General features: G+C 30.2%; 8 protein-coding genes and 1 long non-coding RNA gene across 12 annotated transcripts; 6 read left to right on the top strand and 3 right to left on the bottom strand.

Annotated features, from left to right (window-relative positions):
* Positions 1-39,723: 39,723 nt before the first annotated feature.
* Positions 39,724-42,079, top strand: LOC114162446 (WAT1-related protein At5g07050-like). The gene is made up of 7 exons (XM_028046347.1): positions 39,724-40,043; positions 40,140-40,202; positions 40,302-40,418; positions 40,533-40,785; positions 40,889-41,047; positions 41,171-41,322; positions 41,612-42,079. The coding sequence occupies exons 1-7, from the start codon at positions 39,841-39,843 to the stop codon at positions 41,844-41,846; spliced, it is 1,182 nt and encodes a 393-aa protein (XP_027902148.1). The 5' UTR covers positions 39,724-39,840; the 3' UTR covers positions 41,847-42,079.
* Positions 42,080-47,503: 5,424 nt separating this feature from the next.
* Positions 47,504-51,655, top strand: LOC114181976 (peptidyl-prolyl cis-trans isomerase FKBP65-like). Its single transcript, XM_028068701.1, has 12 exons — positions 47,504-47,725; positions 47,815-47,901; positions 48,022-48,282; positions 48,465-48,542; positions 48,844-48,924; positions 49,014-49,211; positions 49,548-49,634; positions 49,765-49,931; positions 50,303-50,425; positions 50,547-50,693; positions 51,150-51,277; positions 51,374-51,655. Exons 1-12 carry the CDS (start codon positions 47,578-47,580, stop codon positions 51,471-51,473), a joined length of 1,605 nt encoding a protein of 534 aa, XP_027924502.1. The 5' UTR covers positions 47,504-47,577; the 3' UTR covers positions 51,474-51,655.
* Positions 51,656-60,644: 8,989 nt separating this feature from the next.
* LOC114162672 lies at positions 60,645-65,709 on the top strand. The gene is made up of 5 exons (XR_003599277.1): positions 60,645-60,849; positions 61,092-61,179; positions 64,772-64,873; positions 64,969-65,174; positions 65,365-65,709. It is a non-coding gene; the product is annotated as an uncharacterized LOC114162672 (long non-coding RNA).
* A 6,457-nt stretch (positions 65,710-72,166) lies between these two features.
* Positions 72,167-75,700, top strand: LOC114186352 (cytochrome P450 98A2). The gene is made up of 3 exons (XM_028074423.1): positions 72,167-72,757; positions 74,356-74,753; positions 74,847-75,700. Exons 1-3 carry the CDS (start codon positions 72,271-72,273, stop codon positions 75,489-75,491), a joined length of 1,530 nt encoding a protein of 509 aa, XP_027930224.1. The 5' UTR covers positions 72,167-72,270; the 3' UTR covers positions 75,492-75,700.
* A 46-nt stretch (positions 75,701-75,746) lies between these two features.
* On the bottom strand, positions 75,747-78,471 carry LOC114186363 (phosphatidylinositol 4-kinase gamma 1). 2 transcript variants are annotated; one of them, XM_028074435.1, is made up of 4 exons: positions 77,907-78,471; positions 77,602-77,723; positions 76,914-77,519; positions 75,747-76,802 (listed from the first exon to the last, which is right to left on the bottom strand). In XM_028074435.1, exons 3-4 carry the CDS (start codon positions 77,428-77,430, stop codon positions 76,033-76,035), a joined length of 1,287 nt encoding a protein of 428 aa, XP_027930236.1. In that variant the 5' UTR covers positions 77,431-77,519; positions 77,602-77,723; positions 77,907-78,471; the 3' UTR covers positions 75,747-76,032. The 2 variants fall into 2 exon arrangements, with proteins under 2 accessions (XP_027930236.1, XP_027930232.1); XM_028074431.1 differs by having other exon boundaries at positions 75,749-77,519; positions 77,907-78,470.
* A 1,375-nt stretch (positions 78,472-79,846) lies between these two features.
* LOC114183001 (4-alpha-glucanotransferase DPE2) lies at positions 79,847-90,331 on the bottom strand. Of its 3 annotated transcripts, none has more exons than XM_028069830.1 (23): positions 90,078-90,331; positions 89,306-89,661; positions 88,657-88,771; positions 88,476-88,534; positions 88,187-88,314; positions 87,942-88,068; positions 87,655-87,851; positions 85,316-85,394; positions 85,185-85,223; positions 84,876-84,995; positions 84,430-84,531; positions 84,265-84,348; positions 83,929-84,171; positions 83,704-83,829; positions 83,493-83,567; positions 83,277-83,348; positions 82,017-82,136; positions 81,520-81,617; positions 81,207-81,366; positions 80,950-81,048; positions 80,609-80,806; positions 80,399-80,492; positions 79,847-80,292 (listed from the first exon to the last, which is right to left on the bottom strand). In XM_028069830.1, the coding sequence occupies exons 2-23, from the start codon at positions 89,657-89,659 to the stop codon at positions 80,057-80,059; spliced, it is 2,925 nt and encodes a 974-aa protein (XP_027925631.1). In that variant the 5' UTR covers positions 89,660-89,661; positions 90,078-90,331; the 3' UTR covers positions 79,847-80,056. The 3 variants fall into 3 exon arrangements, with proteins under 3 accessions (XP_027925631.1, XP_027925623.1, XP_027925639.1); XM_028069822.1 differs by having other exon boundaries at positions 90,017-90,312; XM_028069838.1 differs by lacking the exon at positions 90,078-90,331 and adding an exon at positions 89,811-89,908.
* Positions 90,332-97,561: 7,230 nt separating this feature from the next.
* Positions 97,562-102,530, bottom strand: LOC114187175 (wiskott-Aldrich syndrome protein homolog 1-like). The gene is made up of 5 exons (XM_028075341.1): positions 101,924-102,530; positions 100,312-100,424; positions 99,842-100,216; positions 98,596-99,448; positions 97,562-98,058 (listed from the first exon to the last, which is right to left on the bottom strand). Exons 1-5 carry the CDS (start codon positions 102,147-102,149, stop codon positions 97,988-97,990), a joined length of 1,638 nt encoding a protein of 545 aa, XP_027931142.1. The 5' UTR covers positions 102,150-102,530; the 3' UTR covers positions 97,562-97,987.
* Positions 102,531-125,578: 23,048 nt separating this feature from the next.
* On the top strand, positions 125,579-135,095 carry LOC114183042 (transcription elongation factor SPT6 homolog). The gene is made up of 17 exons (XM_028069878.1): positions 125,579-125,767; positions 125,864-125,962; positions 126,910-127,036; positions 127,454-127,526; positions 127,643-127,796; positions 128,209-128,344; positions 128,422-128,668; positions 128,771-128,980; positions 129,070-129,183; positions 129,281-129,667; positions 129,742-129,846; positions 129,921-130,700; positions 131,223-131,364; positions 131,473-132,647; positions 133,232-133,441; positions 133,517-134,015; positions 134,262-135,095. The coding sequence occupies exons 1-17, from the start codon at positions 125,737-125,739 to the stop codon at positions 134,714-134,716; spliced, it is 4,944 nt and encodes a 1,647-aa protein (XP_027925679.1). The 5' UTR covers positions 125,579-125,736; the 3' UTR covers positions 134,717-135,095.
* Positions 135,096-135,965: 870 nt separating this feature from the next.
* Positions 135,966-138,598, top strand: LOC114183051 (nascent polypeptide-associated complex subunit alpha-like protein 1). Its single transcript, XM_028069892.1, has 4 exons — positions 135,966-136,190; positions 137,225-137,303; positions 137,826-137,956; positions 138,039-138,598. Exons 1-4 carry the CDS (start codon positions 136,131-136,133, stop codon positions 138,369-138,371), a joined length of 603 nt encoding a protein of 200 aa, XP_027925693.1. The 5' UTR covers positions 135,966-136,130; the 3' UTR covers positions 138,372-138,598.
* Positions 138,599-144,179: the final 5,581 nt, after the last annotated feature.

The following is a 144,179-nucleotide window of genomic DNA, read 5'->3' as shown; positions in this document are numbered from 1 at the left end:
CGAAAAGTCAATTTGTGTTGTCGATCCTATATATTAGTTTTTCAATGACTTTTATGAGAAGTTAGTTCATAAATGTATGTTGTGAAAATATAATTTAAATATCTCAATCTAAAACTAATATGATAATACGTTTTTTAAGTTAAATAATAATTTGTTTAAGTTGTCATAAATTATGAGAAATATAATCAAAATCAATGTTTAATCATTATTATAAAAATTGTTAATTATGTTTTTTCCCTTAACTTTTAGTGAAAATTGAAAATAGTTATTCTTTGAAACTTTGACTAATTTTAATCTTCTAATTCTACAAATACGTGAAATTAGTTCTTTTAACCAAGTTCGGTTAAATTTACTTGATGTTTCAAACGCGGTTAATGATAACATTTAAGTTCTTTAAACTGTTTGACACATTTGACACATTTTCGCTTTAATGTTAATATATTGAAACGTAACAAATTTGATTTAAAAGACTAATCCACACATTTTTAAAGATAGGGATTAAATTGGTCCAAAATTTTGAAAAGAGACTAATTACAATTTTCACTAAAAGTTAAAGAACTAAAACATAATTAACTCTTATAAAAATTCAATCTTATATTTACAATTATACAAAATTGTCTTTTTTTGTAAATATATATAAATAAAATTTAACCCCTTTTATTTATTTTTACGTTAAAAGCTTTGGAATTTAATGAAACAATAAATTAAAAAAATAGAGTAATTAAATAAAGTGATAAAAGAAATTAAAATGGCTTAATTGAACAACAATAATAATAAATCATGCATGTGATTTAAAGTAATGTTACAAGTATATTTGAAGACATTTCATAAATATAAATTGTAGAAAAGTAGATGACAAAATGTACTAACGTGTGTTAAAAAATAAGTGAGTTTAAAAGATTGGAAAATGAAAATAAAAGGTAAATAAGATGAGTGAAAAAGAGATTCATGATAATATACACATTGACTATTTTTTTTTGTAAATATGTTTTTTGTCCATCAAGTTACAGTGAAATTTGAAATTATCCTCTCTTCAAAATTTTTAACCAATTTAGTCATTCATCTTTAAAAATGCGTGAATTTAGTTATTTTAACCAAATTTTGTTAATTTTATTTGACATTTCAAGCGCGTATTTCATGATAGTATTTGAATTGTTTACACCATTTGACACATTTTCGCTTCAATGTTAACTCAAATATTATCATAAAATACGTTTAAAATGTCAAATAAACTTAACAAAATTTGATAAGAAGGACTAAATTCACACATTTCTAAAGATGAAATACTAAATTTGTATAAAATTTCGAAGATGGACTAATTCCAAAATTCACTTGAGGGACAAAAAACATATTTAAACCTTTTTTTTTTTTGAGACACAACATATTGGTTGCAAAAGTTTAGAATACTTTGTGTAATATGTTTTTGACACCGAATATAACTCTAAATGCTTGTTTTTAATAGGTTCTTGTCGACAATTACTAATCATAGTAGATAAATGACATGTTTGATGTCTATTTTACTTGAATAGTTACGATCTACATTGTATAAAAGTTGTGTCTAAATTCTTAGATCTTTTGAAACTTGTCCAATACTTTGTTCTTATCTCACTTTTTCAATTGTTTTATTCATGATGTGGCTTTTTTATTGATTGTCTTTCAATGATCTTTAAGTCAAATTCACTGTTAAAAAGTCCATCCTTCATCTTGAAAATCAATTAAACTTCATTACTTTCAAATTTTGGCAGTTTTTCATTCTTATCATAATACAATGTTCCTCAAAAAGATGTTTATTTTCTCTTATAAATATTTTTTAATTCTCAATAGAAAAATAAAATTGATGATGTTTCTTCTTATAGAATTCTTGCCATTTTTATTTTCTCATTGTTTTAATTTTAGACAAGCCATCTCTAGATTTAAAAAAAAAAAACATATATCATTCATATAAGTAGAGATGGCAAATAAACCCGTGCCCGTGGGTATCACCCGAACCCGTCCCCGTTTTAACGGGGAATCCCCGCTTTGACTGGGTATGGGTATGGGTATGGGTAATACCCGAAATTTTCAACTGGGGATGGGAATATATATATACCCATCCAAATACCCGTCCCCGCTTAAATTATTAAACTATTTATAATTTATTAAATAATCTAAAAAATATATATAAATAAATAATATATTTACACATAAAATATAATATAATATAATATAATATAATATAATATAATATAGTATATATACATATAAATAAAATATACTTATATATATATATATATTTACACATATACATGTAATATAATATAATATAATATAATATAATATAATATAATATACATATAATATATATACATAATAATATAATATAATATATATAATATATACGTATAAAACAAATTAATCATTTAACTAGTGAGATCTTTTATAAACAAATTTATAACATTACAAATTTATAAAAATTTAAAAGAAATATATATATATATATATATATATATATATATATATATATATATATATATATATATATATATATATATATATATATATATATATAAAAACATAAAATATCTACGCATATACATATAATATATATACATAATAATATAATATATATTATTATATTTATATTATTATATAATATAATATAATATATACTTAAAATAAATATATATCTATAAATATATATATATATATATATATATATATATATATATATATATAAACATAAGATATCCACACATATAATATATATACATAGTAATAATAATATAATATATAATATAATATAATATATATAAATAATTATATATATATAAACATAAGATATCCACACATATAATATATATATACATAGTAATATAATATATAATATAATATAATATAATATAATATATATATATATATATATATATATATATATATATATATATATATATATATATATATATAACATATTTCTCATTCTCTTTGCTTTTTGTTATACACTTTGTTTACTCTCTCAATTGTCTAGTTTGTTTTTCAAGATTTAATTTTGAAGGTAATTTTTCTTCTTCTTATTACATAATTTTTACTCTCTGTACATGGTTATGTTCAAATAGGTGTTCCTCAATTTCATTCTATGAAATAATTTTTAGGTTACACATTTGATTATCTTTATTTATTTATTTATTTTCATGAAAATGTTTGACTCTTATTTTGTAGCTCTTCTTTTTGTTACTTTGGTTATACACTTTTTTACTCTCTTTTAATTGTTTGGCTTGTTCTTTAAGGTTTAAGCAGATCTTCAAGGTACTTTTCCTTTTATCATAATCTTAATTATACATTTTTTTTTCCGTTATGTTATGTTCAAATGGATATTCTCAAATTTGGGTCACACATTTAATTATCTTTACTCCTTTATGATAATTTTATTTATTATTTATTTTTTGTTTCATGATAATACTATAGAGGCTTTGATGTGTACAAGAAGTTGGATATGGAACTCAAACCATCTAGGTAAGTTACTCAAATTTATTAATATTTTTTGTTAGTATTTTTTGTGAATTCTCATCTAATATTCTACATTTGGTGTTTGTAGGTGTTAAAAAATTAAAAGGAAAAGATGTTCTCATGAGTGAAAATAAATATGATGAAGAAGGTACATTATATTCTAGTAATTAAAATTTTCAATTTCAATTATTATATCATATCTAATTTTTCATTTTTTTTCTATATGTAGGTGGATCGAATGCAAATGAAACCACTGATCATTTGTAAAATTAATAAATATTTTGGTTATTATAAAATTTTAGTAATGTGTAATTTTTTAGCTTTTATATAATTATTTGAATTTTATTTAGTTGTTATTTGATACTTTAATTTGAGATTTATACTATGATAATATTTTTCTTAATATTTGACATCATGAAAATCAAAAAGAGTATGTTATTTTAATATTGAATATTTTGATAGTATCATGATTCCGTTGGTGTGATTTTTAAATTTTTTTTATAAAAAATATTTAATTGATATATGGAACAATAAAAAAATGGGTATGGGTATGGGTATAAGAAAATACCCGTTACCCGGTGGGGATGGGGATGAGTCAAAAGTTGTATACCCGTTGAGTTTGGGGATGTGGATGGGGATGAATTTTTATTATGGAATGGGGATGGGATCATGATACCCGTACCCGTCCCGCCCCGTTGCCATCCCTACATATAAGAAGCATCTTTAATAAATATTTTAAGAATGTTAAACTTTTTTGTATAAATATATAAAAAAATTTCAGGATACTAAATATATAAAATATGTCAAATTTTTAATATATATATATATATATATATATATATATATATATATATATATATATATATATATATTTGGGAGAACAAACACTCTTTATGCCACTACAAAAAAAAAAATTAAATAAAGACCAACAAATAATGAAATTCTTTATTTTTCCTTAGAGGAAGCAACATTATGTATTTATTTCCTAAAAATAAGAGATCATGAAAAGTACCATAAAATTCTTATACGTTATGATGATTTCTTTTTGAAGATTTGATACCCTATTGTAGAATAAGATTTTTAGAACAAGATTAAAAATAAGGTTCTTTGCATAAATCATGAGCCTTCAATAAGAGCATACCAAAGATGTCAAAATGGTTTCAATCTGTGAGGTTCGAGCCGGGTTGGGTTGAGAAAAATTCAACTTTTTTAAAAGTGGGTTGAACTCAACCCGGCTCACTTAACCCACGAGTTAAACGGGTTCGAACCGGATTGAAGGTGGGTTGGCCCACTTAACCCACCAACAATTTTTTTACAATTTTTTTAATTCTTTTAATAATTATTTACTACTCCTATTATATTTGTTCACAATTTCATATTTTTAAATACTAGAATGTTGCTTAATTATATTTGAATAGTTTGAATGTTTAATTAATTTGATTGTCAAGTTATATATGTTGATACTTTAATCTTTAACTATAATCTTTATAGTAAATTACTCAAGTAACCGTCTTATAAACAATTTTTTCTAAATTTGCATGAAAAAAATGTATAGTTTTTTTATTTATATTTTGTTGAATAGCATGACAAAAAATTTGTAATATTAGTCATGCTTTCTTATACTATATGGATACTCTCTTGCAAATAATTATTCATATATTGGTGGTGAACATGATTAAAACATTGGTTCTTGATTTTAATATGATTGTCATCTCATGGGTTACTTCAAAAATTATATAAATATTTGAATACTAAAAAATAAATAAATAAATAATTTTTTTAGGTGGGTTGATGAGCCAACCCACTTAACCCATCAACCCGTGGTGGGTTGAGCCGAGTTACAAAACTTCTGGCTTACCATAAAGTGAGCTGGGTTGGATTCACTCATTTTCAACCCGGCTCGTGGTGAGCCAACCCGTGTGAGCCGGATTGGCTCACTTTGACATGTACCAATATATGAACACGATTCTTAACTTTAGACGTCTCATTACTTGGTTTTCAATTGGGAAGATATAACTTTTTGTCCATACTAACTTATTTTTTAAGGCAATTTGACTTGTGCAAAACGACCCATTTTCCTGGATTAAATAAACAATCACTTTTCAATCATTAATAAGAAGACTATACATTTAGAAATGAAATTTAGTCGATCGTACTTACAAACATAACAATTCAAAAAGGAGGAGCCAAGTGCTTTAGATGACAATAAATGTTATAGTATGAACGTAATTAATTTACCTCGTTTACTCTCCTATTTATATTATGATTATATGACCCTCACTTAGATGGTCAATGTGATTAATTCCCTTAATAAATATTTGAGTACTCTGCTAATTATATTTAAGATATTTACCTTTAATTAATTACCTTTTACTATTAATGATCTAGCCATTAAGAAGTCGGTTTAGCTGATATGACGTCGTCCAAGCCTGTATATATGTAGGTCTAGTACAACTTAATCCAAAATGATGGAAATGTAACTAAACATATGTAGTACATCAGTTTTCCAAACTTGACATGCTATATGTTAAAGTCTTTATGTTGTTATGATGCCAACCTATATGTATAATTATATTTTAGAAAATTACCTTAATCTCCTTTATCCTCGATACCATTTCCATGGTGGCCAAATGCAATATGGAATAAATTCTTGAAGCTTTCATAACTAAATGGAGGCACTATATATGAAACAGCTAGCTAGCACGTATGCTTTAGTTGATAATAAATATATATGAGAAAGATGGAATATGCCAAAACTAATGGGATCGTAAATGTAAAACAACGACAACTCATGCATTGGATAATAATTTTTTCACCGACGATAGAACGATCTCGACAGTGGGACGTGGAAAAACGTTGGTGTTGAATGTTAATGATGTGGTCATTATTGGTTAGTGGGTTAGGTGGTGCTACTTTTTTCTACCAAGTTCAAATTCCAGAAAATAATTGTCCTTTTGGTCCACCTAAAGAAAACCCACTTATTCTAACCCTTTACGTTAGGTAATTTAAAGGGTTATCTACTTCTTTGAAAAATGGTTTCGACAAGCATATGTATCAATGTCGTTATGCTAAAACATGTCGAACGTGGCCATTTCCACAAATCTAAAACCATCTCAATAATACTGTTCCGTCACAACATAAGATTATTCTTACTTGCTGCATCACTAATACAATCGATCACTTGGATATTAAATGGAATTGTGGATTCCACTATATACCATATATACCACTAGGGATGTCAACTGGGCGGGTAGGGTACGGGTAATAACTCCCTTGTACCATACCTGCTCGATAAATATTTGTCCCGTACCCGTACCCATATTCGTCAGGTATCCGTTATACGGGTACCCGCCTATTTTTTTTATATCCGAAGATATCCACGAATATTTGCAAAATTATTTAAAAAACAAATATTTAATCATAAATTCAAATAAAATAAAATAAAATACATTATTGTCATAAATTTTAAATAAAGTTCAAATAATCTCAAGTTGATACAAGTCTAAATAATTGTAAAAGTAAATATAAAATGACGTTCAAAACAATAAAAATTCTTTAATTAGTGTTTTGATCAACAAACTCACTTTCTCCGATTGATTCCTGAAAAATAAACAAAATAAACAAATAATAAATCTCAATTGTCACGTGCCAAATATTCTTATTTTGATTTCATCATTTGACAACAAGCATACCATAAATGTCATTGTCTATATAAGGTTTGATGTATATGTCCAATTTCAAAGAAAGGAGAGAGAAGAATGTCAAGGAGGGTAAGTTTAGCGGGTACGGTTATTCACAAGTACAGATACTATGATACCCGTACCCGTCCTGTTAACATACGAGTATTAAAAATATCCGTCCCCACGAATATAAAAAATACTCGTACCAACAGGTAGCGGGTATCCATTTTTAATATCCATTTTCTACCCGTTGCGGGTTTTATTCACGAATATTCGCGGGTACAAATTTTTTTTGATATTCTTGTATACCACTATGTTTATGATTGGGTTAATTGATTTTATTTCTAACAGTTTTTTTGGCTTATTCTTGCCAAATTAATGATATGTATGCCATAATAAATGAATACTATTTTCTTTTTGTCATTGCACTTGGTTTTCAAATTTGAGAAGTAAATATTTGGATGATGTGAAGTGATCTCCACTAAAACTAAGAAAATTTTCATAGCAATAGATTATTTGTATTGATTGTTCTTTATTGAGTTTTACAGAAAGTTACAAATTTTGTTGAATAATACGTGGGATGAAAGAGAAAATTTTAACATTGAAGAGTTGTTCAAACTATAATAAAATTTTATCGGTCAATAAAGTTAATATTAAATCTTTAAAAAGTAAAAGTTTTTAAAAGTTAGAGTTTTAAAATGTGAGAGGATTGATTAATAGTAAGATATTTAATATGTTGAGAAATTTTTCTGTTTTTTTTTTTATGTATAGAGTTAAAGTATGGAATGATTTTTGTAAAGAAAATTATGATTTTTTTTTCATAATAAATATAAGGGTGATATACTTTTATCATGAATAAAATTTTCATGTAATAACACTAACTCTAACGTTAGTTCTGTATGATGAAAATTATTACAAGCTTCTCTTGTGATTTTTTATGCATCATCTTTGATTATATTTCTATATTTAATTTGTTACCTTTAGTGTCACTTAAATGTATTTGTTTATTAAAAAAAGAAAAATTATACTATGATTTCCTTCTTTTGATTCTCATACTTACTCTCTCACATAATTTAATGTGGAATATTACTCTTAAAAAATGGATAAATAATACATAAAATCTATGATTATATTAAGTGTACTTTTTCTAACGTAAGAATGAGAATAATAAATATTAATAGTTAATTTTGTACTTATAAGAGATAAGATTAAAGTCGTAGAAATACATTTTTTTTGAGTTAAGAGTTATTTGAAAAATGCAGAAGTTTACATTGCTTCTTGTTTCGCAATTTGTACAGACATTCGTACCAAACAACACCACTACAATTAACAAAGCGTTAGGAGTAAGAGAATTTTGGTAAGATTTGAATTTTCGAAATATCTATATTTAATATTCAAAAGTGCTTATAATTTCCTTTGAATAAAAAAAGAGAGAGCTGAAGATAAAATCCACTACTTTTCATATTAGCCACACGCACCAACTGTTCGGAGCAACAACATCAGCCATATATATAAGGAGAAAAATTCAGTTAACTCGAATCTTTTATTTATACAGCAGATAAAGAGGATTGCGACCAATTGATACGACAAAACTCACATTTCACATCAAGATCTAATAACAATAACAACAATATATGATTTTTTAATAAATACGATGGAAATAAATACACATGGCTAAGTTTAACTCATGTTTTGTTCATGGGGAACTCAATTATTTTCTTTTCTTTTCCATTTCTTATTTTAATTCCCTCATTATTTTATATTCTCTATTTACGTGACATTCTTTATAATCTTGTTCATAATGATGGAGTGATTTATTTATTAGATATTTTTAACATAACATTCTTTAATGTACTCGGGTCTTTTTAGTTTTCTTGTTTCTATTTTGAATTTACTGTATAAATGCAATAAAATTAATATTTCAGTAGGATAAATTTGTCCATGTAAAAAGGAAAATAAAAAATGAAATAAGTTTTCCTATAAAATAAAATAATCCTATATATGTATAATTTAAAATCAGTCTTTTTAAAAGAATAAATGAGTTATTTTACAAATTAATCTAACTTATACATAAAACTTCTTTTACTTTTTATTTTCTTATCGTATGATTAATATCCTAAGAAAACCTATATCTCAACAAAAAGAAGCACATTTACTAATGGAGTCGGTGTACACGTTTTTAATAGGTATTTATAAAAATTGCTATCATGCTATACAAAAAGAAAGATAATGATTTAAGATTATGATATACATATAAACGTGTATTAGTGATGGCGGTATAAATTCAAGTAATGTCACTCCCATAAAATCGTATATCTTTTATTATTAACTTTAGTTGGTTTGGTTTGAGTTAATTTTTAATTCTGAAAGCTTTTGTTTATATTTTATTACCGACTTAACTTTATTTATTTTTTATATTTTTATTGACTTAATTCTTTTAATTATGAAAAATTATTTTTAATTTTTTTGGTATTTTAAAATATTTAAAATGGGATCACGTGACGTTAGCAATTCGACTGATAATATAGATAAAAATTCTTAATTTTTGTAATTCTTTTTATATATTCTTGTGAGATTTTTTTTAATAAGTCTCGTGCAACGCGAATAGTTAAATAGACATTATTTTTTTTAAACTGTTTATTATATATATATATTTTTATATTTTTTGGTATTAAAATGTCATTATTTTCAATTAACATTTCTATTTTTTTAGGTGGATATGTGAAGAGATGAAATTAAATTAAAAGAAAGGCAAAGATAGAATAAAAACAATAACGGGTGCAAAGTTAATAAAACGCATGGTGTAATGAGTAATTAATGTATGGTGGGTGTAACATCGACCAGAAAGATTGGTGACGAAAGGAGAATGATGAAGATTGGAGCATATTATTATGCCTCTATACATGATGAGAAGTGTTAAAATAACATGTAAACTTAAAATGAAATACGAGAAGTAACAAATAGACCAATAATTCAACACATTATGGTAAGGAACTTACCTGTAGTGGAACTTGCTCACGAACCCACGTCAATAACAACCTTTCCCTCCCAATCGCATTAAAGTGAATAAAAATGACGGAATAGTATTATGAATTATGATCGAAAAAAAGAGAGAAGTATCCAAAATGTTCTTTTTTTTTTACCTATTTATACACCTCATTACAATCTAAATATAATCTTACCCTTAATTACAAAAAATAAAAAGGAAAGAATTTGTCATGATGACAATATATTATGGAAATCAAATCATAACAAAATCATAACACAAAATTAGATGTGATCAGGAAATTTTATTTTAATTATTGGAATCATATCACTACCTCCTCTATCTGAAATAGAAGTGGCAGAGCAAAAAGCATAGTGAGAATATAAACCATTGGACTACTATTAGTTGCAAGAAATGGTAGTGTGGATGGATAAAATATATTGGATTGCAAAGATAAAAAAATGGAATACTGGAAATGTCAAAAAAAGATTAAGCCTAATCAACATAAACTTTTCTTTATCTATTATTATTATTTTTATTTTTTTATTATTTATTTTTATCTTATTTTATTTCATAAGATATTTTTATTCAACCGAATGAAATTGGATGTTGACACTACCATTACATGAAGATTAAATTAAGAGATAGAAAGTAAATAAAAAAAAAAACAGAGAGAACATATACACAAAATAATATGTATTATGAAAAAAAAAAACTAAAACTAAAATAAAATAAATGGATAGAAACCATCTTATCTTGTTTGTGGCCAAAAGTAACAACAAAAAATATTCATGCTTTGAGTTTGAACAGGAAACTTGGGAGAGATAAGCAAGACTAGTTACTCATTTGTAACCAAAGTTTTTTATTAGTAGAACCTTTAAGTGTTAAGTACTAGAGAATTGGATGTTGTCTAATAGTTATGGATATGCTTTGTTGATATCCTTCCGAAGTCTTAATAATAAACACTTTTAGAAACCAATATTAGTTTATAAAGTGGTTTTTAACTTAGTTAATATAATGACTATTTTTTAAAAAAAAAATTTGGTTGTTATTTAATGATTTTTTAATAGTGTATATTATGACATCAATTTAACTCAAACCAACAAATGGGTGAAGTTAGATTACGAGAAAAATTATGAAGTTGTTGTGGTACTCTCAGTAGTTTAAAATAATTTAGGTGTTAAAATCAGAAGTAATTTAAATATACCACCCTCTTTTAATGATCTGAAACTCTTGAAAATAAATCATGATAAAATTCTGAAATTTAGAACAAATAATATTTCGAACGTGATGATTAAATCTAATTATGTTATTTCTATGATATCTTTTTTGAAGAACTTATTTCAATTGATCTGAAACTCTTTTGAAAATAAGTCATAATAAAATTCTTAACTTTAAAACAAATAATATCTCGAACGTGATGATTCAATCTAATTATCTTATTTCTATCATATTGAAGAAATTTGGATATCCAATAATTCTATATCACTAGTAATCGATCTTAACAAAGTTATTTTAATAAATATAAGGTGGAAACAAAAGTTCTTTTGTATTGTTGTTGAACATTGTTACAAAAATAATCGACAGAAAATATATGGACATTTAATTATAAAATGCTCCTTTAACTAAGTAACTTTTATAAGATTTTTTCCCACTCAACATCAACCACAAAAACAACACTATCTGCGTTTTTCATCTGAAATGGTTCTCTGGGTTTCCCCTTTGAACACGAAACCCCTTAATAAGACACATGTTGGGTGAATGAACGTTACTTTTTTTATCTAAATTATTGCATATGTATCCTTATTCATGATGTTATCCCTAATAAATCCTTATTCTTTGCACGAACACGACCTGTTCCATCATATTAATAGCCTCGTCAATTTTCCCCATCTCATCTCACTTTTCTTCTACATTTACTCGTTACCTTCTCATTTCAAAACACCACTTATGTTACATCATTATCCATTTTATTCGAGTATATAATAATAATATAACAAGTGTTGTGTATTCATATTCTTATCCTATTAAACAAACTAAAGAACCGTCTTTTATAAATGTGAACACAAATTTGTATCATCAAAAGTAATTGCTTAACCACACCTTCCTGTAATAAAATTGATATTACTTGTAGGGTTAAATATGTTTTTAATCCCTTAATTTTTAGTAAATTTTATAATTAGTCTATTTTAAAATTTTGGACCAATTTAGTCTTTTATCTTTTGAAATACGTGGATTTAGTCATTTTAATCAAATTTTGTTAGGTTTATTTGATGTTTCGTATGCATTTCATGATTGTATTTGAGTTGTTTATACTGTTTGACACATTTTTACTTTAATGTTAAGTCAAATACTATTATGAAACACACTTTAAATGATAAATAAACTTAACAAAATTTGATTAAAATGACTAAATTCACGTATTTTGAAAGATGAAGGACTAAAATGGTCAAAAGTTTTAAAATAGATTAATTCCAAAATTCACCAAAAGTTAATGGATAAAAACATATATTTAACTCTTATTTGTGTTCTAATTCTAATTTCCATATGTGTCATAGTAAACATAGTCAAACCTCGTCTATTTTTCTGTGACATTTAGAATATATTGAAAGTTATTACCCGTACTAATCAATTTCATTATTTCATATATACCAATAATATAGAACATTTTATTTGATCTGATTGCTATTAATAACAAAAATATATGATTTTTTTAATTTAATTATGGACTTAATAAACTTTTCAGAAATGAATAAAAAAACTCTTTTGAATGAGAAACTAAAATAATTTTAGGTTTTCATGATGCTTTATTAAAATTTCTTCAAATTTTAAAAAGTTAGAAATGTGACAAAAAAAGTTAGAGAGAAAGAGACACACACAACAATTGCGTTGGTTCACTTTAAACAAAAAGACTATGTTTACTTAATCAATTTCATTAAACCAATAAACTATTTTCAAGTTTTACAATTATTCCTTAAAACAAGAAAAATATATAACATTAAATCTTGTACCTTAAGCACCTATCACCACTTGTGAAATTTTATGACAAGATTTTCTATAATCTTTTGACAAGCGTAATAAAGAATACAACTTAGAAAATGAAAATAATATCGAATAGTATGAAAAGTTTTAGCTCAAAGTAAGAAGAAAATAAAGAATGACGATATTCGATATGAAAATTTTCTCTTTGTAAAACACATTTTAGTAATCTAAAATTAAGTGAAATGAAGTTTCAGAAATTTATAGTGGATTAATTTGACATTTTAATTGCCTAAAGCCAATAGGAATTTATAGTTATTTTACTTTATTAAAATTGTGTTTTAATTGTAAAAGAAAATAATCTTCATTTATTTAAAAAGCATAAATTATTTTATTTGACTAAACTAATTTTTTAACATACAACATTATAAAAAAATATGTTATTACTAATAGCCAAAATTCGTTAAAAATTACTGATGGATAGAAAAGTCAGTCAATAATTACTGACGATAAAAAATTTGTCGACAATTACCGACGATCTAAATTCGTCAATAATTATCCATTGGTAATAATTGATGAATTATTTTCTGTCAGTAAATATCGCAATTTGGTATTCTTCTTTTTCTACCGCTACCACCTCCTCCTCATCTTCCCCTTTCTCTTATTCTTCTTTTTCTTATCTTTTTCTATTTAATATATAACAAATATTTTGTCAGATTTTGTGAAAAAATTGATATAAATTTTATTGATAGATTTATCGAAAGAATTATCAACGAATTTTAAAAGATATAATTGTTGATAAATTTTCAAAAAATAGTTACTGATAGATTTAACAATGGATTTTCTTTAAAAAAAATTAATTACCAAAAAAATTTAAAAATAATCAATTACCGAAGAATTTGCTAACAAATTTTACAATAACATGGTCAAAGTGAAAGCATCAACTTTGATGCCTATTTTATCTACGAAATTTATGGATAAAAATATTTGTCAGTAATAAAATTCAGAATTATTGGCAAATTTTTTTGACGGATCCATTATCGATGGATATTTTTGTCGCTAAACTTTGTCAATAATTTTTGTTTAGTGACGTATTTTTTCGTTGGTAAAATTTTGTAGATAGTATGATATTTTTTTGAAGTGTAAAATACTTTACCTAGCAAACTCAACAGGATTAGAAATATTTTACTGACTAAAATACTTTTAATCAACTAAAATGAAATTTTAAAATAAAGATCTACGCACTTATTAAGAATAGTCTTATCAAAACTAATCAAGATCAAAACATGTAAACTAATTACTTACTGTGCATTTAAACATAGGATTAAACCTCAAATACTAATCAATACAAGATCACCATAATTTCATCAAGATTAAGTGCTTGTAGGCATCAACATTCTTCAAATATGCTTGTTTGAATTTTCAATCTCAAGAAAATTCTCCTTTTTGGTGATAATAACCATTCTTCATCTTGAACACATATAGTTGATATTTTAAAAAGCAATAATACTTGAAAGCAAAAACACAATGTCAAGAGTGGTTTGTGTATTGGATTGTAATCATTGTTAATTAGTGGAATCTGCAGGAGAATTGGATGTATCAAGTAAGTTTTTATGAACTAGTATACAATTTCTTTGTTATTTTTTCTTTGTTTATTTGCTTGACGATTTAGTCTATTAATCCCGAGAAAGAATTTAGGGCTTTATTTAACTTCCCTTTTAGAGTTAATTGTTCTTATAATTGATATCAGTGTTGACCTATATGGTTAGTTCTTAATAAGACAATAGGCATGATCTTGCAAGAAGACTCATGGGCAACAATAGACAATTTGCTAATCGTCCACCTTTGTTCAAAGGTGAAAACTATGACTACTTGAAGTCAAGGATGTTGTCTTTCTTTGTATAAAGTCATGTTCATATGCTAGAGGTGAGTAAAGGAAAATCCATTGCTCTTAATGTCGAAATGCCAAAGGAGGTACACCAATAAAGGTGCTTGAAGTAGTAAACGATCCATAAGACAATTCGAACTTAAAAATGAAGAACATTATTTTCTATCAAACAACTTCAAGAGGATGCTTTAAAAACATGGAAGGTATGTAAAGGATAAGAAGTATAAACCTAAGGAGCATAAGGACTAATACAATTCAACCTTGTACATTAGGAATTAGATTTGTTAAATATAAATATGATAGTTGTAACTCATGATGTTCTTGTTTAGAATCAATTTTCAGTGGGTACAAACTCAAATTAAAAAATGTTTATATGATTTTAATTCAATTAGCAATTGAATTTCGTGAAGAAAAAATTCATAAACAATAACAAAACAAACCAATGCATGAAAATGAATGAAGGAAGAATTATAAAAGAAGCTATTAGAATCTCTCCATTTAACACAAAATTAATGAAATGATTATTCAAGTGTGAAGTTTAGATTCTAAAACCAAAATAAAAAGGAAAAAACAAAATATAGAAGAGATAAAATGAGAAAAAGACACCACCCTCACAAGAAATACTATGTTTTAAACTTACTTGTCAACCATCAAATGCAAATGGGGTTATCTGTTGAACTTAGCATGAATATCAATGTTCTTATTTGTGGTAGAATATTAGTCAAAATCTTAAGGTTATGCCATTTCACCTTTTGTATGTTGCATGTTTTCATGTAGGTTTATATACATACAATGAGGAAAAGAATTATTAGTTTTCAACATCTCTCTTATGTTACTTCTTTAGAAAAGAAAAAAGGAAGGAGAGTGGTTGTGATTGAGCCATAAATTTATGGATTCCAACTCCACCCTAGGTGTTTTTAATGTTAATAATGATTCCAATTTTAAGGTACACAACACTGATAATATTTTACTTCAATCAAAACACCATAACATATTAGTTTCTCTTTGTTTTTTCACAAATATACCTTATTTATTTCCTTTCTATAATTAATTGCACATTTTCCTATTTTTCTTTATTGTTATTTATATTTCTACACATCCCAACTTTTCTTTCATTCTTTTGTCTTGGTTTGTTATTGTTTTTCGTTTCCTATTTCAATCAACTTTCAATTATTTTCTTATTTAAATTCAATTTATAGTTCAACCAAAGGCCTTTGGTATTACTTTTGTATTATACAATTGTCTTTACCACATTCTCAATTTTTAAAGCAAATCAATAACTTTTTAACACTACAAATCTATTTTACACCTTATAAGAAAAAAAGGAGAACAAAATTTATAAAAATTATAAGTGATTATTATTTTTCTCCCAATTTTATAAACCTTTCTTTTCAGGTTACCTAGTTTTGCTTTGTCACTCTCTAATGGAGATACCAAAACACTTCTTTTAGTTCTAAATGAGTATAATGAATATCGATTCAATTTTAATATAATTATTATGTGTCATGAAAAAATGAACTACTTCTATTTTATTTATTATGCTTTGTAGAGGAAAGTCACAATAAAAGGGATGCTGTGATCTTATTGAATTACCATTTGTGAGTATTGTACTGACAATGCATAAATCAAACTTTAGTTGATTGTAAGAAAATTTGTCTTTCACAATAACTCTATGCCTAATTGATTAGCTGAAACAAAAAAAAAACATTCACAACAAAAGGCTAGATCCAAAAGTTTCCATCACATCAGCAAAAACAAACAATGGCAGTAATAAGTGCAGTAATGCCAACAACAATGGCACATGTACGAATAGTTGCATGGAAATATTCGCAAATCTTGTAGGCTATTGTCTGCTCTTCATTTTCTGGTTTATGAGGGCTTAGGAAAGCATTTCCTAGCAGTATACAAGACAACATATAGTATTGAATCCAAATTTCACATGTGTCGAGCTCACACAATCCCCACAATCTTAAAAACTTATCCCTCATTTCCCTTAAAAAATTTCACTTATCACAAACAACATGAGACTCCGAAACATGTCACTTGAACCTTTATAAGATCTCTTAACTCCACCTTGAAACTTTCTTCCTTCAACCAGATCGATATCATGGTGAATAAAGAGTTCAAAGTTCCATTGGAAGCTTTCTCACATGTCAGCAACCTGTAATGACAACCCCAACCCCTAATAGCAAAACATCATTGCACTCAAACTTCACCATCTCCTTCATGTCTTTGGAATTGAATTTCATGCTGTGTTCACTTGGGAGTTAATGTCTCCTCCAACTTTAGAGAAAAAGAACCCTTCCTTCACGAGCTTGGAATTGAGCCAAATAAAATCTTGAGAAGTGTAAAACCAAATACAATAGAGTTAAAATCATAGAGACTGAAGTGAAAAAATCACGTTTCATGATTGATCACAGAAGACAATCTTGCCACCTTTGTAACACAAACCATGTTCCCCAATATCATCAACGACCTTGCCATAGCTATACCTCAAAGGCATTCTCCCCAAGACCTTATGAAACTCCCCAATGCACCACCCTCTTCTCTTCCTATGCTCCCCTTTCCTACTACTCAACCCCACCCTTACCTTTTCCTCCACCTCATTCCTCGTGTCCCCGTAATCCCTCACTCTTTTCGCCCCACCAACAATGGACCAACCTGTGTCTCCTCCGCCACCACTAAGTTCATCAACACATCCTCATAGCTCCACACTGTGACCACGATCCCTCGCGTGCACCATGCCAGCCCCACCCACGCACGTGTACAGAAACAGGTTCACAGAACTGCTCAAATGGAAATAGGTTCGGTGAAATTAAATTTCAGAAATGTGGATTATCAAATGGAGTAGGAATTTTCTAATTGGCATCCCACACATCAAACACAAACTCATACCCCTTTTACCTTTTGCAAAAGCAAAAACACAGATTATTTTGAAAAATAATGAAGATAAATTAGGGATTAGTGCGAACTGGATATTGTGAGAAGCTAAATAGGTTTCTAAATTGAAAATTATACCTATTTTGATATACGAGATCACATCCGGTTGTAGTGTTTGCGGTCACTGCTGCTACTTGAAACACTAAGTTAGAATAGGGAAAATAAATAGTGAGTTAGGGTAGTGAGATGAAATCAGAAAGATGAAATGAAACTTGAAAACAAAAGAGCAAGGGATGCAAAATCGAACTTGAAATCAAGGATACAACGTAGTGATACGGAAGATGAAAACATGAGATACAATCACAATGAGAAATGATTATGAAATTGAAACAAAAATAGTGATGAAATAGAAAGAGGAAGCATGGAGAACGAAAAGGTTGTCACCTAGGACTTGAAATTTGATGAGAACGGAAGAGTGATGAAGGAGAATGAAGAGAATAACTCCAACAATGGTTCCAAGTGTGAATTGCTGTAGAGCTGGCGACAAACCAAGATGGTTGACGCGGACTATGGTGGCGATCCATGGAGGAGTAATTGTGCTTGTGCGTGAAGGAATAAGAGGAAGGTGTGCGTCGCGTGGAAGAAGATCGTGCGATGACGCCGACAAAACTTCGAATGGTGGCCAGTGCTGTTGCCACCAGCCTTGGTGATCAGCGACGTTGGTGCCTGCGCCGGTATTGTTGTGCACTATAAGGGTTGAAGAGGGAAAATGAAAATTTGAGAAGTGAGGGTGGAGGGCCTGAAAGGATTGAAGTTTCAATTTTTTTTTTATAACTTTTATGTAAAAGTGATACTTAAAATTGTCGAATTTTACATGTTAAAAATGACCATTTGAACAAATGACAGTTAAAATCGTCAAATGTTGCAAGTAAAATATGACAGTTCAAAAATTATCGTATTATTATGTAATGAACGGCAATTTTAAATAACTGTCATATTAAAATCGTCACAATTTACACGATTTTGTGTAGTGAACATTGAGAATTTAAATTTTACTGAGGTTCTTAAGAAAACCCCTGGTATTTTAACAAGGGTTTTCAAAACCTCTCTAATGTCCATTTCTTTCTAGAGGTTATTATAACCTTTGTTAATAAACCCCTACTAAGATTTTATATTTTTGTGGTGAAAGTCACATGGGGCCTTGAGGATGACGACAAAATTAAGAATCACTTTCACTTTAGATTCTCATAGACTTTTAAAGATGTTTATGAAAGTTATAACATAAGATAATAAGTCTAAATGAATTAAAATTAATGTGTCTTTGAATCAATCAAAATGTAATACAATTATGCAAAATCTTATATCTAATAATGGTGGAAGTTCACACATCAAGGGATCCACTAATATGTATGGACACATTGTTTATTCATTTGATATGAATTTTGTAATTTTTATATTCATTTATGACATAATAATTATGTATAGATTATTTATTTTATGATATTTTTTTTTGTTTTCACACATAGGAGCTTGGTCAATCAATCCATATAGGCGAAGTGTTTTAACAAACACATACGAAATAGTACTAGGGAATTCTTCAATGATAGGTGGATGCACGTGATTGTTTTTATTACATCCACTACAAAAAAAAAAACTAAAAATACTGACGGAATTTTACCGACAAATATGTTTTAGTCGGTAAATTTCAATTATCGATGAATTTTACCGACGAATTTTTAAATTTTAATTATTGATGAAAAATCCATCGGTAACAGATTTCATTTATCGATAAAAAAATTTGTCGGTAAAATTCATCGATAATTCAACTTTTATTTACCGACAAATTTAGCGACGAATTTATCTGTCGATAAAAGGAGTGGGAAATTTTCCGCTCAAATTTGTATTGTCAACGGATTATTATGTCGGTAAAATCCGTTGATAAATTAAAAAATTTTTACCGACAAATTTACCGTTGGATAAATCCATCTGTAAAAGAAGCTAGAAATTTTCCACCCAAATTTTTATTGTCGACGAATTTTTCCATCGATAAAATTTGTCGGTACGTAAAATTTGTCGATAAAATTTGTTGATAATTTAAATTTTTTTATCGACAAATTTACCGTCGGTAAAAGGAAGAAGAATTTTTTCGCCCAAAGCTCACCTTATAAGAAGACGAGAAGAAGAAGAGAAGGTGAAGAAGGAGAAGAAGAAGAAAAGATGAGGAAGGGAAAGAAAAAGTAGAAGGAGAAGAGGAAGAAGAAGAATAAGAAGAAGAAGGAGAAGAAGAAGAAGAAGGAGAAGAAGAAGAAGAATGAGAAGAAGGAAAAGGAGAAGGAGAAGGAGAAGAAGAAGGATAAGGAGGAGAAGAAGAAGAGGAAGAAAGCGAAGATGAAGGAGAATAAGGAGAAGAAGAGGGAGAAGAAGAAAAAGAAAGAGGAAGAAGAAGAAGACGACGAAGAAGAAGAAAACAAAAAAAAAAATGAAAGAGGGAGGAGGAAGAAGATGAACAATGCATGTTATTTACCGAAATTTTTTTTAGTAATTACCGACGGATTTTTTCGTCAATAATTACTGACGGAACATGATTTCTGTTGATAAAATTTTTTACTAACAAATTTTTGACCGTTGATAATTTGTCGATAATGTTGATTTAGCAACGGATTTTGATCATTACCGACGAATTTTGACCATCGGTAATATCAGTTTTTTTTTGTAGTGATCCTACTACAATAACTTATTATTTTTATAACAAAATGCAATGTCTAAATAAGAAGATAGTCGCCCATAAAGGAAAGAGAATTCTTTTATATTTTACAAATGTGAGCTTAGTCACTCAATCCAAACTCCTTTGCATATAAAGGAGTTGGGTCATACAAAATGAAATAAGGTATGGAAATGAATTTCGATTGCTGCAATTTGGAATGTGCAAGGAACAAAATTGATTTTAGGAATGGAATAGTTAATGTTATTTGAGTTATGTATGGCTTAGTTGAAAACTTGGTTGTGATTGAGATACATATTTTCAAATAGTTTTGTATTTAGACAAGTGTGTAAACTCTTTAGAATTCATAAGATCAATGAATTTATATTAAGGTGAAAAAAATGTAAGAAAAGGGCTAAGTAAATAGTAGAACTAAGTTTGATCATATGGACTTGGATGGGTCTCAAGTAGGACAAAAGTATATTGGAAGAAGTTATTTTGGTAAGGTGTCCTATAATTGTGGGAAGAGAAGAACATACTAATTTCACATTTAACCTGTATGTAGAAATTATGTGTGTAATCTTTAATGGCTCATGGTAAGGATGATGGTTGTACACACAATGTAAGTGCATCAATTGTACGCAAGTTAAAATGGAATTGATAGTCACACTTAAGGTCTTTTTGGTATAAAAATGCACTAAACAACAAGAAGATACCAATCTCAAATAGGCAAGCATCTATCCCATCTTCAGTTAAAACATAATTAGCTCACACATAGGTAAAATTGTGAGGTTTGAGAATATGGGACAAATAATATTCGATTACATGAACTTGATATTAAGTCCTTGGGTGAAGGCCACTGGTAGAGACATAGTGAAAGTATTAGTTGGCTACTCCATACTGTAACACCTCGTCTAGGATGTCACTAATATCATATCTAATAACTTAATCATAAACACAATTTCACTCTGATTTCATTGTATAAAATAAAACAAGGATTAAAATTTTCTTTATTCCCAAAACAAATAATTCCTCAAAGTTTCCATATATATAAACCATCAACATAAATCCATCGTTTATAAAACATCAAAATCTTTATTACATTATTCAATAATATTCCTCAATAAAACCCTTTATGTTAAACTCCAACATATCTCCTCACAATTGTCCATCTTCATCAATATCTATACTAGCATATGCTCCCATATAAAAATACAATCATCGCAGTCACACACAACAACACAAAGGTGAACTAATAAAAACCATCAAACATTATAAACAAGAATAAGCCTCACTAATAATATCACAATTCACCCAACCTTACATAACCACGATGACTCACAACACAAATCAATTCCATCGATTGTTTCCTACAACCACTCACAAACCTGTTGTTACACACAATAGTTTAAAAAACATATTATCAATTCAAACAATACAACCACCAATGATGTCAGTGTTTGGAATTAGGTTTCACTATAACTCTTGTACACAACTTACCAACAATTGTTCAGCCCTTGAGAAACCATCCTTCCTACTTCTCTTAAGCCTTAGAGATAGGTTCCATTTCACCTCCTTCCCAAAAGCCTTAGGAGCAAATACCCTTCCTGCTTCTCACAAGCCTTACAGATAGGATCCACTTCCTCTGCTCTCCCAAGAGCCTTACAGGCGAAGTACACAAGCGCCACATCCCATCAGTCTCCTCGAGAGCTTCCTCGACGAAGTTTACCTTTGGTATAACTATGTAGAGTTATTCTTCCCATTGTTCTCCTAAAGAGACTTGCGGGCAAAAATCACTCTCCAGTATTCTCCAAGAGTCTTAAGAGCAAATTCAACACTAAAGCTCACCACTATATACTAACAAAGTGCACCACCTTTCACTGAGCCACAACATACACTCACAAATCCAAACAATAACATATATATTAAAAAAGAGAACCCCAATATTGTCTAACAAGGAAAAATCTCTAAATAGGAGAAGTAAAAAAACCCCACAACATAATTAAGTGCCTACAACCAGCTAGTGCACCAAAGCAATAATACCCTCAAATTTGAATAACAAAGAAGGAGAAACCTAAAATAGACAAATTGTGTGAAACTGATTTCTCTAAGCAACTTCCAATTGATAATTTCAACAATCAAAAAGAAAAAACATATGTCATGAACCAACTATCAAAATTTCAGCCTGATCCAATAGTGAATAATGTAAGAATTGCAATTTTACTAAGATAGCTTAAAAACATAAATAAGGTAACGTCCCAATGCCCTACACTTGGCGTCCAACACCCTAAAACCCAAGAGTTTAATGCCTAATGATCCAAACCCAACGCCCAATAATGATTCTAACGCAATGAAATTACTATTTCAGTAGCGTCCAATGATAACTACTCAACGCTCATCGAACTCGAGCTAAGAATAAAATTGTGAAAAAAAGGAAGAAGAATGGTTGTAATGGGTTAATGGAGATTTTGCTTTTAAAAAATCTATAAAATAAAAATTTAGAAATCAAGACTAACTAATGGGGCTTTGGTTATATTAGTCGATGTGAATTCGTAATTATTTGATTTATTAATTTAAGATTGACCAATTAGTTAGTGTGTGTGAAAACACAATTATTTTATTTCCTACTTCATCATTGCCCAAGCTTTTTTTTTTTTTTTTATGAAAATACACTCATCCACTAATGTATGAGAATGCATGAGCTATACCACGAAATATATAAAACTTCGTAATTGTAGGAATGAATGAGGCATGAAAGCTGGGCAAAATTCGACGACAAGTTTTGTACACGTGGAATCAAAACATAGGTCGGGTCCTAGTTATCAATTTTGTCCAGAGAAAAAAAAAGGTAGAATATTTGACGAAACTTTTGAATATCCTGTTATTAATATAAGAAAGCCTTACACTTGAAATCAATTCATCAAACCTTTCTGTAAAGTAAACGCATTCGTGTAGTGAACACACATAAAAAGAAAGGCGAAAGTGATATTCTTATCTTCAACGATTAATTTTCACGCACTTTAATTATATTTTGAAATTACCATTAAAATTCATTCTTATATATATAATTAAAAATCATGAAATTATGTTAGTTTTATTTTCTCATTATATATGTTTTATTAAGATACATGCATATTCATTTTATTTTAATATCTTTTTTTTTTGAAAAAATTTCAATATTTGTTATTTAGATGTGATTAAAATATAAAATATAAATTAATCATCATCAAGTTCAATTTGAATAACTTGTAAGATGAAACAAATTAAATCAAATGAAAGTTGTTATAGTATTGGATTGGATTGATCGTGAATCTCCTTAAAGTGAGGTTATCTATAAGGTATTTGCACAAAGTCTGTTCCCAACAATTTAGGGTCAATTGCAGCAAGTGCCCTAGGTGAATTGCTTTAAGATCCCTCACATATATAACATCAGCAATTGAATAAACATATATTAATATTGAACACTCACCTTGTGTATGACGACAATTCCGTCTGATGGGGGCTACATGCATGAGATCGCACGTACTTTGGTTAGTGTTCTGAATGCACATAAAACATTGCTTTCGAAGCAATTAATAAAGAGAAAGCATTATAGAGGTTCTGTAAATTATGCGAAGACGGTGCATGATTCGTATTAAATTAGAGAAAGAAAGATGATAAAGATGCATGTTTGATTGGGTGAATGATTGATTGTAAGGACTCGAGCTGTGACAAATCATTTTGTGTGAGAATGATTTTTGACCAGCAACTTTTGAAGAACACGACCTAAGTGGGTTTCAATAATAGACCCTCTTTATTGCTGAAACGGATATGTTTTAGCAACTTGAAAGATAGATAAATGCTGAAAGTAAAAAGGAGAACAACTCTTACTTACTACAAAGGAATCACAATTCAAAGGGTTTTTGTTTCATTCATCTTATACCACATCAATGAAGCTATGGTGTGTTGTTGTTCAGTACAAAACAATGTGGAAGAGAAAAGTGGTGAGAGGGCTTTTTGTTTTGGTTGGTTTTCAAAGATACAAACTTGCGTGCATCATTTATTAGTATTATATACTTTTTAGTGGAAACCCTTTATGTTTTTTTCATCAAAAGATAATGAAAAAGAACGGTGTCTTCTCCTTCTCATTGCGCTTTGAATGAAATCGACGATCAAAATTAGTCAAAATTTCAGCTTGACCGACCAAAGTTTTTTTTTTTTTTTTTTTTTCATATTCTTCTTCTTTTTCTACAATCAGATTTTAGTGCACAAATAGGTCACTGTGCTCAGACACATTTAGCAACAATTGTGTCCTCACCTCACATCTTTTATCCGAAGCCGTATTAATCGATATATATACTTTTGAACTTTGCCAAAACGTGTGTAACTATTGCTCTATGGCCGGTGCTTAGTACGTGAATTCATACCCAAAAATTAAGAAGCATGTGCATGCATGAGATAAAAGCTTTTCAAAAAAAAAAATATATACACAATGAAAAGTTGATAAAAATAATTAATGAATATTGTACCATGATAAGCATCTTTGTCTTACTCGACTTAAAGTTGAGACTCTATATCATAACGATGAAACTAGTCCATCAATGATCAACTATAAACTGAACAAATCCATTTCGTCATTATTTCAGTTTTAGGTCTGACCCATGTAATTCGGAATTTTACCCTACAATTGAATAAAAGAACCTCAATAGCAAACTCAATGATAATAATGAGAAGAGCCTTCCGTTTATATTTGGAAAGACATCATTAACTTTTGTTTTTGACAGAATGTATAGACAGTAACTGATCTATCGAAATCGCAAGAGAAAAAAAAATGTTCCTTTAAAATTTTTAACAACTTGTTTTAGTGCATTGTCTTGAAACAGTGCATTTGGGAAATGGTGAGTGAAATGATTAAAAAGTAAAACCAGTGGCCATATTGTCTTGTACTGCTGCAGTGTAACAGTGGCAGCAACATACTGACCAAAATCCAGTTACATTATTTTAGGTCCTAAAGTTTCTCTTTGATTTCTTTAACAATTTAAGTGAGAAGGCCAAAACAAAAAATAGGATGAAAATGTAATAAAATAACAAATTTAGATGATTATAAAAATATAAAACAAACATTTTTTTGTGATTAGGTTTTGTCTTGACTTCCACACTGTAACAAATAAAAGATGAGAATGGTGTGTCCTCTTGTGTGGTAGTGCTCTCCTTGCTAGCAATTCATCATCAGCCATGCGTGAAAAATTTCCAACCTAATCCAATTCACCTGAGAAACCGACAAAATTGAGGAAGCAAATTGCGACAACAAAAGTATGAACCCTATTGACGAAAAATATTGAGGTGGCTTTTGAGAAGCTCGACCCCATCACAAGCCCCATTATGAAAACCATTTGAGAGGGCTATGCTTTGGTAGTGGAATCTTGCACACCCTACTGTTGAAAAGTCTATGACTCCAGAGAGAAAAAGAGCAATCAAAAGGGAAAGGGAAAACAGAAAAACACCAAACAACTTGTGTGAAGAGTATCTTCATTGGCTCTTCACTGCTTCACTCGCTTCCAACATTTGCTACTTGAGAGGACCCGTTACAGCTCCATGCTTTCCACTCCCCACTTGTCCCTTCTTCTACCTTTTCTTTTTCTTCCTAGTACATCTTTTAACCTTTTAATCAATTTCATAAACATAAAGAAAGGATTAAAAAGAGAATTAACACTATAATTAACATGATCTCATGGAGTTAAACTCTAATTACTTAACTATATAATGTCAGTAATTCAAACTTGTTACATGAATGTTAGAAATGAGAGATCTGAATGAAGGTGAGATAAAGAAACAAAATATTTTACTCTCGACACATGATGAAAAGAGTAAAGAAAAAAAATTTCAACGTTGTCCTTACGAAAGATACTGATCGAAACCAGAATGTTACATTACATGTTGGTGATTGAATTATGTGGTTGGACCTTGCTATATATGTTACATGCATGTGACGTTTAGGAGACAGAAACGTGGTGATGATTGGTATGTGATTACTGATTAGATCCCCATTTCGCTCCACTTTTGCTCAAACAGCTATTCCCAGTCACTTGGGGACTGCTCTAATTGCTGCGCTGACACGATGAAGGGAATTTAAGTCATTTCACAAGTTGCATATTTTCGAACTGCGCCATTTTTGCACTGTGGATGGTGGCTTTGATGAAGTAAAGTGTGCTATGATTGCTGGCTATGGGGTACATATATAGGAGAAATCCCTACTATGAGGATGTTTTGTTAATCTAGTGGTCTAAAACATTGCACGTCCTCTTTCTGGATATTGTGGTCTTTTGTTGATGATGTTAATGATGGGCCACGACAAAGCATGAAACGTGACATAGGCAAACAAATACATTGGAGAATACGTGGTATCAATGATTTGGGAGCAAAGGACAAAGAAAATCTGGTGAATATGTAACAACTATGTATTGTTTTCAAATTGGAATACATGTATGATATTTGTCCCTGTGAAGCTCACTCATCAAGTATGTGTTAAAATCTAATCTTGTGGCCGAAAAGGAAAGTCAAATACTTGTTCTGCATTCTGTTGTTCAATTCATTTCGTCACATCTTGAATTAATCATATACTTCATTAGCAGAAGGAAAAAGTTATACAGCACTGAACTATTTGTATACAGTTGAATGAACGATACGTGTCATTCTTTGGAGATATTGATTTCGTTGATTTTCTCTCATTTAATTTTCACTTTATTTTGACCAATAACTAATTAACTCAAAACCTTTCACAATCACGGATTGTTCTTATTAAATTACTAATATAAATTGCAAGTTGCAGAAAGAATACTTATTTACTAAAAGAAGTGTAGTACGCACATAGAAACCAAATCGGCTGGTACCGATTTTACAGAATGCAAATTAACTTTACTGAATGATTTACACTGTGCTAGGCTAGATTAATTAACTTTATATGACTCATTCCCTTTCCAATTCCTTCGTTTTTTTTCATTCTGTTTAAGTTTTGAATAGGTAGAAGTTTACTATAGTACATAGATATTGAAAAGGATTGATTAACCATATATAGATTTTACTGTATATAGTACAGCCATTTGGAAAAAATGAAATGTACTACGTGAACCGACATGTACTTGGTTGCCACGAAGTTTGCAAGTGACAAAATCCACACTTGAATCAGCAAAATAAAGTGCAAAGTATATATACATAACGTGTTTGATGATAATGCTATATAACTTTTTTGCCATGAATATATATATCATATACAATTAGGCTACCCTATAATTAGGCTCCACTTTAAACTAATTGTTAACCCTTATTACAAACTTTCGTCTTTTGACTTCTTATACTTTATTTTATCATCATTAGTGATGGTAATTAGTTTGTTGATATTTGTAGAGATAAAAGTTTAAATGATGATTATTTTATAAAGTATATGTAGTTTGTGCAAAAGGGTATATTAGATGAATAAGCCAAAGAGGTTTGGCATAAAATTGGTGCACTTTCCAGCAAAGGAACGACACCCATGGCTGGCCAGTCCTATCAAGAGTTTACTTTTGAATGCGTATGAGTTAGGAAGTGCGTGTTGTGTTCTTCTTTGTTTTAGATACTGCACTCTACTCAGACAACTAGTAGTGACCACTCAAATCAGTGCCACTTTCAAACCATTCTGTGGAAATTCTGCTCTCAATATAGCCTAATTACATCTCTTCTGTGGTCCAACCACCTTTGCAACTAATTAATCACACTTCATTTATTTAATCACACTAATTCATACTCTTCATTTTCCCTTAGCTTTGTTTAGCTAGTTTGATAAACATTAATTTAGGTGAAGAAGATTTTCAGACAACCCTGTCTAAAATGCATGAATCATGCATGTCGTCAAGCTATATGGAAACCTATGTATAAGAAAAAAAAAAGGTTAAGATTTGTTTAATAGCTGTGCATGAGTTGTGTGGAGTTGCCAATGTTGGGGCTGGATTATACCCAAGGTTTAAGAAATAAAGGGTAACACATGCTTCATATTAATTATTAGTATATTATATTTATTAAGTACAATGGCTTTTGCTTTAATCAATAGCTAATTTATATTAGATATCGATGTATTAGCTAGCGTGCCAAAACCATATGAAATTTTAAGTGCTTGCGGAAAATTATGATCAAAATCTAAGCTTCCTTTACAGAAAAAAGAAGATAAAGTAGATCGAGAAAATAATATTCATTTCCGTCTTCTTTTATGTGGTGAAAAAAGTAAGAAGATTCCCTTGGAAACACTCTGCAGCATGACTTATTATGATTTTTATATTATTTTTCTTATTTTGATCTTACAATAATCCCAACATAAAAGTTAGGGTTTTTCTTATTTTGAACAGACAGTTTAACTAAGATGATTCCTTTGATTAGTAAAATTTATTAATAATTATAAAAGTATTTATCTTTTTCTCATAAACTGTGCATAAAACGGTAATAAATAAAATATAGTTTCCATGATTACTTGTAAATATTTTATCATTATTAATGATCAATCAAAACAGAAAAAAAAAAAATCACCATAATTTGCTTGATTGATCACCAGAGACATGCACAAATATATATCGTAACAACTCATATCAATTGCATCATCTTGTGTTCAAAAAGGGAAAAAGAGAAATACAAAAGGGTAAGTAAAGCAAAAGAAACACGATGAAGTTTCTGAATTGTGATATTCACAGAGCAATAACATGTCAAATGAAGATAGGGTTAAACTTTTTGATTTCGACGAAAATGCATATCCAATATAAGAAATTATTTACCGAATATTCTGTGGATTTATAGGTGAAATTCCTTCTGATCAAAATAGCTTAAGAATAACAAAAATGGCTGATTTTTATGCATGGCTATTTGGTGTCTTGTCAAGAACCATTACATATGAAGTGAGGAATTCTAAATCTACAACAAGATCATGGAAGGTCCTAGCAATTAATATATCTTTTACGACATGCTAAGTTTGGTGTACTTGATGTCATCAGAAAATAACAAAAGAGTAAAAGAAAATAGATTACATTGGATGTAGCTAGTAGTTGATAAGACCGAAAGATCTTGGTGTAGATCATGTTAAGCATTCAAAGCACACCCAAATTGTGCAACGAGTTTAACTATTCTCCTCCAAGTTATCTCTTATCTTTGATGAAAAAGAGCAATATAAGCATATTTACTTGTTGGTGCAAAATAATAGAATAAATAAAAATTGAACAAATATTAGGTATAATAACATATTTTCCATCATTAATTTTAAGTTTTTTTCTAAAAAATTGTAATGTGTGTTTTCTCTCATATTTTTTACTTTTGACCATCATATAATTAACCGATTTATATTATTAAAGTGGAGATTATTGCATGTTGGCAACTCAAAAATTTATTCATAAATGTTTCGCCATACAAATAACACAGAAAACAAAGTTTAGAATCCTTATAGTCGATTGATTAAAAGTAAAGAGAGAAGAAGAATCAATCACACATAAAAATAATGTGGTTTGAATGAAATATTACCAAATTTTAATCTACGTCCACGAAAGAATTCATTGTAGATCAAATATTACAACTCAGAAGTTTCTTTCTTAGTAAAATCTCATTCAACAATACAACTCAAACGTTAACTCTCTATTGCATTTACGGTTAGAAATATTTTATTATAATTTAAAAAATAAAATAATTAAAATAAAAATTCTACTGTTACTCATGTTTTTATAGACTTTTAATTTATGAGTTAATGTTTTTAATGGCTAACGACTATATTCTTATTACTATTTACTCCTTTGTCTCCTTTTGCTACCTATAAATACCACCTAGGTGTATGAAAAATAATACAACAACAACAACGAAGACAACAAACATTAGAGTTTTCTCTGAAATGTTCTTCTTTTCTTCTCTATATTATCTTTAAGACAGTGGTCTTCATAAGGTTCGGAGATCCTTCGCTGTACTCGATCGATCTGATGGGTTGTTGTATCTTGGGAGAGAAACGCATATAATTTGAAACACATATGAGTGTGTATTTGTTTAGTCCTGTGCAGTAGGGGCGTTTTCTCTCTAAGGATAGCGTGTCTCAACCCAGGATATTTATACTTCTTACCTTTTATCTATTATTTATTATTGTTAAAATAATTGTTGATCTCTTATTAATATTCATTGTTTTATATCTTGTCTTAGTATTATTATTGATTTAATAATTATTATTATATCATTTTATATTTTTTATTATTATTAGTATTATTTGAGTAATCTTTTTCTAACATTCTTAGAGAGAAAAATTTCTTGTTATTTTTATTTTTGGTCACTCGTTTGTATTCATTTCTAAAATTAAAAAATAATATAGAGCTGAAGACTGAAAACACATTTTATTTTATGAACTAATGTGTTTGTTATGGTTATAATTAAATGAGTTTCAACTAAGCCTAAAAATTGATGTGTATAATTGTTTCTATTTCTATTGGTAACAATAAATGAAATTACGGATAAATGAAATTCATGTTCATTGAATAATTTTTTGTGTGATGTCTATAGCTGATGTTTATGTTGTTATATTAATTTATGCTTTAATATTGTCTATTCTTACCATTGATAAAGATGTTCTATATAATGTATATATTTTAAGTGTTTTGTATGAAAATAATTGTGAAATGTTTGTCATACTAAAAATATTATTGAGTTGTGAAACTTTGCATTTGCAAGGAAATAAAATTAGCTTGATATTTATATGAAAAAAAATGATTGATAATTAATTATCATATTATTGATTTTAAAATTATTGTTTATGACATGAAATTAAACTGAAATAATTGACATCATGCTTATGATCATGTGTGTGATGATAAAAAAAAATCTTCACATGATAAATTGAAAGGATGGTCAAGTAAAAATTAAACGTGTCTTCTAGATTTTTCTTTTTAAATGTTTTTCATGTTTCTGAATTTAGAAACTTGCTCAACAAAGTTATCATGTGATTCTTGAGTGCAATATGATTATTATTTCTAGACATTATTTTTTGGTTGATAAATGATATATTTGTGATAACTTGTTTGAGTTAAGTGTTTTTATCTTGTAATAAAATATTTAGTAACTTTTTCTTTGGTTATTACATATGTTGAAAGTATTGATATATGACATGCTATTATTATAATTGTTGAGAAGTTTGGTTAGAGACCATTCATATTATAAAATTTTGAGATGCAAAATTAATTAATTAAATAGAGAAGTGATGATACATGTCTTTACAAATGAGTGTTTTTATGTAAAATTCATGGTATAATTCATTAAGCAACATTTTCATATGGTGTTAATGTAATGATGCAGCGAAAGAAAAAAATGTTTTTGTTTGATATGGTAAATCTTATGCTTCAAGTTCTAGTTTGCCTAATATTATATTAGTGAAATTCTATATCTTGCTTACCATATTTTGAACACAAAAGGTTGTGATAAACTTTTTATGAGTTATGAAAGAAAAAAGAACCACATTTAAAATATTTCAAAGTGTGGGGGTGTCTTGCAATGCATACATGTTAATAAAAAAATCTTGGTTATATATTAATGTGAATTGAATATTGATTTTGGTGACACAAAATCACTTGTTGGTTATGGTTATGTTTTAACCTTGGATGAAGGTGTCATATCATGGAATTATGTTAAAAAATTGTTGTCATGATTTACCATGCAAGCATAAATTATTCTTTTTTTCAATGCATCCTGACAATCAAATTATTATATTTAAAGTTTTTAGTAAAAATGTCAATGAAATTGAAAAATTGACATATGAGAATGAGAGACAAATATATTAGAAACTTAAATTACTCATGGTATTGTCTCTCTTGACTTTGTCAGGTCAGAAAAAAATATTGTTGATTTGTTTATCAAAGGGTTGATGCATCAACAACAAGTATTTGAGTCGTCGAGGGGAATGAGATTGTAGCCCATAAATTAGTTGCAACAATGGACACCCATCTCCACATGAATGACGATCCCATGGAATTGAGTTCAATGGGTAACAACGAAGTTGTTGTTGACTAAAGTACACCAAATAATTTGATTAAATTTTATATCTCATTCCTATGGCGAGATGTACTATAAATTGTGGCAATAATAAGGTTGAGGTATGTGCATTATTATGCTTATTTTATAAAATACCTCTTAATAAACTCAATTGTTGAGGTATGTGCGTTATTATGATGGTTTTATAAAATACCTCTTAATAAACCCAATGACAATTATTGTAGGGGTGTGAGTCACGAACCACCCTTTGAGGGTTTACCTAGTGAGTGTGATGCTGGGGTCGCCATTGTGAGACATGGGCAAGTCTCTAAATGACACTCATGAAACAAGATACATGCACAAGGCCGTAACGTGCACCCACTGATTAGAACCTATAATGAACACCGATATTGTATGTGTTATTTACTAAAACCTGGTCACAGAGGATGTAGTTCAAGACAATCAAGTCTCTGCATTTTCTCGCGTGGAAGTTTATAAGTACTAGGTGTAAGGGTCAGACCCGAAAGGTTCCTTACATTGAACTACAATATTTTGTTTTAAAAGATAATATATATATTTTTTTTAAATTATGTAGGGGATTGTTAGAAATATTTTATTATAATTTAAAAAATAAAATAATTAAAATAAAAATTCTACTGTTACTCATGTTTTTATAGACCTTTAATTTATGGGTTAATGTTTTTAACGGCTAACGACTATATTCTTATTACTATTTACTCTTTTATCTCCTTTTGATACCTATAAATACCACCTAGGGGCATGAAAAAGAATACAACAACAAAGACAACAAGATAGACTTAGTTCATTGACAATTGTTTGTGCTACTAGTGTTACAATAAACTATGACAATTTGATCTTACACCCTCAATTCCTTGGCTAGATCCTTCAACCATATGGCTTCCTTCATAACTTTTGTCATGACAATGTACTCTTCTTTAGTACTCCACAAAGCCACTACCTTTCGTAGATTGACCTTCCAGTTGGTAGCAGTACCATAAGAAATGAGTACATAGTTTGTGGGAGACTTTCTAGTGTCTAAAGACCCAACATAGTTTGAGTCAAAAAATGCTTCTATAGGAGCATCTTCAATACATCACTTGGCTCTACTATAAATCATTTTACAAGTGATATCTTTAAATGATGAAGAATCCACTTAAGAGCTTACTAATGAGCTCGTCCAACATTTGACATAAAACTGCTAACGTTGTTCATCGCATAGGCTATATTTAGGTGCATGCAGACCATCAAATACATAATAGAGCCAACAATATTAGCATATGGAACACTATTCATGAAGCATTGTTCCATAACTGTCTCAAGATATTGTTCATCACTTAAATTTTAGTGAGATGTAAGTGGTGTGGACACATGTTTCAAGTTTGTCATACCAAAATTGTCAAGGACTTTTCTGAGATTGGTCTCCTAAGACACATATAGATGTTTATGTTCACGATCTTATGATCTCAATCCCTGAAATCTTTCTAGAATCTCCAAGGTCTTTTATTTCAAACTCCTATTTAGCTTAGCTTTAAACTTTTATACCTCAAGTTTACTATTACTAGCTATCATAATGTTGTCTACATAAAAAAATTATGCAATGAATAGAACGCCTACTAGAAACTTGAAGTAGATGCAAGTGTCATACTTGTTACATTCAAAACCAATTTTGTGTACATAAAACAATAATACAATGAATAGAACATCTACTAGAAACTTGAAGTAGATGCAAGTGTCATACTTATTACATTCAAAACCAATTCTTGTTATAAACTCATCAAATCATTTTTTCCGTTTCCCTGGGATTGTTTTAGACTATAAAAGAATATGTTTATTTTGCAAACATAATCCTCATTGCTTCCTATCTGAAATCCATTCGATTCTTTTGAAGTAAATGATCTCATCTAAGTGTCCATATAAAAAGGTAGTTTTAATGTCCATCTCTTCCAACTCAAGGTTAAGCTCAACCATGGCTAACAACATCATTGTAGTCAATTCTATCTCTCTGAGTAAAGCTCTTAGCCACCAATCTCGCCTTGAATTTTCATCAACCAATTTATGGATTTCCATATTTGATTTGAAGATCCTTTTACAATTGATCAACCTAGAATCCACATGTCTACGAATAAGGGTCCAAGTATTGTTTAGAAAAAGTGACTTCATCTCTTCAATCATAGCATCAAGCATTTAGTCTTGTTCTTACTTGTTAGTGCAGAGGAGACATTAGATGATTCATTGTTTAATATCTCACTAGCAATACTAAAAAGTATGTAATTAGCTCTACATATCCATACCTTTACAGAGCTCTTATTGTTCTTATTATTCTATATTTGACAAACATGCAATCATAATTGTGTCTATCTTCACTGAGAGCTTATAGTTTCCCCTGTTCTAAATTATTACACTAGTTATATGACAATAGATATATGTCTAACCAATTTAATTGGGCTTTAATTCACCCTCATGCCCTCGTTTTTCCTTTACATGCACCTTTCTTCCCCATTCTCCATGTATTTTTCCATCTTCATTTCTATTTGAGCTCCAAAGCCACCAACTAGTCCCCCATTGTTCCCAATGAAGGAGCCACTGTTTGCAACCTTGCACTAGAGAAGATTATAGTTGCTCGTGCTTAAGGAGACCACTTCTCTTCCATTTTTGGTCGCGTTGAAACATACCAACATTCATATGTGTCACTTCTGCTGCTCAGGGTCATGATAAGTGCTCATTTTACATATTTTACACATGCATTTTAAAACTTATCTAGTTTGATTTCATTCAATATCTTAAGGATTTTACTCCCTTTCATCTAAATTTAACTTAAAGCATTTATATATGATCATGTGTGGCAATTTAATGTATTTTTGATTAATTTCTGCAATATTTGAAGAAATAGAGAAAAATGACTTGGGTTGTAGAATCACGACTTGAGAAACTTTAAGACAGTTTTTAGAATATTCAAATTTTGCCTCCACAGCTCAAGCAGAAGATATGGTGCTTAAGCCACACGAAGAAAAACTTCATTATGAAGTAACCTCAAGCACCAAGTTTTGGAGCTCAAATCATGGAGGAAACCCACCATTGAAGGAAGTTATATGATCAAACTACAAGAACTGCACTCAAGCTTTAAGAAAACCCTTCATGGAAGGAAAACTCACAAGCTTGACCACCATGATTAGAGCTACAACCAATCCAAATTTTTCTATTAATTAAGTGGCAGACCTCCTGTATTTCATCTAGAATTCATTCGTCAGGGGTGAGACATCACATTGAGTTTGATTTTTTTAGGTTTGTGACCTAGATATTAATGTGCTTCTAGGAACAATGAATGAATGTTGATAATTTAATGAAACAATAACCATGCATAAGAATAGAATAGTGAAATCTAATTCCTAACACACCTTATTTTATGTGTCACATTTTCTTTATTGATTTTGAGTTATGGGTCACTATCATTCTAAAAACCAAATATATATCTTGGTTTAATTAGTTGGATGGTACTCACTTTCATTTAGATGTGTCAGTTTGGTACTCGATTTTAAAAAGATGTCAATTGAGTCACAACTTTTGAAAATATACCTCAATTAAGTCCTTCTCAGCAAAAAAATATTTAAGGTATTGATATTTAAAATGACTTACAAAATTAAGTATTGATATTTATGGATATGACATTTGGTATTAGAGTCGAACCATTACACTTGCCAGTGTGATTGATCCTGAACCAGGACATCACCAGGTCATTACTTCGACTACCATTCGCAAGTGTCGCTATCGTTGCCTCTACTCGTGCTCGAGGAGACCACCTCTCTTCCACCATTAGTTGCATTGAAGGGGGCCAACATTCGTGCGTTGTTGTTTTCGTTGCCCTAGGTTTAAGGTTTTGCTGCCAATATCCTACGTCGCTACCCTGTGTTGCTTCCGCTGCCTTGGGTTTAGGATTTCGTTGTTGTTGTTCTGCATCACCATGCCTCGTTGTGCCTCACACTTGTTGTTACCTTGCACCCTTACTCAACCTTGCCTTTTTTTTAGCACTTTTAAGTTACTTATGTTTATTGAATGTTGATGCTAAATCCTACAAATGTGCATTTTTTTTATTGAATGCTATGAATAAATCCTGCAAATTTTTAAGATTGACTTCAATTGGGAAGAAACATTATCTCAACAATGGTGCTTAACTTCTTCTTTTGTCATCTACTCATTATCTCTAATTTCTTTGGCAAGATTTAAATAATAGTGTAGGTTTTTCTTGCGCTTAGATCGACAAAATCATATTTCTGAGAGCTAGTGAATATTGGAAGTGATAAAATGGTCAATAATGTTGATTTTTCTTGTGCTTAGATCACTAAAATCATATTTCTGAGAGCTAGTGAATATTGGAAGTGATGAAATGGTCAATATGGGTGGATGAAATGGTAAAGCAACATATTATAGTGATTACAAGTGCAACTAATGTAAACATGTCATATTTCCTACATCTGTAAAATCTACATTATTGATATAACCAATGTAAAATGTAACAAATAACCGATGTAATATGTAATCATTGTAGTAGTGTAGATAATAGTAGAAACAATTTTAGCCTAAAACACCTTTGAAACTTTAGCACTTATCAACATACATCTCAATCATAAAAAATATAGCAACACAATTGAGTGAGAAGAAAAATATAGGAATCAAATTACTAATTATCCTTTTATCATACTGACATATAATCACTTCCTACTGACATTAACATCAATTTAGTAAAAGGGACCATATTGATTCTATTTAACAAAGATTAAAACGACATTGAATAAAAAAAATAATATATAGGAACCAAAACAAATAAAAAACCTAAATACAAATAGCTAATTACTAATTAAGTCTTAATAGTATGTCAAATCAAAGTCTATGTCATCTAGAAATCTTGTATTAAGTAACAACATTCAGACTAATATACTTAACAACATTCAGACTAACATACTTAACTCGAGCACTATCACCATCTTTAATAAACTTAATCAAATTAGTAAAAGATGAGAAATATATAACAGAAAAAGTCTGTTGTAGTCAAGACTAGAAATGCAAAACAATATAATACATTCAAAGAAAACTCGAAAAGTACACTCAAACTATTTAACGAATCTAGATTATATTTATAAGCACTCTAGATTTCATTTATGAGCATGAGTCATGTTTTTTAAAATTAAAAGAATCTGTATATGCAAATATGTGACATCATGTGTATTGTGTAATTCATTATACGAACCCCCTTAATTAGATAACATCAACTCATGCATAAAGGAGGAAGATTCTTCAATGCCTATAACAACTAATGGCAATCGCTTTGTTAAGCTTTCTCGGTCCAAATTGTGTGGTGTGGGCATGCTACAACCTTCATGTACGTTTTAACGAACAAAGTACTCCACTTTCTCATCCTTCAAATAAAGCCATATTCATGAACAAACTTTAAATTTTATTTCTCATAATTTCACACCTTTTAGTATGAAATTAATACCTTTTGGTACAAATCACGTTCTTTCCACAAGTTTATATATGCAAGAGTACTCAAAAATCTTTTATTTATTTACTTTAAAAAAAGAAAAAAGAAAAAGAAACACTTTCCCTCTCACATTCTCACATGTATGATGAAAGACATTTTTATATTTATTAATAAATTACTTCTCTGAAAATATTTGTAAAAATAAAAAGCACATACGGGATCAGTATAAATTGGTCTTTTAACACTTATATATGATGAATTAAAGATTTATCAGATTTAACACTTATGTCTTATAATATTTGACTTCTTTTTTGCCTTAGCACAAATTCCTTAATGCTTGCCGCAACAAAGGCATGTTGCCACAACCGACATGAAGCCCTTGAACATTTTTATTTGAACTCATTGTTCATTTATCTATAGGCTTTTTGCGAACCATAGACTTGAAAAGAATTCATTTGTTTCATGAACTAAACTCGTCTCAATAATTTAAAACTTCACATGTGCTACGTGTGTAAGAGCAGTTGATGGAGTGATTAAAAAATCTAAGGTGATCCAACCAAAAAAAGAAAATATGATTTTATAATGTCAATACAAGGTTAAACTTGCTTTCTCAATAATTGAGTTCTGCATTGGGATTCCAGAATAATAATTTTAACCATGCATGCACGAGTGTGAAAATGAAAGATAAAACAAATTAAATACAAGAAATCGATGTCTATGTTTAGTTCCTATCGTTCCGATGGATAAGGTGTGGAAGAAACTCGCCGCGTCGTCAAGCTCAGGCAGAGAGAAGCTTCGAGAGGGACCTGTCCATTCGCCCCTATAATTTCACCACCTTAATGCCATCATCAAACACAAGCACTTGTTTATTAAAATAAGTGGAATCCACTGTTATTGCTATTTCAATAGCCTTTTTCTTATATCATTATTCCATTCTTCTAAATTGCTAATTATGTTAGTATCTTTTCCGAGAAAATATATAAAAATGTTAAGCTTAATTGTCTTTTCTTCACTTAGTACTATAATTATGTTTTTACTTTTTTTGGGTTTTTATTTGTGTTGATGATGTTGCTCAATAAGGTTTCAATTCTGTCAAATGGAATCTTCATATATCACACTTGTACAATTTTAATAATCTCATCATTGGAATGTTGAGGACCCAATTGATATAATTGGGATCTCTGTGGGTAAAATCGTACAATTATAATAATACTTAAAACACTAAAAGTGTATTTAAGTTAAAATGTTAAAAAGATAATAAGAAGAGAATGTCGTAAAAAAATAATTCTAATTATTTCTTGTAATTTAAACAACATTTTCTTCCATTAAAAGAATAATTGCCATTTTCCTTACCTAAATTGTATCAGTAAATAAAACAACCCAATCATCGCTACGTGGAATCCATAATGTTCCTTGTATACACACACAACAAATAAGAATATCCTGTGGCTTACGTATTATACCTAGTGCTAAAGGGGGTCACGTGTGAGCTCCATGGTGAGATTCTTACACGCTTCAAATTAAAAAAAGACATCAAAATTATCTTTGTTACAAACTTTCAACCATAGTTAGTTCTCAGTACCGTTATGCCACAAAACTTCTAAGTGGGTTTAGAAGCTATAAATACCATAGTGGGTGCAACGTTTTTCACTTAGGAGACACAAACAACATCAAGTGTTCTTCCTCTGTACACAAAACTCTGTTCCTAGTTCAGAGTACCGTCCTTTACCTCGTACACATATCAGAGAGAAAAAAAAAATGGAAGGAGATGGTTATTGTGGGGGTTTCTTTCAGAGGTGCAAGCCTTACATAGCCATGATTTCTCTGCAATTCGGGTTTGCGGGTATGAACATAATCACTAAGGTCTCCCTCAACCGTGGGATGAGCCACTATGTGCTTGTGGTTTATAGACACGCCTTTGCTACTGCGGCTATTGCTCCTTTTGCTCTTGTTCTTGAGAGGTACCTATGGCAGAAGAAAATACAAAAGTTTTCGCTTCCTTGTTTTGAATCTTTTCCTGATCAACCTTCTCATCTTCTTTTGTTTGTCATTGGCAGGAAAGTGAGGCCCAAGATTACATTTCTTATGTTCATGCAAATATTCGTGTTGGGTCTACTTGGGTAACTAATTTTGCTGCTCTGGACACCCGTGTTCATTATGATCGATGCATCCAGAAAAACATGTTCTAAAATTTTCCCTTTTTTGTTCTGTTTTTATAGGCCTGTGATTGATCAGAACTTGTACTACGCGGGGTTGAAATTCACTTCCCCGACCTACTCATGTGCAATAAGCAACATGCTCCCTGCAATGACATTTGTGATGGCTGCTATTTTCAGGTATATTTCAACACAATATCAGTGAATATTAACTCTTTTCATCTGTTATAAACTTATTACAATTTTTCTATTGTTGACCTGACATGTTTTTTTTCTCTGCTTGGGATGAATTAGGATGGAAAAGGTGGACATTAGAAAACTTAGATGCCAAGCAAAAGTGATAGGAACTATAGTAACAGTTGCTGGGGCCATGTTGATGACATTGTACAAAGGTCAAGTCATCAGTTTCTTGGGTTCTCAGTACATGCATCACCCCAGAAATTATGTTCCGGAAAACACCACTGGTTCTGGGGAAAAGGATTGGTTTAAAGGCTCTATTCTTCTCATAATTGCCACTCTTGCTTGGGCTTCTTTCTTCATCCTTCAGGCAAGTAATCAAACTCAAACTGTGGGGGGAAAGTACCTTACCTACTTCTTTGATTCTTATTCATGTGACTGACTCGTGTTACATTATGCTACGGTTAATGCAGGCAGTAACACTAAGAAAATACCCTGCTCAGCTCTCTCTCACAGCACTTGTGTGTGCCTTGGGTACACTGCAATCAATTGCAGTTACCTTTGTCATGGAGCACAGGCCATCTGTTTGGACCATTGGCTGGGATATGAACCTTCTTGCAGCAGCCTATGCTGTAAGTCTCAATTCATGAGCTTAGCACAGTAGTTTCAGATCATACAATCATTTTTTTTTTCTATTTTGGTGGGTATTTGTGAACCATAGGAGAGTCTAAATGGACGTATACTTTGGTGAACAGGGAATAATATCATCAGGAATCACCTACTATGTTCAAGGGATTGTCATGCAAAAGAAAGGGCCTGTTTTTGTAACTGCTTTCAGCCCTTTGATGATGATTATCGTAGCCATCATGGGTGCTTTCATCCTTGCAGAAAAAATATATCTTGGAGGGTAAGTACTCATACTCGTACTCGTAATCCTTCGCTCACTGTTCCCATTCCCAATGAACGGTTCATGCTTTTAGCCACAAAGAAACTTCGCTTTCATGCGGTTTCGTCTCACAGCTTATAAGTTGGTTTTAACGGAGCCACTTGGCTTTATCATAAACTAAAAGCTATGTATTTATTACATGAAAGTCGAAACATCGCAATCTTAAAAGGCTCACACTTTGAAACAGTGGTGGACATGTTTTCGGTGCTAATCCAATAACTGATGTGGATTCATCTACTTGTGATTTCAGGGTCACAGGAGCTGTTCTCATAGTAATGGGACTCTACGCAGTTCTGTGGGGCAAATACAAGGAGAACAAGGAGAAAGAAGCGGAGATAACCATTGAGGTGATGAAGTGTTGTTCAGAAAATGGGAGGCTGGAGACTGTGGTGGAAGATGCTGAAACAAACAACGATATTGAGATGCAAAAGGGTGAAGAAGCGTCCAGAGAGTTAAGGGTAGCCATTGTTGTTCCAAAAGTTTGAAGTGGTAGTGATGATTAGAAAGGGGAGAATGAATAATAGAGGCTGCAATGAAAAAGGGTCGTTAACTGAGGAGAGCAGAAAAATTACGAGGGGTTTTTGTTTTGTGTACTCACCATCTTTTTCGGAAAATTAACTAGAGTTTTCTTTTTTTTGGACCTTGTGTGGACCTTACTGTCCATAATGTAACTTAATTTTTGCACACTTTGGTGGAAAGGAAAATTGACATTGCAGAATTCTCTGTCTTTCTCTTTCTCTATACCAAGTGAATAATTCGCAGAATGTTAATTGCTGACATCTAATTGCAGGCATAAAGGGTCTAATCTACATGAAAGATTTCTATAATTTAAGCATTAGATGCTGCTTCTTTACCTTCTTAATTAATTTATTCATTAATTGAAGCTGAAACTTATCTAATCATACAAGACACAAGTTCCCTGATACTCGTTTGGCAGAATATTACAAGAACAAAGTAAAGTAACCTCAAGATTACATGCGAATGCTTGAAAGAAAGCATGGTACACTTGTACGCTAATTTATGCTTCCTGAACAAACAGAATTTCTCTGACATAGCCTTAAAAACCTAGTCAATTATCCCAAGGCTAGCTAAACTTACAGGGTAGAGGTAGATCTGTTTAATAAGATTTTAAATAAAAAAACTCTCACAGTAACTCTGCACGATAAAATTTATGATTAAGACTAATTTATAAAGTTCTAGTATTACACTTATCGTGCATAGGAATACGAATAAAGACTATGTTCTCTGCATAAGGCAATGCTCATTTCCCATAAATTTACAAGATTTTCTTGCTAAGATTTCACAATGTAACAAATACTAATCAACCTTTTGGGATTAGTCAACCTTTTATTCCAGATAATCAATGTTTAGTTCACAAAAAATAATCAACTTAGTTAGAACTAAGAAGAACTGGGACAGGAAATCAGGAATGTTCTAATTTCAATGGCCCAGCCACAAGATTTTATTCTAAATTAGTAATTAAGTTAAAGGATTATATCCTGAATTTCGGAGTAAAAATATTTCACTCTTGTTTTCAAGAACAGATTCTCTCCTATCTGTTTATGAATGAGCATCCAATTATGTGAATGTGATAGAACATATCCTTCACTCACTGAATATCTACTTGGGAGGAACAGTTGCATCACTGATTCAAAGTGATGCAACCGTGAGATTAAGAATGAGACCATCATTATGAGATGCAGATTTACAATTCCATAAAGTTCTGCACAAAACATTCTGATTCTTAAAACTCCTTTAAAAATGCAAAACCATGGTTCTGTCACCATCGTGTGTCAATTAAATGGCCAATTTGGAGGAAATGTGAAATGTTAGATACACTTCCACCAAACAGTGCCTCGTTTTGCTCTAACTTTGATTCTCGTGGAAGATTAGCATTGTGTTTTTCTTTGGTACTGTAGATGAACTGGTTTAAACATGGTTGACAAAGTCATTCTGAATTTCTTTGTTGTTTAGAGTTAGAACTCTATGTAATTCAACCTTGAAAGGCACACTGGGTAAATGAGAATTTGCAAAATGAAAATTTGAGGTTACCAAACAAATTTTGATGAAGTTTGTTTGCTCTTGGATTAATTAACAGTTTTGGAACTTTAACGAAGAAAATGGACATTAGTGGATGATTAGGCAGCATTATTTAATTGGTGGTAGATTCAGAATATGTTTGCTCTCATCTACAACAGAAAGAGTATGACAAAGGGTCCTTCTTCAAAAGTAATTAATTAATTTTGGAGTATGACTTTGTATCATGGACCTATATGCTAGCACCCACTAAAAATAAACAAAAAATTAGAGATATCTAATTAAAATCTTACTTCAAGAGAAAAAAAAAACGAATCTGAGTAAACACTTACAGCAGATAAGGAGAAAAACAAAGTTTTCTTTTTAAAAACAAACCTAAGTTAAAGCTTCAAATCAGCACTTTAACCTTGTTTCTTAAGATGAATCGATGCTAAATTTTCATACCTAATATTTTGTTAGTGTTTTGACAAAGTCATTGAAAAAGAGAAACGTACCATCGCTATAAAAGAATCCAGAGATCAAATCTCAAAAAAATACTTTCAAATTATATGTATTAACGTGCATTGAAATCCTTCAAGACTGTATCAACCATAGTGTGTAATCCAAAGGAATCATACTATTTTGGTATATTAAGTGGTATCAAGTCAAGAATAAATAAGATGTTTAAATGAATTTATTTTCTTAAAAATAACAAATTTAATTGATTATAAAGGATTGGTTTTATTATTGGTGGACTTGTGACCGAATAGTTAAATGGATTTCATGGTGTATATGTACATAGGTGAAGATTATGTCCATTAAAAATAAGACATTTATGAGCAAGTAATGCAAATTTCAGTTAATTATGTAAGATTGGATAGTCTTAAAATTCTCTTCTTAAAATAATATCAAATCATCCAAAATTTATCCTAATAAAAATTTGATATATTCTAATACTCACTATTTAACCATTATTAGATAACTGTTTAGTCTTATGATTATATATATATATATATATATATATATATATATATATATATATATATATATATATATATATTATTGCATCATTCTTCTAACAACTTGAGGGTGAATACATTATACATCAATATCAATATAAAAACATAGATGAAAACAAAAACTTGAATTATTTGAGAGATGTGTCATGGCCAATTAGCATTAGACATCTGATGCAACGTCCACTACGTATTGCAACATGATTGTGTATCCACTTTTGTACATGAAGAAGAGTAAAAAGGTTTTTTTTTTTCTGTGGGGTGTTTCAAGATTTTCACAAATCCAACAACTTTCTAGTATTGAAAAAAAAAAACTGCTATATTTCATTTATTATTTTTGTAGACCTGATATGAAAGACTTATTGTAGTCAATGATTCAGAAAACCTAGCTTAAGGTGATCTCACCAACAATGATGAGTTTGTTTGGCGAAGTGGGGGGACATGTTAAAGCACTGTTCACATTTCCTAGTGCACCACACACTACTTCAATGGATATTCTAATCATTCATCAAAAATCATCCATCACAACCACTAGTACACTATATAACAAGATTGGAAATTAATTGCTACTGTATATATCTTTTTACCACCAAAATAAAAATAGATATGTTATTAATGGAACGAAGTATTTGTGCAACATCTATTTTCCACATATTCTTGGTTTAATATTTATTGAATCTTTTTTAAAAGCTGTGTGTGTAGAGACAAGAGAAACCCTATCCGGGAGACACTAACGAGCCTCACAACAGTGTAAACATTTACACCCACCACCACTTCTCCTTTTATTTACTATTTTTTCCTCTATTAATTATTAATCTATTGTAGTCGTTGTCATCAATTCTCACACAATGAACTTCACTTTTATTATCATGCTGGGTATGTCATCCTAGATTTCAATTTTGGCAATAAATTACCAAAGATATGCGAGAAATCAATAAAATATGAATCATATTTGGAGCTTGCACAACGGCAATGGGTACACCTTTATGATACAAAATTATTTTGTGCAATATTGGAAGTCGGGATCTAAGATGCTAAATTGGTACGGTAAATCAAGTATTGTATTTGTGTTAAGAATTCAAGCGTGAGTCTAAGTCCCACGTTAGTTAGAAATGAAAAAATAGAATACTATATAACGATAAAGACTCATAAATCCATTATTTTAAAATTTTTGGTTAAGAGTAGGATCAATTCCTTATATGGTTGGATTTAGGTTTCATTGCTCGATCATGTATTATAAAATAATAATGTAGTTTAGTACTTACATAAAAAAAAAAGACAACAAAAATTGTAAATTTGACCTTCCGTTAATAATTTGGTAAACTAAAATTGATTTTAAAAATTTAGAATAGAAAGAGTAAAAGATTATGAATTCAACTTTTTTTATTAACAAAAATTAACAATTAACATCGTTACAATTTTCAAATAGATATCAATACAGTAATATTTGTTATATCTTTAAATATATTTTTTATCATCCAATAAGTTATTTATTCTTTTTCATCTTTACGAAACTATTTATGGAAAAGTAAATTTATTAGAAGGAATTATACTTCTATATTTTCTATGAAAATAAAACTGTAATAATTAAATCATGCGACATGACCTTGTACACGTCACTGGCATCACCTGAAGAAACGGTCATCCGTCGATAAATGTATTTGTTTGCTTTTTTGTATTATATTATTTTTATTTTTACATCATAAACCAATATTGATTCATTCTTGTGGCTAAGAAACTCAGAGTGGCAGATATTTCGTGAAAGTTCTTTACAAACATTACTTATTTTAAATTTACTTTGATATAACTCAAACTATTCTAATTAAAATTTTATAAAAACAAATTAATACAAAAAACAAATAATAAATATACAAAAAGAAATATGTATGTTAATCACTGTATACAAAGGAAATTTTTTTTTGTTAAGAGAAATTCTTGTACTTTATAAAAACTTGTATTTTTTATATTTTACCGACATACATAATGAAAATATATTTCCATAATTTAAGACATTTTTATTTATATATCTGAAATTTAATTAAAGAATAAGAAAAAATTGTTTGCACAATTAAGATGTAAGAAATAAGAAACTTATAATATAAATTAGAGTTCAATGCAAACAAATAACAACTTAAAACAAAATTGTCTCTAACTTTTTTTCCTTGTAAGTGACTTCAGAAAATGGAGTTTTAACATTGTAGAAACTAATTAATGTTAAATTTGTTAAAACTTTCAAAAAAAATATTTATAAAGAACTTCCAAAATGTATTTGGTGAACTGGTATGTGAAGGGATAAAATACAAAATATAGGTATATCACTAACTATGGGAGGTGTAAATAACGTTTCAGAGGGTTGAATAGCAATATCTACAGCAAAGGCCACACAAGTGATGCATTTAAGATATTTTTCTGACCCCAATTTTAGACCTTACCCAGCCTGTTTCAACCTACATTTAATGGAATTTTTTTCTGCACCCCCATGTTTTCTTATTGCATCTCCATAAGATAAAAAGTTCAATTTGCCCTCCTCTAGCTTGTGAGGTTTTTTTTTAATATAATTTGTTATTTTTATTTTAATAAATAAATAAATATATATATATATATATTAAATATATACTAAATGCATATTTAATTGAGTAAGTACTTTTTTAAATTTAAACAGAATAATAATTATTTTTAATCATATAAATAAATAAAATTATTTTGTGATTAATATATATTAAAAAAATGAGAAAAGTCAATTTATCCTACCAACTAGACACACCACCTTCTTTACATTACATATTTATTTCAATGTTGATTTTATAAATGACTTCCGTAATTATTAAAAAAAATATCTTCAATAACTCTAAATTATTCTATTTTATTTATTGTATATTTGACTTTTTTTTAGTGTACATATAATTTTAATTCCAATACATTTTTTTAATTAATAATACTTAAAATAACTTTGTATTAGAATTGAAATCATTTATTTATAAATTCAAAAACACATTAATAATTTATTATGAATTTAATTATATAAAAAAAATAACATGAAATTTGGAATCCACAAACTAGAAATGGTAGGAAATTAAAAATGATGATAAGGAAAGGCATCTCAACCGAAAGCTCCAAAGGAGGGAAACCAATAACGGCTTATCCTGTTTTGGAAACTTGAAGCTCTTTTTTTTCTGTCTCTGTGATGCCAATGGCAGTTTCTCATCAAAATCAACTGAAAACTGAAGACCCACAATTCTCTTTCAAGGAAATTGGAAATGAAGGTCTCACAAAGCGGATTCTCAGAAAAGGAGTCACTTGGCAAACTCCATTCTCTGGAGATGAAGTTGAAGGTTAGAAAGCATAGTAACACCTTTGAACTCTGTCACATACTAATGTTATCTCTGAATTCTAACACAACCCTTTTGTTTTAACCTTTCAGTTCATTTCAAAGGACATGTTGAGAATGGAGCATCTCTTGAATCCAGTTATGATAAAGGGTCAGCGTTTCGTTTCAAATTAGGCCAGTGTAAGCACTCCATTTGTGTTAATTTCTGAATGGGAAAAAAGGGTCATTACTGTTGAATCCATGAGTAGAGAGAGTAAAAGTGTCATTAATTATATCAAGTTTATTTTCATTTCCTTCCAGGTGAAGTTATCCAAGGATGGGATGAAGGAGTTGCCACCATGAAGAAAGGGGAAAGAGCAATCTTCAAAATACCACCTAACTTGGCATATGGGGAAGAAGGGTCTCCTCCATTGGTTCCTCCCAATGCAACTCTCATTTATGAAATTGAAATGCTGTCTTGGAGTACCATAAGGGATTTGACTGGCGATGGAAGAATCATGAAAAAGCTAATAAGAGAGGGAGAAGGATGGGCCACTCCCAGAGAGGATGATGAGGTGCTAGGTAATAACACTAATAATAATCATGATTTTATATAAATTCTAGGTAATTACACTATAATGACAATGCAGGGTAATAACATTCGTATATTTAAGTGTGTTTACTGTAATCTAAACATGCTGTTCTCTAGAAAAACTCTGGCCACTTAGAAATATATCATTAATATTGCACATCAAAATTTGCAGTGAAATATGAAGCAAGGATGGAGAATGGGATGCTTGTCTCAAAGTCTGATGAGGGAGTGGAGTTTAATGTAAGTGATGGTACGTTAGTAAAAGTTGAACATACTTTCAGTTCTTAGTATCACTAGTATCATCCATAACTTCTGAGAAATTTTCTTAGGTCTTTAAAAACTCAAGGTTGCAGTTCTTTAAGAACTTATAGTACTATTCCTCGATCAAAATTAAAAGTTTCATCCAAGTAATCCCTATGATGAAAGTTTACATTATGTCAGGTGAAAGTCCAATTTTGATAGGAGAATAACACTAAGAACACTATGCTTAAAAATTCATAAAAAACTAATAATGCATCTATGGAATGCTTAAGGATTAGTTTCTGGAACAGGCTATCTATGTCCTGCTATGAGTATAGCAGTAAAGACAATGAGAAAGGGCGAAGTGGCAGAACTAGCAGTGAGATTATTTTGTAAGTTAAAGTCATTTTTTATTTCGAATGAAACATTAATGTATTGCCATAATTCGAACCATGTAATAATATCAGGACATAACTTGCAGACGGGCAGAGTCAGAATTCATATATGATCACTGAGCTAGATGCTGTTCTTCCACCAGATTCTAATTTAACTAGCATCGAGCTTGAGCTGGTGTCATGGAAAGTTGTTACAGATGTCACAGGAGACAAGAAGATAATGAAGAAGATTAAGAAAGTGGGAGAGGGGTTTGATCGTCCTAACGAGGGATCTCAAGTGAAAGGTAAACTGTATCTCAAGAACCTGATGTTGAAAACAACAAGAGGAAATAGTTTTCTCAATCATACACTAGAGAAGAAATTACACTGAAACTCTCGTAGTTTCTTGAAATTTCACACTCTTAACGCCTGCTTTAACTCTCTTTACAGGTACACATGGATAACAAGGATGTGTATAGTGTTTCAATCAATTAAGAGAGTTTATTAAAAATTAGAGTATCATTAAAATTTCAAGAAATTCTAGAGGAATAGTGTAATTTGTCCTGAGCAGAAAACATGTCAAGTAAACATTGAGCCAAATGCTTCCTGCGGTTCTTGACTAATGTTTTCACTTCCTGCAGTGATATATTTGTGCAAAGGGGAAGATGATACGATTATTGAGAGGAAAGGATCAGAGGAAGAACCTTTTGAGTTCACAACTCAGGAAGGTAAAAAGTTGCTGTTGTTTATGATCATGGATTATGCATATTTAAGTGGAAATTGTTACGAACCTTTTGCTGCATGTGTTCTCTTTTTATCATCTGCTTTTAATCTTTGTACTGCTCTATGCATTTTCAGAACAAGTACCCGAGGGTCTAGAAAGAGCAATAATGACAATGAAAAAGGCAGAACAAGCTCTTGTAACCGTTCATGCAGAATATCTATGCGGCTATAGTAATTCACAGGGAAAGACAGCAAATAATAAAGTTCTTTATTATGAAGTTGAGTTGGTTGATTTTGTTAAGGTTAGTGGCTCCTCTGTGCTTCAAAATATTAGATTGTTAAAACTAAGAGGGCAAATATGAGCAGCTCACATTTGGTCAAGGTTTTTCTTTCCTTCAATCATTTTTCTCATTCCATTGCCGATATATTGAAGATTTTCTGAATATATCAACTGACCAAGAAGAAAATAATGATTAATCATCTCAAGGTAAAGCATTTCTCAATGTTATTAAACTTGATTACTTGGACAAGAGTTGGAAACGATAGAACAACTATTGTTCTGGCTGTAGCAAGTGCACCCTTTGACTTGTAATTAGTTTTGAATAACACAACCACAAACTTGAAGCCAGTAACCAAGTGCTATAGTATTCTCAAATGATTCTGTTGTGAACAGGAAAAGCCATTTTGGAAAATGGACACGCAAGAGAAAATAGAAGCTTGTGAGAGGAAGAAGCATGATGGAAATCTGCTGTTCAAAGCAGAAAATTTCATGCACGCATCTAAGAAATATGAAAAGGTTGAGTTAGTTGTTTTAACTTACATGCTAGTTCTAATGATGTATAGTGAGTATTTTTATAGAAAGATCTCAATGGCACTTGATTTGGTGTATAACAGAATGAACTTCATTGATATTGTAGGCTTTAAAGTACATAGAGTTTGATCACTCATTCAGTGAAGATGAGAAGCATCGTTCTAATACCTTACGTTTATCCTGCAACTTGAACAATGCTGCCTGTAAACTTAAATTGGGAGAGTACATTGAAGCTTCAAAACTTTGCACAAAGGTTCTCTCTGATCCTAATTTGAGTTTTTCTTTCCTTTCTCCCAGTCTCACTGTCCCTTGATTAGGCAAGCAAACATTGCATGAGGTCTTGCATACTCTTGGATTATAATTGTTAACAGATAGAAGAAATTCTCTAGATTCTTATGTCACCCTGATTAAGCATCAAAACAATTGATCATGTTGAATGCAATCAGATAAATGCTAAGAAAACACAAATATTGTTTTGAGTTGAAATTTATTGAAAACAATTTATATGGTATCATGTTTTATTAAATGATTTCTAATTCTGGTTTGATAACTTGTTAGTGATATCTGTATCATGGACAATGCACAAAAAGAGAGCAAAAGGAAAGTGTTTAGCAGTTGTTTTCTCTACAATAAATAGATGTTTTGGCTTTGGAATAATTTTCAACAAGTTGAATGCTTCAAATTAATCCTAGTTTTGATTAAAACATAGGTCCTAGAACAAGACCCTTTAAATATCAAGGCTCTCTATAGAAGATGCCAAGCATACTTGAAAACATCAGAGTTGGAGAAAGCTGAGGCTGACATTAAAAGAGCTTTGACCATTGATCCAAATAACAGGTACCAAGCACCATTCATTGCAATTTCAAGCTCTTGACAATTTTTACTTTGTCTTGGATGAATGAATGATTGTTTGTTCTCCTTGCTTGTTATCAGAGACATTAAACTTGAGTACAAGGAGCTGAAAGTTAAGCAAAAGGAATACAATAGATATGAAGCTGGCATCTTCACCACAATGGTTTCAAGAATGAGCTAGTTTAGAAAGCCAATTTGCGTTCTAAACTATCTTTTGAAGTAAAAATACCTCTGTTCAGTATATTATAACATTATTACAATTTAAACTCTGTATTAGTTAAAAGGCAAAAAGTCATTACCACTAATGGTGAAAAAATGTTAAATGATCTTACTTTAGATGCGTGCAAAAGGTAAATGTTTACATATGATCAAACTTTTTTATGATCAATGCATAATTCACTCATTCTTGTGACCTTCTTGGTTCTCTATGATCTTCTGCCAGGGACAAAAGGAGTTTTGGCATGCTTTAAAATTAAAATATACTTACTTTAGTCTCTCTGTTTTAAAGTTATAAAAGATTTTAAGTTTGAATATATTTTTAGTTCTTGAAAAAATAGTGAATATTAATTTTAGTTTCTTGCTTTTTTTTTAAGACTTTTTAAAATTAAAAATACATAATTCCTAATATTATAAGAGATCAATCACTATCATATGCATTGAAAGAAAAGGTCAAGTTATGGATACTAGTACGATGATATAATGTCTTACAACTAAAACAAACCCCAAAATTTTTAAAATAAATAGTATTTATATGTCTTAAAATGATACTGTGACATCTCACGTAAGAAAATAATTCTAATAAATAAAACATCACAATTATAATAATATAGAACATTGACAGAAAGTAGATCAGAATTTAATCATTACAGTCATCCCGAAATATACTTTAAAACAGAAGTACCATAAACACATAATAATGTCATAAACATGTCTTAAAAATGTAAAACAGTTTAGTAAAGAATTATTCACTAAGCAAGGAATTACAAAGAAAACAGTTCTTCAAAAGAGACTCAACAACGAGCAAGATCTAATATACCTAAACTAAACAACAGCATCTCCATCATCTTGGTGGTCACCGGGAGTCTCCACATCTGTTCACATCAACATTGGTGATCATTGCAAAAAGGAAAACACCACAATAAAACATAGCACATACATGGAAAGGGTAAGCTAGTGAAAAAATAATAATTTTAACATATGAATAAGCATATTATGAGCGAGCAAGTTATTGAGCACAAACAACATGTGATAGTAGCCAATATAAGACCCTCTAACTCGATTATTCAGATACATATAATCAGATCGGATTCACTAGTTGCTTGCATTTATGATGGTCTCTACTACTCTGCAGAGTCATTGCCAATAAGTTTCACCCTACCACACACAAGGTCATTATCCTACCAGAGACTAGGACTTCCTGCTACTCTCAGCACATAAATCAATTTACTTTGTGAATCTCATTTATTCATTAGAGTGTAAGGATGCAGCCTCATTTAAATCCTTATTTCATTACATACATTACAATAACACCAATATAAAATCTCCTCGTAGTGTGCCACGTGTCAATCTAATATAGTGATACGTGTCAAATTATTGTATGAATTTCAATTTGGTCATCGTATTTGTTAATTTGATTTGATTTCCAATTTTTTTTATAAATTTTCAATTTCAAACACTCCAAATTTTTTTATATAATGTTATGATTATTTTTATTAAAATTGATATTTTTATTAAATATTTTAATAATATTAATTGTATTTAATATTAAAATTTTAAATATATTTATTTTAATTTGTTATAAATTTGTTTTAAAATTTTACATTTGAATTTATAAAATTGTTATTTTTAAGCCAACTCTAAAATATTGTTGATATAGAATGTTATACAAATATTTCGAATATAAATTTACTAATCTATATATTTATAGTTTTAAAATAAAATTTAAATAAAATTTAAATAAAGTTTAATGTAAAATATAAATTTAAATAAATTAAATATTGTTAAAAATATGTAATAGAAATATCACTTGTAATAAAAGTATCATCATTACATTTATATAAAAATTAAATTTGTTTAAATTTGGAGCACATGAAATTAAAAAAATTTTAAAAAATTTGGGATTGAAATCAAATCAAATTAACAAATATGAGGATCAAATTGAGATTCATACAATAATTATCACCATATTAGATTGACATGTGTCACACTACAAACATGACATGTGGCATAAATATTTTTTAAAAAAAATTTAAAAATTTAAAAAACAAATTTAAAAAAAATTCAAAAAATTCAAAAAAATGAAGAGCTGACACGTGGCACTACTCAACGGTATTAGTTCTATACTAAGGACCTAATTAATACTAATTTACAAAAATGTGAACCTAATTGAGACTAATAAAAATACGAAGACCAATTGAGATTTTGGTACAAAAACGACGAGGACCAACAAAGTATTTTAACCAAAAAATATTGATAAAAAATAACTTTTTTAGTGGTTAGAGTATTTTTTTTTTTATTTAAATGAGTTGATTTAATAAGTCTTAATTAAATTCAGTTTTCATTTAATGTTAAATTTAAATTCTTACAACCATATTGTTACTTGATTCTAAATTTTTTTCATGTCATGTTAGTTTTTTTTTTTTAATTTTGATTACATATTAATTAAACAAAATAATCACTTACTAAATAGTTCAATAATTATTTTTCTTTATAAAGTTAAAGTTACATAAAATATGCAAAAAATAATAATAAATAAATATAAAAAATAATAAAAATAATAAACTAATAATTACTTATACACTAAATTGTTTTAATATATGTCTTGTAAATAACATTGTTGGTCAAACTAAACTAATTAGATCATAATCACCAACTTAATATTCTATTTATATTATCTAAATCTAATCGTCACTAAAATTTCCATACGATTCATGAAGTTTGTGATTGAGAAGTAGGTAGGTGTGACAATGAGAGGAAAACACATGCAGTGGTTTTTTTTTCAGCTAGGTTGGTCATGCTCATTGCGAAGTTGTGTGCTGTCTATTTAGTTTTGGTAAGTCTTTAACATGAAATTGTCTATTCAAATTACTTCACTACTTTTACATTTTTTCTACTAATAAAAAGGTTGAAAATTTTCTCTCTCTCGTATCTTAATCTTATTCTAGCTTCCTTGAAAAATCTTTTATCCAAATTCATCCCTTCTAGTTTGTACATGATACTATCTAAATTGTTTTTTTTTTTTACCCAAATCACTATCATATATTTTCATTGATGTGTATTAAATCATTATGTATTTTTATAGAATGCAAAATATGTTTTTTTTATTAATTTTATTATTATTTAGTTTTTTGATGTAGATGATAAGATTTTTAAAAAATTAAAGTTTTAATTATTTTTGATTTATTTATGTTTATTTTAATTAAATACTATTTTTTTATTTTTTATTTTTAATTTAAATAACTAGTTTAAAATTTTATTCAATTTTTTATTTAAATTATAAATTTAGATAAATAATTTAAAAAATTATTCAAATTATTTTATATTAACAAAATTATATCTAAATATAAAATGCGAGAAATTAGAGAGGATATTTTGTGTAGTTAACTATATTTTCTTAAAATTTTATTATTTTTAAATATATAGAAAAATAATTTTTTTATTTAACAGGTTTGTTTGCGCCCAAAACCACAAAAGTAAGTCATGCACATATGATAAAAGAATCATTCGTTTAACATCAAATTTATTTTATCTTAAAAGATAAAAATATAAAATAAATTTTATTTAACCTAAAAAAATACAAAAATATATTATTTTTTGAAACATCAGTCCTCTATGACCTTGCCATAATTATTGAAATGATCCAAAATAACATATTAGAATAGATTAGAATAGGATATTTAATTGAAACTCCAAGCTAAAAACCTTTCAATGAGCTTACCATATTTTAGAAAAATAGGGAAGAAAGAGACTATAACACAAGATATCAAAATAATTTTTTTTGGAAATTTTGTTTTTCTCTAAAAATTCATTGCACCAATTGTTGAGAGATGAAAGCGTTTATGATGTTGTTTCATCAGTGTTTTTATAAGAATAAGTACTTGTAAACAAAAACATATATAGATGAAAAATATTGAAATGTGTCCCCACGATTCTGTATACTACCATTAATATTTTATATTATATATAATTCTTTAATTGTATCTAGTCCCCTTCCAACCTGAAATCGAATAACTCACCTCTAACGCCTAATCCTCCATTTCCTCTTATTGGACAACTTTTCAATTGTACTTTTTGTAAGAGTATACACTACGCTCTAAATATCATTTTTGTTGGTTTATTGATAGATATGTTATTTTTCAACCATAACCTTTTTACTATCTTAAACTAAACATATTATTGTTTTTATTGAAAAGTATGTCTTCAAGCTTTTTTTCTCTTAACTTCTTAAAAATTTATTATGGAAATTAAAGTCATATCACATGTTCACTTATGATTTTTTTGAATTTTTTTATTATTTTTTTTAACTTTTTTTAGTTTTAGTTTTTGAATTTGTTTTACGTTTGTTTTCTTTTATTTAATCTAATCTTAATTTTTATAATAACGGAGTAAAATTGTCTCATTTTAGATTGGGACAAAATTTATTATTTTTATAAATCTTATCTTACTAATTTTACTAAAATTCTATTTTTACTTAAAATTGACACTTTTATTAAATAATTTTGAAAATATTTTTAAATTAATATTAAAATCTATATAAATTTACTTAAAATCATGTTAGTAAAATTTTGATGTGATTATTAACATATAATGTCAAATCAAAACATTGAACAAATTAAAATTAAAAAGGTAAATAATATAATTTGTTAAGATTCAAGTATTAATTCCATATACTTTTATTTATTTATTTATATATATATATATATATATATATATAAATTTTGTAGTATCACTAAACTATTAATCTTTCTCTTATTCTTATTCTTATCTCACGTATTCAAGTTCTAAACTAGAACCACCATATATCAACAACTACAACGCCATATTTTGGATTGGAATTGGATTTTGTATGAAAATGCTAATAGCACCTCTCTACCTTTACTCTCACTCTTATTTTTACGGAAAATATCTTGTTCAAGATTAAATTTGACACCGAGAATGAAAATATATGGGAGAAAAAAATACAAATACAAATACAATAAATAATACGATAAAAAAATAGTAGAAGGTAACGAGTTTTAACGTATCACTACTTTATTTTCTTTTCATTTAACTGAAAATATTTTTCTTATATATTTTTTTTTCAATAGTGCTTTATTAATGGTTCGTTTGGTTTAAGAAAAAAAGTTGAAAATAGAAAGAAATACCAAATTTAATTTTTTTTATACAAAAAGTAAAAAATAAATGGATCTTATTAATATTTTTATTATCTCTGTTTTATTTTCATTTTTTATTATTAATTTTCAATTATTTCTGCTTATTTTTATCTTCTATGTATATGGTTCTGTTCAGACATTTCATTGTCTCACCAACCCATCCACGTGTGGGTCCCTCTCCTCTTGGGTCAAACTTTATAAAAGCTAGCACTACATGCCACCAACCAACCAATATATAAATTACTTAACTTAGATTAACAATTTAGACTAATTTCAGTATTTTTTTAAAAATTTAAAGTATATTTTTACATTAATAATTTATGCAAAAGCCTTTAAAATGAAATTCTTAATTCTAGTTGAAAGTAAAAAAAAACTATAATGATATACATTTAAATTATGGGTATAAATCACAATACCGATTAACGTTTTTAATAAAAACATTTTATTTATTGATAAAATTAATTTACCGACTTTTGCTTTTGTAACTAAGCAAACATTGTTACCAACATCGACAACAAATCTTCCCACTATAGCAATGGTTTTGGAGTTGTTACATAATTAGTATTAAGTTTAAAGAAAGAAATATGTAAGCATATAAAATATATTTATGGTATTCCATAATTCAAAAAGAATTATTTTGAATGTACAAAATCTTTAATAATGGAAGTATTTATATAATTTAAAAAATAAATATTTATGCAACAACTATTCTTTAACAAATCATTAATAAATCATTAGTAGTTTCATTGCTTCCTATTCTTTTTATTTCTTCGACTTGCATTATTCTCTACTAATATAACATACAATCACTATACAATTACTATTGGTGGATAAATCATAATGTAACAAATAAAAAGATAAGCTAGCATTTAAATCATACTTAAAAAATTTTAACATTAATCTATATAAACCATTCATTTTTTCAACATCTCACACATCATACTAAATCATTAATAGCATAAAGAATATCACACAAACAAATGATCTCCTGACCCTTTCATATACAAGAAATCAACAAACTCAACATCCGAAAAACTAGTGTATTGACTTCCAATCACTTACCAATATTCTTGATATTTATAATTGCATGTATTTTATTACGTTTGAGTGTTTCTATTAATTCATATTTGAAACTTTTATTGATAATCTAAAGAGTATCTATGACTCTAAATTCATCGATAAATAACAATAATATTATTCAACATTTTTGATGATTTTTTCAACAAATTATTTTGACTTATACTCTATGATGCAATGATATTTCGAAGTGGGTAACATATCCATGTCCAGACATGTATTTGTATCTAATACTTTAAGATATTGTACCGATGAAATATATAATATATAAAACAATAGTATTCTTATGGTTAAAATACCTTTTTGGTCCCAATTTTCGTCAAGTTTTGTCAAATAAGTTCTAATTTTGGTTTTGTGTTCAAATAGGTTCCAATTTTTGTCAATTTTGTTCAACTGGGTCCTTTTTTGCTAACTCCGTTTAAATCATTAATGACCATGAACAGTGACGGCCACATGTCATTTCGTGATTTTTTTTGAATTTTTTTTAATTGTCCACGTGTTAACCTAGTAGCATGTTACGTATCAAAATCAATGTTCTATATTCAATTTGGTCTTATATTTGTTATTTTTGTTCAATTCAGTCTCAATTTTGTTCCTATAGAAGATGTGACCAAATTTAATTTTTATATCAAAGTTATAATGATTTGAATTTTAATATATTATATAAAAATATTTAATAAAAAATGTGAATTTTAATATAAAAATTAAATTTGGTTTCAATTTGGGGAGGAACCAAATTAGTTCATGTTAACAAAAATTAGGACTAAATTGAACAAAAATAACAAATATATGGACCAAATTAAATATAGAACATTAACTTTGACATGTGGCACGTTGCTGAGTTAACATGGACATTTAAAAAATTTTAAAATTTTTTAAAAAAATTCAAAAAAAATAAAAAATTAAAAAAAAAACCCACGAAGTGACACGTGGAAGTCACTGTTCATGGTCATTAATGATTTAAACGGTGTTAGCAAAAAAGGACCTAATTGAACAAAATTGAGAAAAATTAGGACCTATTTGAACATAAAAACAAAATTAGAACTTATTTGACAAAATTTGACAAAAATTGGAACAAAAAAAATATTTTAACCTATTCTTATGATGATAATAACTTATTATTTTTTATTGTGACAGAGTTTAATAGATATTATTTTAATTTGAATTCACACAAAACAATTATATAATTATCATATTTTTAAGATTTTTTTATATTTTTAATATATATATATATATATATATATATCACATATTTTAATATTTTTAAAATTAAAATATTAACATATCAGATACTATTATATCCAATACATCTCATATTCGTATATTATAACTTATAATTCTGAAAGAGAAATAATCGTTAATAATAAAATTATTTAATAATAAAATTCTTTCGAGTTATACCTTGTAATGTAGGTATTACTAATAAAATTATTAGTTTGTAATGTCAACCTATTGATAAATATAAGTTTATAATATTAAAATTACCTCTAACAACTTACTTGTTAATAAAATTTTGTAGATAAAATGGTATTTTTCAACAAATTTTATTCCATCAATATAAATTAGTTAATAATACTATATATTTTCTTATAGTAACTTTATACCCCATGCAATCTTCATGCATGTCTTCTATGGAAGATCGAGAAGTCTCTTTTAGAAATGTTTATACATCTCAATCGCCTTTTGGGGTTGACAACACGTAATTGGAACTAGTGTGTAGCTGTAAAATGTATGACCATTTTTTCTATAATTATATTAAATGTTTAATAATCAAAATAAATTTTATAAAATTAATTAATTGTATATATTATATTTTGAATTAGAATAATAGTAATAATCATTAAATTAATGAATAATATAATATTTTAATATAATATACTGTTTAAATTTGAAATAAATTGAATAAACAAATAGTTTTATGTGGAAATTATCATGTATTATTTATAATGTATAATCCAACATTTATTTATAATAAATAATTCAATTTTTAAAATAAATTCAATAATAACAATATGTAATATATAGAAATATAAATGTGATTAAAAAAGTAAAATATTCACTATTTAGTTAAGTGTATATTTTTCTAATTTCTATAAAAAAATTATAATATATTTATTATGTAATTTTATTTTTAACATATGATTGAAATATATTTATCATATAAAATTGCAATATATTTATTAAATATGACGTTGGTTAAAATTTATTTTTATAAAATAAAATATCCCGTAATTTGTAATGAACATAAAAAATATATAATTATTTCTCGAAAATTATTTTTAGATACTAATTTTGAAAAGTTTAATTTGATTTAAACTTTTTATAAATAATTAAATATAATCTGGACACAAAAACATTTTATTTGATAAATTAAATTTCAATTTCAGTTCCTAGTTTTATAAAATTTATTTATCTATTTCAAAATATTACAAGTTATATAAAATAATTAATATAAATTAAAAATACAATAATAATAGAAGATAAATATCTCATTTTAAATTAATGGATTTTTCTATCAGTAGAATAAATATCAATGTAATTTTTTTAATTTATAAAATATTTATTATTTTATTTTATTTTTAATATATATATATATATATATAATATTAAATATACTGTTTTCTAAAACTTATCTTTGTAAAATAAAGCTTTAAATAATTTATAATAAACAGTAAACAGTATATAATAATTTATTTAATTTTTTTTTAAATTACTCCTCAATAAATTAAATTTGATTTGGATTCTTTAACTACAAAAATATTTAATTTTAGAAGGGGTTAATTAATTGGGGTTATAATAACCTCCAATAAAATACCATATACCGGAGATTTAAAAAACTCAGTTAAGTACCGAAGGTTTTTTTAAAGAACTCCCGTAATATTTAAATTTCAATTGATTTTTTCATTTTGTTTTTCTTTTGTAAGTTTTAATGTTTTAGAAACACTATTACAAGAGTTGTCTTTCTCGCGTGGTCGTGTTCTTCGGCGGAGAAGATTGTTTAAAAGTCTCAGGAACCGTCCTCCACCACCACCGCTGCACATCCTTCTCCACTGTTCTTTCTCACTGTCTCACTGATTCACAGTTCTTTCTCACCGAGTGAAGTTTGAGGTAATGAAGATTGCTCTCCCTTGCTTCCAATTTCGTTTTCATACTTCATCTCCCTATTTCGTCTTTCGATTTTTCTTTTCCAATCTCCCGATTTCGTCTTCCAACATTTCAATCTCGGTTTCGTTTTCATTTCATTTGCTACTGCGCTCAATTTTTTGCTTTCGATTTTGCCCTAATTTCGTTTCTCTTTTCGATTTTGTCATTGCGTGTGATTTTGCCACCGCCAAATAACCGTGCCATAGCCATTGCAATCGAAGTACGTTCGATTTTGCCACTGTCAAGTAATCGTGCCATTGCTACTCTCTTTTCGTGATCCTCTTTTCATATCAGGTTTGTTGCTCTTTCAGTACTTTCTTTTTCTACTATTTGCATATTTCGTTATAATTAATTGTAGGGTGAAGGATTTGTTTGAGATTTTGATGGATGAGAGTAAGTGGAGGAATTTTTGTAAGGATTTCACACATAACAATGCGAAGATTATCAACGAAGAAAATAATGAAAATGTAAGCCATAGGAAAATTTGTCACCACCTGCTTAGGGGCCACTCTGTTGTGGTAACATTCAAAGGATTATGAGAAGATTTTTTAAGGTGAAACTAGAAAGGTATTAGAAGGAAGATTGAATGCCTTTTAGAACTCCAGAAATCAGTTTATGGAATGTAAAAAACCAGGATAAAAAACAGGGGAAGTATAGATAAAAAAATAGTATTTGGAGGTCCAACTGAAAATCCTAATTAGGTGAGAGGACCTGGCAAACATGAACTCCAAGGAGTTTCTTAAAAAAAGATTGCGAGAAGAGTTTCTTACTTTTCATGAGGATGAGAATGTGGTGATGGCTTTGGCAAATATCTTATCTATTACTAAGGTATACATCAGGAAGGAGTTCTAGGTCTCTCAAGAAGGTATTTACTTATGTAAAAGATTTCATGAGAGTTATCAAGAAAAACTGAATGATTGATGTATCAAATTGTGTCAGTAAGGGAAAAGAGGGGAGTTAGTAGGAAGATAAGGAATATCAGGGAGTAAAGAACAATGATCATGGCGTCTCAAAGACCACTTGTTCCTATTTTCAGTTTCAGTCTTTGTTTTGCATTGAATATATACCACAAATATTGATATCCAACTATACCAATATTTGTAGACAAATAATGTAGTGGACTTGGTTAATTGAGTGTTTACATTCATTTTTCAACATGCAATGATGCTCTTCTAGAGAACTTGGAAGTTAATCCTCACTTGGTTCTTGCTAAGATTCATGTTCATCATATCCTATTCATCATAGAAAACAACCCTCATTCTCGAATATGTTCTCTTAGTTACTAGTAAAATTGAATATTATATGTAAAGGAAACACAAACAGATCAAGAAAAAACTTGTGATGAGTTTCTAGCTAATGGTATTCATAACCTGGTGGTAAAGATAAACATAGTAGCTTGTCTAATCTAGCCGCAACAATGTTATTAAGTAAATTAAAAAGAGTTGGTTGAAGGATGAACAATACTTTGGTCCTGCATACATTGTAGGGAAGTTATTTGTTGTGCAAAATTCAGTAAGTGTACCAAACAAGATATTCACTTGATTAAAGAAGTCAACAACTGCACATAGAAACAAAATATAAATAACAATGTGCAAAATTTCTCAACTTTCCCATGAAATATGACCAATGATGCATAAATAAAACACCAAGTACCATCAATTTATAGTTAGAAACTAGAGCCAAATATTAAAGATTCTTACTGTTTACAGCTAGCCACTCGTTGATATCTTCACCAGGAGGCAGTTTAACTGCTTCCCTCAAGTTTCCACTACCCAATGTGGCATCAATGTGTTTTTGAAGTTGAGCACCCTACATTTTATAACCAAAATGCATAGAAGGTTCAATTGGTTGAACATAAACCATAAACAAAATGCAGAAGAATCCATTAACCAATCGACATATAAAAATACCAACTTTACTTCCCGATGGGGCACTCTTTTTTGGACGAAAAGTTTTTTGGTTTCCGCATGGATCAAAGTTTGATTGCATGGGTAGTCATTTATAGAAACAAAACAAAAGTACACCACAACACTTTGAGACAAGAACATAAAAAGAGACAATCATTTCACTTTCAAAAAAAGTTGCAGATTGGAGCAATTTTGGTCATATAATGGTTTCTACCAGTGATCTATGCCCAATAAATGCATATGGATTCAAACTAGAAGCAACTAAAACTCAAAAAGATTCCATGTCCCACAAAATCAAGTATGACCAAATTTCTGCCATGACAAAACCTAGTAATATCACTCAGTTTAGAAACATTTGTTATATCAGGAATTTCACCCCTTGTTCGGTTCAAAATATGTAAAGGGCTAAAATTCCTTCCTTGCAATTTTGCCTCTCCCCCAATGATGGAAGACTATATTTTTCATCCTCCTCCATCCTCTGATCTAAACAACCCTTATTACTTTAATTAGATACCTATTTGAATTCTCTGTCCTGAATCGCTTGATCAATTCCTACTTTCACCTTCTGAATGTGGCAAACCACCATTGTATAATATAATAAAAGCAATAATGAAATTAAAGCATATAAATTTCATAGCCATGTTATTAACATAATCAGTAATCATTATGTCTGTTATAGTTTATCTATCAGATGATCAACCATCCCATTTAACAGAACATAGAAGACAATTTACGTGCAAACAGATTAAGAAAACTCTAAGATCAAACAAAGGGAATAAAAACACATCTTAAAACAAATCAAGAGCGACCTAAAAATCAAAATCCAAGCTTATCCTCATTTGGTTATTTTTCCTTTTTAGCCACTTTCAATTTTAAGAGTTTGATGAATGAATGATAGGCTTCAATTCGGATATCCTTTTTTATTATAACAGTTGCACATGAATTCAGGCTTCAAATTAATGGTGAATGAAAGCATTAAAATCAAATATCCTTTTTTATTCCTCAAGAAAAACCTATGTTGGTGGGCTTAAGTTTGAAATGTCTCTTCAAAATATAGTAACTTAAATATGTTCAAGTTGTCATAATTTGTTGTACAACGTTAAATATAATGTTTTACTATATAAGTGGAAAGATAGAGAAGAAAAAAACTGATGGGCTTATATATATATTATTTTTTTTCATATATGATATACTATAGTCATATGAGTTATGATTATAGTCATGTTTATTGAGAGCTTATGGTTCCATATGGTTATATAACATTAGTCTTACACATATAAGGCCTTTGACACTACTTTAATCCCAAAATCTTAAGGCAATGTTGTTATGGGTCTTTATTCTTATATAATGTTTAACTTTGTCTTTTCTATCCAATGTGGGACTTTGACTCACACTTGGACTATTCCCAACAAAAACTATAACAGAAAGAAAAGGAAATGGATTAATTTTCAAGTGGCTTTCATGAGTTTCTTAACTCACAAGTTCTCCATTTAAAAATGCATTGCTTACATTGTTTTTAATTTTCTTGGCAGAATATAATTGTCAAAATCATGTTTTGTCAAATGATGTTACTAAAAAGTTCTTTTCTATTAGCATAGTTTATTAGTTTTTTTTTTCTTTTTCTATAAGATTTTTTTGTTGCTTTACCTTGTATAAATACACAAAGGTTTCTCCTTGCTTTACTTTGTATCATAAGGTATTTTAAAGATAACTTTAATTAATCTTACTTTTGTAGTGTTAATATGATTAATATATACTCTTATTTAACAATTTGTTGTGATGAAAAGCCAAACTAAAGTAGTTATCACTTATGAATTCATATCAATAACAATAAATTACACTCTATAGTGCTCACACATGTGGATCTAAGAGCATTGCAAGAAAAAGAGATGAAATGGTGACAATACTACATATCTTGATGTGAACTTTTTGTTTCAATTTTTGGATATATGTGTCATATTTTTTCTTTAATTTTATAGGAAAAAGAGTGTGGCCACAAGGCTAGTAGAGGAGAGGTATGGATAACAACACATAAACATGCTAATGGAGCCTTTGTGAGTGATGAAGCAAGGGAAATCAATGTAAGTTCAATTCTAATAAAGTCTATAATTGTCAATCATACTTTGTGTTATTTTAATTAGTTTCTTCTTATGTTCTTTGTATGAAAAAATTCAAGTATATGGATCAACATCATCATCATCTGTATCAAAAGAAATATCAAGTACTGATTCCTTAGCTTTTGCTTTCGGAAGCCAAGAACACTATGGACGTGTTAGGGGTTTGGGTTTGGGTCCTTGCCCATCTAAAGTGTTTGGCTCCAAGGGTAATTCATATAATGAAACATCTTCAAGTTATCCTTCTAATGCTCAGTTACAAAATCAGGTTAATTTTTTAGTTTTGATCGTGATGCATTACTTTTATCAAATTTGACGTTTGAATATATTTAAAGTAATATGTTATGTAAACCAAGATTGTCAAAAATGCTTCATTTTTTTTCTTCAAAAGTAGAAAATAAGAGTTATTTTCTCTATTTTGATGAATTTTGTGTTTATCATTATTTTTGATATGTTAGGTATCTGATCAAGGAAGTGTTCCTAACGAAGAAACAAATGATCAACATCCAACACCGCATTAGATGATATTTTTCGTTTACTTTTGGAATTTTTCAACAAAGATGCTTCTAGAAAACTTTTGGTTAATTATGTTAATGGGGAACAACTCTAATTTCCTTTTACATTTTGGTTTATTGTAGGTAGATAGTGCACTGCTTATTATGTCACTATCATTCAAATGCTACCTCTCCATCACTTATTATATTAAGAGCATTATGACTGCTAGTCCACTATTGGTACTATTTGAATGAATATTTGTATTGGTACCATTTGAATGAATATTTGTATTGATTGCTTATTTTGAAGTGACCTTGAAGTTTTTGCTTATTTGTATTGATTGATACCAAAATGTTAAGCAACAAATAGGAAATTCCATAGAATAAAGTTCTTTTCATACTCAAATAATTAACTAAACAAATCAATTATCAGGAAAGTACAACTTTAGCATTATGAGCACTAATAACTTTTTGGTATTAACAGGGTTTTCGAGGAATTAACGGGGGTTTTTGGAACCCCCAAGCATTAACGAGGGTTTTTGGAACCCCAAACATTACCAAGGATTTTCGGAACCTCATGCATTACTAGGGGTTTTTAGAACCACATGCATTACTGGGGGTTTTAAGAACCCTAAGCATTATTGGGGGTTTTCAGAACCCCAATCATTAATGAGGGTTTTCAGAACCCTAAGCATTAATGGGGGTTTTCGAAACACCCGGTAAATTGCGCTACTTCCAAGGGTTGCTTAAAACCCCCGGTAATCCGTTAGTCACGCTTGCTCTTTTGGAAGAATTTCAAACCCCTGGTAAAACCATTAGTGGGGGTTAAAACCCCAGAAACGTCAAATCCCCACTAAAAACAATTATTTTTGTAGTGTTTATAAGTAAATGAGATATATTAATTACATTAAAAATATTTTGACTTTCTCACTGAAAAAGTATTTGATAAAACATTGATGGTAAAATAAATTTAAATATTTTTATGTTATTATATGTAAATAATTTTAATATTTGTATGTTATAAATATTATATATTATTTGATATATTAAAAAAAATTCATAAAACTTACTATCCATTTTAAAATAACTCTGAAAATTTAGATAAATTAGTTAATTGAAATTAAAAATATACAATAAAAAATATATATTGTTGAAGGCATTGAATTGTGAATCGAATAAACATATCAGCATGTTAAAACTAACTAAGAAATGTGTCATACATAGAAAAGAAACAAAATGAAGATAAAAGAGATTTTGGGGAATTTGATAGATGTAAGAAGACATCAAGAGAAGGACAATCAAGAAGGAGGTTGGAACTAAATTGAAAAGAGCATTTATATGCAATAAATGTTATAGTAGAAGCAATAAAACATTTGAGGCTAGTGGATAGTTTAAGATAGTTATTTCTTTAAATAGGCTAGCTCATGTTAGGTGTCAGTGTCATTACATGAAAATGTTAATAAAAAAGTGAAAAAAAGAAAAGGAACAAAAAAAATATGGGAACCACAACAAAATTATGATAAAATTACAATGTATATATAGGAAAAATTACCTATTATGAAACAAACTAAGTAAATACATAGATGGAAAATAGTAAACCCATGCAACACCTAACAACTCAACATATGTCAAGATTTATCCTTAGCTAACTCTCTCACATTCCAAAAAACATTTAAAACTCATTATTGCCTTTTGAAGTCATTACTTTGGTAGATTTAGTATTAACCTTCTTTGACCTAACCCTACTCGGTTTTCTTATAGTTTGAATTGGCTTATCATCATCTTTGGTATTAGAATCATCCATCTCATGAAATATATTATCCTATTTAGAAGCCTATTTCAAATTTTCTACAAAACGAGCATCCTTATAGGTCAAAGAATAGAAACTTCCTCAAAACTACGACAAGGTGAATCAAGATGTTCTAAACCCTACAAACTATTGACAATAGGAGTGACATCCTCCAAAGAAGGCATACCAGTCAATGAATCAAAATCCACTTGAACAACACCATAAGTAGAAACAACTAGATTCTTAACAATAGAATATTCAATCACAACACAAACATGATCATTATTTGGCTTAAGTTGTGACCTGAGCAACAAAAGCTACCACAAGAGAGTGCACCATAATATCCTCCTCCACATGCTCCCCAACAAGCTCCACCACTGACTTCGTTGTAGGCTCTACCACGGACTCTACAACAAGCTCCATAATAGGCTCTAAAACAGGCTCACAACAGGTTGAACAATAGCCTCCACAAGCTTTAAAACATAACTTATAGATCCCTTATTCTCATCATGGACACCAACTAACTTAAGATGATAAAGTTGTATTTTTACACTCACTATTTTCTCCCCATTAGAAATTACATTGGAGTGTAACTGTCTACAATTAGATGGATCATGATCAATTATTTTATAACTTGAACAAAAAAAGTGGCAATGTGATTTTGAATGTAGGAGAGAAGAAAGTGGGAGCATAAATGTTCGTCACGAAGCACACCATTTGTTCGTTTTCAAAGCAACCACATCCCTCCTTCTTTTTTCAAATATAACTCAATTATTTTGTTTTTGTTTTTAATTTTTTCTCAAAGAAATTGAAGATTTGTTTGTGTTTCCTCATTTGTATGTTTTATAGATTATTCTCCGACGTCTTATCTACAGATAGTAAATAAACTTTCTCTTTGGTTATTGATTTGATTTTCATATAGAATTTCAGTTTTAATGAAAATCAATATAAGTATAGATAATACTAGATATATTTTGAATTGGATATGAGCCTTTATTTATCAAGTCACCTAAAAAAATGTTTTTGTTTTCTTTTATTTGAATAATTATTTATTTGCTACATACTTTTTTTTCTCTTATTCGTTTGACTCATCAAATATCCATAAGATACATTTGATTTCTAAGGTATTTTTTCTCCCAACACAAGTACACATTTTTTTTTTAGTTTTGTTCAAATGAGATATTTCATATGAAGAGTTTTTAAGGTATACATTTGACTAATTCTTCTATTGTTTTATATTTGTATGTGATGTTTATTTTTTATTACTTAAGAGAATGTTTGAAGCTAAATTTTGAGTGTTAATAAGATAAGTGTTTAATTTATCAAGTAACTAAACAACTTTTTTTTTGTTCTTAGTTTAATCGAAAAGCATACATAATTTTTCATTTTCCTCTTAATGGTTTAACTTATTGAACATCTACTAAGTTCACTCAAATTCTTGAGATACTTTCCGTCTCAACATTTATGAAAATAAAAAGATGTTATAGTTGTTATGAAATTTTAATTATACATAACATTTATGCCATTGTTATTTGATATTCTATTTTAAGATTTGTACAATTATAAATGTTTTCCTCAAAACTTGACATTGAAGAAAACAATTTTTTTCCTTTTTTACATTAAATTCTTGATTTGTTTATTATGAATTTAAATTTTAATAAAAAAATTATTTATGTAATGTTTACGACAATTGATGTAACAAGTACAAGTATATTTGGAGTCCACATTCTCTACTGATTTTTTTGGTGTCGTCCTTTGCTGGGCATTAAAAATATACTGTACTGGTATTTTAAATATCTTTTTAATATATTTTAAAATGTTGAAATTAGTGGTAATCAGTGTATTATGAAAGTACATTAGAGAAACAACACACAAAAAACTAGTAAAGAATCCAAATTCGTATATTTGTTATTCAATGAAAATAAGAATAAGAAAAAAACATGTACTCGATGAGAACAAGATCAAGAAATGTATGATTTTTTATTTTAAAAACAAAGAAAAATATAATAAAATTCACACTCAATCATCCCATCATTATTACGTAAGATGTTATAGTATATATTCCTAACATGAGTTTTCAAAAAAATAAAAAAACCATTCCATTGTTGTTTCTAAATCTTATGTATTTTTTTGTCAAAAATATTGATAACTATGATTTTTTTTATAGGTTACAACAAGATGTCAATGTTATTTCTGGCGAGGAACAAAGAGTTGGAGCAAAAATACAACAAATTTATCGTTGGCAATCACTCACACACACACAAATAAGAGAAAAAATATATTAGGCACCTCAAAGCCTACATCCACAAATACTCAATATAAATTATTATCACTTAAAGTGAAATTTTTCGAAAAAAAAAATTACAAACTTTCATACAATTTTTTATGGACAAAACTATGCAATTTTTCAGGAAAAAAATTGCTAGTCTTTATACAATTTTTGGTGGACAAAACTGTAAACCCTTTAATGATACACAACTACCTAAGAGACATTTTGATGACAATTCCAAAAACAATTCTTTATTTTTATAGTATTTTTTTGTTATTATCTTCTTCATATCTTTAATGATACATAACTACCTAAGAGACTTTTTGATGACAATTCCAAAAATAACTTTTTATTTTTATAGTATTTTTTTGTTATTATCTTCTTCATATCACTTAATGAGGGACTTTGGTGAATACTCACTTGAGACCAACAGTTGTGGTGGAGCTTATGATTGAGTCTGTGGTGGAGCCTATTACAACTCTTGTGGCATTGTTTGTTGCTCAGTCACAGCCTAAGCCAAATCATGATAACTTTTGTGTTGTGTATGGATATTCTATTATTAAAAATTTATATATTTTTGCTGGTGGTAGTGTGCCAATGGATTCTGATTCCTTGGCTGATATGCTTTCTTTGGAAGATGCCACTCATATTATCAATAATTTGCAGGGTTTACAACATCTCGATTCACTTCATAGTAATTTTGAGATTGTTTCTAATTCTTTGACCTCTAAGAAGTCTCGTTTTGCAAAAGAATTGAAATTAACTTCTAAATGGACTAACATATTTGATGAAAGGGATGATTCTAATACTGACAAGGATGATAAGTCCGTTCAAACTACAAGAAAACTTAGTAAGAGTAGATTAAAGAAAGTTAATACTAAAGCTACCAAACTAAGGACTTCTAAAAAATAATAATGAGTTTTAAAGATTTTTTAGAATATAAGAGAGATTTAACTAATGATAAATCTCGTGATATCATGATGAATTTGATTACTAATCAGAATTGTTAGAAATTACATTGATTTACTATTTTTCATCGATATATATACTTAGTTTCTTTTCATGATATGTATTTTTGCCTAAGTGTATAATGTAATTATATCATGAATTTGATTTGTTCCCATGCTTTTTCTTTTCTTTTTTCTTTTTTTTAATAAAATTTTCATGTAAAGACAATAATTTCTAACATAACCTATTTAGATTTTTCTTTTTAGGTACATAAATGTATGTTTTATATATAAAAAAAACCAATATAATATGTATATGAAGCTTCAATTTTATTCAAAATAATTTATATATGGATATATTTTGATACTGCTCATTAAAAATATTTACTTTACATTTATTTTTTTAATAAAATATTATATTACGATAAAACAGTAATTTATATAATCAAATTTAGAGAAATGTATAAACCACCATAGGTTACATTATTGACCACCTTCAAATTGAAATTAACTTCAAATTAAGTTTGTACAAACCACCTTTGCTGCATAGGTTATTTTCATAACCTCATAACCATCATAGAGAAACGTGACTTCCTCTGAGCATTGTTGCAGTCTTGCTATTTAATTTTCATGCAGTACTTTGTATATCCTTAGATACATCGATGTATGAGTATGAATAAATTAATAGTATTTTTCTGGAGAGGTGTATCTTTTGTACAACCCAACCCCTTAAAAAAGAATGAGTGTATTTGTAACAAAGTAGGTTAACCTTTCTTAATTGTTAAACAACACAACATTAACCTTTTTGTACATTACACTACCTCCTTTAAATACATGTTTAAAAAACAGAGATATTGATGATATACTTTCATGAAATATCAAAAGTTATCCGTGTTATTTACATATTATATTATTTTTTAAACTTTAAAAAATTATAAAACTAAATTGGCATGCTTTATAATATATATGTTGATGATGATGTGATAAAAAGATGACATATGAGGTTACACCAACTTCAAACTCAAATATAACCACCAATTCCACTCCAAATTGAAAATTTCCACTTCTCACTTCTCTGTGGACTGCACAGCAGGGAGGGGTCTACATCATCACCAACCTTTGATTCTTCCACAATCCAAATCCCAAGACCTGCACACTCCAATCTAATGCTGCACAATTTTTCATAAATTAAACCATTCTTTATTTTAACCTATAAACAAACATTTTCAGGCTTCAACTCAGATACCTGCAATTTTAAATCACAAAAAAGCCACTCACCTCACCAACCCCAACATCCCCAAAACCTTCACTGCAACCGTCACTACATCCTCATCCTCACATCAACCCATTCAATTATTTCTATTATCTTCTCACCACAACTTCTACACAACATTGCTTCACCAAATACCAACTTTCATTACCTAAGATAAACCAAAAAATAAAAATAATATATATATATATATATATATATATATTTTTTTTTTTTTCAAAAGTCAAAACGAATTGACATGTTCTGGCCACCTCATTATTAGACACATCCAATTAATTCTAATTTTGAGAAAGCTATATCTTTACAGCTTTGCATAGTGGGTGTGATAATTTTCGGTAACTATATAGCTCACATAAATAAATAAATAAATAAATTCAAATTAAACACAAAAAGTTGAAAACATTATGCATGCTTAGTGTTAGCATGTATTAAACGAAACGTTTCATTACACATACATCCAATTTTCACCAACTCCCTGTCTATGTTATGGAATATAAATCAAGATCAACCTTTCTTCTACTCTTTCAGGAACCGCACAGGCTCCACAATTAAACAATATTTTCGTTTTCTTCTTTTTCATCTTTTGTTCTGCAAAATGGGTCTTCTTCTGATTATACCCTTATCACTGATCACCGTCTGGGTAGGTTACACGCTGTACCAGAGGCTAAGGTTCAAACTGCCTCCGGGTCCACGGCCCTGGCCGGTAGTCGGTAACCTCTACGACATAAAGCCGGTCCGGTTCCGGTGCTTTGCGGAGTGGGCACAGTCCTACGGGCCCATCATATCGGTGTGGTTCGGTTCCACGCTGAACGTCATCGTTTCGAACTCCGAGCTGGCCAAGGAGGTGCTGAAGGAGCAGGACCAGCACCTCGCTGACCGCCATCGCAGCCGCTCGGCGGCGAAGTTCAGCCGCGACGGCAAGGATCTCATTTGGGCCGATTATGGACCTCACTATGTGAAAGTGAGGAAGGTCTGCACGCTAGAGCTCTTCTCCCCCAAACGTCTCGAGGCCCTCAGGCCCATTAGAGAAGACGAGGTCACTGCCATGGTTGAGTCCATTTTCCACCACTGCACCACTACTGGTACGTTTCTCCTTCTCAAATGTTACAATCTTCTTCTGCTTTCGCAATGTTGGTTGAATGATAAACTTAATGAAATAATAAAAAAAACAAGAGAACAAAAGAACTTCATGAAATCATACACATGATCTCTTACACAGTTTTCCAACAACAACCTTGTAGGGTTGTTCTGATGTTAGTGAGTTTGACTCTGATTACCTCTATGAACTCGCGAGAGGTCAATTTTGTTTTTAAAAAGGTGCAATTTCGTTTACCTGTTTAATAAATTTCACAAATTAATTCAATTGACGCAAGAAAATCCACTTTACTGTCTGTTGTTGGCAATGTGAATACTTTTTTTTTATTTTTTATTTGTTGTCCTTTTCTTAACGCTCGCGAGTTATTAACTTCTTCGGAGTTGTCTACATTCTAGTTTTTCTGTCATGTTCGGTAGTTAGTTTCGTTCTGTCTTTACTAAATGAGTAACTTATTACCAAAAAAAATTCAAAGCTAGTTTTCTTGTTCTAGTGGAAACACAACCTTGCATAAAATTATTAAAAGATAAATTAGAAAGAAAAATTGGCTGGAAACACATTTACAGATTGATATTTTTACGTTATATTTATACTTCTTCATTAAAAGTAACGATTATTAAAATAATGTTTGATACAAATATAGGTTTAAGTTATTTTAAATCAACAACATAAATATATAGGATAACAAGTAAATATTACACATTACAATTCTAATTCAGATGGTCTTTTAGTGTGATTCACATGTCCACATCATTATGACTCATAAGTCAAATATAGATGAACAACTATTTTCTCAACTAAATCACGAGATTTGGGCTTTGACTCGTGTGGTTTTCGTTTTTCCATTGATTCATATTTATTTATTTATTGACATTGAGCAACTAGATAATACCCCAAATGAACTATTTTCAATCATAAATACAAGACAATCTTTTGGGTGAGGCGAAAGAAAAGGAAATAGACTATAATGGCAAACGGGAAAAAAAAAAAACACAACCCTCTAAATGCTTAGTAAATGACTTTCATAATAAACATAGTTTCCTTTCATCTTAAACTACAAATATATAACTTTTAGACACAATGAGTGATTGGTATTGTGATTATATGTGTCTGTTAGGATATTAGTAACAATCAATCAACTAATTAGGTGAAGGCGTAAATGCGATGCAATGAATTATGGTTACGATTACATGCGGTTGGTGAGGTGAACCTATTTCGTGTGCAAAGAAAAAAGGTGCCTTCCTTAACAATTTAGGTCCACATGTATCTACGGACAGCGTTAGTTCAACAAATTCAGCCACTTTCAAGTTGTGTCATGTCATGCTTTAGTTTTGAACCACTTTTTTAATATGTCAACACATTAATAATAGATTAAAATTTTATAATTTTGAAAAAACTAAAAAAGAAATACATAATTAAGTTTTATAAGGATCAAAACCTAATAATTAATGGTTTGGTAGGGTGGTTGCAATATGAGAGTTGATTATTGTGTGTGTTGGAAGGAACCCTAATTTTTCCCACCCAAACAGTGCGAATAACTGTGATACCTTTTGGTAGAAAGTAAAATGAATGGTTTTTGTTATGCAGAGAATTTGGGGAAGGGAATATTGGTGAGGAAGTTCTTGGGGGAAGTGGCATTCAACAACATCACGAGATTGGCATTCGGGAAAAGATTTGTGAACTCAGAAGGTGTATTAGAGGAACAAGGAGTGGAATTCAAGGGCGTTGTGGAGAATGGGTTAAAGCTAGGAGCATCTCTGGCCATGGCAGAGCACATCCCATGGCTGCGCTGGATGTTCCCTCTGGAAGAAGAGGCTTTCGCCAAGCACGGAGCACGCCGCGACAGACTCACCAGAGCCATCATGGAAGAGCACACCGAAGCACGCAAGAAATCCGGTGGGGCCAAGCAACATTTTGTCGATGCCCTGCTCACGTTGCAAGACAAATATGACCTCGGTGAAGACACCATCATTGGCCTCCTCTGGGTACACCACTTTCGAACACTCTTTCAATTTTATCTATTCCTTCTAAACACCCACTTTCAAAAGTGTCAACAACAATTTTTCTTAATTTCGCAGGACATGATCACGGCAGGGACGGATACCTCTGCAATTTCTGTAGAATGGGCCATGGCGGAGTTAATAAGAAACCCGAGAGTCCAGCAGAAGGCCCAAGAGGAGCTGGACAGAGTGATTGGGCTTGAAAGAGTGATGACTGAAGCAGACTTCTTAAGCCTGCCATACCTACAATGCGTGGCGAAGGAGGCGATGAGGCTCCACCCACCAACCCCACTCATGCTTCCACACAGGGCCAACGCCAATGTCAAAGTTGGAGGGTATGACATCCCCAAAGGCTCCAACGTGCATGTGAATGTGTGGGCCGTGGCCCGTGACCCGGCCGTGTGGAAGGAGCCGTTGGAGTTCCGACCCGAGAGGTTTCTTGAGGAGGATGTGGACATGAAAGGGCATGACTTTAGACTACTTCCGTTCGGGGCGGGTCGTCGGGTCTGCCCCGGCGCCCAACTTGGAATCAACTTGGTGACTTCCATGTTGGGCCACCTTTTGCACCATTTCAGTTGGAGTCCACCGGAGGGAGTGAAGCCTGAAGAGATTGACATGGGTGAGAATCCTGGGTTGGTCACATACATGAGGACACCACTGAAAGGTGTGGCTTCTCCCAGACTCCCCTCACACTTGTACAAACGTGTGGTTGCTGAGATTTGATTTTTCTTTTCTTTTCTTTCCCTTCCACTCTGTTGCATTCACAAAATTGCCTTCTGCCACTGTTTCCATTTTCTGTCTATGAAAGTATAACTGAGATCAAAGTTTAAGCAGCTAAGAGAATGCATGATGCACTACTGAAATGAAGAGAATGACAGTGTGACACCCTTAAGAAAACACCTAATAATAAAAATATTAATATTTGAATTATATTTTTTTAGTTTTTTAACTTATAAAACTGAAGGGCGCAATAGTTACACAAGCAACATTACATTATATTGGGAAGGACCAATATAAGGAATGCTTGGATTACATTTTGAATGAGGAAAAAAAAAAATACAAAGGTAATTAATTACATAATCACAGGTGAAATATAGGATACAGGTCTACTTGACAAAGGGTAAATATATATGGTTTGAAGGAAAAAAGAAAAAGAAAGTTGCAGAATGGGGATGAGTTGAAACCTACACTATGAATGGTGTTAATGTACAACTACAAGCGACAGTACTTGGTGTCTCGCTTTGGCAACCTATCCTCCTAAAATTCAGAAACTTCCAAGATGTTCCAACTTTTTCCTGTTGCACTTCTTGTCCTCAAAAACAGTGCGCAAAAGCTCACCGAAAACCTCCAAAAACGCTTCCCATTCGACTAGGTTGAGGTCTCCGAAGGAAATTTCAGGACCTTCACATTTAGAGCCTTGTTCGGTGCGGTTTTTGGTGTGGATGCTACTCTTGACTTTTAAGCAAATGTTTTCCATTTCACTGGGTAACTCTTGACCTCCACGAAATTTCCTGGTCATCATTTGGCCTATTTCAGCAAGGCAAAGGCCAGCAGCAGCAGCTTGCTTCAACAAAACGGTGGAAACAATAAGAACACGCACTGCGGATTCCCTCAGTAAAGGAACGCCGGTTCTCAAAAGCTCTGCATCTTTGAAGGGATCAAGTTTGGAAATGTAGTCAAGTTCGAAGTCAGAGAAAGGAATAGAGGCTTGTGGCCAATGTAGCCACTCGAAATATGGATCGTCGAGCCACTCAGGGAGGCAAAAGCCGTGGTCGATGGGAACAAGGTCAGCAACCGTAGCACCATAGGAAGTATTGTTGTTGTTATTATTATTATTATTATTATTAGAAGAGTCATGCTTGGCCACAAGCATATTCCCTGCATGTCTATCAAGGTTCATGATCCTAATGTCAAGGATCCCAATGTTGTGGACAGAAGAAACCGAGAAGAAAGAAGGACCCAACTCTCCTGCATCAAAACCGTGACCAACAAAGCGTTGGAGAGAGGCAACTTTAGGCATTGGAGGAGCAGATGCTGCATTGGAAGTGACAAAGAATGCAGCATTAGAAAATTTGACTAAAGCTGTAGGAGGCACAGCAGCAAGGCCTCCATGATCAAGAAGATAAGCAGCTAACTCTCGGATACCAGTTTCACCAATGCGAATAGATTTCTTGAGGCCAGGTTGGCCCAGCATTTGACCCCCTAAGCCTTTGGGGTTGTTGAAGGCGAAAGGCTCTTCATCTACCGGCTTTGCAACAGCGATGTTGGTGCCATTTTGGTTGCAGAAAGCATAGGCACCACCTAGGCCACTTGGGATGGGTATTGGTTTGATACCTGAGGCCAAAGCTATGGCAACCTCAACAACTAGAGCATGTACTGGAGCTCCACTTCCACGAACAATCTCGATCCTTGGAGGGTGACAAGTGAGGTCTTCCCCTACCAGTGTGGTTAGGGGGAGGCATGGAGTGGAGAAACTGCGGTGAATATTATCGGCTTGAAATGCTAGTTCAATGGAGTGTGAAAAAGTACCACCAGTTTGGCTATGTTCAACAACGTGAGGATCAAGGTGACCGTATGATTGGAGTTTGCATCTCTGGGATCGGCTGAATGGCCCAAACCCCCCATGTCTGTCTATCGTCACAGCCATTTTGATAAATCTCATTCAGATTTTGAGAATGGCTGCTCGACTGCATTCCAAGGGACACTTCTTCTCACCAAAACATCCTCAAACTACTTTTCTCAACACGATGCCTTCATCACAAACAACAATCAAACTTATCATTCCCCTCTTTCCAATCAACAATTTATTCATCAATCAAAACCAATTTCTTACCGTGTATTGGCTTAATTTATGGGAAAATTTTCAAATGCTGAAGTCATCGCTTAAACTCTCGATAACATACTAGCAGAAAACCTGGCTAACCCTGCACATTTTTTTCTTGAATCCCTAATAACCTGCAAATTTCCCAACCACAAAAACGTAAACAACAACCCTCAAACGAAAACGACCAACACTACATATCGCATCATGTCATAACACAAACAAAATTGAACACGACAAATGCCACCATTTTTGAAACCATAATTTAATAAATCCAAAATCACATATCACAATCATCAGGAGATTATAATTTATACCCTGAACACTGTGAAGGTATTCAGGGAAACGAGAAGCAACGGGAGGGCGAGAGAATCAAACCGTCGCCGGAGTAATATCGAAATAAAACTCCACTTTCACTCCCACTCCCACTCCCACTCCTGACGTTAATATTCCCCGCCTCTAAGCACGAACCCCTTCTCTCGCCTTTTCAACCTTTTCCTCTTTTTAACTTCGTTCTCCTCTTTTTCCTTCTCCAGCGTCGCTATTTTTGTTTCTCCACTCCCACATCGACACTTGGCATCTTTTTCCCACACAAATACTATACTATTTTTTATGTTATACCAAACCTGTTAATTTAGTATTTAACTAACAACCTTAAACTGTAACCGCTTCTTGCTTCCTGCGTGGCCTTTTCACGACGTGACACATGACGTCAACCGAAAAATAGGTTGTGGTCAGGTTGTTACCTTTCATGGTGGCATTTTGCTTTTATTGGTTTGTGGCCGTTAAAAGCTTCTCTGCATCGCAGGTTTCTTGTTTCTCCCTGCTATTTGTTCTTTATTTGTTGCGCTCAAAAAACCGCCTCACAGTCAGATTCTCACCAACATCAACCTTCATTTTTATGCGAAATTGGAGTTGTTTAATTTCAGACAATAAAAAAAAACATTGAATCTGTGTCGGAGGATCATATCATGACTTAGTATTATAATAACACCAAATGCTAATGCATACTTCTGTAATGATGTCAACATAACACAAATACAAAAATTAAACGGAATGAAAACAAAACAAAATTGATAGGTATCGAAACCTATCAAAATTAGTTAAGTCAGTTTTTAATATTTTGTAGACTTACATTGTAGGCTAAATATTTTTAGTTCTGAAAAATAAACTAGTTTTGATTTTAAGGTAACGTATAACACTTTTGAAAAAATTTGAAATTTATAACTTAAATATTATTTTTTTTATTTATTTTAAATGAATGTTTAAAACTAAAAATTGTGATTCCAAACTTTATAGAGATGAATATCAATAAAATTTTTTTCCAAATCCTAAAATCGAAATCTACTCATTTTGTAATGACTAAACAATGATTTCAAATTTTTCAGGATTGAATTTCTTTTTTCAAAATCAAAATTAAATTTTTTTATTCTATATATAAGGACTATAAACGTATTGAAGTTTATATTATGTTACAATTTAAGTTTAAAAATAAATAAATATATTTTTATGTAAAGTATATATTTTTATTATTGAATTAATAATATTATATATTTTAAAATAAATAAAGTATAAAAAGTAATATAATTAAATAAAAAAAAGATAAAATAGAAAAATTAAAAGAGATAAATAATTTAATAAGAAATTTCAAAAAGTATATAAATAAAAAAAGTTACATTTTATAATTTAGGTTTTTAGATTATTAAATCAAATTCACGTTAAGAGAAGAGGCTTTCAACATGACATAATGTTCAATCTTTGTCTTATTAAATAGATTCAATGTTCTTTGTTATGGTTGAAGTAAAATAGTGAAGAAGAGAAATATTTGTATCTATACTATTACAAGATTCCATTTATTCTTCACACTCTTGTATACACTTTCTTCCGGTGGAGATCTGACATTGATTAAGATAAAATGAATTTCTAATATATAAATGAGTATAAGTATAATAATGTTTTTCTTTTCTTATTTACAGTTGACTACGTTAATGTTGCCTACGTAAAGGATGCATTAAAGTAAATATTTAAATTGATTCTTGAAGTCCTAGTGTACGTGTTAATAGGTTCTTTAAAAACCAATTTCATGCAAATAGTTTCTTAATTTTTTTTTGTTTGGACGTTAGTTTCTCGATTAATGGGACGTTAGTAACAGTTTATGATAGATAATGTGGCATATAGTTAGTAGTTCCCTCTCACATACGTTATAATACAATTTTAAGTTGGTTTAGTTATAAAATGAGGGTATTTCTACGCTTGATAAGACAATGTATTTCTAACATTTCTCTTAATAGCTAAAACTTAGACAGAACAATACATGCTTCGAGATTTATTTGCATTATTGATCAAGAAACATAACAGGAACAGATGAAAATGATTACACATATGATCATTATTACTAACTCCATCGTAGCAGGTTATGGGACATGATTTGTAGGGCTAGCATGGTGAACCTCATCATCCACAATTTTTATTTGACAAGAACATGCTTTTCCGTGGTACCAGAAAACTTCTGTTTCTCAGAAACAGCTTCTGCTACTTGCAACACAGTAACAGCTTCTGCTACTGACAATGCTGCCAGTAGGCTGGCATCTATTCCTGAAGCTTGTTCCTTAGGGAGTGATCTTCCACTCCAACGTACAAGATCTTTGATGGTGGTTTGAAGGTCAATATCCTTAATCAATGATTCCAAACTCACATGCACACCTGACAACAATCCAAAGCACACACTTCGATCATAATGTTACAAAAGGCACTTCAATAATCACAGATTCTCTAGCAGAGTTAACTGAGGACAAAGCTTAGGACTTACGGTATCTCCAATAGTGCTTTGGATTTGTAGGGTCATTGATTGTCTCCTCTGTTGCAGGGCGTGTTGTATATTCTTCTTTTAATGCTAACAAGTCCTGCTCACATGCATCACCAGATTAAGGGCATGAATTTCAAAAATGGAATTGGTCCAGATAGCCATAAAATCAAAGTTTGCTTTCACCCTTTTATATCAACATGACTGTGAGAATACCTGAAGAGGGAAGATTGCCCACATTGATGGAGCTTCAAAATGTTGCCTTATAATAAAATGTGCAACTTCTGGAATACATTGATCTGGCGGCAGTTCATCGGACTCCATCACATTCTTGAAAAACCGGAGTCTTCTATCTTCATCTTCTTCCCACCAAGCACGCATGGTAGAACAATCATGGCATGATGGGGCACATACCTGCACATTGCCGCAAGTCACCCAATTGTAAAAGCACTCTAAATTGAAAAAATTTAGTTCTCTATAAAGATGAATTTAGATTTAGCATATCATAACAAGGAAACCCCGAATATCTAATTGGTAGAATAGCTAATTTGGTGTACCGTCATGTAGCTGTACTGAGAAGGAATACCAAATTCCAGATCAGGTTCATTGGGCATACGCTGAATGCGCAACCCAACTAATCCCAGTTCTTGCATAACCTGCATTACAAATTTGAAGACAGGTCCTTTAAATGTGCCCAAAATAAAAATAAAATTTTCTCAAGATCTTTGGGATAAGTCATAATGTGTGAATTGCAAGTAAAATAAAGATTGATTTTCTTGATTAAGAGAGCTTGAGGAAAACATAAAGGGCATACAGGATGGACACAAGATGGAATGAGGCCCAAATCTTCCCCACAGGCCAGCATGTCTGATGAATTTAGAAGTACAGGAAGGGTCTTCAATGCATTTTGCCTCCAAAGATTCTCTTGACGACAGAAATAGTAGTCATTGTATAATCTTTTAAGAACATTCTTGCTGTATTATATGACAAGCAATAAGAGATCTAGTGAGTAGATATTTTCATGAAGAATATGGAAAAAGTAATTGTATTAGATGAAGAACAGTTTTCAGCATATTGTAGGAACGATCCTAGTGGACAGCACCACAAGTCACGGATTATTAAGGTACCTGTGATCATCCAAATCCTGGAAACTTGAGGTATCTTCAAGGTTGAAACGAGGATAAAATTTTCTTGGATTCTCTGGATCACGGATTAAAACTATATTCTGCAAGCCAATAGCGTAGAACATAATGTAGCACTTGCAATACCAAAAAGAACACAGATAACAAGACAGAATAAATATTCAAAAGATATTAAAAAAACAAATTTAAGATTGAAGAATGTAAAAATTAATTTATCATCAATGTAAAATATTTTATGCTACTAATTAATTAATAAGGAAGTGGCACATCATTATCATTGCAGTAACTAAGGTTTTGCTTTCAGTTCAGTGAAATAGTAGGTTAAAAACAACAGAACCATATGGTTTACTGAATAGAGTAAAACTCTTAACAAGTCTGTAAGTCAAAATGAAAATAAATCTTAATTAGTTTTATATTTCCTAGTAAATGTAAACACGGACAGAAGTGGAATTTGAACAAGGAAGCAAATTTGATGAAGCTACCTGTGAAAGATCAAAGAGATTGCGCCGTAGGTTGTCTTCACTCTCCAACAATACAGAACTTTCTGCACAAGTTTTCAGTTTGGAAGCAATTTTTTTCTCTGTGTTGCTATCCTCCTTGAACTAAATCCATTTATTGAAAATAAAAGCAATTATTGAACAAGACACTTCAACACTCGGATAAAACATAGAATGGTTGAAAAATAGTTGACAGAAAATTTAATCATTGAATGGCATATTTAGAATTAACCAACAAATCTGGACATTATATGTTATCACATCATACATGACAAAATCTATAAACCCCCCAGATTGGTGCCAACGAATCCTACATATTACATTGACTACATTATTTTACAAAAATATAGCAAGAGGTTTGCCCATAGGTACAGAAATAACTTCAATCTTGAATGTCCGCACACTCTTGCTTAACAAATAAGTAACCATGCAACCTATATTGTTCTATCACGAAAAAAAAAATCTCCATTTACCAATACTTCAATAAAGAACATCAAACAGTTTATGTTTTGTGAAGAAGATATACTACCCGCTGGATTTCTAAAACCGAATTTTATGCAAATTGTGGATTTCATTTCAAAAGTATTTAATCTCTAATGCAATAAGGATAGATACATAGCAGTAGCACTCTTTAGAAGTTGTCTTCCTAGTATATTCCAAGACGTACACCAAAATGTCCTCTCTGCCAATACTAAACCAGTGATTTCAGTCTGTTTAACAAACGCTGATAACTTTACAAAACCCATCGATGATGTGATTGGGGTGTTTGATAAAAATGAATTGAATACTGGGAATGTTATAGTGGATTTTCAGGCCATTTAGGTCATTTCACTAAAGACATGTTGCTTGGCTCATAAAGCTTAATCAACTTATATATTAACTTGACAAAGATTAATATGAATAAGAAAAAACTGTATTCAATTTATTAATGTGATCAGAACATCCACCTCTATATATAGAGAGAGAGCTCTAAGCCTAAAGTAAAGATTACCAAGAAATCTCTAGAATATGTTAACAGCTTCTAACAACAAACTTAATATCCTACTTATCTATCATTCCCAACTTGCATTGACATCATAAAATCGTTCAGTGGAAAGATCTTTTGCAAACAAATCTGCTAACTAAAGCAAAGTCCATTCATGTAAATTTATGATCAAATCTAAAGGCATGTGCTATGTGGAAGTGTATGATCAAACAGAAATCAATGACTACTATACAGAAAACTATACACAAAAGGATTATCACCTCATAGAAGTTCTTGTCAAATTCATTGAGAAAAGTTGTTGCAACAAATGTCCAAGCAGCTCCAAATTTTTCCTGAACAACAATGAATATGAAATAGTATAGCTTACCTTGAGAAACACATTTACAAGACTGCAACACATTACAGAAATCCAGCCTGGAGATAAATTTATTACATAAAAATGCAGTTGTAATAGCCTACATAGGTAGACTACTAACCTCTAACAGTTCCCGCTTAATATATGGGCGACTCAAGCGATTAAAGTCCCATATCCCTTCTCTTTCAAGTTCTTCCTACAACAGATAAGGCATGAACTATAAATTGACTAAAAGCAGAGCAAGAAAAAGAAGTTTCTTATGCAAGTTAAAGCAGTTCAGCACACATTCATGGCATCAAGTGCCCTTCAAATTGAAGAGAACATGAGGATACCTGACTAAGAGGTATAGATGGCCGGAATTTTCCAACTAGACCTGTCATAGCATGATCTGGAAGTTCCCATATACGGAAGAATCCCAATATGTGATCAATTCTGTAGGCCGTAAAATATTTTGCCATCTGGCATGGATTTTAAGAAAAGAATATTTTTAGCCTATATATTTAAATTTGGAAGACATTATCCACTTCAGGATAAGATGAAGAATTCAAAACCAAAACCTGTGTCAATCGAGCTCGCCACCAGCCATAGTTGTCCTTTGACATTTCTTCCCAATTATAAGTAGGGAAACCCCAATTCTGGCCATTTTTATCAAAATAATCTGGTGGTGCTCCGGTGGAAGTGTTCATTCGGAACAAATTTGGATAAACCCAGGTGTCCACACTGTTTTTGTCAACTCCAATAGGAAGGTCTCCCTTTAATATCACTCCCTTCTTTCTCGCATACTCTGCGGCTTCTGATAACTGTAGTCAGAATGAGAAGTAAATGGTAAGATATTATTTGTTTGTGATTTGATTGTCATGAACTTACAGAGGATATGGTTCAATTTAATTTACTTGTAAATGTAGATGATATTGAACATAGTAGTGGAAGCAAATTATCTCATAGTGCAGGCTGTCCTTGGATACAAGCTTTTCTAGCTGTAAACAAAAGGAAACATAAAACCTCAAATATAACCGTGTAAAAAGAAAAGAGAATAAAAATTACACTAAGGCATATACCTTATCGTCTGAATAATGAGCAAAACGACCCCATTGACTACGTTCTGATGTTTCAAAGAAGTCCCGCAGGAAACAGAAAGCAGCATAGGGTTTCAACCAACCCTGTTAACATCAAGATAAAAGCTGAGTCCGATGGAAGGTTGGCCTCTATCACTAGAAACAGAGGGAGATCCAAAAAAACTACCCACCAAAAAGTCATAGATTAATGGTTTTTCTATAGATATGATGTGATTTTTATATTATGATGTTGTTTAATTCATGAAATTAACCCTGCCTAGTGAGAAAAAGGTAAAAGGGCTGTCTTTTTGTAGTTTCTGCAAGAAATAATTGATCATGGAAGGTTTACTATAGAAGAGAAAGAAAAAATGTACAAGATACAAATAGATAAAACATATATAGCATATTTTGCCAGCATACTAAACAGGAACCCAGTGCAGTAGTAATACCTCATTCTCAGAAAAGAACTCCTGGAAAGAACTTGAATTGAGTATCAAATCTTTCTCTTGAGCAAAAACTTTCTTAGCAATTGAGAGTTTAGTGGCCATTGTAGCTTCATAATCAACATCCTGTACCGACAAAATATTAACCACAATTATGTCAATAATCAGGATATAGTGGTGTTTGCTCCGAACTGATATTTATTTAAAACACAAGGAGTGACTAAAAAGACAAATTATTTAGACTTTGTAACAGCCTTTCAACGATGCATTTCATAAATAAGACAATCCTCATTTATACAGATTTGATGGCATTACCTTCCGATCTAATTGCTGCTTGGCCTTTTCAATCTCTTTCTGTTTAAAGGAGCCCCAAAGCATTTCAAATATCAGCATTTTGAAACTGTTACCATTGCTACTTAATAGAGAATAAAATTCCTAAACATAACCTTGATCTCCTCCGGTATGTTATTGGAAAGAGCCTGTACTCTTAGGTACAATGGATGCAATGCAAAGACCGATAGTGAACTGAAAAGAAAACAAAAACAAGATCAATGAAGTCTCAATAGTTAGTCTATGAAATGTCTGAAACAACAATTAGTCACAAAAATAAACCATCATGAATATCAAATTGGACTGAATGCCTCTTACCATCGATATAATCACATTTAATAAGAATCTTTATCTTTATACAAGGAAAGTTTGCCAATAGCTATACAAGGAAACTTAGTTTAACTCATGACTAATTTACAGCTATTCAAAGTTGTCAATTAATGAGATAAGACAGCAAGAAAATCAGCAAACAATACAGTATATAAATTATAGTGGAAGAATAAGGAAGAAATAAATCAAGGATTTAGCTAATCCCGTTGGCATCCCCCTCAAACTGATGTACGTAAATCTTGAAGCATCAAGTTGCCAACCAGAAATTCATGGTGAGATTGAGACAAGGTCTTAGTAAAGACATAAACAATCTAAAGATACATGAGGAAGACAAATGAGGTAGCATCACAGGTAAAGTGACAAACAACCTCAATTGTTAGCTACATTCATGAAACATGGAATTGGCAACACGTTGAATAGTTATTAGTGTTGGAGATTCCATGTTAACTAGAGATATGGCCAAATTATAATATTTAAGTTGGTGTAATCTTCATCTTATAGACCAGTTTTGTATGATTGATTAAATTAGACTTAAAGTTCACTTCCTAAGATGATATCAAACCTCATTCTAGCAAGGTTTGGTGGGCATATCGTATCACCCACTATCGAGTTATTATTGGATTATCCACAAATATTTAGTCTCACACTCGAGATGTCCAATCCTTGGCATGAAGAGGTGTGTTGGAGATCTCACATCAACTAAAGATATGACCAAATTATAGTATATAAATGGGTGCAAACTTTATCTTACAAGCCAATTTTATAAGATTGAGTAAAGCCTAAGGTCTACTTTCTTAAACTTAGCATGAGGAGGAGTAATCTCATGTTGAGGAAAACCAAGTTCTACCAATAATTCAAAAAAGTTTCACCTTCAAATTCAGTTTCATAGGAGTTTGGATAGAATTGACATCTACCAATGCAACCAAAGTAATTAACTCAGCGTATACATAAACTAAAAGCAAAAAGAACACCATTACAACTATTTCGTTGAAAAATAGAGGAATCATACTAACTTTGAGTAAAGGAAAAAGTCAAGGAAAGTGGAATGAAACTTATCAAACTATGCCAAGGAGCCTACTTCAATAAAAAGACCTGTGTGACAAACAAACTTCACAATGGAATCATATAAATTTCTTCTTTTAGATCATGAAAACATTATTTACATTTATAAATATCTTATTTTAGATCTTTCAAAAAATCTTTATTTACATTTATATGTAAGAAGGGTCATCCTTGTGACATTTGCTAGACCAAATCTTACCTTATATAAAAGCAACGGTCAAGTTTCAAGAAGCTAGATAAAGAGATCAAGTTGATGTTGAAGAACACACATCAACATCAAATCTTTCTAAGTACTGTTGTAATATTTGTGTTCTTTGTGGGTGTTGAGACATCTTGTAAATCCTTCACCCTGTGAAGTTTTCCCAAGTGAGCTTAAGATATACTCTCTGTGAGAGTGTTTTTTCTTTGTGATTGAGAGTTCTTAATATCAGGGGAAGATTAAGAAAGGTAACTAAGAATGGTTTGTGTACTCGTATAACCTGGAGAGGTTTGTGTACTGGTTATAATCATTAATTTGATTACTGAACCTCTTAAGTGGTGTGCTTAAAGGAGAACTAGTCTAAAGTTGCTCAAAAAGAGTCTAAGGCTCTATTCAACTCCCCTTATAGAGCTAGTTGTTCTATCAAATTTGAATAACTCAAATGTGAACCAAATTGCCGATAATATGGGGACACATTCCAGAACTTCAGTGGCAAAGGATTAATAAGAATAGAATTTTATATGGCTACCACCCAAAAATTAGAAGGCATTGAGGACTCAAGAAGCAAAGTATGTTTAACATCCAAAAGACTGCAGTTCTTTTGTTCAACCATTTTGTCATGTTGAGGCAAACAAAGGCAATGTTGAAAAATGATGCCTTTTCAAATATTCTTGAAATTTATGAGACATATTCACCACCATTAGTAGATTGTAAAACTTTTTGACATGTAGAAAACTAATTTTCAACGTAAGAAATATAACTCTGAAAAATATGAAATATCCTTATTGTAAAATTTCAGTTATAATGATACTTAAAAAGTACCAACATTATCTGATGTCTGCAATGATTTTGAAGCAGCCATACCTGTATGGATAAGAATCCCACCACATCCCATGAACAGATGTATCATTGATAGGTAAAAGTTGAACTAAATGAAAACCAGATGCTACAGCCCAGTCGACTAGCAACTTAAGGTCAAGAAACTCTCCAACACCCAGATCAGATTCCGACCTAACAGAAAACATAGGGATAGCTACGCCAGCACCACGCCAAGGTGTTTCCTATCAAAGAAAACCAACAGTTTAAAGCTATAAAATCCAAGAAACAAAAACGCATAATCTCCATACCGATATGTAATTTCAGCAACTTACCCTCAGCATGCCATCTGAGAGAAAAATATATTTCACATCATTCCTTGTGGAGTTGGTGGAAACTTCTCGGTTTGAACCACTCTCTATAGAAAAGTTACCACTCCTATCATACTTTCCATATCTATATGTAGATTTACTGTTAAGGAAAAATATAAAGCTCGATGAAACTAGTGACTGTAACATTTGAAACTAATAACACCATAATTTCTTCATATAGTTTATGATGAAAAGTTCAAAATGGATATCTTATTGGAAAATCACTCCTTTGCATCACGCATTCAGCTTTCCAGACAGATTCGCCAAAATAGCTGAGTTTTAGTCCTTTTTCAGCCTTCCACTGACCCAACTTTGTGTTGCTACCAATGACATATATCTGTAAAATGTAAAGAAAGGTCACTAATTAAAGGTAAGTGGAAACCTTTTAACCACAAATCCTAGATATATCAGTATAACATATACATAATACATGTTTTCAATGAATTTACAGTGCATGCAGATAAACAACATTAGTCCTTTGGGATAAAAAGGTCTCACTGATGAGTCTTTCTCAACATTAGGGCAGGAAATTTTGAATTGGACCAAGACAGCTTCTCCTAGTCATCAGGAAAAAAAAAAAAAAAAGAGTTAACAGAAAAATAATAAACCAACATTTTACACACATTCACAACCTAAAAGTCCCAATAAGAGATTGAAAATTTAATTTGAAAACATTTACTTTCCGATTCAAAATTTATGTGGTTGTCTCCTACAGTTGCTTCGCTCAAATCCCAGCTTTGCCTAAAAATGACATCTTTGAAAGCACTTCTGAAAGGGAGGGAATCTGAGGCAGCCTGGACATGACAATAAAATACATAAACATCTTGAGAATATAGTTTTGGAAACTAATACTGTTATTCTAACAAAAATTTATTGAATTATACTACAAATGACAACTATTAACTTCCAGAAGTAATTTATACACTAACTTTGAGAGATTGCGCCAAGTGAAATATTTTGGCAAACTCTGAGCAAAAAGATCGAGGAATAATAGCTTATGAATGAATTATTTTATTATATTGGCAAACTGATAAAATATCAGACTACTGAACCCAATTGGAAAACAAGAAAAACCATCTTCCGAGTATGCGCAATGTGCTCAATGTTATTTTTGTAAAAAATATATCTTTCATTCTTACAGCTTCCGGGTAAAGAACACACTGAAAAGGTCTATTACAGTGTAACATCATTTAACAAAATGAATCTAAATTTATATCAGGAGTGGCAGTAAAACTAGGACATATCTTTACAGAAGCAACAAAAAACAACCTTAGAAAGAATTACTTGAAATGGTGGCACAGAAAAGTAGAAGGGGAGAAAGGAAGCACCTGCCAAAGATCACGGAACTCGATCTCATGTCCACTCTGAACACCTTCAGGTAGTATCAGTTCGCGCTTCTTCCCCATCTCCCATCTCAGTACATTTTTCTTATCATCTACAACATAATAGCTGTACTGGCATTGGAACCCTCTTGGCACTGTGATGCTTCCACCCCAGATGAGCTCACTCCCTTGATGAACAACACTGAGCAACACACCCCTCTTCACATTCCAGGCACCAAGCGCTGGAACAGAGCCACACACCAGCAAGCTCTGACCCCATTGGGTAAAATACGGTATCCGGAAGCTTACTTTCACCGAATTCACGGACTTATTCCCAGAAAACAATCCTGGATTCACCATATCTTCCAAAACGAATAATGACAGAGCAAAAACAACTCAATTTCTGACCAAAAATTGATTTTTTTAATAAAAAATAAGTGCAACTATCAGTGCTGCTGAAAGATCAGAATGAAATTGCCAGGGAACTAAGCCCACATTCTATGGGACTCACCAGCAAGAAAACGAAATGAAACGATTAGGCAAAACTCAAGTTACACACTTTTTAGTATTGCTATGAAATGCTTCATTTCGTTCATAACATGTAATTGCCTTGGATTCCAAATCGAACACCACATGCCCATTGAACATAGTTAAATTTAACAGAACTCCAGAAAAAGAAAGCCTCACCATGAAAAATTAGTTGAATAAAAATCTAACCTTTATGTGAAATCAAAGATGGGTGGAGAGAGAAACAGAGGGAGAGCGTGATAGAACACACCTTTTCTTCAGGCAGAAGATATGATATTGCGGGTCTTCAAAAGGGAATATAAATATTTAAAATGGAAGTGTTTTGAGAAGCGTTTGTCTTGTTCGAAAGAGAAACAATGTGGGGAGATATTTGATAGAAAAGTAGAACGTGCAAAGTGAAGAAAGACGCTACTAGCTTAGAGATTGATACGTAGTTTATGTGTGACAGAGAGACACGATACTGCGATATTTATTTCTTGATATCAGTGCGGGCAAGAATGGGTTGCTAATTGCAATCATCATCACAGTTTCATCACTGATGTGATGTGTAGTAATTCGGCAGCTGAATCTCCCTAATCCTCGTTCTATAATGGACTTCAGAAATTAACGGTGAAAAACGAAAACGTTTCTCTTTCTCTCAAAATACAAATAGAGAAAACTACTATTTATGTCATTTATAACGAATCTTTGTTAAAAAATAATAATGAAGATAAATAATTGGATTCTAAAATCATTTCTTGTTCACTGGATTACTGAATGAGTAAATAATATTTATTCCATGAAAAAACTAGTACTCTTATTTAGTCTCTACGTTTGTTATAAAATGTAAATTGTTCCCTAAAATTTATGACTTAACGTAGATAAAGAAAAAGTATGTGATAGTCAAGTGCAAAGCATAATCAGCATACATAAAATCATTGCCAGTATATAATTACTTTATTTAATATTTGATGTTGAATATTGACCATATCTCTCCATTAAATGTTGAACATTAACTACGTCGCTCCATTTAATATTGAACATAGATTAAATCACACATAAACTCTCAAATGTTTAAGGGCGTCTCCATTTATAGGTTTTTAATGGTTTTTTAACTTAAAAAATTCATATACTAGAGGAAATTGACCATTATGTGATAAATTTCCCATTTTCATCTTAAAAACAAATTATACGGTGGGAATTGGTTTTTTAGTAATAAAAATATGAATTATTAAATGAAGAAAAATAAATTATTAAATAAAAATATTTCAAATATAGTTAAGTAAAAATAGTATAATATATTAGTGATTTTACCACAACTTCTCATAATTCTTGTTATTGAAACAAAATTAAGGACTAGTTTCTTAAAAATTACATTATATTACGAAAATCAAAAAATATATTGAAGAGAATTCAAAATATATTGTGGAGACCACAAAAAAGTGGTTTAAGAAGTTTGATAAAGAAATATAATGCTAAAAGTTTCTTGAATGATCACCCCCTAAAATAGGTTTAGCCTAAAATCAAATATTCATGGTAGTATTTTCAAAATACAAGAATCATTCAAACTTTTTAAGTTTGTAATATTGTCATGGGTAAAAACATTAGGGTAAAATATAGAAAGGAAAGAAAACTAAATGACTAATTAATAGTAGTGGTGATGATGATAATAATTTAAGTGTTAAAGTGATGATTAGTTAAGTTCATACAAGATAAAAGTTGTTGATATCCTTATGTCTTACTTTTGACACATAATTTTACTATCATAATAAACATGACACTTTTTGTTATATCTAATGTTTTTATCTAATGTGCAACAAGCTTAAAAGAGTAAGCTCAAAGTGACACTTGATCACAACCGAACATTATTCCATGATGAATAATTCCACAATGTAATAGACAAGTGTTATAAATTTAGACAAAGCTTTCAAGAAGTATTAGATAGACTACAAAGTGAACAAGAATTGTCAACAATATGCTATAAAGAAGAAAGAACATGTCAAACAATCTTATCATCTACAAATGACCATATTTTTATGGCCATATTATTCATTCTCGTGGTATGAAGAGTTAAAACACCATTTAATGAAGAGTTAAAACATAACGACACAATATTCCATCAAGAAGAGTTAAAATAACATAAAATTAAAGAAATAAGACAATCAATAACACTAAGTTATGAAGAACAAATAACTTTTTTAAAGAGAACCAAGAACAGACGAATATGTTGTAGTTGACTACCCTTGTACAAGAATTGAACTTTTGATAAATAAAGTGATGTAGAATAGACAAAGCAAATAAAATGTTTTGCACTACGCACATCATTTGTATGTCATGTTATCTATTATCTATAGTTGACCTCCAAACAACTATCTTATGAAGATGTTGACACTAGTACCTCTATAAACATGTGAAAAATTATTTTGGTAGTATGAGTGGCACAAAGACAATCACAAAGATGAAATTTATTTTTCAATCATCTTAATGTACCACAAATCAAAATATATCAACACAAAGTGAAGATCATCTAAGAGGGTTCTAACTAGTGATGACTCTACAATAGGCATTCTTCAAGAGTCTTTTTTAGATAATTATATAAGTAAAACACTACCATGTAAAACAAATAAGAAAAAGAAGAGAAGTTCCAAGAGACATCATCAACATCAAACATGCATGCGAACAAGTTTAAAAATTGTAAGTCCTAGAATAAAAGTTTGTCTTTTAAACAAATAAATTATATATAGAGAGGGAGAGAGAGGTGTTGGGTTTATATATATTTTCTCATATATGGTTATAGTCATGGTCATATTATAGTCATTTGAAAGATTGTGGTTCCATATGGTTATATGACATTAGTATTACACTTATAAGACATTTGACACCAGTTTTACACCAAAATCTTAAGACAATGTTGTTATGGGTCTTTATTCTTATATAGTGTTTAACTTTGTCTTTTCTATCCAATGTGGGACTTTGACTCACACTTGGACTATTCCCAACAATTTCTCCTCAAGGGTGAGTCCCTTTTTTTTTTTTTTCTTTTTCATATGGATATATTTCCCTTCATGTGTGAGTGATTATTGTTAATATTTCAAATGTATGTGAAGTTATTCTCTAAAAGTAATGATAGTGTAAATCTCATATCAACTCTAAAATGTGTAAATGTTTTATTTAAACAACTTAATTATTGCATAGTTTTGAGAGACTTTGTATATTTAACCTAAATAGATGTTGTTTACTTGTTGCTAAACTTATTAGGAGTTTAGAGAATAGCCTAAAGAGACTTTGTGTAGTTTTTCAAAAGAGATATTATGTATTTAAATAACCAAGAGTGAATTTACGTACTTGCTGCAAAAAAAAAAAGTGACAACAATGATACTTGTAGAAAACTAGATATAGCCTTGTTTAGGTAATGCAATACAATTTATGTATTCTTACTAAGTTTTTCTTACTTTTGTATCCCATTTCAAAAAGGTTTGCATAAAATATTTACAAAACTATCAAATGACTAGTGTAATAGGCCATCTACAAAAAGTTTCTCACAAGTTTATTTTTACCAAAAAATTTTCTCAACTCTTATTCTTGAACATGATATTGATTAAATCAACAATTGTTAGTTGTTAATTTTTGTTAGCAGGGGAGTTGAACCCAAACCTCTCACACCCTCCCTTCTAAATCCTACCGAACCAACATCTTTCCTCTAATGTCTTATTTTCTTGTACAAAATGCATCTTATGGAAAAACTCCCTCTCACCTCTAATGTCTTATTTTCTTGTACAAAATGCATCTTATGGAAAAACTCCCTCTCAAAAAGACTAAACTTAACATATTCTATCCTAATAAAATTCCTTCATATACTTACAGAACTCATCAAGTTCTCATAAAATAGCTAACACATCATCATTGCATCTCTACTTTCACATCTACTTCTCATCAATATCATGACTCTAACATTAATTCTAGTGCAATAAATCAATTTATCAATATATATTTGTACATTTTATAATTTTGCAATTTTATAATTTCATAATTTTATATTTTCATAATTTCTCAATTTCATAATTTCATAATTTTTTAATTTTATAGTTTTATAATTATCTAATTTTTTAATTTTTTAATTTTGTAATTTTATTATTTTGTATTTGTTCATTTTATAATTTCATGATTTTATAACTATATAATTTACAACTTTATAGCTTTGTAATTTTATAATTTGTTAATTTTTTATTTTATAATATTATAATTTTTTTTATATATTTCATAATTTTATAGCTAATTTTTGTATTTTTTAACTTTTCTATTTTTTATTTTGTATTTATAATTTTAATTAAAATTAAAAATCATTTTTCAATAAATATTATAAATATTTAAAGGAGATATCGATATCAAGTTCTCTTATAATAATAAGATATGTCAACATATTTAAGTAATATGATACTATAAGATAATTGTCATGTCACATAATTACCAAAAACATATAACTAGAATTATTCAATTAAAAAATCTTGTTTAAAAGATTTAAGGATTCAATAGGCAAGTTTAATAGAAATTAAATTAAAAATTTTAAAATTTATCAAAATACTTAAAATATAATTAAATTTTTTTATTTAAAAGTGATTAGTATATTTCATGTAACCTAAAAATTATAACAAAAATAATTGAAAGTAAGTCAATATTAAGATAAACTAATATAAAATCTAAATAAAAAAATTTAATTATAGACATCGACGGACCTACTTAGGGACAGGGAGAGTCATGGCTCCCCCAAACTTTTAATTTTATTATATATATATCTATATATATATATATATATATATTTAAAATTTATATTATTATATTATTTTTATTAAGTTATATATATATATATACATATTATTTTTAGTGTTTAAAAAGTAAAATAAAAATTAATTTGATTGATTAATAACTGGATTAAAGAGATTAAAGTTCTATATCTGGTTATAAGGTTTTTCAAAACAAGTCATCAAAAAAGTGTGAAATAAAAGAAAGACAAATTAGGAAAAAGAAATTGGAAAACATAGAAGATAAATAATGCATACTCACACGATCTCATGAATAAGTATCCTAGTATGATTTATGTATGTTAGATTATGATTCTTCTATTACGATATTTCTCCCAAATTAAGTTTCCCCAAATTAGTATGAACCATAATTATGATTTTAGGAATTTTTTGTATGAAATTGGCATGAAGCCTAATTATATTTTCTCAAATTTGTATAACCCATTGATATTTTGTATTTTCAACTGTATGTAATGAATTAGTTGAATAGTCTTCAATTGAAATAAAAATTAGAATACTCATTCATGTGAATTCAATAAATTAGAAAGATTAAAAATTGAAAAATTTGAATTGCATGGTTTAAGTAAAAGAAATAATTTTTTTTAATTAAGAAAATTATATATAAAAAATATAATTTGGCACCCCTAAATATTTTCTCCAAGTTCCGCCACTGATTATAGACAATTGTAAAATTCTAGAAAATGGTATTTTAGAAGTGAGTGGTTTAAAAATAGTGAGATTCGATTATTTTAATATTAAAATATTTTAGTATAAATAGAATTGTTATAAAATAGTTTCATTATTTTAAAACACATAATCTCAAGTTTTCGCTCTCTTTTCTTAGTCTTTTCTGTTGTAAGCCCTCTTCCACTTGTATGTGTCATTTTATTTATCAGTGAGTCTCTGTTGATCAGTGATCATAATGGTATGTCCTGATCGTTCTTGTGATGTTTCTATGGGTAGATAGAGCATCATGTGGAGTTAGAGACATTTGACATTTATAGAATTGTTTAAGCAAGATACCACGTAAGGGAAACTAATTTCTCTGTCTTAATTCATAAACCTATTAAGAATGTATATTGTATGTTTAATTTGTGATTGATTGATGTATCTGATATTAGGGATTGTTTGTGATGTTGAAAACTATGAAGATGTGTGTTTTTCCTATTAATTGAGAATAAATGGTGGTTTAAATGTGTTTTGCATTTAATTGATATGAATAATTAGATAGAATTAATGTTTGATAATTGGATGATCTATGCACTGGTTTTGGAATGGTATGGACTGGTTGAAGATGCATAAAATGGGTTAGATAAGTTTCTGTATAATTCTGCAGAGTTGCACACTCGCTGGGCGAGTGAGCTGATCTGCAGAATTATGCAGATTTGCAAACTCGTTGGGGCAAGTAATTCTCGTTGGGCGAATTTCTAAGTCAGGAACTTCCAGACCTAGGCCAATGGCTGGGCAAGTGCTACTCGTTGGGCGAGCATGGGCTAGTGGCTAGGCGAGTGCTACTTGCTGGGCGAATTTCTAAGTTATGAACTTCTAGAATTAGACCAGTGGTTGGGCGAGTGCTACTCATTGGGCAAGAATAAGCCGGTGATTGGGCGAGTGCTACTAGTAGGGCAAGTAAACCATATATCAATATTATATGGTTTAAGAAAATTCTTTAAAAGTCATTAGTTTACCCTTATTTTGTGTTTCTGTCTTATATTGTATGTTTTCCTTTTGCGATGATCACCTATTTGGTGGGAACAATAGTGGTTGCAGTTTCAGAGGCATCTTTGAAGGTTGATGCGCCATCTTTTAGATTGGAATGAGGTCTCAATGGGAAAGTTGTTGTAAGTGGTTAGCTTGTATTTAGAGTTAGAAATATTTGATATGTATAATTGATATATTTATATAGTCTGATCATTTATAAGAGTGTATTAATTTATTTTATATATTTATTTATTTATTTTGAACACTAAAATTGATTATGCTTATTTATTAGTTTTAAGCTACTAAAATTAGAATGTTACAACGATAATTTTATCATCTTTAATAATTCAATTATAGAAAAATGAAAAATAAATAAAGGAAAGTTTGTAACATTACATTAGTTAAAATGAAGTTGAGTTTATCCATAAACAAATTTTCGAATTCAAATATTAAAGATAAAAAGTATAATTAACAGAATAATAGTCTTCAAGAAATATGATATGATAGTTTATTCTTAAAGCTTGGCTTCGAAAGTCTCCAATGTATTTCGGTAACTATAAAGAAAAAGTCACGGATGCGTAGATTGAGAAATAAAAGAACTACAACTTTTTCAACTAATGCATTTTATCTATTGGAGAGCCAGTTTCTTATTTGTAAAAAGTAATGACAAGACTTTTGACAGATGAATATTTAAACAAAGACGTTTGGAACCATAAATTCTGGACGATCAATACTCTACACACTTGCTGATCAGACATTAGCCAATTTTCAGAAATCAATAATACCTAGACAAAGATGATAAAGATTAGGTAATCAACACCCTTTAAGATCATCCTGTTACTATGTTTTGAAAAGTCGGTTTCATTCATCAATCCAAAAAGTCAAAGACAATTCACATGATAGTAGTCTATAGTATCTTTTGCCTTGTTGTCTTATCTTTGCAACCGTATGCACAAGGATATATTGTATGCTTTTCTTTTAACTTTATGAACAAGAATCATGTGCAACTTATTAAATGCATCAAATACAAAATAGTAGTCACCGATTCAATTTGAAGGTTCATGAGCTTCCCAAAAAACAGAAAATTTAACATATCAACCACATCCCTTAACTAAAAGCACATGCAACCAGATTATGTTTTTGACATTTAATATCTGCCACCGCCATTCAAATTTAACTTGTAGTGGGAACCGTATACAAGCAGATTTTGTTGCTGTTGTTAGTAGCTATTTGGCTCGTGTACAGAGATAATATAGGATGTGAAGGGGAGAGAATCTTAACATCAAAACCGTGTTACATTGCCATCATTGGTTGAACATTTTTCCTGGTCATGCTCGGCCAACATAGCCTTTGGCTGGCTTACAGAAGCATACACAAAGATTTTTATTGCAAGGGATGATGAGAAACAAAAGAAAATCGTTACTTTCTTCTTTTTTTTCTTTCATTTTTTTTTCATCTTACATCACAAAAGAGCAGTAATTTGTGTGATCAAGGCCTGCCACTTGTGGACTTTGACCTGAAAACACTTACAGCATGTGGATCTCTTTAATGAACTATTTACACGCATGATGATGACAGCTTATATCCACTTAGATGGGATGTGCAGAAGCTCGCCTTTTGCGCAGCTCATATTTGTAGTACTCTAGTTTGTTTGGCCGAGTGATACAATTCCAGTACTATGTTATACCCGTAACACAAGTACTATAAGCATTAAAAATGACCATTTAGCAGTTCCAAGACAACCTGCAGAAGCTGCAAAAACAGGAGGATATTAGTGAACAAGAAACAATATTTTAATATGGATTTATAGCCACATATGTTGAATAAGCTACTTCAGGACACGTTTAGGAAAAGAGAACACAGAAAGAATAAAAAGATTCTCCATGAACTAAACTAACTTGTGCATAAATTAAAAATCATCTTTTTCAATAAGCTAATTCGAGAAGACTGACTGCTCCAACTAGTTTGCAGAGAACATTTTCTCTTTGTTTTTCCTACTTAAATTTTTCTTATAAGTGCTTCTAGAGAAGTTTATCCAAACAATTCCTAAGAACTAAAAAGTTATCCTGCTTGCTTGTTAACCTAAAATTAGATGCAAAACCTTGCAGAATTTGGATACAAGAAATATCCAACAAAGAGTTGCACACATGTATGATCCAAGGAAAATATGATATTCAAGTTCCAAGGTTCAAACAATCAAGAAAGATGTGCTCCAACACAAAAACAAATTTGACACCAATTGCAATCTTTAAACTATAAAACTATTGCCATATTAATGAGCATACTTACATGATGATAGCCCAGGTAAATGCGTGTAATAATGTTCTGGGGCAAGTTCACTCTTGGGAGGGGGCTCAGCATGAGCAAAAGCTACATTCGGTAAAGGACTCAAGGCAGGTTCTGAATGAGAGACATGTGTAGGGGGGTCAATATGCGATTTTGGTGATGCAACAGGAACAGGATGATGTGTGTTAATAATAGGGGCAACTGCAGGTGTTGGAGGATGAGCGTGCTTCCCAGAATTATGGGTAGACCTTTTTCTAAAACCAAATCGACAATTTGGAGGCTGAGATTGAGAACTTTTCCTTGGTGCAGGTGCAACTTTTGCTGCAGTAGGAGAACCAACCCTTGGTGGAGGCACACCCTTCCTGGGTGTAGATGAAGGCATAGGTGTAGGTGTATGTGCATGAGTATGTGCATGAGTATGTGCATGTCTATGTGTAGGTGTTGGCGTAGGTGTTGGTGCTGGTGCCGGTGGTGCTGGTACGTGTGTAGATGAGGGTAAAGGAGAAATTTCAGGAGAAAGATGGGCATCATGGTGATGATGGTGATGATGCCGGTGTTGATGGTGGTGGTGGTGTGGAGGATGTGCCAGAGGAGCAGGAGAAGGTGACCATGCAGAGCCACCACCATCATTTCCATGAAGGGAGTGTTGCAAGACGGATGAAAGTTGGACCTGCTTAACCCTACCAAACTCAGTGTGATTCAAGCCCAGATTATGTGGTCCCATGATGGTTTGTGCCAGTTGCTTTAGCCTCTCTTCTGAAGGAGTAATCCCAACTGCAAGTAGAACTGTTGACTGGACAAGAGTAGGAGCATCGACTGTTGAACCATCAGAATTTGATAAGCTGATGTACAAGTTCTGCAACCACCGAGAAAACCCAATAAAAATCAGCATGGGACATTCTATGACTAGTATTTCATCATTCAAGAATCTTCAACAGGTACTGAGGATAGTAAATTGTATTTATGCATAGGGATTCCCCCATATAGGACAGTCTTCTGCAACACCAATAAAGACAATATTCATGGCTAGCAAACAAGCTTGCTCATTTACCAATATGCAATGCTTCTCTTACATAGTCCATTGTGAGACATGACTTGCTTAAAACAGACAGATCCTAGAACAAAAGCCTTACAGAAGAAGTGTGATGATCATTGACACATAACACATAATAAGTACTGAAAGTTGACCTCAAACAAACAGCGTACAAAATGATAACCATAAACAGTAAAAAAAGAAAAAAAGACCAACCTCAAAGGATGTCAGATGTAATCCAGACTTTAACTGACTAGTGAGCTCCTTAAAATTGGATTGTATTTGATAAATGGGGAAATTCAATTTAAAGCTAAACTTTGCTTGCCCTTTCTGCAGAGGAAATGCATTCTGTTGTGGAATTATAGTAATTCCTCCCTTCAATTTCAGCACTTCAAAAGAGTAGGGATCTCCAAACAAGGATGAAGAAGTAAGCTGCAGAATTGATTGGCGTATAACCAGGGACGTAAATGAAGCTCTTATCAAACTGATGACAGCATAGGACATTTCTGTGCCTTTATCTTCAGAATCAACTGAAAAAACCACTCTTGTCTTGTTTGGCCCAGGTAAGGATTCTAGAGACACGACAGCTACCTGAATTATTTTAACAAAAAAAAAAAAGAGAGAGAGAAAGTATTAGCATGTAAACATTAATAAAGGATATGGAAGGGAAATATGAAGAGTGGTACTTTGCTAGAGGGAGCATCAATCTCATCAAAAATTTCATCTGCAAGCTGAAACTTGTAATCTTCTAGCAAAGACACAGATTTATTGACGATAAAGCTGGCAACAATATCATGATCTGCAAAAGTAAACATTGCCATTGAGCAAAGTGAGCTTACAACATTAAAAGAGTCTTTTCAGGCAGCTGTTGATAGCAAATCTGAGTATGGCAATGCAAGACTAAGTAATAAACCTTCACTAGCAATACAGATGCATGAGGAAAATCCATTAAAGCACGCTAAACTGGTGGAGAGTATGGAGATGCTTATTATAGTTTCCGCAAGAGAAAGGAATAGAAATTGAATAGCGAGATTTGAAGAACCATCTTATGCAAAGGTAATACACTAAGTGCATATTATAATTATCACGAAGGAAAAAACATTTAGAACCACAATTTCCAAAAGCCACAATACTTAACCAGACAAACAATAAACTTGCTCGTATTACACCACTTGTCGCTAGTTCACCCCCCAATCACTTATATGTTATACTATTCATTCAATCCTCCATTAGTAAGAAAATATCCGTGGCAATTGAACACTTAGAATCTCTTTGGAAATGACGTATAGTGGCTGGGGACATGGTGTCACAGTGCCATAGTAATAATACTACGGCTATTGTAACTAAATTACCAAAATTCAAACAAAAGTTTCACAATTTCAACTTTTCCAGATTACAAACGAAAACTACGGAAAAATAGCAAATAAAGTTTATTGCCATATTTCCATCTCAGTCATTGCAAAGCATACAATGCTTGGATAGACCAAGTCATTCAATCGACATCAACAGAAGTCTTCATAAAACTAGCGTCAAAAAAGCCTGAGACAGCAAAATTGTTTAATGCATACCCTTCACTAAGAAAATCCCTTTCTATATTGTATAATTTACAACCATAACTCGTTTATAAACATCTCAAAGGAATAAAAGTACCTAGTTTGTGAATCGTGAATAAAACACAGTCAAAATACACAAACACCAAATATAGAATATAAAGAAAAAATAAATAAAGCCACACAACTAAAAATCTCCAAAACCATTTAGAAAAATAAAAAACAACTAAACAAGCTCAAAAAATTCCTAAAACCTTACTTGAAATAGCTAAAATTAAAGTAACTTCCCAAAACGAAGAAAACACGATCCGACAAACAAGCTCTCTTTCCCACAATTTCCAAAACCCTCAATTGGCCAATTAGCAAGCCCACCGTAATTAGGAGACGAAATAGCCAATTAAAACGCCCAAATTAAATAACTAAGAAAATAACTGAATTTATTTCCCGTTGAGACATTAATCATCCACTAAAAATCTCTAATTAAATTTTCCTTTTTCGTTCTTCCATAGTAGACCATCTTGCTGAAACCTATAAGACCATAAAACTAGTTAAACTGTACCAAACCCCTTGTCATTTTTCCACACCTTCACTGATAAAATCTAACCCAACGCTAAAATTAAATTCCTTTCACCCGCATTTCTCCAACACGCTCCCAAATCGGGGAAACCTAAAACCTCATTTCCTCCGAAGCCAAAAGCAGAAACAGATCTAACCCCACGAAACAATGCCGCCAGCCACAAGACCCCACCTTTGAATCTGGAACCTCCATGAAGGTTCCTCCGATCTGCGAGGCTCATAAAAGGGGGCAACCAAAACGCCGCAGACAGGAACAGCGCGACCGACAGGAGCAGTACGATGATGCATCTGGCGCCGACAAACTTCCGAATCCGAGAACAGCGGCACCGACACTCCGCATTCCTCGGCGGATCCTGGGACGGAGGCAGAGGCTGCTGTTCTTCTTCGCCCTTTCCCATTGCAGAAGAAGAGGAAGAGGGTCACGACCCATTCGCATTGGGTACACCCATTGGGAAGCTAAGCTCAGAAATGGGATCTTTTTTCAAGAGGGTGGTTGGTGGGGTTGGGAAGATTAGAAGCTTTTTAGGGTTTGAGGGAGAAGGGTTGGAGTGGAAGAAGACGAAGAAGAAGAGATAGTGATTATTAGTGAAGTAATAACTTGTGCAGCAAAATCGACAGCTAGTGTCATTTTCTGCTTTGGAGAGAGATGGTGTGGTTTTGTTTTTTATATTTTTGAAAAATTGAAGTGGAAGCAAAGAGGAAAAAAGAAAATGCGTTCATTTTTTTAATTGTTAAAAATTACGCACTGAGGTAGCACTATCGGAGGGAGAAATTAGAAAGATGGGGTAAGGTGTGACGAGGAAGAAAGCATTTGGGGGCAGTGAGGTAAGGTTTGACTCTTCCAACTTAATATCCGCCACGTTTTCTTCTCTCTCATACTTTGCTCGTGAAAACAGATAATGATTTTAAAACCAAACTCTATTCAATTTTCTTTTTACTATATGTGTAGTTAAAATCACACTTGTTAAAGTCTTGTGTGAGATGAGATTTATTTTAGTACCTTCAAACTATCACTTTTTTCATTAATTGATAAAAAGTAATCTCTAAATATTCTTTTTTTTAGTAAGAACAAGCTTAGAACATTACTTACGTGCATGTTAGCTTTGATGTGATCATGTTGATACTTTGATCATATTAGCTTATACCTATTGACTTCCTTCGATCTTCTTCAATGAAGATTGGATTAAAATCAACTTTTCTTCAAAAGTTAGGCATGCAAGCAAATTAAAACAAGTTTCTTTAAGATTATGCAAGACGCATTTATTGTTAGCACTTCTAATGTTCCACCAAAACATAAAAATAGTGATAGGTTCTTAATTTCTAAAAGAGCATGCATTTATTATACTCTTTTTTTAACCTTTTTCATTCTATCATACAACTAACTTTGTGCTAACTTTTTTACCAAAGGATTTGAGAAAGAAGAAAATTGGAAGCATTTCAAAAGCCAAGTTAGATAAATAATTAAAGAGAACTTAGCTGAACTAGAATTGAATTTACCTGAACCAAAATATGTTTTGAAAACCATTTTTTGCTACATTGAGATTTCTCCAACACGAAATGGTTTAAGCTCCACTAAGATAATTGTTTTTTTCACTTCCCGTAACTTCCTTTTGCATCCTTATTAAAAAAAAGAAAAAAAAATATCACTTTATACTTTCGTATTTAAATGACAACACAGGTTCCATTATATTTTTTACTATTATATTGATAGAGATATCATATATTTGATTCTCTTTTATTATTATCAAATATTTTATTTTATTAGGTTTTACTTTTTCCTTTTTATGACGAGACCTTTACTCTCTATATTGAACAAGGTTATAATAAATCAGGAAGCAAGCTCTCATTTGAGTTGTTCTCATCAAATACCTTTTGTTAATATTTTTCCTTCTCATGGTTTATACATATCTAATATGGTATCAGAGCCAAATTAGAACCTATTCTAACGAACTTGTTTGGACATTCTGTTCCACCTGATATCGGGTCGCTAACTGACCACACACTAATTTCTTGTCTCACGCACGAGATAAATATACCTCGACGTGAAGAAGTGTGTTAAAAGTCTCACATCGACTAAAATAAGGTCAATTCATTATATATATATAAGTGAGGTGCAAACCTCACCTCACAAACCGATTTTATGGGGTTGAGTTAGGGTTAAAGCCTCACTTCTAACACCATTTCAGTTTTTTCTTCTTTATCAAATTTGGGAGCACTTGCTAGTTTAATATTAAGTTTTGGCGCACCAATCAATTAGGGATCAATATATTGTCAAGCTTCAAGTGGGTAGATGTTTGGGTAAGTATATTGACGTTCATGCTTTAGTTTTCAAACATGTCCATTTTTGTTTTCTATAATCTAAAACTTAAAAATGGTATTATAGATTAGACAATTTGAAATATTAATTAGGCATTCTGAATTTCAATAAATTGTATCATTTTCTACATTACATGTATTTAATCCCTTAGCATTTGAGGTTCCTCATCAGATTCCTTTATGGTGCTAAAATGTTATATCGTGATTGAGGATTGATATGATTTTCGTAGGGATATTTTAATGTATTTTTATACAATTTTTTTATTAAGTTTCTCATTGTGAAGTTGAAGATATCCACATTTATTTCACTACTTTGTTTCTTAACAACCTTTACTATATCATTTATATTCATATGTATAAAAAAATTTGACTTATACTGACATTTATTCCAGAAAAGGCATCAATAGTTTGAAAATTGGTATCAAAAGAGGAAAATGGCACAAAGTAAAAAAAGTATGGAAGATGGATTTGGCTTTTCCGAATTGTTGCAGATGTACAGGGACTTTGAACTCTATCGTTTGCTTAAACAAATGTGCATAGATTATATGGTATGATAATATTATATTTTCCATGAGGCATTCTTTTAATCCTAGGGTAAAGGTCCTACGATTTTTTTCAATTATATGATACAATATTATATCTTTATTCATGGTTTTGTAGTTATTTTTTTCTCAACATTGAATATGAATAGACGTCCCTGTACGTATTCTGGAAAGATTTATTTACCAAAATTAGTTGATAATAGTTTAACATTATTTTTCACCTAATATAAGATGAACACTTCATATTATACTTATTTTTAAATAAATTAGTCTCTGACCCATGAATATGCATTTGTTTTAATAGCAATGCATACGTACTTTTTTTATTTATTTAAATATAATATAAAATTGTCTTCATAAAAATATGATATTATATTTTTATAAATTTGATAATAATAGGATTAATAATATTTATAGTTTATAGTCATTGTAATAGAAATATTTAAATAAAATAAAAATAAAGATTATCGATTTTGATTAAATAAATATTTAAAATTATTAATACTTTTAAAATCCTTCACATGTTTAAAATAATTATGATTGAAAAATATTTATTTTGTCAGCATTGTATTAAAATATTGTTGATATTATAATTATCATATCATTTCAACAAATATAAATTTATAGAAAAATTTCTAAAACATATAAATTTGTTGTGAATTAAGACTTTGTATGAAATAAAATTAAATAATAAATAATTTTTCAGTATTTTTTGCATGAAAATCCTGCAAAAAATAAAATAAAAATCAGCAAAAATTTTATTAGTTTCGTGTCAAATTTTAAGATATATTTAACATGTTTTTACTAATTTAACAACATTTTTATCAATACAACTAGAGATGACAAATAAATTCGTCCCCATGGGTATTGCCCGAACTCGTCTTCGTTTTGATGGGAAATTCTCGCATTGACTGGGTATGGGTATGAGAATGGGATGTACATATTCCCGCCATAATACCCGTCTCCGTCATATCTCCATCCTCGTTTAAATTATTAAAATATTCACAATTAATTAAGTAACCATATATCTATATATATATATATATATATATATTCTATTTTTTATTTCTTTTAATTATTTGGTTTGTTATAAAACTCATTTGCATCTCCAATATATTTTTTATCTTGTCATAACCTTTATGTAATTATGTTAAAATGATGTATGTCAATTAAAAAAAAATGTATTTCTAACATTTGAATATTTCTATTATTTTTTAATATTTTTATTTATTGTATATTTTTTTTCACGTGAGAATGTTTAATACTCTCAATTTAAGTGTTTAATAACATAAACATTTCATTTACTATGTAATATAAAAAAATGTACATTAAACCTTTTTTGTCCCAATTTTTGTCAAGTTTTTTCAAATAAGTCCCAATTTTGGTTATGTGTTCAAATAGGTCTTAATTTTCGTCGATTTTGTTCAATTGGGTCTTTTTTTGCTAACATCGTTTAAATGATTAACGGCCATGAACAGTGATTGTCACGTGTCACTTCGTGGTTTTTTTGAATTTTTTTATTTTTATTTTTATTTTTTTTTTATTTTTTTAAATGTATACGTGTCAACCCAGTAGCGTGCCACGTGTCACTTCGTGGTTTTTTTGAATTTTTTATTTTTTATTTTTAATTTTTTTAATTTTTTTAAATGTCCACGTGTCAACCTAGTAGCATGCCACGTGTCAAAGTTAATGTTCTATATTCAATTTGGTCCCTATATTTGTTATATTTGTTCAATTTAGTCCTAATTTTTGTTAACATTAACCAATTTGGTCCCTCTCCAAATTGAAATAAAATTTAATTTTTATATTAAAATTCACATTTTTTATATAATATATTAAAATTCACATCATTATAATTTTGATATAAAAGTTAAATTTGGTCACATCTTTCATAGGGACCAAATTGGTTAATGTTAACAAAAATTGGGACTAAATTGAACAAAAATAACAAATATAAAGACCAAATTGAATATAGAACATTGACTTTGACACGTGGCACGCTACTGGGTTGACACTTGGACATTTAAAAACATAAAAAAATTAAAAAAAAAAATCAAAAAGTTATGAAGTGACATGTGGCACGCTACTGGGTTGACACGTGTACATTTAAAAAAATTAAAAAGTATTAAAAAATATAAAAAAATTAAAATCAATAAAAAAATATAAAAAAACCACAAAGTGACACGTGGCAGTCACTGTTCATTGTCGTTAATATTAAACGGTGTTAGCAAAAAATGACCCAATTGAACAAAATTGACGAAAATTAGGACATATTTGATCACAAAACCAAAATTAGGACTTATTTGAAAAAACTTGACGAAAATTGAGACCAAAAAAGGTATTTTAACCAAAAATGTACTTATTATTATTAATTTTTATTTCATTTGAAGAACTTTTTGTTTCGCTAAAAAAATTTTGTTATTTCTCAACCATTGAGTATATATATTGATATTTGAAAAGTTTTCTTAAATCTCTAAGATATTTTTCATCTTATCATACCCTTAATTATACATTTGTTTTTCTTTGTGCGATTCCTTTCAATAGTCTCCAAATTGTTTATAAGACACACATCTGTTAATTTTTAAATATTTTTATTTCTTGTTTATTTTCATCATGTAGAATACTCTTTGATATGTTTTATCTAATTATTTTTTATTTTCTAACTCATTACAATCATACTTTAATTTTTCACTACAATTGTATACATAATTTTTATTTACTACAATATAAAAATTTAATGTAATGACCATGAATATTTTTTTATCACCATCCAACATATATTGGAGTTCAAAACATACAATATCTATGTTAAAATTTTATTATTATGTTTATTATTGTTCTTTGCATCATTTTGAACAAGTGATGTATTATAACTTTTATTAGTGTCTAAAAAAAGATTCATTATAATTTAAAAAATTGAAATAAACAAACATTTAAAATATATTTCAATTTGAATATTTTTTTTCCTTTTATATTTTTTAAAATAATTTTAAATTTTATCAACTAGGTTTCATTAATGTTTGCAAATTTAATAAATGTTTTGGTTCTTATAAAATTTCATTTAGTATTCTAATCTAAAATATAAACAATTATAATTTATTTCAAAGTTATTTGATACCGAAAAAACAAGCATCATCCTAATATTGAATATTTGATAATATTATATTTCCTTTACCATAATTTTTTATTATTTTATAAAAATTAATTAAAATTAATATTAAAGTAGTAAGAAAATAGGTACGGGTATGGGTATATGAGATTATACTCGTTATCCGGTAGGGATGGGACAAAAGTTTGATACCCATTGGATTTGGGTATGAGGATGAGGATGATTTTTTTTACGGGGATGGGTACGGGATAGCGAAACTCGTCCCCGTCCTGCCCTGTTGTCATCCCTAAATACAACAACTACATACATTAAGAGATACATATCTTTGGTGTCTTCTTTTGTTTTTACCATTTTATCCTTTTAATTATTATTTTTTAAAATTAATAATTATTCATAATAAAAAAAATTATTTTTCAGTTTTATTATTTTACTAATTTTAGTAATTACTTTTTTGAATTAATTACTCAAATGTAATGATAAATCAACAGCAAAATAAATAAGAAGTGCAAGTAATTGAAACAAGATCTCGTAATAAATAAAAATAAAATATTTAGTTATAATAATAATATCCTGTATTGATAAAAAATAATAATAATAATAATATTAATACAACAACTACATATACAAAGATATAAGGTGTACTATTTTGTTTTTACAATTATATCCTCTTAATTGTTATTTTTTAAATTTAAATGATTATTCATAATAAAAAAAATTACTCTTTAGTTTTATTATTTTACTAATTTTAGTAACTACTCTTTTGAATTCAACTAATTACTCACATGTAAAGATAAGTTAACAACAAAACAAATAAAAATACAAAATAATTAAAATATACCCGTCAAATAAAGTCATAATAAATAAAAGTAAAATGTATATCAAAATACTACGATTTAAATAATAATAACACTAATATAATAATGTAATAATTAGTATTAGTATTGATATTAATATAATAATAATAACACTAATATTATTTAAAATAAAAATACAAAAAATATTATTATTATTATATTAATATTAATATCAATACTAATACTAATTATTATTTTTTAAATTTAAATGATTATTCATAATAAAAAGATTACATTTTAGTTTTATTATTTTTTTAATTTTAATAACTATTTTTTTAAATTCAACTAATTATTTAGATGTAAAGATAATCACCAACAAAATAAATAAAAATGAAAGTAATTAAATACAATCTTGTAGTATATAAAAATAAAATATATATCTAAATACTACCATTCAAATAATAAAAATGCAAATAATTAAAATATAATCAAATGTCAAAATTAAAATAATATTAATAACACTAATCTTATTTATAATAATAATAATAATAATGTTATTAATAATAATATTACTACAAATAATAATAATAATACTATTATCAATAATAATAAATTTTTCTAGTTATTTTTATCATATTAATAATAATGGTATATAAAAATATTAATATATTATATATTAATATTACAAATAATACTATACTAATATTTTTACTACTACTAATGATATTAATAAATTTAATAATAATATGTAATAATAATTTTAATATATTATATATTAATATTGGTAATAATACTAATAATAATAATAATAATTTTACTACTAATAATATTAATAATTTTAATAACAATAAAATATAATAGTAATAATACTAATAATTTCCCTATTTTTCGTATATTATAATTAATAATAATAAAAATAATAAATAACAATCATAATAATAATAATTTTCTAGTTATTTTTTTCATAATAATAATAATAATAATATATAATACATAATATATAATATAAAATAATAATGTTAATATATTATATATTAATATTACAATCATCACTATTAATTTTATTACTACTAATAATATTAATAAATTTAATAATAACAATAATTATGATCTATAACAATATATAGAGAGGATTTCCTCTTTTGTGTCTACATTTCAAAATACCAATTTTATCCTTTAAAATATAATTATTTATTAATTTTTTGAAAATTAACCGTTACTTTTACAATTTTTTTATAAAATTGTCTATCTCTGTTCTTCTCTTTTCCTCTATTTATCAATAATTATTCTTTTTTTTATAAATATAATTTTATTTTATATATTAACTTAATAAAATTATATTATTATCACCTACTAATATAATATCACATATATTTAAAAATGTGTACACACGCGACAACGCCGATTTATACGCGAGTTATGATAATGGTAATTTTTCTAACTACTTAATTTACAATATTAATAATAAACATATATAATAATAATATTAAAATTTACTAATAATAATAATAATTTTACAACTACAATGATATTAATGAATTTAATAATAACAACAATAATAATAAATTTTACTAATAACTTTAACAACAATAACTAAAAACACGTAATAAAACTAATATTCATAACAATACCATAATAAAACTAATATATTACATATTAATATTTCTAATAATTGAAACAATAATAATATTAATAATTTTACTATTAATAATATTAACATATTAATAACAACAATAACAATAATATATATTATATGATAGTAATTATACTAATAATAATATTAATAATTTTACCACTAATGTTGACTATAATAATAATAATAGTAATATTTATATTAATACTAATAATTTTAATAATAATAGTAATAATATTTCTAATAATACTAATAATTTCACTATATATTGATTTTCATATAATATAATTAATAATAAAAATAATAGTAATAATTTTTCTATTTAATATATTATACATTAATATTACAAATAACACTAATAATAATAATATTACTAATAATATTCTGAATTTAATAATAACAATAACAGTACTTAATAATAATAATAATAATAATATTAATATATTATATATTAATATTGCTAATAATAAAAATATTACTTTCACAAATTTTAATAATATTCTGAATTTAATAATAACAATAACAGTACTTAATAATAATAATATTATTAATATATTATATATTAATATTGCTAATAACAAAAATATTACTTTCACAAATTTTAATAATATTAATAAATTTAATAATAACAATAATAATATTAATAAATTTTATTAATAATTCTAACAATAATTAGTAAAAGTAGGTAATAACAATAACCATAATAATACTAATATATTATATATTAGTTTTTCTAATAGTTCTAATAATGATACTAATAATTTCACTACTAACAATATTAATAAATTTAATAATAATAATAATATGTTATATAATATTAATATATATAATAAAATAATAAAAAAATGATAAAAATACTTATAATTAATAATAATAATAATAACTATAGTTAATTATTATTATTATTATAATTAATAATAATATAAAAATAAAATAAAAATAATTTATAATAATAATACTAATAACAATTATGGATAATAAAAATAATATTAATAATAATAATTATTATTATGGTGTTTAATAATATAATATTTTCAAAATATCAATTTTTTAAATTATATATGATAGTAATTATAATAATAATATAATAATTATAATTCTAAATTATAATTCTTATTAAAAATAATAATAACTATTATTATTAGTGTTAATAATAATAATAATTTTTCTAGTACTACTTTTCTCATATCAATAATATATAATAATAAAATTAATATATTATATTTTAATATTACTAATAATATTAATAACTTTACTGCCATATATTTACAACAATATATAAAGAGAATTCTCTCTTTTGTGTCCACATTTTATAATATCAGTTTTACCCTTAATTATTTAAAAAATTAATTATTTTATATATAATTTACTTTTAACTATTATTCTAAAATCATCTTTTGTCTTAAACCATTATTTTAAAAACTTTTTTGTACATATCTTATTTTTTTAATTTTATATTTAACAACAATTTTAAAAATTAATTATATATTTTATTATTGATCTTAACTTAAATTTCTTGAAAATTAAAATATGCGAACACAGAGGCGCGACAGCGCATGTGTGTTCGCTAGGGTTAACAATATGAATAGTAATAATATATAATAATAATATTAATAATAATGATAATTATTATTATTATTTTACTATTATCACTACAAATAATATTTATAATAATTACAAATAATAATACTTATAAAAGTATAACAAATCATAATATTACTTATCATTAATACTATAGTTAAAAGTATTATAAATCATAATATTACTTATAAAAACAAATTGACTTTTGTAGGATTTGAGCCCGAATTCTTTTGTACGAGAGTTTTAAAATGATGAAAAAATTAATTTTTATGACACTTGTCAATAAAAAAAATGGACAATGTAGTAATTTTGATAGTATATTCTTTTCTTAATATGTAATAGATTCTTAATATACAATATACTACAATGATAAAATGTTGGATTTATATGTCTTTATTGTTCATCTTTAATCCTCCATTTGATAAATAAAAGGTATAACTCTTCTTAAATATGTTTATTAAGGAAAAGGCATAACCCGCAACCAATGCGGGCCAAAGGCGGGGTAGGGTGGACTGGTTTGCAACTCGCATAAAAAAAAATTGTACTTGTGTATGTTGGTTACTTTCTTTTAAGAGTTCTACATGGACGTTTGAAATTTTTATATAAGTAGAAAAAACAAATGTTATGTATTTTTGAATGTGCTAAGATTTGAAGATTTCATCGTGCATGTCAATGTACGAATATGAATATGAATATGAATAAAATGTTAGATTATCAATTCATCATCCAACTTTCCAAAGTCTTTGTTTAGTTTTGTGCACTTGTTAAAGTTTTTCAACTTTTGAACATTAAAAGTTGGCTTAAATACATTATTGATCCAAATTTTCGTAAACTTTATTCCTTTTATTCCTTTTGGTCGTCATTTTTTTTGGAATGTTCAAAATGATCATAGCTTTTGTAAATTGTGGTCAATTTGGTCCTTTTTACAAACGTCATTTAAATCGTTAACGGATGGTTAATAGTTAATGTCACGTGTCACTTCGTGGTATTTTAATTTTATTTTTTTTAATTTTTTATTTAACAAAAAAAAAAGTTGTCCACGTGTCACGTCAGTATTGTGACACATGGCAATTTTAGTGCCACATGTCAAGTTAGTGCCATTGTCACGTGTTAGTGTTTCATGACTTATATTCAATTCGGTCATAATTTTCGTTTATTTTGTTCAATTTAGTCCAAATTTTTGTTATTTTTACTCAAATCAATTAGAATTTTGCCTCCAAATTGACCAAATTTAATCTTTATATAAATGTTATACTGCATTTTTTATTTTTACTCAAATTTAAATTTACACTAAATATTTCTTTCATTATTTTTAAACCATCCATAATTATACATTATTGGAAAGAAAATATTAGATTTATGTGTGATGTTTGCTACATGTAAAAAATAGGTTTAGAGTTGGTTTTAAAATAATGAAGAATGTTCCTACTAAGCTTAAAAATAATGACAAATTTTCCTTCTAATTTTAAAATTAATAAAGAATTTTCCTTATCATTTAAAAAATATTAAAGAACTTTCCTTCTAATTTTAAAAATAGTAAAGAATTTTCCTTCTAATTCTAAAAATAATTAAGAATTTTCCTTATCATTTAAAAAATAACGAAGAAGTTTTCTTTTAATTTTATAAATAATGAAGAATTTTTTCTCTAACTTCAAACTAACTTTAACCATATTTTTTATGTGTAGAAAAAATCAAACATATATACAATAATTTCCTTCCAAAAGTATAGTTTGGTTTGGTAAAAAAATAATGCAAGAAATATTTAAAATAAATGTGAATTTTAATAAAAATAAAAATTTCAGTATAACATTTATAGAAAAATTAAATTTGGTCAATATGGAAAGAGATAAAATTATGACTGAATTGAATAAAAATAACGAAAATTAAGACTAAATTGAACAAAATTAACAAAAATTAAGACTAAATTGAATATAAATCACGAGACAATAACACGTGACAATGACACTGGCTTTACATGTAGCAGTGACACTGACTTGACATGTGGCTCTAACACTGCCACATGTCACAATGCTGATTTGACATGTGAACTACATTTTTAAAATTTAAAAAAATAAAAGAACCATGAAGTGACATGTGGCAGTTATTGTTCACTTTCCGTTAACAATTTAAATGACGTATGTAAAAAGGACCAAATTGACCACAATTTACAAAAATTATGACCATTTTGAAAAAATAAGGATCAAACGGAACAAAGTTTACAAAAATTAGGACCAATAATGTATTTAAGCCTTACAAGTTTTATCATAATTTTTTTTTTTAAATTGTCAGCCTGCGGGTCAGAACCTATGCGGGGCAGGCCAGACTTTTAAGTATGTATTTTCAAAGCTAATGCGGGCCAAAACGGTTGGCTCAAATTGTCATCCCTAATCTCATCAACTTCAATTGAGTTGGAAAACAGGTTTAAGTTAAGACCAAATCAAATAATCTAATGCTACTAGATTTTAGGAATAGATTTGACTGCTTTAGTTGAATATAAAGTCATGTTTTTAATATTAGGAGTGATTCAATAAGGGGATTAAGAATCAAGTTGAGTCTCATATCCTTAGGTTATAAAGTAAAGGAATTGATATAAAATTACCTTAGTATTTCCAAGAACCTTAAATAATAAACTTGTCATATAACAAATTAATAACATTACAATAGAGGAAGATTAACGAAGTTCAATCCCAACACTTATATCAATATCATTTACATTAATCATCAAATACTTTCTATTTTTAATTTGTTAATCCAAATTACTATTTCATTACAAATTGAAATAGATTCTAAATCATTGTTTTGTCAAACCAAATTCATGTGGATGTGCTACAATTGAAACCAATGCACTTGTGGAAATTAAACCAATATTTGGACATCAACACATTCCAAAAGAGAATGTTCTTACAGAGGGATATGTGTGTGTGTTGATAGTGAGGTAAGGTCATTTTCAAAGCTTTTAGTGTTTTTGGTTTTAGAAAATTAAACGGAGAAAGACAAAGCATTCATAATTTATGTGACTTGTGATTTTCGGATTATGAACACTTGATTTAAATAGTTGTTTGGGTAAGAAGTGTAAAAAGATATACAAGATTGCAAAGAATGTGACAAGATGTCTAAGTCTTATTGAGACTACTTATAATGACTCTAAATAAACTTGTTTTTTAATTTATTGAAAATATTATGCATTCCAAAGTATCACTATAAAATATTTCATCTGATTCTGAGAACTTTGAAAAAAACAATGTTTCTCACAAATTATTAGTGTTCATTCATAACTTCTAAGTGTTTGATAATCTCAACATGGTTAATCAGAATTTCATTACTAATATAAGATTGACTTTTTAATTTTTGATTTATAGCATTTATTTCTTTATATCCAGGTTTTGGAACGAAGCAGTATGCACATGCTTTTCTTTCAAAGTGTGACAAAGCATGCTCACAAGCTAAAACAAACAGAGGAGTAATGGGACATTATTCCCTCCTGTGCAATTTTTTTTTTTTACCTTAGGCAGTTGATATAATTAATATATAATATATCTTAGAATTTTGAGAACTTTTCTTGCCTATTTATTTGGTACCATTTATACGCATAGAATTTTGGTCAACATTATTATTCAATAAAGGACTATAAAGAATAATTTGTAGCATGTTATTCGAAGAATTATTAATGATGAAAAAATAGTGATCCTTTTTTCCTTAAATATGCATATTATTAATAAGGAAGGTGGGTTGCTTTGAAAGACAACTTCGAGGAAGGAGTTACATCAGCATATGTGGGTGAATTAGTCTAATAGTTTTAATTAATGTTAGATGCAATTCGATTTTTATGGGTGAGCACTTATTAAAGTGCACAACATAATATATAATTTAGTGAATTGATTTAAGGTTTCGTGGATGTTTATGTATTCAATTGAATTCAATACTTCATTGTGCAATTGAATACCTTACAAAGCTCGAGGTAGGGATGGCAACGGGGCGGGGCGGGTACGGGTATCATGATCCCATCCCCATCCCCATAATAAAAATTCATCCCCATCCTCATCCCCAAACCCAATGGGTATACAACTTTTGACCCATCCCCATCCCCACCGGGTAACGGGTATTTTCTTATACCCATACCCATACCCATTTTTTTATTGTTCCATATATCAATTAAATATTTTTTATAAAAAAAATTTAAAAATCACACCAACGGAATCATGATACTATCAAAATATTCAATATTAAAATAACATACTCTTTTTGATTTTCATGATGTCAAATATTAAGAAAAATATTATAATAGTATAAATCTCAAATTAAAGTATCAAATAACAACTAAATAAAATTCAAATAATTATATAAAAGCTAAAAAATTACACATTACTAAAATTTTATAATAACCAAAATATTTATTAATTTTACAAATGATCAGTGGTTTCATTTGCATTCGATCCACCTACACATAGAAAAAAAAATGAAAAATTAGATATGATATAATAATTGAAATTGAAAATTTTAATTACTAGAATATAATGTACCTTCTTCATCAGATTCATTTTCACTCATGAGAACATCTTTTCCTTTTAATTTTTTAACACCTACAAACACCAAATGTAGAATATTAGATGAGAATTCACAAAAAATACTAACAAAAAATATTAATAAATTTGAGTAACTTACCTAGATGGTTTGAGTTCCATATCCAACTTCTTGTACACATCAAAGCCTCTATAGTAATATGATGAAGTCGACTACGGTGAGAAGTTAATATCTGACCACCAGTACTAAAAGCAGATTCAGAAGCTACAGTTGTTATTGGAATAGCTAAAACATCCCTTGCAATTGCTTGAAGGGTTGGAAACTTTAACCCATTTGTTTTCCACCATGATAGGATATCAAATTCTTGTGTAACCGGCAAATTATGTTCTTCCAAGTAATAATCCAACTCTGTTTTCATAACTGTAGTTCTAGATTTTTTCTTTTTTACCATAAACTCTAAAAATTCATTCGCATCATTATCAACATCCTTTCCCAACTCCAATGATGTAGCTCTATAAGAAGAAGTTTCATTCTTTTTTGATTGATATTCCAAAACCAAATCATAGCACATTTGACGAATCCTACTAAGTTTCAGATCAAAATCATTACCATACAATTTATAAAAATAATATTCTAACATGTCCATCTTGTACCTTGGATCTAAAACTGAAGCAATTGCCAATATATCATGAATAACACTCCAGTAACTTTCAAAATTGAGAATTAAACATTATCATGAAACAAAAAATAAATAATAAATAAAATTATCATAAAGGAGTAAAGATAATTAAATGTGTGACCCAAATTTGAGAATATCCATTTGAACATAACATAACGGAAAAAAAAATGTATAATTAAGATTATGATAAAAGGAAAAGTACCTTGAAGATCTGCTTAAACCTTAAAGAACAAGCCAAACAATTAAAAGAGAGTAAAAAAGTGTATAACCAAAGTAACAAAAAGAAGAGCTACAAAATAAGAGTCAAACATTTTCATGAAAATAAATAAATAAATAAAGATAATCAAATGTGTAACCTAAAAATTATTTCATAGAATGAAATTGAGAAACACCTATTTGAACATAACCATGTACAGAGAGTAATTATGTAATAAGAAGAAGAAAAATTACCTTCAAAATTAAATCTTGAAAAACAAACCAGACAATTGAGAGAGTAAACAAAGTGTATAGCAAAAAACAAAGAGAATGAGAAATATGTTATATATATATATATATATATATATTATATTATATTATATTATATTATATATTATATTACTATGTATATATATATTATATGTGTGGATATCTTATGTTTATATATATATATATAATTATTTATATATATTATATTATATTATATATTATATTATTATTACTATGTATATATATTATATATGTATATATATTATATGTGTGGATATCTTATGTTTATATATATATATATATATATATATATATATATTTTTTTTTTTTATAGATATATATTTATTTTAAGTATATATTATATTATATTATATAATAATATAAATATAATAATATATATTATATTATTATGTATATATATTATATGTATATGCATAGATATTTTATGCTTATATATATATATATATATATATATATATATATATTTCTTTTAAATTTTTATAAATTTGTAATGTTATAAATTTGTTTATAAAAGATCTCACTAGTTAAATGATTAATTTGTTTTATACGTATATATTATATATATTATATTATATTATTATGTATATATATTATATGTATATTATATTATATTATATTATATTATATTACATGTATATGTGTAAATATATATATATATATATATATATATATATATATATATAAAAGTATATTTTATTTATATGTATATATACTATATTATATTATATTATATTATATTTTATGTGTAAATATATTATTTATTTATATATATTTTTTAGATTATTTAATAAATTATAAATAGTTTAGTAATTTAAGCGGGGACGGGTATTTGGGCGGGTATATATATATCCCCATCCCCATCCCCATCCCCAGTTGAAAATTTCGGGTATTACCCATACCCATACCCATACCCAGTCAAAGCGGGGATTCCCCGTCAAAACGGGGACGGGTTCGGGTGATACCCACGGACACGGGTTTATTTGCCATCTCTAGCTCGAGGGAATGATAAAAGCTAAAAAAAGGGTAATAAATATAGAGTCTCGAACTAGAATATCACCTTACAAAGACAAATTAGAAAATGATTATAAATTTAGTAGCATGACTATAGGATTAGTAAAATGTATTATGATATAAGAACTTTTAGAATATTGAGTTTTGTTTTAGATGTTGTCAATTTTTTCTTTTTTGGAAATTGAATAACTTATGAGTATTATTATTATTTCTGTCTGATGTATCCAATAATATGAACTTTTTTAATATCAAATATGAATGAAAATATTGATGAACAAAAATTTGTTTATTGTGATATTTTTTTTAGTGGTTATTTTGATTTTATGAAAAACATGTTTATTAAATTATGAGATTATGAAAAGATTGAAATAATTGTATATTTAAATTATGATGGTTAGAAACACAACATTATATTTAAGTACAGTGACAATAACAACATTTGTAAGTGTCGTTTGGGATTTTTTTTAAATAAACAAAAGACAATTTTTAATTGTCATTATTTACAACTTTCAAACGTCACTTTTATTTAGTGTAATAAATGACAGGTGTTGCAATTGTTCATATAAGACCGTTATAATATGCTTTATGAACATGTCCTACACATAAAAATGGATGTTTATAAGCACCACCATATACAAAAATAACTAGCATTACATACACATTTTTTTATAGTGAATTTTATGAGAGGTGAATGACCTTCTATCCCAAAAATATTTCAGTACCTCTTATATATGTCTCTTAGTTGTGCTCATACCATTCATTTCAAATTTACGGTCAAGTAATGACTTTAATATTCTCAACTTAATCTCATCTTTAGATGATATGAGCATGTCATCTACATATAACACTAAGTAGATGAATTCACCATTCTTCACCTTCTTTTTATAGACATATGAATTATAAAGAATTTTGGTGTCTTTTTATGAAACTATGAATCGATTAAACCTTTTATACCATTATTCAAGAGACATTTTTTAGCTTGTTAAATGACCTCTTTAATTTGCACACATACTCCTTTTTCCCAATCACCTTAAACCTTCTAATTGTCTCATCATATTATCTTCCTCTAGTTGGCCATGGATGAGGGTTGTCCTCACATCAATTTGTTAAAGCTCCATCTCTTGACTTCCTACTAGAGTAAACAAGACCCTATTAGTCATGTTCTTCTCTGTTAGAGTATGTATATCTCATTATAGTCCACCACTTCCTTCTAGTTATAACCCTTGACTACCAATCGTGCCTTGAACCTGTCAAATGTTGGTGTAGACACTTTGATAGACACTCTACTATCGTATGACATAAGTGATATTTTTTTTAAGTTCCACTAGCAACCAACAATTCTCTTGTCTTTAGGTGGCTTTACCAACTCCCAAGTCTTATTCTTTTGTTAAATACTCCTTAACAACTTATTTCCCTCAACATAAACAACTATCTCATGGAACATAGTTAGCTTAGATGACAACACTTTCTCTAATGTGACCAACACATAGGTTTGTTGCCATCAAGTTGATACCTCTTAAGGTGTCATTGTATTCTTTAAAACCGTTGAGTATTGATTTAAAGACCATATGATATTTATTACACTAAAAGGTTGAGTGCCTCATCTTTATAGGTAACAAGTTGATGAGTCAATATTTTCTTCCCTTCCACTCGCCTTTGTGTACCCATTAGACAGTTGATTAGTGCTTAATTGTTCATCATTAGAGTGTCTTTCATCTGTTGGGCTTTATTGGGCTACTGTTCCGAATTTAGACTAATTTCACATTATTTGGCCTAATTTTTGTTTTTAATTATTTTTAGGTATTTGGGTGAAGCAAATTTTGGAGCTTGGACATTAATATTTAGTTGAAGAGACTTTCCACATCATTGCCACATCATTTCCATGTCATTTCCACGTCAGCAAAGTCAATGGGTCAATATTTGAGGCCCAGAGTGGCATTTTTGTAAATTTGAGTGGTAGAGTGGCAGTTTTGTAATTATGAGTGGCAAGGGTGATATGACCACGAAAATTAGGTCTGCATGGGGAGGAGCCGCCACTTCATCATCTTCTCCATTCTCTCCATCTCCATTTTTTCGTGCTCCAAGCTTCTATGGATGCCTCCCCTTGCGGTTTTTCACATTTTTGGGTTACTTTTACCTTTTTATGCACATTTGACAGCACCCATTGAGGGTTTTGCGTTTTGATTTCGTTTTCTACATTGGACAGCTCGTTTTGTGATTTCATTGAGTTGGAACAATACCCATTCATGGGGTTTTCACATTTATATATGATAGCACCGTTTTGCATTCCATTTAAGTTTTGAAATCTCTATTTTTTCTCTTAAATTGCGTTTTCAGATTTGATAAGTTAGGGTTCTTGGTTCTGTTTTGTGATTGCAGTTTTGAAATGTTTAATTGTTCATTCTCTATGTCTAGCTAAGTTTTTCGTATTGGTTCCTTGAAGAAACTGATTTGAAACCATGAGGTTGATGATTTGCAGTGCACTCCAATTCCTATTTTCTCTTCATCGTATTCAATTTCGTAGCTTTGAATGAAATGGAATTTGTGATGCTTAATCGTGGGTTCATGTTTTGCACAATTTCAGAATCCTTGTCATGCTTAGTGAGTTCGGGTTTGGCCACAGTTGCTTAATCTGTGTGTGTGTGAAATTGAAAGAAGGATGTGTGTTATGCTTAATGGCATAATGAAGCTGTGTTAATTTTCGCATAGTTGATTAATTCAGATTTCATGAGAGTAAATTGGATAAGAGAATTGATTTAGTAACCTGTGATTGGTGGATTTTTCAGTGGAATCAAGGGACCAGTACGTTTTGAATTATGTGTTTAATTCAATTTTGGTGTTTTGATTAGAATTTAGCAAAGTTGTGTGAAACTGCCAAACCCCCCCCCCCCTCTGTGTTAGTGTTGTGTTCATCTGGAAATTTCGCTTTGAATGAAAATATTGGTCGTTGGGAGATGACTTGGTTCACTTTCATGTACTGCATTTAATATGTTTTAATTTGGTGGGGTACGACCTCTATCACAAGTCTATAAATTTGTTCTTTCAAAGATAATTTCATTTATTCTTAGACTACCTTCGGCTCTCCAAATGCTTCCCCTAATGCCTCATTAAACTTTATATATATCATAAATACTTCATCAAACTCATTGTTAAGTAGTCAACTAGCTTGCCCAACAAAACTCAACTAGAGTCTTAAACTCAATGGTTATAGATGCAAACAATTTACTATATAACATGTTATGATTATGGTTTCACTTGAGTACCTTCCATCTAAACTAGAGTGCAAGAACATGTTCCTTGTCCTTTGAATTTCTAAACACTTTTCCTAATGACTTCTCAAACTTTGTATTGACCATAAAGACTAAATGGAACACAATGTCATTATTAATAATCACTTGTTTTTTAGATAATGACTATACTTTGAAGCCTTTCACTCAATTTTCCTATCCAATAAGCACTCTTTTCTTGGACGTAGTTCGAGCTTACCTTCATTTACGTGGTAGTATGCAAAACATTAGAACACCTTTAATATTGAGTAGTTAATAAGTTTGCACAACCACATCTTATTTGAAGTCCTTAGCTCAATGGTTGTAGTTGGAGAACAATTTACTAGGTAATATGTTGTGCTCACTGCTTTAATAAATGACAAGATCCTTCTTTTTTAACTTTTTACACACGCCTCGTATTGCCTCCTTAGTCTTTATATGAATGATAGAGACTTCATCAAAATCAGCATTTCTACTAACAATCACTTGCTTCTTTGACAATGATTGTGCTTTAAAGCCTTTCATTTTACCCATGTAGCCAACAAACACTCCTTTTGTGAACTTGCATTTTAAGCTTACCTCATCTACATAAGCAAGATACACATACACCTTCATTATTTAATAGGCAATAGTCTTGATAGACCACAAATATTGTCTTCAACTCAATGGTTATGGATGGAGAATGATTCACTAGAAAAAATTTTGCGCTCACCGCTTCACTTGAGTGTTGTCTATCCAAACTAGACTGAGACAACATATCCTTTGAATCTCTAGGCTTTTCTCCTGGTACCTCCTCAAACTTTTTATAAATCACAAAGACTTCATTAAACTCAATGCTTATACTAACAATTGCTCATTTATCAAATAATGACCATACTTTAAAGTCTTTGATCCCTCTCATAGCTAACAACACTACCTTATTGTACTTGTGATCCAGTTTCCCTTCATCTACATGGTAGTAAGCAAGAACCTCAAACAACTTGATTACCCAAAAAGGTAGCAGACTCTCCCAACCATATCTTAACTTGAGTCTTTAACTTAATAACTATAGATCGAGAATAATTTACTAGATAATTAAGTTTGCTCATCACTTCAGCTAAGCACTATATATTCAAAGTGGAATGTAATAACATGCTTCTTATTCTTCGACTCTCTAAATACTTCCTTGGTGCCTCTTCATATTTTATATGAACATAAAGTTTTAATCAAACTTAACATTTTTATTAACAATTTTTTTTCAAACAATGACCATATTGTAAATACTTATATTTTATTTTTATAACAAATAAATAGGCATTTTATGGAATTACGTTGAAACTTGTCTTCATTTGCATGATAATAAAATATAAAAAAACATCTTCAATATTAATTAATCAAGTAAATTTGTTTGGCTATATATATATATATATAATCTCATAAATATATTTATTTTTACAAGTAATTATTAGTGTCAAATAAAAAATAATAATCGTACTAAATGTATAATTAATTAATTTTTATTGTATTATGGACTTTTCTATTTTTGCATATAAATAAATGAAAATATAAGAATCATAATTTTTTATTTTTTGTGTTGCTTAATTTGTCATTTTCATTATTATGTACTTGAGAAAAATCTTTATATTCCTTTGATTTTCTTATTTTCTACACCTCTTTTGAACCTTCAAAATACATGATAATTACGAGTGACAAAACGGGTCAACTCAATGTGTTTTGACTCGTCTCTCCATTATCCCGCTAAAAATGAGTCAGGCTGAACTGACCCACCACTAGAGATACATATACATACTTATTGTTTTTTACTTCTTTTAATTATTTTGTTTGTCATGAAACTCATTCGCATCTCCATTATATTTTTCATCTTATCATAACCTTTATGTAATTATGTTGAAAAGATGTATGTCAATTAAAATTTTTTTATGTCTCACATTTGAATATTTCTATTATTTTTTAATATTCTTATTTATTGTATATTTTCCTTTCACATGAGAATGTTTAATACTCTCGATTTAATTATTTAATAACACAAATCTTTCGTTTACCAGGTAATATAAAAAAATATTTTATTTATTATTATTATTATTAGTTTTTGTTTCATTTGAAGAACTCTTTTGTTTCACTAAAACAATTTTTGTTATTTCTTAACCATTGAGTATATATGTTGATATTTGAAAAGTTTTCTTAGATTTCTAAGGTATTTTTCATCTTATCATACCCTTAATTATACATTTATTTTCCTTTATGAGATTTCTTTCGATAGTCTCTCAAATTGTTTCTAAACATTTGTTAATTTGTTAATATTTTTATTTATTGTTTATTTTCATTATGTAGAAAACTATTTCAATATATTTTATCTAATTATTTTTTATTTTGTAACTCATTATCAATCATATTGTAATTTTTTCATTATAATTGTATAAATAATTTTTATTTACTGCAATATAAAAATTTAATGTAATTGTCATGAATATTTTTTTATCACCATCCAACATAATTGAAGTTTAAAAGATACGAGATCTATGTAAAAATTCTATTATTATGATTATTATTTATTCTTTGTATCATTTTGATCAAGTGATTATTAGTGTATAAAAAAAAATTCATTAGAATTTATAAGATTGAAGTAAACAAACATTTAAAATATATTTTAATTTGAATATTTGTTTTCTTTTTATATTTTTAAATTTTTTTTTTTAAATTTTATCAACTAAGTTTCATTAATGTTTGCAAATTTAATAAATGTTTTGGTTCTCATGAAATTTTATTTGATATTATAATCTAAAAATGTAAACAATTATAATTTATTTTAAACTTTTATTATGATCATTATTTGTTTTTTGTATCATTTTAATTAAATGATATATTATAACTTTTATTAGTGTATAAAAAAGATTCATTAGAATGTAAAAGATTGAAGTAAATAAACATTTAAAATATATTTTAATTTGAATATTTGTTTTTCTTTTATATTTTTTTTAAAAATATCTTTAAATTTTAACAATTATGTTTCATTAATATTTGCAAATTTAATAAATATTTTAATTTTCATAAAATTTTATTTTATATTATAATCTAAAATATAAATAATTATAATTTATTTGAAAGTATTTAATATCGAAAAAATAAACAATTGTCCTTTTATAAAATTTAATTTAGATACTAAAATAAAGATGAATTTTCTTTATGAAAATAAATATGGAATAACGAAATCCATTACCACTTCATTATTCCCCTTCATTACGTTACCATCACTACCCACCACAATAAAATGGACTCAAAATTTTAACCCGCCCGTCAAAAAACAGAGTGCCATTATGGTGAATTGACATGCTAGATTTGTTTTTTTTAGTGTTTAGTTTTTTCAAAATTCTTTTAATCATATATATATATATATATATATATTAAAAGTATCTATTAATATTTTTTCGGTTTTAGTTTATTAATTAATATCAAATGAATTAAAAAATATTTATTAAATTATTAAATTATAATTAATAATTATAATTTAATTTATAAATATTAATAATTTAAATTATAATATTATATATTTAAGTCATTTCAATAAGTTATTTTTTAAATTATTTTTTATTTTAATTTTTGTTAAAAGAATATAACGATCCAACCCGTTAGGTCCATCTATAACTCATCAATTTATATTCGCTATCTAAAGAATTAAAATATTATATCTCTAAATTTATATTTTGGAAAATGAAGTTGTAATTTTTATTCTATTGACAAACACGCCTGTAATATAAACAAATATTATAAATATAATTTGCTATCTAAAGAATTAAAATATTATATCTCCAAATTTATATTTTGGAAAATGAAAATGAAGTTCTAATTTTTATTCTACTAACAAACACACCTGTAATATAAACAAATATTATAAAATATAAAGAGAACACCCTCCTCTTTCATTCTTCACTTCCCAACTCAACTCTCTCCATTCTCGTCTTTTGATTCGTATTTGATAGCAGTTGCTCTCGTTCGGTTTCGTTTTCTCTATCGTTTTTGTTTATTCGTTGCGTTCTTAGCTCTTCAATCATGGCCAAAGGCGTAATCTCAGACGAAGAAGGTGAACCCTAGAAACTCCCTAATTCCTCTTTGCATTTTCATTTTCCCTTTGAAGTTTCTCACATTTTCGGTTCCCTTGGTTGTTCAATACGCGCAGACGACGTCGAGCTCGACGAAGAAGAGAGGGAACCCATTGACGGGGAAGAATTGGAAGAGGGGCGAGATGTGGATAACGAAGATGAAGACGAAGAAGAGGGTATATACTTTGATTGGGTCGATATTTCTGAACTATGCCTTGTGTGAATGTTATTATTTTTTGATTTGCTTTTTTTTTCAGTTTTTTATTTGTATGCAAATTTCTTCAGTGGTGGTGGCGCTTTTGGGTTTGTTAGAACGTTTTCAAATTAGGGTTTGCTTTTTGTTGTGCTGTTCGATGGGTGTAAGAACTGTTACATGTGGTAAATGCAGAAAGCATCTTTTTGTTAGGTATGATATTGTATGCTTGGAGAAAGCTGTTTAAGTTTCAGCCTTGATGATCTTTTCATAATAGAAGCCAAAATAAACAAAACGAGTATTGGATTTCTGTGAGGATTAGACTGGTCATCTGGCTGGAACATGAAACTTGAGATGTATAAGTTCTCGTGCATGTTAAAAATTCGGTTTGGGAATTCGTGGGAAACGAGGGAAATAGTTTTGTTAGTGTTTTTTTTTTCGTATTCCGATGTTTGAGAGCATGTAATTCTGGTTAGCCTTGTCAATCATAAATCTTTATCTTTATCTTTTACTTGTATTGTATCCTTTAGGCGTGGCCTTCCCTCACATTTTTCGAAGTTTTGTCTTGGCTTGGGAGAATGTTTGTATGAGCTAAGGTGTGGCAGACAGACTTCTGAGTGCTGTTCAGTGGTTCCCATTAGGAAGAGTGATACTTATTTAAGAATTTTGTTTGCTTGATTGTTCAAATGGTATCAAATTTTATGGTTTAGTCCCTTTTGTGGTGTCATTTAATGGTCAGTTGAGAGTTTAGCTTTGTTCTTGTTTTGTTTTTGATGTTCTTCATTTTGTTTTTGCTTGATATATGAATGTGATCTATCCGATGCTGTCTTATTTTATGGAGCTAATCATGTGTATATGATTATTCTTTGACGGGCGTTATGGGATGCCATCTTGTTTTTTTAATACACTTTCTTTACCTCCTCACTTCAGAAGGGCAGGATGAGTATGAAAATGATGGATTTATTGTGGATGACATTGAGGACGAAGAGGAGCAAGATGAAGAAGAGAGAGCAGACAGTGATGATGAGCGACAGAAGAAGAAAAAAAGGAAGAAAAAGTCAGTTTTCCGTCCTAATATTTTTTTTAACCTTTGCTTGTGGTCGAAGAAATGTATTTGTGTATTTGTATCTTTAGAGAAGCAACAGAATGTCTGATAATAGATGAATATTTTTTATTAAATTGGTTATATTTGATAATCCCTCTAGCATGAGCAGCTGATTGATTTTCCTCTTACAAAACTTTTTCTGAATTTTTTAAAATACATAAATCTTGCATTTTTTAGAAGTTCCATGCACATGGGCTGGTTTCTGCTTTTTTCCCCTGTTACCGCTTATTTCATTGTGAACCCCTTTGGTGGGAGATAGGCATAGGATTAAAAAAATTGATTGTCTGTATTTATTGTTTAAAATTAAAACATCAATGATGCTAGTACTCTTATTTATAGATATGTAACGAATTAATGTCACCATTTTAGGGAAGAGTATGTGCTTGATGAAGATGATTATGAGTTGCTGGAGGACAACAATATAAATATTCATCGTCGGAAGGTTTGGAATCTTTTGTACATATGTATTTCAATTTTTTCATTAGTGTTTGAATTTAGTGGATTATTACTCTATTTTATGTACAAATTGAATTCACAATTTTTTTTTTAATTTGTAAGGAGAGCAAAAAGTTTAAGCGACTGAAAAAAGGCCGGAGGGACACCGAGGAGGAGCCTTCTGGGCTGTCTGATGAGGAGGAGTTTGTTGGAAGTGGTAAAGTTGGGCGAACTGCTGAGGAGAAGCTTAAACGCAGTTTATTTGGTGATGATGAAGGTATGCTCTGGTTATGGCGGTTTATGCTTTGGTTTTTTCACTGATAGTACTTTATTGTTGTTGGAATATTACTTTTCACACAGATCATGAAGATTTTTAACTTTGAAGAACAATTTTGATAGAAAGGGTTTACTTTGAATGTGTAAAATGTTTTTTGAAACTAAAATTACCCAAATAGTATTGAAGTTATTTTAAAATTTCCTCAGATGTTAGTGACGACAAAATAGTAAATTGTACATTCTATGATGATGTTTTCTGGTTTCTCAACGTATGTTTTTGGCATTGTAGTTGGTATAATACATTCTAACTCCTCTTATGGAATTACATTTTGCATGCCAAAGGTAATTCATGCTCATTAATACATGCTCCAATAACCAAGCACTTTCTTACTATGCCTTCCGTGAATTTACAGGACCTCCACTTGAAGACATTGCTGAAGAGGAGGAACAAGGAGAGGAAGAAGAGGATGCTGACATTGGAGAAGACGATGAAATGGCTGATTTCATTGTGGATGAAGAAGAAGTTGATGAGAACGGAGCTCCTATGAGGTATTTTAATTTTTATAGTTTTTTAAAATTAAGAATTAATTATCTGATCTAAGCATCTGATACTGCTCTCTGTGCAGGCAGAGGAAGCTGAAGAAGAAGAAAACTAGGCAGGCTCCAGGAGTTTCTTCCTCAGCTCTACAAGAAGCTCAAGAATTATTTGGTGATCCAGATGAGTTGATTCTGAATCGCCAGAAAAATCTTGAAATGAGTGAATACAGAGAGACTAGACTTGAAGATGAATTTGAGCCCATTGTTCTGTCTGAGAAATATATGACAGAGCAGGATGACCAAATTAGGGAGCTTGATATTCCAGAGAGAATGCAGGTCATCTTGGATCTCTGTGAACATAGATCGAAAATTTCCTGATTAATGAAAAGTACTTATTGTATGATGTACCATTTTTTTATTTTATTTTTTATTTTTTAGATATCAGATGAAAGTACTGGTGCCCCACCATCGGATAGAAGTAGTATAGAAGAAGAGAGTCAATGGATAGTTAATCAACTTAGTAATGGAGCTGTCCCTTGGATTTACAAGAAGGTCCCCAACTCCCAAAATAATGAAAAGGATGACCTACCAATAAACAAGGATGATATTATCAGATTTTTGGAATTGCATCACGTGCAAAAGTTAGACGTCAGTAATATATCATCCTTCAGTTTTTTGCATCTATTGTTAGTTTTATGATATCTTCATTTTCTAAAGGTGAAAATTTCTGTCTTTAGATCCCTTTTATTGCTATGTATCGGAAGGAGGAATGCTTAAGCCTATTAAAAGACCTGGAGCAACCTGAAGCTGTTGACGAGAATGACAAGACACCTACTCTGAAATGGCACAAGGTATGTGAACTTTGATTTTGGTAATCTTTTGTTGCTATTATGCGTCATTGATAATTTTGTTAAAATTTTTCTAATGGATTTATTGTGCACTATGTAGGTTCTTTGGGCTCTTCAGGACTTGGACAAGAAGTGGTTGCTTCTTCAGAAGAGGAAGAGTGCCCTCAAGTCATATTATAATAAACGGTTTGAAGAAGAGTCGCGTCGTGTGTATGATGAAACGAGACTAAACTTAAATAGTCAATTGTTTGAATCAGTCATGAGATCACTGAAGGAAGCAGAGTCCGAGAGGGAGGTTGATGATGTTGACTCCAAGTTCAACTTGCATTTCCCACCAGGCGAAGCTGGTGTTGATGAAGGGCAATACAAGAGGCCGAAAAGGAAGTCAATGTATAGCACTTTCAGTAAGGCAGGTCTATGGGAGGTTGCAAGCAGGTTCGGGTGTAGTCCTGAGCAACTTGGATTATGTCTAACTGATGTTAACCTGGTAAGTATGCTTTGATTTGGAACTGCTGTTTGTTTTGACCCTATACTAAAGATTTTGTTCTCCATGCCCTGTAGCAAGAGTTGGAAGATCCAAAGGAAACACCTGAGGAGATGGCTTCTAACTTCACGTGTGCTATGTATGATACTCCTGAAGAAGTACTTAAATGTGCCAGGCACATGGTATGTATCTGTGACTTTGTTCTTAATCATTATAAGGGAGCTCTTGTTTGATCTTTTTGGTTATTTTGTTCCAGGCAGCTGTTGAGATAAGTTGTGAGCCTAGCATTAGGAAACATGTTCGTGCCCACTTTCTTGACCATGCAGTTGTGTCAACTTGTCCTACTGCTGATGGAAATACAACAATAGATTCTTTCCATCAATTTGCTGGGGTGAAGTGGCTGCGGGAGAAGCCATTGTCTAAGTTTGAAGATGTGCAATGGCTCCTTATTCAGAAGGCAGAAGAGGAGAAACTCATTCAAGTTACTATTAAGTTGCCTGAGGAGTATCTTAATAAGTTGATTGACCAATTCAATGAGTATTATATTAGCGACAGTGTTAGCAGATCTGCTCAACTGTGGAACGAACAGAGGAAGTTGATACTGCAAGATGCCATTTTTCGATTTCTTTTACCATCAATGGAAAAAGAGGCAAGAGGTGTATTGGCAAGTAAAGCAAAGAATTGGCTACTTATGGAGTATGGGAAGGCATTAAGGAATAAGGTTTCTGTTGGACCTTATCAACAGAAGGAAAATGATCTTGGCTCAGATGAGGAGGCTGCTCCAAGGGTTATGGCATGCTGTTGGGGCCCTGGAAAGCCACTAACAACTTTTGTGATGTTAGATTCATCGGGAGAAGTGTTAGATGTGCTTTACACTGGGTCCCTTACTTTTAGATCACAGAATGTTAGTGACCAACAACGGAAGAAGAATGACCAGGAGCGAGTGTTGAAGTTTATGACAGATCACCAACCACATGTTGTTGTTTTAGGAGCAGTTAACTTGTCTTGCACGCGTTTGAAGGAAGATATATATGAGGTTAGCATCTTGGTCTCTGTGTTTATTCGTGTGTTGATGAAATTGTTTGTAGGATTAATACCTTTCCCTGCATTGTTTGGATTCTTGTACCATTTCATTTTAATCGCCTAACCCTTCATTGAAATGGGAATGATCACTTCTCAATCCTATTTTAATTACCATACTACCCCCTCTTACTAATTATGCACTGTGATTTCAGTTGTTTATAATATGCCTATTTTTTTTCTTAAATACACTGTTAGAATATCCTCCTCCTCATCCTGTAGCCTTATAAAACATCTACTTTGTGGAATGAACATTTATTTTGTAAGAGTTAATCATAAAACATTTTGTTCAATTAAATTGGACATCACCTCCTTATATAATAGTTTCATCTATACGATAGTGTCATTAGTTCATATTTTTCTAAGTTAATTGATATGATTGGTCATAGGTTGTTTGATTCATGTATTCTTCTCCCTTAGTGGAAAAAAGCTCTTGTCATATGGTGGGTGTTACCATTGGTTTGCTCTACTTTATCAGGTTATTTTTAAGATGGTTGAGGAAAACCCTAGAGATGTCGGGCATGAAATGGATGGGCTCAGCATTGTCTATGGAGATGAATCTCTTCCCCGTCTTTATGAAAATTCTCGAATTTCCTCTGAACAACTTCCTTCACAGCAAGGTAAATATTGTTTTAATTGTTTGCTTTGTTTTTTATTTTAGGAATCCCATGTCATACTATTTTTCTTGCATTGATAGGCATAAGAGTATGTTTTTCTTACTTTAATAGGTATAGTGAGGCGGGCTGTTGCACTTGGTCGTTATCTCCAGAACCCATTGGCTATGGTTGCAACATTATGCGGACCTAGAAAGGAAATCTTGTCATGGAAATTGTGCCCTTTAGAGAGTTTTCTCAACCAAGATGATAAATTTGCTATGGTTGAGCAGGTTATGGTAGATGTGACCAATCAGGTTGGCTTAGACATTAATTTAGCAATAAGTCATGAGTGGCTATTTGCACCCTTACAATTTATTTCCGGGCTTGGTCCAAGGAAGGCTGCATCCTTACAGAGATCTTTGGTAAGGGCTGGTGCCATTTTTACACGGAAGGACTTTGTCACAGAACACAAACTTGGAAAAAAGGTGTTTGTCAATGCAGTTGGTTTCTTGCGTGTCCGGCGGAGTGGGTTGGCAGCTAGCAGTAGCCAATTTATTGATTTGTTGGATGATACAAGAATTCATCCTGAATCATATATTCTTGCCCAAGAGCTGGCCAAAGATGTATATGAAGAAGATGGAACTGGTGATGCAAATGATGATGATGATGCATTGGAGATGGCCATAGAGCACGTGAGAGACCGGCCTAGTTATTTAAAAAACCTTGATGTTGAGGAATATGCTTCTGGGAAAAATCGTCAAAACAAAATACAGACTTTCTATGACATAAAGAGAGAATTAATTCAAGGTTTTCAGGATTGGCGCAATCAATATGAAGAACCAAGTCAGGATGAAGAATTTTATATGATTTCAGGTGAGACTGAAGAGACCCTGGCGGAAGGCAAAATTGTCCAAGTCACTGTTCGAAGAGTGCAGGCTCAGAAAGCAATATGTGGGCTTGAATCTGGAATGACTGGAATTCTCATGAAGGAAGACTACACAGATGACTGGAGAGATGTAATTGAATTATCTGATAGGCTACATGAAGGTGACATGCTCACTTGTAAAATCAAGTCAATTCAAAAGAATCGGTATCAAGTCTTCCTTGTTTGTAAGGACAGTGAAATGAGAAGTAATCGGTTACAGAATAACCGGGATATTGACCCCTATTACCATGAAGATCGGAGCTGCTTTCAGAGTGATCAAGACAAAGCTCGGAAAGAAAAGGAACTTGCTAAGAAGCATTTCAAGCCAAGGATGATTGTTCATCCACGCTTTCAGAACATAACTGCAGATGAAGCAATGGAGGTTTGTTGCTGAGTTTATTTGTTAAATTTTGTATTTTATTGACCTTATTAGAATCATATTAGGATCTTTCATAGTCGTGAAATTGTTTCGTTGTGTATGCACATCCTGACTCGTCTTGGTAGGTGGAAATTTTTAGTCCTTGATGACAATTGTTTTTTTCCTTAATGGCTCCTAGTAAACTTGGTTGGAATGATAACTGTGGACTAATTTATGTATTTGAGGTAGATACTTCTGGACCCTTCACATTCTATGCCTAATTGCAATATCAACTGGGTGTCTTTGATAACTTCACAGTAATATTTCCATATTTTATGTAATTGAGGTAGATACTTCTGGACCCTTGTTTTGAAGAATGAATGAATTTTGCTTGTTTGACTTTTTAGATTGAGATAAATCCATTAGTTTCTAGTTAAAATTTGTGTAGGTTCATAGTGTGGCGAACTTGGAATTTGGTAGGTTTTTATCTGTAATGAAACGCATTTTATTGCAAGTAGTCGTTAAAAGAAAAAAAAAATCTTATATTTTTATAAGAATTTTAATGTTTAATATGTTGCTAGCTTAGCTATGCCTTTTTCCTTATGCAGTTCTTGTCTGACAAAGATCCCGGAGAAAGTATTATCCGTCCTAGTTCACGAGGACCTTCATATCTTACTTTAACTCTTAAAATTAATGATGGAGTATATGCCCATAAGGATATAGTCGAAGGTGGGAAGGAACACAAGGACATTACAAGCTTACTGCGAATTGGGAAGACACTAAAAATTGGAGACGACACTTTTGAGGACTTAGATGAGGTAAAGTTTCCAACATTTTCTGGATGCTTTGCTTATGATTATATGTCTAACTTTTTCCTGCTGGTTGTTGCTTAGGTTATGGACCGATATGTAGATCCATTGGTGGCTTACTTAAAGACAATGCTAAACTATCGCAAATTTCGAAAGGGTACAAAATCAGAAGTTGATGAACTTTTGAGGATGGAGAAAGCTGAGTATCCTACGCGCATTGTCTATAGTTTTGGCATCTCCCACGAGCATCCTGGCACATTTATATTAACTTACATAAGAAGTACAAATCCACACCATGAGTACATTGGGCTTTACCCAAAAGGATTCAGGTTCAGAAAAAAGATGTTTGAGGACATTGATAGGCTCGTGGCATACTTTCAGAGGCATATTGATGACCCCCAGCACGATTCCACCCCCTCCATTAGGTCAGTTGCTGCTATGGTACCAATGCGTAGCCCTGCAGCTGGTGGCTCGTCTGGGCCATCTGTGGGTAGTGGCTGGGGTGGTGGTTCAAATAGTGAGGGTGGTAGGAGAGGTCACTCTTATGATAGGGATCGATCTTCTACTCCTGGTTCTAGGACAGGTATATTGACTTAACTTTTAAATTTAGCTATAACATTTTATTTTTTCATATATTCTAGTTGGATTTTAACCTAATTAGATTATTTATGTCTAGTTATCTAATCTGTATGATCTTGCCGTGCTTTGCTGGGTTAATTGCATATAGTTTCACGTGTTATCCAACTAGTTTTCACTTGTCATTTTTCCAGTAAGACCTGATAATTTTTTTAATATAGATTTATGTCCTTATTTATTTTTTGTTCTATAGGACGTGGTGACTATAGAAACAATGGGAATCAGGAGGAACATCCTAGTGGGGTGCCTCGTCCATATGGTGGACGAGGACGTGGTCGTGGTCGAGGTTCTTATAACAGAGGACACAATTCCAACAATGAAAGGCAGGACTCTAGTTATGGGGGCAGCAGGTGGGGTTCTAATAACACAAAGGATTCAGATGATGGTTTAAGCAGTTTTCCAGGGGCCAAAGTTCAAAATTCTCCTGGAAGGGAAGCTTTTCCGGGTGGTTGGGGTGGTGGAAGTGGTAGTTGGGGAGGTGGAAGCGGTGGCTCTAATAACAATGACAATGGTGGCTGGGGACAACAGATTGGTGGTGGTGGTGGTGGTCCAAGTGATGGTGATCAAGGAAGCTCTGGCTGGGGAGCTGCTCCCAAGAAAGCAGCAGCTGGGAACGGTTGGGGGTCTGGAAATTCTGGTGGTTGGTGAACTCACCTCCGAAAGCTTAGCTTAGCTTTACTTGCAGCTGTAGGTTGATCCTGAAGTCATTTTGTAATCAATCCTCTTTTTCCCCCTGAAATGGATGAATGATGACATTTTGGGTAGGTTTCTTTTTGCAATGTAATTTATTCGGATTGTTTCCCTCTACTTGGATCCCTGCTTGTGTGGGTAGTGTAGTTGGGATTTGTCATATGCAAAGCAGCGACTTGTTCATAATATGATTATATCAGTTGCAACACCAGCAGAAGTTAATGCTTTGGATTTCAGGGGAGCAATATCCATTCCTGATGAGTTATGGAGGATGCAGTTGAATGCTGTGCTGCACCTCTTGTTCGAAAATACCAAATAGTGAAATGAAGTCTTCAAAGACCCTGTTATTTGTGTCTAAATATTCTCGCAGAAGCACCGCCTAAGCTCTGAGGGAATAAATGATATGCTAACAAAAACAATTATTTGTGAGAAACTAAAAACAGAACTGAATATACATGACAATATTCTAGGTAATGTAACAATTACTTGTAAAAATAAAAACAGAACTGAATATACATGACAAATATTCTAGGTAATAAATATTCTAGGTAATGCAACAATCACTCGTAGAAATAAAAACATCTTCCTTAAATGCTTAACAGAAATATTAGATGCCAAGTGTAGCCTCTTTCTTTTATATCTCAGAAAATAATATCAAATATAAGTTTGGGTTTAGAATAAGATAATATTGAAGAGAAGTTATGGTAAAAAGTGTCAATGGTGAGGGCTTCTTATAGTACTTCAAGTGATATTTTTTTAAGTAATATCATAATAGCAATAATATTACTTATGATCTCTTATCTGTGCTCTATATCTCTAGGTGAACCAGAGAGTCTTTCATTTCGCAGATATTACAATTTTTTTCAAAGAATTAATATTTTCCAACTTAGTTTTTTCTTCATATACAGACTTTTAAACTCTTCCTATTATTGACTAAAAGTTGAAGAACTTTTTGGATTATATTAAATTAATTGAGTGTTAATAACATACCTTTTTATTATTGATCAATTACTTTTTAAAATTTGAATATTATATATCTAAAATTATATTTTTAATAGTTTTAATTGATAACAAAAAATATTTAAAATAATTTGTATACTTTTGTAAATTTAAAATTACTGTGAACGGCACCTGTCCTGTCTGAACAAAGTTTTTAATTTGACGTGGCATGTTTTAAGATATGTAAGAGTCTCTCTTCCTACGAACCGCACCGAAAGAAAGGGATGAGACGGGTTAAATTGGGTCAACCCGACTTAAAACTATAAAAATCATGGTTCTAGGGTTTTAGGCTTTTGGTTATGTCTATGTGCTCATAGAAGAATAAGCCTGTGACACTAAAGCTTAGAACACCTAAAAACCTGAAATAATTGCTATGACAGCTCAGACCCAAGAAGATCTTCTTGCGGCTCAATTCGAACAGGAAAAGATCCATGTAATAATCTATACCTTCAGTATTACATCTTTTCTTTTGCTCTTAATTTAATTTGAAGTGATAGAGAATTAGGTTCAAAATATTTGGAACCAAGGACTGTGTTACTGTTAAGGATTTGTATCTGATGAGAACATTGAGCATTGAGGTTTTAGAGGCCATTGTAACTTCTAAATCCACGCTTCTTGTGTTTGATCCCAAAATTTTTTTCTTTTTTTTTTTTTTTTTGGAATTCAGTGGCTTACTCGCATTTTAGTGTTGTTCATTAGATTTTTGATTAGTTTTACAGAAGTTCAGATTGGGAAAGTGAACATGCAATCATTCAATTTGGTTTAAGGTTGATGATTTCTATGCAATTAGTTGAAAGGTTTCTGGGGTTTTATATGTCACAGTTTTTGTCTGAAAATAAGTTTATGGTCTTTTATATCAGAGAGGAGAGCCGCTAGACCTGTTGAAATGAATGGACACTTTGGCTTGATTTGAAAATTTGACTTCCATTAACTTCTGCTGATTTATTGTTAAACCTTAGTGTTTCCTATGTTAAGGTTGTGCATATGTGTGCAGAGAGTTGCCTATGTGTGCAGAGAGTTGCCGAAGTCAAATCAAGTAGTTGGTTAATGATCATACTTTTAGCATATATTTTTTATTAGTGCTCTTATAATTTTGTTTTTGGTAATGGGTTCCTAATTTCTAGTACTCAATAGATTGTATTTATCAATTTAAAGGTTTTATTATGTGAATAGATATATGTAGCACTTCAATATATTACTCTATGCTCTCTCTTTATTTTCACCTTTTTTATAAAAGAAGAATACTGCAGTAGCAACATTTATTTTGTTTATAAGAGTGAGTCCTTCCATATATTTTGTTTTGTTTGTAACATCCTAATGACTATCTATCGAGTCTTCCTTAAACTGTAGTCATTAAAGAACTTTTTTACTCGACATATTCAATGGCCTACTATTTGCTTTGTTTTCTATGGCCTACTATTTGATTTGTTTTCTAATATCTCGAACTTCTGAATAACACATTTGTAGGATGATGAGCCTTTAGTTGAGGATGATGATGAGGATGAGGAAGATGACGAGGAAGACGAGGATGATGACAATGCTGAAGGTAAGTTGGAAAATAAGATTAAATGGAGTGGTGTGTTGGGTATAAAATAAGATTAAATGGAGTGGTTTGTTGGATTACATAACCCCTTTCATTCTTGAATTTAGCAAATATTCACTTGCTCATAGAATGTAAAAGGTCTATTAGATTAATATGGGTTGCCTTTTACTCTCAGAAGTGATCCATTTTATTTTTTTAAAGTAATAAATTGACTATTGAGAATTGTGGTCAATGTGTTTTTGGTTTCCTTATTTTTTTTTTCAGGGTCTTGTTTAATCAATCATAGTTTACAAAGTTGTTCAATATTGTTATGAGTGTTTAACAAGTCATGCCACTGTTAAGTCGTGTGTAATTTACAGTCCAGTTTAATCTCTTGTTGAATAAAAATGAAAAAAGCAAGTAGATTGTGATGAGTCTTTTGTTGTGTACAACTAAGTTAATGCTGCACGTGATTTTTTATTACATGAATTGAAGTTGCATTGATGGATGTAACTCAGTCTCGTAGCAATATGGATTTTATTACAGGTCTAGAGGGTGATGCATCTGGTAGATCCAAGCAGACCAGAAGTGAAAAGAAGAGTCGCAAGGCAATGCTGAAACTTGGAATGAAACCTGTCACAGGTGTCAGCCGTGTGACTGTCAAGAAGAGCAAGAATGTTAGCACTTTGACATATCTATGTACTGATACTAACTTTGAATTGGTCAAAACTGATTTGTTTTTCTGTTCTGTTTGTTTAGATCCTTTTTGTTATCTCAAAACCGGATGTTCTCAAAAGTCCAACTTCTGACACATACATTATATTCGGCGAAGCAAAGATTGAAGACTTGAGTTCACAGCTACAGACTCAGGCAGCAGAACAATTCAAGGCTCCTAATGTGAGCAATGTAGGATTGAAGCCAGAAACCTCTGCAACTGCTCAAGATGATGAAGATGTGGACGAGTCTGGTGTAGATCCCAAGGATATTGAGTTGGTGATGACTCAAGCTGGTGTGTCAAGACCTAAAGCTGTTAAGGCTCTCAAAGCTGCCAATGGCGATATTGTTGCTGCCATTATGGAGCTAACTAATTGATGGTCAGATTTGGGAGAATTTTAGAATTTGCAATGTGGAGGATTTTTCTTTTTTCAGTCATAGTTTTGCTCTGTTTGGGAATTGGTTGCTAATAACCTTTGCTTTATTCTATTTTCTCTTTGTAATTATAGGCGTAGGAGGAAAAGACTATAGACTCATTCTCTACTCTTGTATGTTTCTTGTCAAGAATGGTTAGTATGATATGCCTAATATTTTTATGTTTGTCTTGTGGGTTTTGTTTTTGTTGGTTTTGATGTGTGTGTTTTGAAATAGTGTAGAAATAGCATAATAAGAAGTTAGAGATTACTATTTAATTGGCATCTTGTAAATTGATATAGTGAATTGCGTTAATATAATTACAATTAGAGATCAATCCAGAAAGACCAATTTGATTATGAACTCAACAGTTTTTTACTGTACCTATTTTAAGTGGAGAAAATGGATAAATTTGAAATGTACAGACTTTGAATAATTTGATGTTAAATTGAAAAACTTGAAACGTTGTCAATGATCTGAAGTTAATCCAACTCACCCAATAGTTCTAAATTTGTTTGTAAGCGAGCTCACTGATTTCTATATTAAGAAAATACAACTTAAAAGTATTAAAACCTTTAATATCAAATAACAATTTAAGTAACGTTAAAAAAAGTTACTGTTTATATTTTTTCAAATTTAATGAATCAATTTACATATTTCACCGACCCATAAATAGGTCAAATACGATTGAAAAAATTATTATTCCATTGGAATATTATTTTAGGGTTAAATATGTTTTTTTGTATGTTTAAGTGAATTTTGAAATTAGTTTTTTTTCAAAACTTTATATCAATTTAGTCTTTTATCTTTAGAAATGCGTGAATTTAGTCTTTCTTACCAATTTTTGGTAAGTTTATTTGACATTTTAAACGTATTTTATGATAATATTTGAGTTAACATTGAAGCGAAAATGTGTCAAACGGTGTAAACAATTCAAATACTATCATAAAACGCGCTTAAAACGTCAGATAAACTTAACAAAATTTGATTAAAAAAAAAACTTGAGATACCAAAAACATATTTAAGCTATTATTTTATTATTTTCTTAACCTTGTATTGGCACGGAAATATAAAAGAAACAACTTTATGCGATAATAAATAAGAAATGATCTATTACATATGCATTCATCGTTAGTACTCGTAGTTGCCTCTTTATAAAAGGTTGATTATCATTTTATCGCAATCAATACCAATAATTAATTAATTAATTAATTATTTTTTATTAATTATATTGCCTTTTTGAATTTATAAAAAATTGATCATAATGAGTTGACAGAAAATTCATTTGTATACATTCTGTCGATTTTTGTTGTCTATCATAGTCCAACATATTTACTTATATAAAAAACATAAATAAGTCATATGTGGAGATGATATTATTATAGATCAAGTTCGTAGACAAATACATCACAATTTTATTAGTTATTAGACATGAAACTATGACCAAAACTAACAACACCAACATGATTTTTTAAAATTGTAATATTAATTTGTAATTGATAAGGTTGAAAACAAAGTCAAATAAATTGTACTATTGTAAGGTTCACTTTCTTTTTTGCCCTTAATGTTTTAGGGCCTAGCCTTCTGATAGGCCTAAGGCTAGTCCATAAGATGTCTTAAAACTTCACTTTTAGCCCTAAACCATCATTCTGCTGTTTTTCTAGAAAACTGTTACCCTCCTCTCTCTTAGAATTGCAACAAAGAGCTCTACTAGGGTTTGACCCCATTCTTCCTCTAAGCTTGGTTAACGTTTCTCTCCATGTAAGTTGAGCTCCAACTCTCGTCTCTCTATTTCCAGTCTTTTGTTCTGGTTCGAAAATGGGTTCTTTTCAGAACCTCACCTTCGTGCTGGTGTTCCTTTATTTTCAGTTTCTAGTGCTCTTGGAATTGTGGTGCCCTTCTGCTAGTGCCTAAACCTCCCTCACAATAACTTTTGTTAAGGTAAAGGAAGTTAGGGTTTTGCGTTTCTATGCTATTTTGTCTGCTATTGGAATGTTTTGTACTCTTGAATGCTTGTGTGGTGTTGTTGACGGTATGGAAAATGTATGCTGTGCTTCTGGTCGTGACGGCATGCGTGAGAGCAGGTGAGTTATGCTGAACTCGCCCAGACGAGTTGGGTGGTCGCTCAAAACGAAAGCTCTCGCTTAAGCGAAGAGCTCTCACCTGAGCGAGAACAACAACAACTCACCCCCTCTTTGTTTCGAGGGCTCGCCTAAGCGAAGGCCACTTGCTTGAGCGAGATGGACTAGCTTGAGCGAGACCTTAAGGTGCTCTCTATTTGCAGTCTCGCCTAGGCGAGAGCTGATAGCTTGAGCGAGGGGTTCTTCTCGCTTGAGCGAGGGGTTCTTCTCGCCTGAGCGAGAGCTCTTTAGCTTGAGCGAGATTCACAAAGTTGATTGTACATGTATGTGTTTTACATGATTGGGTGATTTGTGCTTTAAATAGTTCAAGTATGATGTCATGTATGCTCTATATGATATATTGGGATTTGAATTGATGAGATTGGTATGAATGAATTCATGAAACATGATGGGGTGGTTGGTTGGATATTGGTATGAGTTTGTTATGCATGATAAATCTATGGTTGGTTGGTGAGACATGATTATGGTATGAGTTGGACGTAATTCCATGAACCTCTTGGTGAGATCTCATGGCGGTACCTTATGTGATGGACGTAATTTCATGAACCTCTTAGTAAGGTTTCATGGTGGTGTCGTAGTGTATATAATTAGATATGGATTCAAGTAAGGATTGCATCCTAAAACTCTAAAGTGTCAGTTAGTCTCACGTAGAGCGGACTGACTCAAGTGGTGAGAGTAGTAGGAGACCCTAGTTTTTGGCAGGATAATGGCCTTAGATGTTTAAAGGTTAACCTTGTGCGTGGTAGCACTAGTGCAGATTTTGCTTTTTACCTCGCCTTATATGCCTCGGTTGGTCAGGAACCGAAGCATATAATGGCATGGTGGCATTTTTGGCAATTCCAGGCAACTTTTATGCCTCGGTTTAGTTAAAACCCGAAGCAAAAGAGGGTTATAGGCTTCGGTTCGCTTAAAACCGGTGCCAAAAGTTGTTATATGCTTCGGTTCCAAAGACTTGAAGCCAAAAATGGGGCTGCATTTTTCAAAAATGCCACTAGCCGGTGCCAAATAGTTTTACATGCTTCGGTTGTTAATGGAACTGAGGCCATAGGGTTTATTTAGGGCTCAATTTCGCGAACCCCCTTTCTCTTCTTCTTCCCTGCGCCTCTGCAACAACACTCTCTCTTCTCTCTCCGTTGCAACCACTGCCACAGTTCATTTAGAACCGAGGCATAAAAGCGCCTATATGGCCTCGGGTGATAACCGAGGCCAAAAGGCACCCCTTTTTGGCCTCGTCCCAATATGCCTCGGTTCCAAAACCGAGGCAAAATGAGAAAAATAATTGGGGCAAAAAGCCCTTACTGCACTAGTATAGGGTGAAACACATTGGCAATGGATCTGCATAGCAGTAGAGGCCACCACAAGTATAAGCATCTAGTGAATCCGACTGATTATATGTATCCGGATAAATTGAGTCTTAGAGTCTTGTTGCTTGCTATCACTTGCTTGGTTGATTTATGTGTTCTTGACTTTTAATTTATATGCTTAATTGTATGATAAAAAGCTTTTTACTCTAGCTTACCCTTCTTGCTTGTGTCTCTCTTCTTGTGTGATTTTCCTTTTTGCAATGATCACCAAATCCCTTGGTGTGAGCAGATATGGGAATTCCTAGAGATCGTAGTAATGACGAAAATGTTGCAGCTTAGTTGGGCATGGTTTAGGGTTGGGCTCACTGTTGAGCCCATGTTTGAAGAGTTTTCATTATTTTTGTAATCCCCTTCTTATGAGCAAGCCTTTGGACATTTGTTGAACATTTTAATTCTGTTCATGGCATCTTGGTGTGCCTAGTCTTTTCTTCAAGTCTATTCATGGCTAACTGTAATGGTTGATATGTGTATACTTCGTGGTATTGCTCTTTATATTATATTTTATGTGATGTTTCATTTATAGGATTTTTCCTTATTAAATGAGATGTTACAACTATCACCCGATATCAATTATTATATTTCAAATCTTTTTCATCCACCAAGAAATTTTAATATTTCTTATAGAATTCAAATTATTCTTCCTAAATTAAGTTTGTTATGTATACATACTTATCTCCAATAAATAATAATTCACATATTCAAATTATATTTCTATATCAGAGTATTGTTTGAGATGATGACAGTATGCATAAACATTTGAAAAGTCATTCATGCAAGTGGAAGAGAAAGCCTACTCGAAAGCCTACTCGAGGGCAACAATATGAAAATTATGGTTGTCCTAAAAAATTATAGTTAAACGGTTCCATGTATCCATGATTCTTGAACCTTTTTGCATGGCAATAGGAAGGAGATAAAAAAATATAGTGGAGTAGATCCACTGAAGTACAATAGAATCAAGGGTGGTTCATTGTTTGTGATCAACATCAGTTGGAGTTAAACATTTCTTTCCAGGTTGAGGGATGATATGCTAAAGACCTCTCATAACCCGAGCATGAGTTGCAAAAACTTCAGCCTACATAATATAATGATCCTTCTCCATTTCCAACATAAAGGGGATGTTATTTTTTATATTAGAGACAGTGACTGTCGAGCAAAGTTTAGGTTTATCCGAGGAGGACTGTGGTGGAGTGATTGGTGAGGAACAAGGTGCGGAGTTGGTTAGAGACATGGCGTTAATGGTGGGGCACTGAGTACGACGAAAAGATGAGACAACGATTGGGTTGTCAATGGTGACACACGATAGCGGGCACCAGGGGACGATGCGCTAGTAGGAGAAGAAAGGGAGTGAGGGTGCATCAACAAGTTGTTGGTGGATATGAAAGACATGATGAAGATAGGAAATAACATCAACAATGGCGTGGGGTGGTGCATAAAAGAGAAGGGATGCACGACCATCAAATGTAAGAAGACGCGTGGGCAAAGAAGGTTCTAGGGGTTTATCTTGCTCTGTTTTGCACGTTGTTGACGACTAGGACGAACAACAACAGAGCTCAACTGTTGTCGAAGGAGGCAATGCACAAAGAAGAGGAACACTACGCAAAGAGATGGAGTAGGATCAAAAAAGGCTAGTGATATCATGTAAGATAGAAAGATAATTTTAACATTTGAAGCCAGTTAAGCTAGCATAGTCTTCAATATATAAGAAAGACTTCTCACAATTGATGAGAAAAATTAAACAATGAAAGAAGAAAATGTTGTAAATAATTTATTTCATGTAACGAGTGAATTACGTTAAGATTGTCTAAAATATTCAATCTCGTATCTTAATTTTTTATGAGTTAACTTGACTCACTTTGAAGATACAAACATATTACCATATAAACTCTTAGATTTTAAGTGGATTAGGTAATATAAAACTTTTGCCTTTTGAAATATGGCATAAAGTTATAACAATGTCTGCATATTGCAAAAAAAAAATAGTTGGTGGAATGAATTATATGAACCAAAAACATTTATCATGTGCTATTAGTTATATGTGCTTTATCAAAATATGTATTGATTGTATATTCTATTTTTTTTCATTATAAGTTTTAATTTTAGATCTAGTTATTGTCTATTGAAAATCAAATGTAATGATACTAATGGGGTTGGTTTCATTATGAATAAAAGATGTTCTAAAAAGTTTTTCAACTATTCAATTTCATTACTATCAATTTCAGGAGCAATAAATTTTAATTTCATTGTTGACCTTACAATAATTGCTTGTC

Source organism: Vigna unguiculata, chromosome 1, assembly GCF_004118075.2.
Source record: "Vigna unguiculata cultivar IT97K-499-35 chromosome 1, ASM411807v1, whole genome shotgun sequence".
Taxonomy (NCBI): domain Eukaryota; kingdom Viridiplantae; phylum Streptophyta; class Magnoliopsida; order Fabales; family Fabaceae; genus Vigna; species Vigna unguiculata.
Note: the sequence above shows the minus strand (reverse complement) of the source record. Positions and strands in the feature narration are given on the sequence as shown.

Excerpts from the sequence above, each read along its gene's own strand:
- LOC114162446 (XM_028046347.1), top strand. The coding sequence starts at position 39,841 with ATGGAAGGAGATGGTTATTGTGGGGGTTTCTTTCAGAGGTGCAAGCCT. Across the intron at positions 40,044-40,139 it reads TTTGCTCTTGTTCTTGAGAG|GAAAGTGAGGCCCAAGATTA; the intron begins GTACCTATGGCA and ends TGTCATTGGCAG. Across the intron at positions 40,203-40,301 it reads TTCGTGTTGGGTCTACTTGG|GCCTGTGATTGATCAGAACT; the intron begins GTAACTAATTTT and ends CTGTTTTTATAG.
- LOC114181976 (XM_028068701.1), top strand. The coding sequence starts at position 47,578 with ATGCCAATGGCAGTTTCTCATCAAAATCAACTGAAAACTGAAGACCCA. Across the intron at positions 48,543-48,843 it reads GGAGTTTAATGTAAGTGATG|GCTATCTATGTCCTGCTATG; the intron begins GTACGTTAGTAA and ends TTTCTGGAACAG. Across the intron at positions 48,925-49,013 it reads ACTAGCAGTGAGATTATTTT|ACGGGCAGAGTCAGAATTCA; the intron begins GTAAGTTAAAGT and ends CATAACTTGCAG.
- LOC114186352 (XM_028074423.1), top strand. The coding sequence starts at position 72,271 with ATGGGTCTTCTTCTGATTATACCCTTATCACTGATCACCGTCTGGGTA. Across the intron at positions 72,758-74,355 it reads CCACCACTGCACCACTACTG|AGAATTTGGGGAAGGGAATA; the intron begins GTACGTTTCTCC and ends TTTGTTATGCAG. Across the intron at positions 74,754-74,846 it reads CCATCATTGGCCTCCTCTGG|GACATGATCACGGCAGGGAC; the intron begins GTACACCACTTT and ends TTAATTTCGCAG.
- LOC114186363 (XM_028074431.1), bottom strand. The coding sequence starts at position 77,430 with ATGAGATTTATCAAAATGGCTGTGACGATAGACAGACATGGGGGGTTT.
- LOC114183001 (XM_028069830.1), bottom strand. The coding sequence starts at position 89,659 with ATGGTGAATCCAGGATTGTTTTCTGGGAATAAGTCCGTGAATTCGGTG. Across the intron at positions 85,395-87,654 it reads TGGGATTCTTATCCATACAG|TTCACTATCGGTCTTTGCAT; the intron begins GTATGGCTGCTT and ends TTTTCTTTTCAG. Across the intron at positions 83,349-83,492 it reads TTAAGCGGGAACTGTTAGAG|GAAAAATTTGGAGCTGCTTG; the intron begins GTTAGTAGTCTA and ends ATTGTTGTTCAG.
- LOC114187175 (XM_028075341.1), bottom strand. The coding sequence starts at position 102,149 with ATGGGAAAGGGCGAAGAAGAACAGCAGCCTCTGCCTCCGTCCCAGGAT. Across the intron at positions 100,425-101,923 it reads TGGAGGTTCCAGATTCAAAG|ATCATGATATTGTTGCCAGC; the intron begins GTGGGGTCTTGT and ends TTACTTTTGCAG. Across the intron at positions 99,449-99,841 it reads TACATCTGACATCCTTTGAG|AACTTGTACATCAGCTTATC; the intron begins GTTGGTCTTTTT and ends CGGTGGTTGCAG.
- LOC114183042 (XM_028069878.1), top strand. The coding sequence starts at position 125,737 with ATGGCCAAAGGCGTAATCTCAGACGAAGAAG. Across the intron at positions 128,669-128,770 it reads ATATTCCAGAGAGAATGCAG|ATATCAGATGAAAGTACTGG; the intron begins GTCATCTTGGAT and ends TTTATTTTTTAG. Across the intron at positions 129,184-129,280 it reads CTACTCTGAAATGGCACAAG|GTTCTTTGGGCTCTTCAGGA; the intron begins GTATGTGAACTT and ends TGCACTATGTAG.
- LOC114183051 (XM_028069892.1), top strand. The coding sequence starts at position 136,131 with ATGACAGCTCAGACCCAAGAAGATCTTCTTGCGGCTCAATTCGAACAG. Across the intron at positions 136,191-137,224 it reads TCGAACAGGAAAAGATCCAT|GATGATGAGCCTTTAGTTGA; the intron begins GTAATAATCTAT and ends ACACATTTGTAG. Across the intron at positions 137,304-137,825 it reads GGATGATGACAATGCTGAAG|GTCTAGAGGGTGATGCATCT; the intron begins GTAAGTTGGAAA and ends ATTTTATTACAG.